This window comes from Populus nigra, chromosome 8 (assembly GCF_951802175.1).
Source record: "Populus nigra chromosome 8, ddPopNigr1.1, whole genome shotgun sequence".
NCBI classification, from domain to species: domain Eukaryota; kingdom Viridiplantae; phylum Streptophyta; class Magnoliopsida; order Malpighiales; family Salicaceae; genus Populus; species Populus nigra.
The window spans coordinates 3,083,791-3,227,969 of NC_084859.1; the positions used below are offsets into that span (position 1 = coordinate 3,083,791).

Sequence of the window (144,179 nt, forward strand, 5' to 3'; positions counted from 1 at the left end):
CTGGAAATTGACAGAACTTCCTCAGAACAAAAGGGAAATTGGTGTGAAGTGGGTTTTCAGAACCAAATTCAATCCAGATGGTTCAATTTTCAGACACAAGGCTAGACTGGTTGTTAAAGGCTTTGCTCAAATTGCTGGAGTGGATTATGGTGATACTTTTGCACCAGTTGCTAGGCATGATACCATTAGACTTCTACTTGCACTTGCGGGTCAAAAGGAATGGAAAGTGTATCATTTAGATGTCAAGTCTGCTTTTCTAAATGGGATACTCCTTGAAGAAATCTATATTCAGCAACCGGAAGGCTTTATAGTTACTGGCCATGAACACAAAGTATATAAGCTACACAAGGCTCTTTATGGCTTGAAGCAAGCACCAAGGGCTTGGTACAGCAGAATTGATACTCATCTGATTCAACTGGGATTCAAGAGAAGTGAAAATGAAGCTACCTTGTATTTGAAACAAGATGAAGATGGTCTGCAACTAGTAATTTCACTCTATGTGGATGACATGCTAGTGACTGGTAGCAATGTCAAATTGCTGGCAGAATTCAAAAGAGAAATGCATGATGTTTTTGAAATGTCTGATCTTGGCATTATGAACTACTTTCTTGGAATGGAAATACATCAATACAGCTCGGGTATCTTTGTTTCACAAAAAAAATACGCTGTTGATATACTCAAGAGATTTAAGCTTGAATCGTGCAAAGAAGTAGCAACTCCATTGGCACAAAATGAGAAGATTTCAAAGAATGATGGTGAGCAACTTGAAGAACCTTCTGCATATAGAAGTTTAGTAGGTAGCCTACTATACTTGACAGCAACCAGACCTGACTTAATGTTCCCAGCTGGTTTACTGTCAAGATTCATGAGCTCACCTAGCAATGTTCACATGGGAGTTGCCAAGAGGGTCCTGAAGTATATTAGAGGGACAACTGATCTTGGAATCTTGTACTCAAAGTCAGGAGGAGTAAAATTAAGTGGATATGCAGATAGTGACTGAGCAGGGAGTGTTGATGATATGAAAAGCACTTCTGGATATGTTTTTACAATTGGTTCAGGTGCAATATGTTGGAATGCAAAAAAGCAAGAAGTGGTGGCACAATCAACAGCTGAAGCAGAGTATATTTCCCTGGCAGCTGCTGCAAATCAAGCAATATGGTTGAACAAATTGCTTGTTGATCTAGGCCAAGGACAAAACTCACCAACTGAGCTTTATTGTGATAACAAGTCTGCCATTGCTATTGCTCAAAATCCGGTTCAACATGGCAGGACCAAGCACATCAATGTGAAATTTCACTCCATAAGAGAAGCTGAGAAGAATTTGCTTGTAAAGCTTCATTACTGTCCAACCGAAATACAACTTGCTGATATAATGACTAAAGCACTTCCTAAAGCAAGGCTGGAATTTCTAAGGATGAAACTTGGTTTATCCAAGGCAAATCTCAAGGAGGAGTGTTAGAATCTATGAGAATTTGCCTTTATTTGATAGTTGTTAGACTTGGTATTTGGTTTTATCTTCATAACAGATTCTGTTATGAATTTTGCTATTATTCTGCTATTAGTAGTAGTCCAATAATCTCTCATGTTTGTTGAGAATTTATAGCATTTTGAATTTGGTTGTAAGCCTTTAAATAGGCAGTCTTAATTTATAAATATTATTATCATTCAGCTTCAACTTTCTCTTTATTAGAATTCTCTGCAATTGCTATCTACTTATACTGCAGATTTCAAACTATTTAATTTACTGCAGGTTTTAACATTATCTAGATACAATTCTTCAAGGGTGCTCGAATTGAAGAAAGTCCCTGTGAAAAAAAAAAGAGACATGATGAAAATAGCCATTCCATTTAATATTATTAATTAAGATTTTAAGAAACTAAACTATGATATTAAGAGAGAACTGATATTGAATAATGAGATGATTTTTGGATAGAAACAACAAATTGCTAGAAAAATCTAGAGATTTCAAAAGGTATTGTTAATAATAGAAGATGCCAAGAGATATTCACAACTTTACCATTGACAGTCTAGCAACATATTGTGAGATAAATTTAAAGACTTGAGAGAAGAAAGTCCATGCAGATGTGATAAAATGCTGTCGTCGAATATATTATTATAGCTCAGGTCCAGCTTCTCGAGTTTCCCCAAATGTGATGATAAGATCTCAAAACCCTATACTCTGTACCTCTAGAATTTTTAGACAGAAGGGTGGCCAAGTAAACTCCTATACTCTGTACCTCTGGAGGAAGTAAAAATAGATGTCTATGTATTTTGATGCCATATATTACTTGACCGACACTTGCTTATGTCATTATTTGTTTTTACTTTTTGCTAATGATTCCACACATTTCTGATATTGGTGTGGTTTATGAGTTCAGGATTCCTGCTCGCTGCTACTAACTTCTCTATACTTGCTGGGTCATTAAAAAGGAAACGTAATGATTTTTTTTTTTATCAAATGTTAGAAATATATAGATCAAAAAGTTCAGACTAGCTGGAAGAATAACCAGCTAGCCAGAAAAACAACTGTACAGAAACAAGCTTGTGGGAACAGGCTCCCAACAAGCACCAGGAAAAGAACCAGAAAAACTGATCTAACCAAACCTTCAGTTAAAATCAAAGGAAAACACACCTTCAATTAAAACCAAAGGAAACAGAAAACTATTACAAGGCAATTACATAAAACAATCAGCACCGAGAGCAACTGAAGGATGGCAGACTAGAGACAACGGCTAGCCAGCCATGCCGAAAGCAGCCAATCATGCAGAGACACTTGCTGTCAGGAGGACAGCAACTCTACTGTAGAGACAGGGAGCCCAAGTGAGCAAGAAAACATCAACTCAACTTAGAGCCGAAACCAGCAATTAAAACCAAAAGGCAGAAAACAACCAAGCCATGGGGAACAAGCAAGCCGACATCCCCTCAAACATAGAGCAGCTTCAGCCTAGCAAAGCCAAAAAACTGCTGCACCATGTGTCCCCCAGCCAAAGAGTCACCGACACCAACATCAGCCCAGGAGCCAGTCCATGCAGGAGCGAGGATGACATTGGCCAATAACAAATACCCAGGTGACAGCCAAAGCAAATTGAATACCCAAACCAGAGCTAATCAAATCAATGCAGGGACGAGAAACCATGGGAAACGTAATGATTTCAATGTGCTGAATGGAGACATTAAAGAGGCATCTTCCGTTTTCTAGTCAGGAGGGATTACAAGAACTCAAGAAAATTGCCATATGACTTGAGGAAAAGATTTATACTACCGCCACCAACCATGTATTTGCCTAATGCGAGGTTCGATAATTACGATATTCTTTAGACATGAATATACACATGCATTTATGCATGTACAAATGTGTGTGTAGTGTGCCTGCACTTCCTCACCGTTCATTCTGTATGCAAGGCTAATTGGGAGTTCACATCTTTTTGTTAATTCTCTTGACAAGTGTTTTATTGAGAGTGACCAGGTTCAAGTATTGGGGAAGTGTGCAAAAAGCAAATAGCAAATCAATACATAAATAATTAAATTAAAAGAGAGGAAACAGAACTATATCCTCACAGAAGATGAAATGATAGAGCATATATCCATTTTCCCCCTTCTCTTGTAACATGGATTGCTCTGAGAGCTAATGTTTTGTTATTGATATCTGATTTCAGTCTGATTATCTGCGTAAAATATCTCTGGAGATTCTTTCAATGGAAATCAGGTCTCAAAACGCCATGCCCACTGCCCCCATGGATCCATAAGGAAATAATGCAGCCAAGCATTGAATTTCTAAACATCTTACCTTTTGTTTTTCTTTTCACATTGTTATCGAACTCTTTTACATTTTATTGCTGCATATTGTTATGTATTTCGCCTTCCTGGAAAAATCTCATGATCACCTCCACGATGCTAATTCTGTAATGCATGTGAAGTGTTTCGTCCTTAACTTGTTAAGGAACAAGGACTGTGATGCATGGCTATTTTATATTTTATGATTGAGATGGTAGATTTTAAAGATTTTCCTGTTTAGGAGGTAAGACGTCACTTTCTTGCTTTTCTTCCAAGAGAAAGTATTTGATCCTTTTTTCATATATAATAATGCTGCCAAGCATTGAATTTCTAAACATCGTACTTTTTGTTTTGTTTATCGCATTGTTATCAAACTCTTTTGCATTTAATTGCAGTATATTGCTATGTGTATGGCAATGCTTTAATAAAAAAGTTGAGGACTCGATGAATGTTAGGCAAGAAAATTACTGATTATTTTTGTTTTCTGCCTCCTCCTTTTCTTTCTCCCACCCTGAAAATTGTCATATTATTTTTGTTTTCAGCCGCCTCTTCTTCCCCCAACCCTGAAAATTGTCAGAGGACACTTTATGCTTTGAATCAAATCCATCCTAATTCTTTCGCTTATAACTTTATGTGTGAACTGCTGATGTTTCATTTGTCTTCCTTGTTCAGTGCCTTCTTTTTTTCTTTGACATGGTTTCCCTTTTTGCCTTTTATCTTGAACAGCATCCCATAGTATGCCCCCTCAAGTTCAGAATCATGGGCTATTTCTCCCTATCCTATTGTCCACTGATCAATCTCAAGCACGCCAGCAGTTGTTATCACAGAACATGCAGAAATGCATGGCATCAAATGGAGTTCAAAGTTCTGCTGGTTTACAAGCGGCACTGCCTCCTGTCTCCGGTGTAACCCAGACTATCCCCAACACTGCTGTCCAGAATCCTAACATTAAGAGTATCCCCGGTGTTTCACAGAACTCAGTGGGGAATTCAATGGGACAAGGGATATATTCCCTTCACTATGTTTGCCAATTCTCAGAGACAAATGCCAGGTAATGCTCTTTTTGGTAGCTTTATGTGCCACTGCTGCCACTGCTATTGGAACTATTGCAATCATACATGCATTTGGCACTGCATGATGCCCCTCAGTGCTCTGCACCAACTTTTCACCTCTCATAATGGTTCTAGTCAGCAATGCTCTTTTAGGTAGCTTTATGTGCTACTGCTGCCACTTATGGCATTAGTAATGCCACTGCTATTGAAACCATTGCAATCCACACGCATTTGTTACCACATCATACCCTCCAGTGCATTGCACCAGCTGTTCACCTCTCAGGATTTATAGGGTCCGTCCGTCTGTTTGAATGATTACATAACGTTTAGATGGAGTTCCTAGTACTCCTAGTCCAAGAAGGACTTGTATTCCTCTGTAGGAAAATACTACTAGTCCTATCTAGAATAGGAAAAACCTAATGAAGCTTGCTATACTTTGAGATAATAAAATACTAAATGGAAAATAAAACTAAGACTTGCAATATTCCATAATTTTCAGCAAGTGTGAAATTACAGAAATACCCTTGTATATGGAAAACACAAAAATACATGAATTCTAATCTTTTGTTGCCCCATTGAAATTTTTGTACCATCCCTAGATTCTACAGCACAGACTAGACATGCAAAAGGTGCTGATTGGCCAAGAAAGTGGATATACCACTATCTCTTCTTCATAGCACTACTGGCCAAGAAAGGTTGTGAACGCGAATGCTTGACTTGCTGTGTGCCATTTTGATTTTTAAACACAACCATGCAGGTAATGCTCTTTTTGGTAGCTTTACGTGCCACTGCTATTGGAACTATTGCAATCGCACATGCATTTGTCACCACACGATGCCCTCCAGTGCGCTGCACCAACTGGACATGCAAAAGGTGCTAATTGGCAAGAGGAGATCTATCAGAAGGTAATTTCTGTGATTTACTGTTCATTAGATGGAGTTCATGTATGCCATAGTCTTGCAAGATTTCGATGGAAAAAGGTCTCCTGGGATTGGTCCAAGTAATTTTATTCAGCTATGGTTGGGATTAGTTAGGAAGCATTGGAAGTTCCATGATTGCAGCAACTAAGAAATGATTAATCATTAATAAGATGAATGAAGGTAAAAATATTCAGATTTCTAGGTCAAGAGGATTGCTTTCTTGGTTCTGGCACGCCAGTTTTTTGTTGCAAACCTCTCCCTTTCTATTTTTTTCCCTATATTTGTTGTGTGGTGAATTATTATTTTATTATTTATTTCCAACGAGTCCTATTGTGAGTACTTCTTACTGCATTAGACAGACTTAAAAATAAGAGTGCGCTATTTCTGAATGACTTATAGTTTATCTTTGGTTAAGTGAACAGTTATTTGCATGATTGCTATCAATTCGTTCTGAAACCTATTGAATCATGACCATATCCAGTATTGTTGAATTTTATAGAAAATGAGGTTGAAATTCTGAATGTCTCAAAGTCATAACTGCATATTTGAATTTTATAGAAAATAAGTGGTCATCCTTAGGATCTAAGGCTAAGAAGCATTGCTAAAGTTGTGACTTCCATTGACTTGAGCTAGAACAGCAGAAAACAATGATGAGTAGTTTGCAGTGAGACAAAGTAACTGAACTTAACCAACTCCTGAATCTTGTCTGAAGGTTCAATTACACAGTCCTTTGCATCTTTCCATTCCATCAATATCGACATCCTCTTGAGTTTCCAGCATTAATTCCACTTTGCTATTTTTATCTCAACTAATTTATGCTGTCCTCTGCCCCCTTTTTTTTTTTATCAATTCTCTTAAAGTTGTGAAACTGTAAAGAAGGCAATCACTCAAATTATGATGGGTGAAGAAGCAGAGGAAATGAGGAGCAGAGCAAAGAAGCTAGGAGAAACGGCCAGGAAGGCTGTTGAAGAAGGTGGATCTTCTTGCTCCGATTTCAATGCTTTGATTGAATAACTGAGGTGGGGTCGCCTTGAAACATTGGCAGATGAAAGTGTTGCTCACATGCATAGAATATTTTGTTTCTACTTGGTAGTGGTTTTGGCAATTTATTTTCAGACAAGTCTTGAGAGTTGAAAGAGTAATCACACCCGAGTCAATGACCAATCCAAATCAGTTCCCTTCCCAATGGTTCAAGAATGACAAGTCTAGCTTATATATTTAGCCCAAATAACTAATCAAATAGAAAGGCTGAGCATAGACAGTACACTACAAATCAAGCACCCAATAGCTAGACATACAATCATAACAAATTCATCTTCTGAAGTTGGAGAACTTGCGAAAACTAGCCACCACAAAATAGTAGCAAGTATCTATGCAGTCTTCGATGAAGTACAACCACCTGCGTCGCCAATATGGATTGATGTAGAGAACAGCTGCAATCGTCATCACCACAACCGTGTAACATACACCGAAACTGATGTAGAAAAACTCCATGTCTATGAAACCATCATCTTCTTGGTCATCATTATGCACTGGCTGCGACGACACTGCTTCCTCACTACAATTGTTTCGCAATGGAGGTCCCCACAAGAAAGGATTTCCTTCGTAACAGTTTTCATCGAAGGTCCCAAACTGAAATTTTCTCTCGGGTGTCTTACCTGACAAGTTATTGTGCGCCACACTAAAAACTTCCAGTGTGGTAATTTCAACAAGTTGTGGAGGGATGTCACCATTCAAGTTGTTGTAAGAAAGATCCAAACTCTCAATATGCTTTAGGTTTGAGAATGTTGCAGGGATAGATCCAGTGAGATTGTTGTGTGATAAGTTTAATGACAGTATCTCACTTAAGTTTCCAAATTCTGGTGGGATTGCTCCTATGAAGCTATTATTGGAGAGATCAATACCAGACATGTAGCTGAGAATCTTCCCCTTGTAACTGTAATACATATTTTTAGTTCTAAATTCTATCACTTCTGTAAAGTTAAGCCAAATTTTCTTTACCAAGATGTCCATAATATCCACTAGTGGTGTACCCATTGTTTCATAATAAGCTCTTCCCATGGTGGATCCAAAATCATACATGAGATCCGCGGACGTTTTCTGGGAACTTTCCTTGAAAGTAAGATTGCCCAAACAGGAGGGTAGTGGACCAGAGAGCTGGTTTTGTGAAACATCCAAAATGCTTAATTGTTCTAACAAGCATAACTGAATAGGGAGCTCACCATCAAAGTGATTAGCCCTTAGAAGAAGAACACTCAATGATGAAAGATGTAAGGACTATGGACACCACTTATCTCCACATTGGTATGATATTGTCCACTTTGGGCCTAAGCCCTCATGGATTTGCTCTTGGGTTATACCCAAAAGGCCTCATACCAATGGAGATATTTGTCCATCCTTATATACCCATGATCCTCCCCATTTCTAGCCAATGTGGGACTTTGGTTGTATACCCAACAATCCTCCCCTCAAACAAAGGACCACCGAGCCTCCCCTCAAACCGATCATTCATCCATCCACTCTCAACCAACCAGGATTCTTCATTCTCTACTTCACCGTGTTGGGGTCAGGACACGTCCATGAAGCATCTGGAGAGCACTACCTGACTTGAGAGTTTGCTCTTTCTAGGTCAACTCCTCTTCACCGTGTTGGGATTCATCCATCATGGCTAACTCCGGGGCCTGGCTCTGATACCACTTTGTTGGGAAAACTCGGGACCCGAGAGAAATATAATGCAAATAATCACACAAACTCGGGACCTTCGTAACAGTTTTCATCGAAGGTCCCAAACTGAAATTTTCTCTCGGGTGTCTTACCTGACAAGTTATTGTGCAAAAAACAGATTCAAACAATGATCAAATATAATGCAAATAATCACACAAATTAACACCAAGATTTTTACGTGGAAAACCCGATGCGGGAAAAACCACGGGACCGGAGTCCACCTAAAAACTTCCACTATCACAAATAATGGGTTCACAACTGTTCTTCCTCAGATTTAACTAAGGGATACAACATATATATCATCAAGAACTACTTATTCTCGGATTACAACAAGATTAAAGGAGAATTATTTGAGAAAAACTCACAAAACTGACAGCCCCGTTTTCTGTCAAAAAGGCCAGCTTCCACACCACCAATCTTCGATCCAACCGTCCAGAATGAAGAGGAATGTGTCTAGAAGCTGCTGTCAAAATCTCAGCCCGATCCAACGGTGAACGAACTGGAAATCAAAGAAAGAACGCAGGTTGCTCTGCTGCCTCTTCTTCTATTTTTCTCTCGGTTTTCTTCTCCTTTCTTGTTAAATTTGCTGCTGCTGCTACAGTATCCGACCCACATTAATTTAAATTCCAAGAGACAACATGTCTCTTGACAATTAATGTGGTGGTCCCACCATCACATGGTGCGGGACCACACAACAAATCTCCCCCTCACGCACCATGTGAGGAATTCGCCATACTGGCGATCAATATGTAAACTTCAATTTAGGAGGCTCTGATAAGCCTGCTTCCCTTCTGCAAAACTCAAACTTCTCTCTCGATAGAGGTTTGGTCATCATGTCTGACACGTTGTCATCGGTATGAATCTTCTCGACAACAAATGACTTCATCTCCATAGCATCTCGAATCCATTGATATCTAACCTCAATGTGCTTTGACCGAGAGTGAAAAGTAGGATGCTTACTAAGATGGATTGCACTTTGACTATCACAGTGCAACACAAAGTTCTCTTGAACTAGGCCAAGTTCATGTAAGAACTTCTTCATCCATAACAACTCTTTGCCCCCTTCAGTAAGAGCAATATATTCAGCCTCTGTAGTGGATAATGCCACACATTTTTGCAACCTTGATTGCCATGAGACTGCTCCCCCTGCAAACTTCATCAAGTATCCTGATGTGGACTTTCTAGAATCAACATCACCAGCCATATCTGCATCTGTGTATCCATCCAACACAGGTTTATCATTACCAAAACATAAGCTAAAACTAGAAGTACCTTTGAGATACCTGAGTATCCATTTCACTGCTGACCAGTGTTCTTTACCAGGATTGGAGAGGAACCGACTAACCACACCAACTGCATGAGCTATATCCGGCCTTGTGCAAACCATGGCATACATCAAGCTACCAACTGCGGATGCATAAGGAACCTTTTCCATCTCATCTCTTTCTTTATCACTTGAAGGACACTGCTTAGAACTTAGTTTAAAGTGGCTTGCAAGTGGAGAACAAACTGGTTTGGAGTTGCTCATGTTGAATCTCTCAAGTACCTTTTGGACATATCTCTCCTGAGATAGCCAAAGTTTCTCCTTCTTCCTGTCACGTGTGATCTTCATGCCAAGAATCTGTTTTGCCGGTCCTAAGTCTTTCATTGCAAAAGACTTGTTTAACTCTTCCTTCAACATCTGAATCTTCTTAGCATCATGACCAACAATCAACATATCATCCACATACAACAGGAGAATAATAAAGTTTCCATCTGGAAACCTTTTCATAAATACACAATGATCAGAAGTGGTCCTGTCATAACCATGATCCACCATGAAAGAATCAAACTTCTTGTACCATTGTCTTGGAGCTTGCTTTAACCCATATAAGCTCTTTTTCAACTTGCAAACTAGCTGCTCTTTACCTTTTGCTTCAAACCCTTCAGGTTGTTCCATGTAGATCTCCTCATCTAAATCAACATGGAGAAAGGCAGTTTTCACATCAAGTTGCTCAACTTCAAGATTCAAACTAGCAGCTAAGCCAAGCACAACTCGGATTGAAGACATCTTGACCACTGGTGAAAAAATTTCTTCAAAATCAATACCCTTCTTCTGACCGAAACCTTTCACAACCAATCTTGCCTTGTACCTTGGTTGTGAGCAATTTTCATCAATTTTCAACCTGAACACCCATTTGTTCTTGAGCGCTCTCTTACCTTTAGGAAGCTTCACTAACTCAAAGGTATGATTTTCATGCAAGGATTTCATCTCTTCTTGCATTGCTTTCAACCACTCACTTTTCTTCTCATGTGACATAGCTTCATCAAAGCATTCTGGCTCTCCCTCGTCAGTAACCAGCACATACTCATGAGGAGAGTATTTGGTGGAAGGTTGGCGAGGTCTAGTTGACCTCCTCAATTGTGGCTCATCTGGAGCTTCCTGCATAACCTGTTCAGGAATAACATCAATATCATCATTAGCTGATTCAGGATCACCAACTAATGGCTCATTAAGAAAACCACCATTTTCATCATTTTGCAAGTCTCCCCCATGATTAGCAGGCATCAAAGATAACTGTGGAGTAGGTGCTGGATTTGAATTAGATGGAATAAAAGTAGTAGACTCTGTTTTCTCCTTCAGTTCAAAGTCTTCAATGGTTTGATCTTCAAAGAAGATAACATCTCTGCTTCTCACAATTTTCTTCTCCTTTGGATCCCATAACCTATAACCAAACTCATCATCTTCAGAGCCCAAGAAAATACACTGCTTTGTCTTGCTATCAAGCTTAGACCTTTCATCCCTTGGAACATGTACAAATGCTCTACATCCAAACACTCTCAAGTGTGCATAGGAAACATCCTTTCCTTTCCAAACTCTATCTGGAACATCAAACTCAAGAGGAACTGATGGAGAAAGGTTGATCATGGCAACTGCAGTCTTCATTGCCTCACCCCAAAAGGACTTAGGCAGCTTTGCATGAGAGAGCATACATCTAATTCTTTCAACAATTGTTCTATTCATTCTCTCAGCCACTCCATTCTGTTGTGGAGTCTTAGGAACTGTCTTCTCTAACTTGATGCCATGTTCCCTGCAGTACTTCTCAAAAGGACCCCTGTATTCACCACCATTATCTGCTCGAACACATTTCAGCTTTCTACCAGTTTCTCTTTCAACTCTGGCATGGAAATCCTTAAAGACATCAAACACCTGATCTTTGGATTTCAAACAAGTGGCCCAAATCTTCCTGGAGTGATCATCAATAAAACTAACAAAGTACAATGCACCTCCAAGAGACTTATCAATCATTGAGCAAACATCAGTATGAACTAAATCAAGAACATGTGACCTTCTATGTGAAGGTGATCTTTGAAATGCAACTTTATGTTGTTTACCAACTAAACAATGAGTACATGTGTTCAAGTTCATACCTTTTAAAGGAAGGTAATTCTTCTTGGCAAGGATTCCAAGACCTTTCTCACTCAAATGTCCAAGCCGCTTATGCCATAAATCAGTAGAGCAATCTTCAATTGCATTTACCTCCCCTTTGATCACCTTGGCTTGTGACATGTAGAGACCCATCTTCTTCCCTTTAGCAACAATTAGGGAATTTCTGGAGAGCTTCCATTTACCATCTCCAAAGTAACTGTGATAGCCTTCTTCATCAAGAGTACCAGTAGAGATCAAATGTAGGCGCATATCAGGCACATGCCTAACATCTTTGAGTAGCAACTTGCACCCAGTATTGGTTTCCAACCAAATATCTCCAATGCCCACAACACTAGCCATCCCTTGATTTCCCATCCTAACTTGACCAAAGTCACCAGCAATGTAGGATGTGTAAAAATCACGTCGGGGTGTAACATGGTAAGAAGCTGCTGAATCTGCAACCCAGGTGGTATCTTGACATGCAAGATTAACACAACCATCATCACACACAATGGCAACATCACCATCAGATACAACTGCAGCTGTACCATTCTCTTCATTCTTGTCTTCATCTCTACCCTTTTTTATCTCTTTTATACTTTCTGCAATCTTTTTGCATATGCCCAGGCTTGTCACAATAATAACACTTAAAACCCTTCCTTGACTGAGATCTTCCTCTTGGCTTCCATTTGCCTTTTCTATTGCTGGATTCTCCATCTTGCTTGCTGTGAGAGAACCTGCTTTGACTTCTCCCTCGACTTTCTGTAACAAGTGCATGAGACTCGGAAGTGCTTGTCCCTTTCCTCCTCTTCTCCTCATTGAGGATACAATCCTTCACTGTTTTCAAAGTGAGCTTTCCATTCGGAGTAGAATTGCTAAGTGACACTACCAAAGTCTCCCAACTATCCGGCAATGAACTCAATAGGATTAATGCTTGCATTTCATCGGCTAACTCAAGGTTCATCAATGACAGCTGATTCAAGAACCCTTGGAATACATTTATATGCACTGAAGCATCTTCACCATCTCTATACTTCAAATTCACAAGGTCTCTAATTACAAAAACCTTGTTTTGTGCACTCTCCTTGGCAAATGTTTCTTCCAACATCTTCCACACTGTATAACAGTCATGTTCTTGAGAAATATGATTAATGGACTTAGAAGATACCCATTTTCTAACATTAGCGATAGCCTTTCTATTTAGTCCATTCCATTTTGCATCATCCATGTCATCAGGCTTTATTCCTTTACATTCAATCGGCAAAGCCAAATCATTGCAATATAAGTGATCCTCCATCATTGTTTTCCACAGAAAATAATTTGAGGAAGTGAGCTTTATCATGCCCGAATCTTCCTTTTCCATTTTAACTGCACAAGAACTCAATCTACACAACCAAATGCTCTGATACCACTTTGTAAGGACTATGGACACCACTTATCTCCACATTGGTATGATATTGTCCACTTTGGGCCTAAGCCCTCATGGATTTGCTCTTGGGTTATACCCAAAAGGCCTCATACCAATGGAGATATTTGTCCATCCTTATATACCCATGATCCTCCCCATTTCTAGCCAATGTGGGACTTTGGTTGTATACCCAACAAAAGATTGCCAATCCAATTTGGAATGGAGCCGGTGAAGCTGTTATCTCGAATATCCATCGTAACCAGAAAAGAGCTGTTATAAAATCCATATAATAATGGACCGCTCAATCTATTTTTGGATAGATGCACATGGGTTATTTGTGGTGGACTGAAACAAGATGGTATATTTCCAGACAAGTTGTTCTCAGAAAGGTCCAAATATAAAAGGTGGTCAAGCTTACAAAAGTCTCTTGGGATCGGACCCTTAAAATGGTTTTCGGACAAATCAACTGCGATAAGTCTTGTAGAATTGACGAACCGCCTTGGAAGCATGCCTGAAAATTGATTGTTACTCAAATTCAATGCCATCCATGTTTGCTGCCCATATAATGAAAAATCTGATATTTGACCCCAAAAGTTGTTACCACTTAGGTAGAGATAACCCAGGCTAGAAGAATTGAACACCGAGGTGGGAATTTGCCCACCCAAATTGTTGTTTGACAGATTGAGAAACCATATCGTTGTTAGTTGTTCTAGTTTTACTGAGGACAATTGATTGTTGGATAAATCTAAAATTCCCGGAAAGGTAATATTTCCTAAACAAGAAGGAATACAACCTGTGAATTCATTCTTAGCCATCCTTAAGGTGTTTAGATTTGGAAAGATCAGACAAATATCTTTTGGAATTTGACCATTCATGTTGTTGTTAGATATATCTAATTCGGTCATATTCGGATATGAGTGATCTGGCAACTGCAAAGTACCACCAAAGGAGTTCTCGCTCAGATATAGTTGCTCCATTCGTGTATTGTTCTTAAGCAACCACGATGGAAACATTCCGGTGATGTTGTTGTGGGAGAGATCGAGGGTTATTAAGTCATATTGGTAATAGAGGAAGTCGGGTATTTCTACATTGACTGCTTCTGATGTTTTTGACAAGCTAAAAAAGACTAGTTGGAACTTTGGAATCAAATTATCAAAGGCAGCAGGTTCTGTTACTAGTCTGTTGTTCTCACTGGAAAAGATCTTGAGGCTTGAGTGGTTCATAAAAGGCTTCATTGAAGTGGGAACTTCAAAGAGGTTATTTGATAGTGAGAGGAATTCAAGGGATATGAGGTTGGTAAGAGGACCGGAGGCAATATTTCCAGTAAACTGGTTTTGAGAAACCTCTAATAGTTGTAGAGAAGACAAGTTTCCCAAACAACCTGGGAGTGAACCTCCTAAATTATTTCCAAAGAGATCTAAGTGCTTCAGATTCTTCAATTCATACCAACCTGTATAATTTATCTCGAAACAGTCAAAATAGTGTTGGAAGAATCTTTTGTTGATGATGTTATTATAGGCGGATGGAGAGTTGTTAATTTACCTTGAGTGGGTAGGGTGCCATGGAGGTCACATCCACCAACAGACAAAACTTTAAGAGCAGGCAATGCTCCAATGTCCTGGAGAAAGTTTATTGGGAGAGAAGTACGATCTAGATGCAATTCTTCAAGGGTGCTAGAATTGAAGAAAATCCCTGTGAAAAAGAAAAAAGATATAATGAAAATAGTGGTGGTACAGAAGCCATTTCATTCAATATTATTAATTAAGACTTAAATTAGTATCCTTGAGAGAACAAAACTTTACCATTGACAGTCTTCGATCCTGTCAACTCATTATATGATAGATTTAAAGACTTGAGAGAAGAAAATCCACGCAGATGTGATAAAATGCTGTCGTTGAATATATTATAGCTCAGGTCGAGGTTCTCGAGTTTCCCCAAATGTGATGATAAGATCTCAAAACCTGCAAGAGAGTTGTTTCTAAGAGTAAGTCATAATTATGAGCTCACGATATGCATAATATATAGAAACTAAAGATAATTAGAATTGATGAGATGCTGTTGTTCAATTGATATATGATTCTCAAATTATACATAAAAAGAATGATACACTTCAAAGAACGCATATTTAATTCAAGATGGAAAAAAAAAATAATTTATGGATATAAAGTCGTTAAAGATGGAAGCTAAGTTATGGATAGACTTACAAAACAAGATAAAAAAAACTTAAAATTAAGAAAAGGTTTCGAAGCTAAATAATTAAAAGGTTACCATAGAAGCTACCTGATCCAGCTGTCAACCCATTGTTTGATAGATCCAAATACTTGAGAGTGGAAAGGTTACCATTGAAACATGACAAAATGCTTTTATCATTATTAAATTCGTTAGAACTTAGGTCAAGTTTCCTCAGTTTTGATGATAGGACTTGGAAGCCTGGAAGAGAATCATCAAAGCAAGATAATTCACATTAAACACCAACCAACCAACCTTCATTTATTTTATTATTATATTTGAGTGCAGAAACATTGAACTAACCTTCATTCTCCAAGCAACCAACTATTCCAGCCTCTTCCAATTCAAGACTTCGCAATTCTTTAAAAGGCTGAAACAAAGATGCGTTGAGAACCAATCGCCCAAGCTGAAATCCCTTTCACCAAAAAGAGAGAGTTGGATCACTCGCCTTGTAGTGTTATCACACTCGATCTCACGCCACTCACAACAATTACTACTGTTCACCCAATGTCTTAAGGAAACGCCATCTGGGTCGATCAAAGATTGGATCTCCAAGAGACCAATCCTCTCTTCCTCCAAACACCCATAACAACGACCATACCATTCGCCAGCCAAAGTGAATAATGCTAGCAACATCAAAGCCCCCATTCTTTTCATCATCTTCTTAGAAAATTCTACGAACTGCTACGTAGAATATTATTGTTTGTTATGTGCCTTTGGGCAACCATAGAGGTCCTATTTATACAACACTTTGGCCATTCAATTTCCATGACTTTATCTGCATATCTTGTGCAGGTTCATGTTTTGAGATTTGAATATTATTTTATTTCTTTTTGGAATATTCTTGGATTGGAATAGTATTTTATTTTATTGTTTAGCACTCAAAGGCCCTCAGGCTTATCGAAGGAAATTGCCTTCATCCCAGTTAGTAGTTCCACAAGAACCACTCCAAAACTGTAAACATCACTTTTGTCCGTCAGTTGGCTTGTGTGCAAGTACTCAGGGTCTAAGTATCCTAGAGTACCTCGCACCATTGTTGACAATTCAACGTGATCCAACGGAATTAACCTAGAAGTGCGAAAGCCTGACACTTCGGCCTTTATGGTGTATTTGTCGATAATATAGATTTGAATATTATCTTGTGCAGTTCGGCCTTCATTTTATTGTTCAGTTCGGCCTTTAGTCTATTTGTATTTAATTATATTTTGGTTACTAATTATCCAATTTAAAAATATATATATATATTGTGGACATTCGTAAGATTTTTTTCATGATTTTATAATTATACTTCTTGTTGTAACCCATTTTTGGGTCCCCCACAAAATATATATATATATAAATATATATATATATAGCCAAAGGAGGTTAAGAAAAAATAACAGGAGGCAGAAGCGCTCAGAAAATTGTCGGAAAATTGTTCAATGAGGTTAAAAATACGAAGATTGGATTTTTGACAGTATATTATTGAAGGAAGAGAGCCCTGTTGAGAAGGAAAATTTGGATTGGAGGAGAAAAGCCCAAATTTGGATGTTTTTGGATTTAATTGGATTTTTAAATGATTTTATAGGGGATTTGATTGCAAGAAAAATTGATTTTTAAGTCAATTTGGGCTTTAATTGGAAGAAATTTAAGTTCTGGGGCCAAAATATATTTTTTAGGAATTTATTAAGTCAAATCAGGGGCTTAATTGCATAAATATTGAAGTTTAAGGGCCAATTAGGGACTTAATTGAAGAAATCCGAAACCAGGGACCAAATTGGAGAAGGCGCGCAAGTAGGGGGGCTGGAATTAATTGATTCAAGGGTCTAATTGAAGAAATTGGAAGTTTATTGATCAATTAAGGGCTCAATTGCATGAATCAGAGGCCAAGGACTAAAGTGAAAAACGCGGCCAACTATGGGGGCGAAGACCGAAATTCGGCAGGGATGCAATTGAAGGGACAAAAGATGATTGAGGGCTGATTTGGACTTTGGCGCGTTCTAGCGCCACATTTAAATGAAACGGCGCGTTTTCTCCAAAACGACGTCGTTTCATATATTAAAAAAAAAAAAAAAAGGAAAGAGCAGAACGGTGTCGTTTTGAATGACACTGTTCATCTTTCTTCTTCCCCCCGAACAGGCAGCGGGGAAGAAGGAAAAAATGTTTCTTTTTTTTGAATTTTTTGGCCGGCCCCTCTCTCTCTCGCCTGGAGCCCACCGACCGAACACAATGGCCGACCACCCACCGCGCACCATCCACCCAATGTGAGCTGTAAAAAGCCATGCCCTTGGCTCTATAAATGGGATCCAAGGACGCTGAACCGAGGGGGACCAAAGAGGGAAGGGACCCGAAAGAGGGAGAAAGAAAAAACAGAGGGGAAGAAGAACGAAAAAAACAGAGGAAAGAAAAACAGAGGAGAAGAAAAAAGGCAGAAAAAAAAGAAGCAGGAGAAGGAGAGACTGAAAGGGAAGGGAAGAGAGAAGAAGAAGGAGAGAGAAGGAAGGGAGGGGCGAACCAAAAAGAAGAGAAGAGGAAACGGAGAGAACGGACCGAACCGTTGGAAACAGTCGCAGCGCCGCCTGGAGCCGCCGTCCGTGAGCCACGACACCGCCACCGGCCTCCGCCACAGCACCGCCAGAAACGCAGCAAGTCGCCACCTGCTCCGCGCCAGGTAATTTATCTTCTCCTGCGTTGCTGCATTTGGTGTTGTTTCCTGCATGCAGAACGAATAACGTTCTGCATGCAGGAGGGTGGGGGGGGAAATAATTCCCCCCCGCCAGCTTTGTTGCTGGGCCAGGCTGGTCCTGGCCCAGCCTAATCTTCTGGGCCGGGTCCGGCCTAGAAGAAAGTAATAGTTTTTTGGGCCGAAATCGGCCCAACACTTGGGGCTGAGACCGGCCCAACCCAGTTAGTTGGGCCGGCCCAGCCCGATTTAATATTATATATTATATATATTTTTGTTTTATATATATATACATATATATATATATACATATATATATATATATATATATATATATTTAAGAAAATTCTGTAAAAATTATTTAAAAAAAATATGTTTTTTTGGTAATTTTATTATTGTATTTTGATCAATTTTGGTTTGTATTTTTATGTTATAGAAATACAAATTCGGTTTTAAAATACCCGGTTTTCGTCAAAACATCAAAGATTTTCAAAATAAAAATGTCTTTTGCTTTCAAAAATTTCCTAAATATTTTTAAAAATATTGTTGATTTTTCAGCATTTTTTTTATCAAAGTGGATTAATATTTGGTTATATTTTTATACCGTAAGAATATCAACCCAGTATTAAAGTACCCGATTTGCGTCAAAACAACAAAAAAAATATATATACATAATTAAAAAATGTTTTGTTTTAAAATACGGCCTAGTCTCTCCAATATATATATATAAATATTACAACATCATATTTTTCATACAACAAAGAAAATTTCAAAACGATATATGTATTAGCATGCATTTTGGCTTTAATAACCAGTTTATTCAAGCCATGAGAACTAGGCCAATATTTCAAAAATTCTAAAAAATCTTTTTGTTTTATTTTTTAGATATGGGATTATGAATTTATACACAAAACTTTTTCCTGATATTAAATATGTTTTTTTTGTCATAGACATTAGCACGGTTAGGTTTTACCCGATAAGATAAGGACCTCCTTATTGAGGAGGACTTTTCTTGAACCATAGATGGACCAACAACTAGGAAACACAACGGGACCTTGATTTTATCAGACAAACAAACAAAGCAGCTTACCCTAGGTAGGGCGTATTTGGGGTGCTAATACCTTCCCTTTACGCAACCAGTCCCCGTGCCCGATCTCTGAGACCAGTTAGGGTTCCTAGTGATCAAAATACAAGGTGGCGACTCCCACACCATTTTTTTATTGCTAAGAGACAAAGAACTCCTTGTCTCTCCATATTTACCAGATAGATATATCCCCCCATACACACCTGAGGGTGGACGATCGCCGCGACGTCGCGCACCCCGCGACACTTCTCTCGTAATAATTTAGGGTTTCATGTTTTGAGATTTGAATATTATTTTATTTCTTTTTGGAATATTCAAGGATTTGAATATTATTTTAATTTATTGTTTAGCACTTAGTCTATTTGCATTAAATTATATTTTGGTTATTAATTATCCAATTTATATAATTAAAATAAAATAAAATAATTGTTATAGTAATTCAGCATTGTTATCGATATTCGTGTGTGATCCCGTGTAAGATTTTTTTGACTTTATAATTGTACTTCTCTTGTCATAATTTAGGGTTCCATGTTTTGAGATTTGAATATTATTTTATTTCTTTTTGGAATATTCTTGGATTTGAATATTATTTTATTTTATTGTTTAGCAATTAGTCTATTTGCATTTAATTATATTTTGGTTACTAAATATCCAATTTATAAAAAAAATAAAATAAAATAATTGTTGCAGTAAACTACCAGAAAATCGATAAATACAAATAGAAATACCAAGAAAATATTTTTGTTGGTAAATTTTTGAGGGATTTTACCAACAGAAATATTCCCTCGGTATATACCAGGGGAATTACAGTGGGAAAAAAAAATAAAACAAAGCAAAAAAAAATGATTATGTGTTATTTTTACCAATGGAATTACCAACAGAATTTATTCCGTCGGTAAAATCCATTGGTAAACTGTGAAGACTATTCATCATGTCAATTATAAAGGGAATCACCGACGGCATTTTCCGTCGATATTTTTCAGAGAGCTCCAGAACTGTTCACTTTCCTATTGCATTGTTAATTGTTGTTCTGTACGGACAAAATCACCGACGGATTGAAAAATCGTCGGTGTTATTTGACGGTTTTCTGAAAAAATTCAATTGATTTAAAATTTTCATTTAAATATTACAGACGGAATCACCGACGGATTGAAAAATCATCGGTAATTGATGGCGGTTTCTGAAAACTTTTTACGAAATTTAAAATTTAAATTAAATATTACCGATGGAATTACCGACGAAATAATTAAAAAAATTTAATATTCAATTATCCGTTGGTAAATCCATCGCTAATGTGCCCCAATAAAAAGCATGAGTCCCATTATTTCACAAGAGATAGACTCATTTCTTATTATTTTTCTTCTTCTACTTCTTCTTCTTCTTCTTCTTCTTCTTCTTCTTCACTATATGTAAAAAAACATCAATATCTATTTCTTTCTCTTCTTTTCTCTCCTCATCTCCTTCTCTTTTCCTCCATGCTCGGGTATGTCTTCTTCTTCTTTTTTCTTTTATCCTCTTAGTTTATTTTTAATTAATATGCTTTACGAAATTTTTTCTCTCTCCTTAGCTTCACTTGCAACTACATTAAGGTAAACAATTTTTTTCTTCTTTTTTCATGATTTTTTTCACTATATTTGTTTTTTATTTTATTTTTAATTGTTTTTATTCTTAATAATTATATAAATGTTGCTGTGAGATTTATTTTTTTTATATTAGATCAATTTTTAGTTGATTTATTTATAGGATTTTTAAATTTTTAGCAATTGCAACTTCATTTTTTTCATATGAATTTTTTTAGTTGAATTTATTTTTTTGTTTTATTTATTTGTTGCAAATTTGTTTGAGTTGATTTTCTTATTCTTTTTTCCAAGCATTTTGAGTATATATTATACAGTGTTGATTTAATTATTTTATAAAATGAATTTTTTTTTAAATGTTTTTAAATAATTACCGACGGAATTACTGAGGGATATACCGACGAAATGAAGCGGGTAATTTTATTTTTTTTATTTCCAACGGATAAAAAATTACCGATGAAAGATTCACCGACGGAGCATTTCCGTCGGTAATTTCATCGGTAAATGAATTACTGATGGAATATGTGTCTTATGCCGATGAAAAAATTCCGTTGATAAAACAGTTAAATCTTGTAGTGGTACTTCAACATTGTTATCGATATTCGTGTGTGATTCCGTGTAAGATCTTTTTGACTTTATAATTGTACTTCTCTCGTCATTATTTAGGTTTTCATGTTTTGAGATTTGAATATTATTTTATTTTTTTTTGAATATTCTTGGATTTGAATATTATTTTATTTCTTTTTGAAATATTCTTGGATTTGAATATTATTTTATTTTATTGTTTAGCACTTAGTCTATTTGCATTTAATTATATTTTGGTTACTAATTATCCAATTTATATATATATATATATATTCGGTGTAAAATCTTTTTAACTTTATGATTGTACTTCTCTCGTCATAATTTAGGGTTGGAATATTTTTGGATTTGAATATTATTTTATTTTATTTTATTGTTTAGCACTTAGTCTATTTGCATTTAATTATATTTTGGTTACTAATTATCCAATTTATAAAAAAAATAAACAAATTGTTGCAATACTTCATAATTTAATAACGTTGTTAGGCTTAAATTAAATTTAATAACACTGGTTAAAACCACATTATAGAAAAAAAATTGAATTGCATAAAAGTAATCAACCAAAAACTTGTATTATATTAAAATAATGCCTTAATTTTGATAGTGATGGCAAAATCAAAGAGTATCGTTGATAAAATGAACCACAAATTAATGATATTATTTCTACAAGAATATCATTTTTTTGTATTTGTTTTCTGGTTATATTTAATTTTTCATTAATATTCCTAACGTAAATTGCTATGTATTTTGAATCTTGAAGGATTGAAAGATAGAATAAAACAGAAAAGAAAGAGAGACAAGACAGTTCAAAAGAAAAAGAAAAAAGAACAATAGTGAAAGAAAAAGAAGATAACAAAAGTGGAGCCGTTTTTATAAACTACATAAATTTTATAATTACTAATATTAAATTCAAAATATGTACATATTGCAAATATGTAAACATATCATGTGGTTTAAAAAGAAATGACTTTTATAAACATACATGACTCTTAATATCTTTCATTTTATAAATGTTAATTTGTGAAGGTATTTACTTGGATGCGAATTATATTTCTAATTTTTTGTTAAAAAAAAGTTCTATATACTACAACTAGCTTAAGAAAGTCATGTTCATCAGGATCATAGACTAAAAAGAAGAAAAAAATGAATTGCATAAAAGTATCATTATAAATGTTATTCTCCGAAAATATCTTCGTTCCTTGATAAAACTCCCTAAACTACTGTATGTCTCTAACAGTGAAAATATCACTCTAAATGCATTTATGAGTTCGTGAGACCATTTCCATCCGCCCATTGGTCCCTAAGACCGTTGCCATCATGCACTTTTCCTCGAGGAGAGGCTGTGAGACGTCCTCTTCCAACCATCATGCATTTTTTCCACGAGATGGGTTCGTGGAAAAACTTTGGTTTAATTGGGAATGCTTTACATCAATATTCCTAAACAGCGTATTTTGAATCCTGAAAAGCACGTGGAAAAGAGAGGGATGGTGAAAATGACATGTAAAGGGACTGTTTGGCAGTGCGCATAGAAAAGGGAAAATGTCATGTGATTTCTCGAAGACGGCCATGGATGATATATATACATACAACTTTTCAAAACAAAAAGGATTTTGATGGAGAGGACATTGAAACAAATTATCCATGTGATGATACCATTGTCATCATTCAATTTTTTCCACGAGATCGGGCGTATGCTTCGGGCTCTAAAAGATATTGTTTTTAATTTTATTATATCACATCTAGAATAACAAGTATATTTTATTTCAATTTAAAAAATAGAATAAATTAGAAGATATTTCATTTTTAAAATTTTATTTTATTTTATGAATTTCACCTAAATTATGACTAGAATATTTTGATTATATTCCAGCCATTTTATTATGATCAAATAATATTTTGTTTTGCTTTTATAAAAAAAATATAGTCTGATTTTATGGTATCAATCATATCCCTCAATTCAACTGTTGGATTGGACTAAAATTTTATGAGGAATCTCCTAACATATATTTATATCGCAAGTTAAACTTTTAAGGCAATCAGAGTTTAGGAAGACTTTGCGAGATTGTCGATGATATTTTTATAATTTTATTCAAATTCATAATTTTGTTTCGAAATGTCATTTTTTATATCTTTTTTTAGATTGATTTTTTTTCAATTTCATAATTCAACAATAAGTTCATTGAAAATTAAGATTCATAATTTGTTTTGATTTATTTTATTTGGGGTTATTATAGTCTCATAACCCGGGTCATAGATTTAAAAGGTTAACCCAGATTGACCCGGGTCGATCCAATATGTTGTTGTCTCAATACTTTTTTAAAAAAATATATCATCTTGAACTTTTTTAAGTAAAATTATATTTTTACCAGTCATCCAGACTATCTTTGGATTCATCAAATCGATCAGGTCATATCGATTAAGCACTTATTCTTTTGCTTATATTTGAAATTTCAATTACATAATTTCAAGTTAGTTTATCTTTAAATTTAAATTGAAATTATGTTTGTTAAATTAATATTTTGAATTACATGTTAATTTATTTTTAAATTTAAATTTAAATTATGTTTGTTAAATTAATATTTTGAATTATATATATATATATATATATATAGAAAAACCCAAAATGACATGTCAAAATACTCAAAAATCAAAACATATTGTTACAATTAAAAATAAAATAAAACATCAATTAAAATGGAATTGAAAACCTTGCATGGTAGAAGCCTGAAAGTCCTCGCTGCTATTGCAAGAGATAGTTACTAATACCAATAGCAATTTAGTAATGATTAATCAGCATTTATATTAAGATGGGGCTATTAATTCAAATGTTAATGGCGTTAGTAACAATGATTTTCTTGAAAGGATGTCTGCCTCTTAATAAAAATACGGTTTTAATGGCGTTAGTAACAATGGTTACTTGAAAATATACGGTTTTTTTAGTTCAAATCTATTAATAAAAATATAGTTTTATTGAATTTTTTTATATACTTTTATTAGAGAAATTAATTTAAACACATTTATATACAGACACTAGTTTATCAAGTACTTAAATAATCAATTAGAGTACTTAAATAAAAAAATATAAATTATAAGCATTTTACGTATCTTTATTGTTTATGAATTAAAAATAAAATAAAATCAATCCAGACTAATCTAAAAAAATTTAACTAACATCATCTTCTAATAATAAAACTAATAAAGATATTTTTTTGTTTAAATTTCATGAATACAAGTATTCAAATTAAAAAAAAAAAGACATTTATACAAGCTTTTAAATAAAAAAAATTATAAAATAAATATAATTTGTACTTGTCATTATCTCTTTTGCATTGCTAACACTTAACAAATTGAATATATAATTCCTGTGTGAATAATGTCAAAATAAATTTAGTTGCATGACATAATAATATTTGTTTATTTTTTTATTTTAATAATATTTTAATTTTTTTTTTAAATAGATAACTTTTGAATCATCAAGTAGTGAAACATGGGAAAAGCAAAGAAAGTGAAGAATAATCAAAATAGTGCGGGTCCACATTAATTTTTGTCCATGTTTTTGGTATTAATCTCTTCATCTATTTGCAGCCAGAGAAAAGAACATCATCTACTACTTTTCTTGTCTCTTCTTGCTTGGTAGATAAGGTATATGAACCTTTGAGTATCACTCATTTTAGTACATAGACTTAGATATTTGATCACAACTTCATCGCAAGTTAAATTTCACGAGACATGATATTTATGTAATTATATTTTTTAAAAATTCAAATAAAATAATTTTTTTATTTGATCAAACGATAATAAAAATAGATATAAATTATAAACTGATTGAATAAAATAAAAGGAGAAAAAATAATATGTAAGGCTGCACATATTAAAAATATTATTTAAAAATAAATTTTTTATTTTTAAAAATAAAATTCATTTATACAAAAGATTTTTATATATTAAAATTCAAAATAAATAAACTTTAAAATAATATACAAGGCTGTACATAACCCGTTTAAAAGAAAAGGTGATAGAGAGAGAACAAAAGTAGAACATTTTTTATTAACTAAATAAACTTTATAAATATTAATATTAAATTCAAAATATATATTAAAACTTATTATATTAAAAAAAATGAATTGCATAAAATTAAATAATTAACCAAAACTTATATTCCTTCTTAAAACGTTGACCCCAATTCAAGTTTATTTATTTATTTATATTTTGGAAAAAAACATGAATAAAAGATTAATGCTAGGCATACGAGGATGATGGATATAGAAGACTTGCTACTTTCTTTATAGAAATTACATGTGAAAAATTTAGGCCTTTAAAAAAATTGAAAATAAAATACTATTAATCGTGTTATTTGCATTTTTGCAACAAAACTAATATAAAGACTTGATTGATAAAAATTCATAAGAGCAAGTATTCAAATTACAAAAAATAAATAAATCAATACAAGTTTTTACTTAGAAAAAACAAGATACAAATACTGTGTGTAAGTGTCACTAACTCTTTGTATTTTCTAACTATTAAACAATTGAATATATAATATACGTGTGAGAAACATCAAAATAAATGCAATTGTATAATACACTAAGATTTTTAAAATTAATTCTTTTAAATAAAATAAATATTGATAAAAAAATAAAAATAAAATTTGATAGATAAAAAATTTTAATAAAAAAAAAACTAAATAATAATTAAAATTAATATAAAAATCAAATCAAATCAAATTATAAAATATAAAATTAAAATGGAAAGGATTATTGAATATATATTATTGAATATCTAATGGAAAGGATTCATGAAACTCCGTCTAATATATATATATTTATATAAGAGAGAAATTGTCAATAATAGCAATCATTTTATTTTCTTATCTCTTGTATCATTCATATCTTCCACAAATCTTAAGTAATTGACTTCTCTGGTGTGTGGCATTTTGATTTTTAAACACAACCAATCACCTTATCTAAAAGAATGCTAAAAGTGACATTCTCTTGGGTGACCACCACAAGCCCATCTGAAACACACAAGCCATATAAAAATCACACGACAGCCAAATTACCTTATCTTGACCGTATTGACTGGGAGTCAACTATTGTCGTAGTGCTTTTATGCACCATCTGTGTGTGTGATTCCACATGAGATCTTTTTAACTTTATAATTGTATTTCTCTCGTCATAATTTAGAATCATTTAGGAGCCTACTTGCATGGTGTCATCTCACTATCATGTATATAATTAAATACATAAATTATCAATAATAATAAACACGGAATAATTATAAATCTTATCCCTGTGGATTGTGTGGCTATAGTATTATATACAAAAACTTCAAATACATAACATACACACACTCTTTTGTTTTTATGTTAGGAAAGGTATTCTTGACTTGTTTTTATTACATTTCAATATTAAATATATTTTTTTTCAATCTAGTCAAAGATATACCATTTATATTATTAGAATGAGAAGACTAATCAATTTTTCTAGTTTTCTCTCTAATTATAAAATACATCTGGTTTTTCAAGTCTAGATTTTAAGATAAAAGGAATTTATTTCTTGAAATTAATGCATTAAACAAAATAAAAATATTTTTTAAAAATTAAAATAGTAGTAAAAGTAAATTTAGTTTTTGATTGAAGTGTAAACTAGTGGTAAATGAACAAAAAGAAACTTTATTGATTATCTAATGAGTTACTTCTCCAAGAATAATATATACATTATTGATTATCTAATGGAAACTCCGTCTAATATATATATAGCAGAGAAATTGTCGATAATAGCAATCATTTTCTTATCTCTTGTATCATTCATATCTTCCACAAATCTTAAGTAATTGACTTCTCTGGTGTGTGGCATTTTGATTTTTAAACACAGCCATGCAGTGATTTCCCGGTGATTTCCTTATGCATACTGCAGGTGGTCCTCCAAAATCGTGGGATTAGTCGAGGTGCGTGCAAGTTGATCCGAACACCTACGTTAAACTAAAAAAAGAAATGCTAAAAGTCAAAACACACGAGCCATATAAAAATCACACGACAGCGCAATTACCTTATCTTGTGAAACAAAGATTAAAAAAAAAAAAGCATTCTCTTGGGTGTGCAATGGAATCCTCATAAACCTTTCTCTATGCTCTTATTCTAAGATATATCAATAATTAATAAAAAGACATATGAACAACTATTGTCGTAGTGCTTTTATGCACTATCTGTGTGGAAATGAATAGAAAACTACGACAAGGGTGTGGAAATGAGTTACTTTCTCCAAAAAGAATATATACAATATTATTGATTAACAGAGAGAGAACTTTAACTATGTCTATTTTATGCACTTTAATTAAAAATAAATTTTGAATTGTAAGAGAGACTTTAATTAAATTTCAATATTAAATTTATGCACTTTAATTAACATACACACACATATATATCTCTCTCTTTTTTGGAATATAATTAATTACATGATAAGCTTAATGGATAGTGAGTTTATGGCCACATTTATGTGAGTATTGGTTGCATAAGAAAAAAAATCATAAAACTTGATATATAATAATTCACTAAATGTCTCTTAATTATTCGTCAAACTAATATAAAAAAGCTAATATTACATCTAGGGAACCAATCTAGAATTTTTGTATATTTTTAAGGGTCAAATTATAATTTTATCGAAGAATCAAAATAAAAATATCATAAATTCATAACTATACTGGAATTTTGCTCATAATTTATTTTTAGTTCTGTCCAGAATCTAGGATTATGCTCCAGGGACCAATCTAAAATTTTTTCAAAGTTCGTTGATTAAACTGAAATTTTCACAAATCAAGGGACCAAACTGAAATTTTATTATCTTCAACCTCAAACCCAGATTTTTCACAAATCACCTACTGATATATCAAGATTTCTAACTCAAATTCATCATTTAAACAAACCATAACTCAAAATCATCATCTTTACTTAAAATCTTTAAAAATCAACTAAATAACTCATTACCCATAACAATTAACCCTTAAGTTATTTCTGTTTCTGCTTCTGCTTTTGCTTCTTTTTTATAACAGTCGAGTATTATTATAGAAAGGTGCTAGAGCCAAAATTAAAGGCTAGCTAGCATAAAAGAAAAACAGAGGTATATACAAGACAGGGGAGGAAGTAATAACATAATATACATATATAACCGAAATGGTAGGCTTGAATTAAATTTAATAACGCTGATTAAAACCACATTGTAGAAAAGAAATTGAATTGCACAAAAGTAATTAACCGAAAACTTGTATTCCTTCTTATAAAGTTGAACCCATGTCTGATTTTTTTTCAATGAAAAATACGAATCAAAGGTTATAACGCAAGGCAGCTCACTTTGAATGACAAAATCATGCCTTAATTTTGATGGTGATGGCAAAATCAAAGAGTCTATTTTTTGTAACACAATCAACAAGTAAGATGGATAGGAATTTACAGTGTAAGATGGGTCTGTAAAACTATTACCATCTGTATTTTTTCCACGATATAGCCCAGTGGAATGGTCCATGAGATCATTTCTATCAAGCGTTTTTTCTACATAAAATATAAAATAGTTTTAAATCTTGTGGTATATTTCTTGTCTTTAAGAGCTATGAAAACTAATATAAAGATATTCATACAACTTGTGGTATATATAATCCTTTTCAAAACAAAAAGGATTTTGATGGAGATCAGGACATTGCAACAAATTATCCACCACCAGATGGGTCAGTGATACCATTGTCATCATGCAATTTTTCCCACTCTTGGGGCTCTAAAAGCTGTGGTTTTTAATTTCACTATGTCACGTCCAGAATGGGAGGTATATTTTATTTCAATTTTAAAAATGGAATAAATTAGAAGATATTTCATCTCGCTTAAAATCTTATCTCTTTACATGAATTTCACCTAAATTCTGGCCGGAATATTTAGATTATATTTTAGCTATCCTGTTATGGCCAAATGATATTTTGTTTTGCTTTTATAAAAAATTAAAATATAGTTTAGTTTTATAGTATAAGTCATGTCTCTCAATCCGACAATTGGATTAAAGTAAAATTTTACGAGGAATCTCATGACATATATTTATATCGCAAATTAAAATTCTAGGGCAATCAAAGTTTAGAAAGACTTTGCAAGATTGCCGATGATATTTTCATAGTTTTATTCTAATTCATAATTTTGTTTTGAAATGTCATTTTTTGTGTTTTTTTTTAGATTGATTTTTTTTTAAAATTTTATTATTCAATAATAGGTTTATTGAAAATTGAGATTCATAATTTATTTTGATTTGTTTTATTTGGGGTTATTATAGTCTCATGACCCGAGTCATAGATTTAAAGGTTAACCCAGAATGACCCGAGTCGATCGATCCAATATATTGTTGTTTTGATATTTTTTAAAAAAATATATCATCTTAAATTTTTTTATCAATAATTGTCAATAATAGCAATCATTTTATTTTCTTATCTCTTGTATCATATCTTCCACAAATCTTAAGTAATTGACTTTTCTGGTGTGTGGCATTTTGATTTTTAAACACAACCAATCATCTTATCTAAAAGAATGCTAAAAGTGACATTCTCTTGGGTGACCACCACTAATCTAAAACACACAAGCCATATAAAAATCACACCACAGCCAGTTACCTTATCTTGACCGTATTGACTGGGAGTCAACTATTGTCGCAGTGCTTTTATGCACTATCTGTGTGCGTGAATGGAAAGAAAAGCAGGGTGGCATCTGGGGTGTGAAAATGAATGCTTATAGAAGGCGTCAGTAATTCTTCTATTAAAATTGCTATGATCTAAGTAAACAATAAACAATAAACAAAAAAAAAAAATACTTCACTAACAACTGGGGGGGTGAATAGACTAACTCACTAACAATTTAGGAGTTCTTCATAAGCTTCAATTGAATTGATCTGTTGTTTGTGAGTTTTTGACATATTATATAGGAAGGTATTTTAATTATTCTGTTCAAATTAAAAATTTTCATAGACTAAAAGGCGTAATTTTCTAAAACATAAAAGCAAAGTAAAAAACTCAAATGCATTGGTTTGGAAACCACTTGGTATTAGTTTCTATATAAAATACTTATAAAAAATTTATTTAGTTAGATCTAGATGATTCTGATTCGGTGCTTTATTAGTTTCTATAATATATATATATATATATATATATATATATATATATTAAAAAAAACTCAAGTTAGCCTGTAAGTCTTCGACTTGGATCATAAGATCGGGATAAGCAAACTCAATTTTAAAAAATAAAATTAAAAAAAAACTATAAAAACATATATGGTTTAACAATATTAATCAATTATTAAAATCTTTTATTGTATATATATTAAAAATAAATATTAATAACTATTATATCAATTTGTGAATGTTTCAATTTGGATGCGAATTGATGTTTTATATTTGACATTTTTCTTAAGAAACCAAAGTTTTAAACATGCTTAGATTTAATTACCAGATGAGAGTGAGGGTTTAGGTCATAAATTAGCCTAATTAATACTCGGATTAAGATTTAGGTGATAGATAGGACAAATTAGCTTATTGACTAGTGTTAATAAAAAATTGTATCATTTTATGATTTTTGTTATAGAAAAAATCAAAATCATGTTGTTAAAAAAAGTAAAACTAGGTTTTAACAGAGTTGACTATGTTATGGGTTGATTTATCTGGTCAATTAGGCTTGATTGAGTCAACTCTCATTTGGTTTTTTTCTAACCCTAAATAGGGTTAAGTTCCAGATTAAAATGTTAGGCTTGAATTAAATTGAATAACATTGATTAAAACCACAATGTAAAAAACAAATGAATTGCATAAAAGTAATTAACATTGATATGGAAGGCTTGCTACTTTCTTTATGGAAATAACGTGTGGAAAATCATGCCTTAATTTTGATGGTGATGGCAAAATCAAATAATATCGTTGATAAAATAAACCCCAAATGATATTATTTTTAAAATACTTCTTGTCATTGTCATGACAACAAGTCTTCTTCTTTTTCTTTCTGAAGTACTTGTCTGTCTATTTTTATGTAACCCAATCAACAAGTAAGATGGATAGGAATTTGCAGTGCGAAATGGGTCTGTAAGACTATGTATTGCTATCTGCATTTTTTCCACGATATAGGCCGATGGGAGGATCCATGAGACCATTGCTATCAAGCGTTTGTTGTACGAGATGGATCCATGAGACCATTGCTATCAAGCGTTTGTTGTACGAGATGGGTCCATGAGACCATTGCCCCGTAAGCTTGGGAATGGATAATTAATATGCTTTAATTTCAATTTAGTTTGCAAAAAAAAATAAAATTAAATGCTTATGCATGAAAAATAAATCTCAAGTGTTGAAATGCAATCACCAATTAATTAAAGGACAATGGACCTTAGATTAATACATGACGCAACTTTCAATGGAATTATATTTCTATTTTTTTATTTTAAAAAATTCTATATACTACAAGTGGCTTAAGAAAGTCACGTTCATCTAAAAAAAGAAAAAATTCTATTTACTCGGATGTGTTTTTTCTACGAGATGGGTCCCTAAGAACATTTCCATCTGCACATCGGTCCGTGAGACTGTTGCCATCATGCATTTTTCCTCGAGGAGAGGCCGTGAGACGTCCTCTTCCAACCATCATGCATTTTTTCCACGAGATGGGTTCGTGGAAATACTTTGGTTTAATTATTAGGACTGCTGTTATTGATTGGAAACTTTTTAATTAAAATAAATTTGATTATTTGATCGGAAGAAATCCTTAAATGTTATTATATTAACACATGACATCACTTTATTTTCTTAAGAAAAAAAATATTGTAACCATATTGTAAAATATTTTAAAAAAATTAAATTGTTTTAAATAGATAACTTTTGAATCATCGAGTAGTGAAACACAAAAAAAGTGAAGAATAATCAAAGTGATGCGGGTCCACATCAATTTTTGTCCTTTTTTTGGTATTAATCCCTTCATCCTAGTACATGAACTTAGTTATTTGATCAAATCTTCATCACAAGTTAAATTTGTTTAATTAAAAAAATTATATATAGATTTCTTTAATATATTTTTTATTTAAAAATTATTTAAGTGAAAATTAAAAAATTTATATACAAATATAGTCAAATAAATCGAGAATTATGTGTATTAATAAATGAAAAAAACCATAAACGATGAATCAAAATAAAAAATAAAAAAATGAAGAAACAAGTGTATATCAAAATATTTAATTTCAGAAGATATTTACGCAATTGTATTTTCTAAAAATTTAAATTAAAATAATTTTTTTATTCGATCAAACGATAATAAAAACAACACACATTATAAATTGATTAAATAAAAAAAAAAGAAGAAAAAATAATATGCAATGTTGCACATATTAGAAATATTTTTTGAAAATATTTTTTTTTTATTTTAAAAAATAAAATTCATCTATACTAAAAAAAATTATATATTAAATTTAAAACAAATAAACTTCAAAATAATATCCAGGCTCTACATAAACCCTTTAAAAGGAAAAGTAATAGAGAGAGAACAAAAGTGGAACATTTTGGAAAAAAATTAAGTAATTAACCGAAACTTATATTCCTTCTTGAAAAGTTGACCCCAAGTCAAGTTTATTTATTTATTTATTTTTGAAAAAAACATGAATAAAAGGTTAATGCTGGGCACACGAAAATGATGGATATAGAAGACTTGCTACTTTCTTTATGGAAATTATTTGTGGAAAATTTAGGCCTTCAAAAATATTGAAAATAAAATATTATTAATCGTGTTATTTACATTCTGACAACAAAAATCATAATTAAGATCAAGTATTCAAATTAAAAAAATAAATAAATCAATACAAGTTTTTAATTAGAAAAAACAAGATACAAAATGCTGTGTAAGTGTCACTAACTCTTTGTATTTTCTAACTATTAAAGAATTGAATATATAATTAATACACGTGTGATAAACATCAAAATAAATCCAATTGTATAATATACTAAGATTTTAAAAACTAATTCTTTTAAAAACTAATACACTACATGGAAAAAAAAAATAAAGCTCCATCAATTATTGTTATTCGTTTAATTATAAATAGAATGAAGAGAGTGATGCACTTTTATCAGCGACTAAAGTATACAGTTAGAATCTCCCATATCTGTCAACATTAAATATAATATAGAATGGCAGTTCCAATGGAAAGCCTCTACGCTTTCCAAATCCCAGAAGGAGAACACTCTAACGAATTTGGTGTCACTGACTGTTACCATATATAATCTTTCAAATGTATACAATTTAGGACTATAAAGATTATCTTATCATAGATAGATGCTGGTTCTTAGGGAATGAGGGAGACTCCTTGTATAGCAGAATAACCTTCCATGTATAAGAGGCCTTTTCTGCCGACTGCAGGGGAGAACATTCTGAAAAGTTAATGAATTAATTAACTCTCTTGGTATTCTAGTTTTGGCTTGAATGTATTAACACAGACATCCATGACAAGAGGTGGAGGTTCCGATGTTGTACAAGAAAAACTGAGTTGATCACCTTAAACCAGTCCTGTCTTCAGGTTGGATTGATTTCGCCAAAAAAAAAAAAGGGTTCTCAAAAAAGGTGATGAAGTCACCTTCTCTGTGATGGACATGAAGGGAGCCGAGGATCTGGAATTGGGAATTCAAGCTCGGAAAAGAATCAAGCTATTCGGCCAAGATTTTTGGAGTAATCCTTTGTGAAGAAGAAGAAGAAGAAGCTACTCCTCGCATAAAATATAGGTGTTGATCGATGTAGCTTTATCTTCTATCTTCTAGTATCAGTTCTTTCTTTCTTGCTTGCCTTTTTTTTTTTCCTCCTGGAAAGGAAGGCTTGGGGGTGTTTGATGCTAGCTATCTCTTAAAATGTCTATCCTAGAACTTAGAATCATGTGAGTAAAAGAGTGAATCTTCTAACCAAATATATATATGTATAATATATCCTTACAAGAAATATTCCATACTTTTTCTTAAATTATAAATTAAAAAGAAATTGGTTATAACATGCTTAACGAACACACGAAAATAAACAGGTGTATTTCGTACACAATTCTTTTTTTTTTCTTACAAGTTTTTTTACCAGTTAAAATATACTCTTATTATTTTGTTTTTCCATTGGTAGTATATCAGTCCTTAAGGCGAGGGTAATACTATGTTTCCCATTTGTAAGTGGTGGAGATATTGGAGGTCACTCTCCCTGGAATCAATTTATTGCTGTTGATATTTCTTCACCGTCGATATTGGAAAGCCCAACATCGAATTCCAGTTCGTGGAAAAGGCATGCACCAAGGACCATATGTTCTTTGTATTTGAATGTTAGTAATCTCGAGGTTTACTATTAGGATACTTGCATGCAAACCTGACAAGATAAAAGGTAAAGGATAGGATAAAATGAGAAATGACACATAAGAATTTACGTGGTTCACCCAAATTAAACTATGTCCACGGGCAAGTATAGAAGGATTTTACTAAGTAATGTGAGAATTACAACATCTCTCTAATAATAGGAGAACAACTGAAATCTCTCTATTACTAGGAGAAAACACCTCACTTACTATCTCACAAATACCTCATAACTTTGAGGGATTACTCTCTCTTCACTCTCTCTTCTTTCTCTCTACTTGCTCTCAAGTTTCTCTCTTGTGGTGTTTTTCAAATGCTTGGATGCATTGCCTATTTATAGGCAAACATCCATGCAAAAAACAAGGGGCACCAATTGATGCTGCAAGTGGCACCGAATTGGTGCCCAACATTGTTGACTTTGCCAACAATGCTAGCTGGCTCACATTTACTTGGTCAATCCAGCATGCAATGATGATGGAACTACCTTGTCTACTTTGATGCCAAGGTATAGATTTTGTGCACAGAAGATTGTGTCTGTGAGTAATAGAGCTGGTTGCCTATGTACAATTAGTATGCTTTGGCAGGAAGACCCCGTGACTGGTCCTTGGATAGCTGAGAAAGCCAAATCTCTGGCAATTTCAGAGGAATCCAGGATCAGGAAAAAAATCAAGGTGAAAGGATATGAATTTGCTAGTGCAACTGCTGCAAAGGATCTAGGAGACATAAATTTGCGAACTAGAGAAGAGTTAATTTTGAGCTCTGCATTCTTCTTGCATGTTCATCTGTTTCCTGTTGTGGTTGATCTTAGCAGTTCTCAGTATAGTAATTTGCATTTCCTTCTAGATCAGATGATTAATGGATTATCAGGCATGGCCTGCGATGTAGTCGGTGCTAGGGAATCAACAAAGTTAACTAATTGTATTTTCATAAATTAAAGGGATTTCTCTTCTTTTCTTTGTCAATTACAGTGCATGTATAAAAGTTTTCTTACTCAGTAAATGCTATTGTAATGTTTTCACAGAGACTCCCCTGCTTGGCAACTAATTCACTAATATATCTTGGAAACAGAAAGGCAATCAACAAAGAGTAAGGCATATTCTGAAGAGACAAAGAAATTTAATACCCTAAACTAAGCAGCAGTTAGAAGGCAAAAACTGAGCACAAATTTTCAGGAAGGGACAAGCGAAAAAAACCAAAAAGAAAGCAGAGAACAATACAGACTCAAATTCACAACACCCATTTTCTTTCCATTGGAACACTTTGAATAGTTTATTAAATTTATAATGATCTGACTTCTACGCATATAAAAAAAATCAACTTAATGATCAATTCTCTATAATTTCAGCATTACTAAAAACATCCAAACTAATAAACTATTAGTTATTTTACTCATTTTAATAAACATTTTAGTTATGAATTTACCAAACATTTTGAACGATTCATATTGATGAAAATACATGTCAATTTTAGATTTTTTAACTTAATAGTTACTTCATAAGTTACTTGTAAAGCATGTCATATATCTCTAAGCATTTTTATATAATATAATTCTATCAAATTCACTTTTACTAACTATATAATATAAAATATTCATGGCTTTAACATCCATAAAAAGTAACTTTTTATCATTTTCCGTATATTCACTTATAGTTTTAGAAATCTCAATATCATTTCTAATTTTGATAGGTCTATAAGATCTATTTTGTACAGATAGCCACAAATTAAAATCAATAGATTGATGATAAATTATCATAAAACAATTTATTACCTGCTCTTTGATGCTAGCAATGTAATTGTAATATTATTTTTCAAGCTTACTCAATCTCTTATTCTTGATAGCACAACCAAAAATAAATGACGAACTAAAATTTTTATGTTACTATCTGTAAGAATTTTGACTAAAGAAATGTAAAAGAGAAGAGTTTTAAAAAGACTAGAATTTTTCTTCATTATCAAAACCATGTCAGAATTGTCTCTTTTTATAGGCAATTCTGACATTTAATTTTAACGTAACTTTTAAAAATAAATGATTACAACTTTCTAGTTTAAAAGTACACGATTTTATTTCAAGTATAGTTTTAACAAACACAACTTTTCATTCACATCCTAACAATCCCCCCACATGATAAAAATTGTTTGATCAGAATAAAATATAAAGTAGGAGCAAAAAGTCGTTGCATCGAACAAGATAGCTTTTGGCCTTGAACATTTCATAATTAAAACTATTAGATTTACTCGGCTAACCAGCAAACATGATGTCTTGAGTTGTTTAGTATTTTGTGCGAAACCAGATAATAGAGATTACACAGTTCATTTTCTTACAATTTTGGTTCTCACGGTTGTGTTCATTTTGGCCTTGAATACGTCTTGATTTTAGATAGTGTTAAAGAATTTGCATTTTCAATTCTCATAGAAATGTCTCGTTTAACATTCATATAGGTGATTCTTATTAAGAGTATCATGTAATACCTCACTTGAATTTCTCAAGCTATAAAAGTCATTAAAAGCTTAGTTTATCTTATTTTCATTGCAGATAGCACTTTATATCATATGAATGGGTAAGAGGACTATTATTAAATTGACACATGATTTGGTTGTTTCTTTGAACCTAGATCCTAGGATCTCCAGTAAACTAGGTTGGGTCGCTATCATGACAATTCATTGAACTGTGTCTTAATCTCTTTCCCTTCAATGATTATCAACTTGCTCTATTGTTAAGCATTTTATTAGTGAATCCATGATATTATCATTTAACTTTCATTGGTCAATAAAGATAATCTCATTTTAAATCAATTATCTTACAATATTAACAATTATGTCAATACTTTATATATATATATATATATATATATATATATATATATATATATATATATATATATATTGCCCTTTCAATTGCAAATTAGCTATTGCAATGGTATACAAATTATCGACATAAAATGAATGGGTAAGATGACTATTATTAAATTGACACATGATTTGGTTGCCTTTTTGAACTTGGATCTTGGAATCTCCAATAAACTAGGTATATGACATGAAACCTTTTTTTATATAAAAATAAATAAGAATCATGAGCTCTTTCATAGTCTTAAAATGTAGTATATTGATAGCCAAACCATCATCCACCAAGATACGATTCATCATCTTTTCATCAACATATCCTTTAATAAAAAAGGTTGATTATAGAATTTTGATCAAAGCAACATGTCTTCATTGTTAAAGGATATCTTTGTAGTGCATAAACCGTGAAACAAGTTTAAAGAGTTAGTTATGACAGGCTTAATATAAGTTTTCACTTCATCAACGTGATAGTAAGCAACAAATATATTTTCTATCATGACAGGCTCAGTAGGAGTTTTTATTTTAATTTTTTTTTTTGATAGTAAACGAGTGAATTATATATTAAACAGCCCCATCAAGTAGGTGGAACTGAATGAAACATAAATACAATGGGAATATAAAAGAGAAGAGAAGACCAAAGCGACGAGGGACCTAATTAATTAGTCCAGTTCATAATACATTCTGGATTTCTGAAAAGATCTGAGCCTGTGTAGCTGAAATTTCTAACTGAAGACTTCAACCAGAAAGCCAAACGGTGAAAGGTGAGATCAAAAATCATATCCCAATCCGGAGCCTTTGATTCGAAGATTAGGCGATTGCGCGCTATCCAAATTGACCAGTACAAACCTTTGCAGAGGAGGTTAATAGCACGTCGCTGAAAATTTCCATTAATCAAACCGGACCATTCCTGTAGATTTTGATATGGGTCTTTGTGTAGACAACCTGAACACCCAAACCAGTTCAAGAAACGACCCCAAAGAGACCATGTTATAGTACACCAATGGAAGAGATGATTAATTGTCTCAATTTCCTTGCAGCAGAATGGGCAGTGAGATTCCTCATATTTAATGATTCTCCTCTCAGCTAAAAAACTCCGTGTACTCAAACTGCCATGAACAAGAAGCCATATGAACACATCTACTTTTGGAGGGGCATAACTATTCCATAACAGAGAAGGGGAGAGATTATTTTCAGTTGCCGATAGACTATCAAAAAGAGTGCAACCTGATTTAGCTGAGTACATGCCAGAGCTGTGAAATTTCCATAACTTGCGGTCTGCACCATCTGAGAAAATGAGACCACGCTGCACCTCTGCAATCAAGCTCTCCCTCATGCAGTTTTCACGAGGCCGGAGTGGTCTTCTCCAGGATAGGTTGAAAGATGTATCCGTCAAATCACATATATCTGCAAGGCTGGATTTTTGCTGTAGGGAGAGGTTATACAGTCTGGGGAATAAGACTTGGAGAGTGGTTATAGAGCCAAGCCAAGAGTCAGTCCAAAACCGGATGTTCCTCCCATCACCCACCTTGAACCCGACATTTGCATGTAAAAGATTGGCTCTGTTTTGTGTTGAGAAGATCGCCGAAACAATGCCATGCCAAGTTGGAGATAAAGAACCTGTAAACTCAGGGATACCGTTAATAAATTGAGGTCGGTATTTTAGAAGAATGTGTTCTTGCCAGCCTCCTACCACTCCATTATCCAGATTCCAAAGCGATTTAAATAGCAGAGCCAAATTTTTGTTGTGGATGGATCCTAGCCCGAGACCACCAGAAGATTTACTCTTTATTACCTTGTGCCAGGCCACCTTAAAAATGCCATGAGATGATGAGGTTCCTTTCCAGAGAAAAGACCGGGTTAGAGAAGAGATGACTTTAATAATACCCTTTGGCATAGCAAAAACTGACATGTAGAACAAAGGAAGAGAGCTTAAGACTGATTTAATTAGACATAACCTTCCCGCCATGCTCAAAAAATTCCCTTTCCATGTGCTTAGCTTTGCTCTGATAGTGGACAACACTAGTTTCCAAGTAGAGAGTCTGCTGGGATTGGCTCCAAGAGGTAGTCCAAGGTACCTAACCGGAAAAGTATCAATACGACAGAAAACTGACTTCGCCAAGCTAGAGGTGTAGTCGTTGTCCAAGTTAATTCCTATTAGAGAGCTTTTATAGAAATTAACTTTCAATCCGGAAATGATCTCAAACCAACGAAGTATCCTCTTAGCATGTAGAAGAGAGGGAAAATCATTTGGCAAGAAAATCAAAGAGTCATCGGCATGTTGCAAATGAGTTATGTAATGTCCTGGAGCAGTCTCTAAGCCTTTGAAATAACCTGAAGCTGATGCCCTATTGAATAAAACTGTCAATCCCTGAACTGCGATGTCAAATAGGAAAGGAGAGAGAGGGTCCCCTTGCCTGAGACCCCTCTCCAGACTAAATTCTCTGCTGGGTGAACCGTTTATCAAGATGGCTAATTTAGAAGTGGATAAGCATTCAAAGATCAACTTCCTCCAGTGTGGGCCAAAACCCATGTATCCCATGCTTGTGTCAATATGTTCCCACAAAATTGAGTCAAAGGCTTTATGGAAATCTACCTTCAGTAAGAGGCCATGCTCCTTCTTGTTGCGCACACCATGGACAACCTCATTTGCTATCATGAAACCATCTAAAATCTGACGCCCAGCAATGAATGCAGACTGGTTAACACTGATTACATCTGTCAAGACACTTCTAAGCCTAGTGGACAATAGTTTTGCCACTATTTTATATAACCCGTGAATCAAGCTTATCGGACGAAAGTGTGAGAATCTGCTCGGCCCCTTTGATTTTGGAATCAGAGTTACAAAAGAAGAGCTGATACCTTTTGGAAGTTTACCGGTTCTGAAAAAACTTTTAACCAACATAAAAACCTCTGAGCTGATGATATTCCATACCTTTTTATAGAAGGAGAAGGTGAAACCATCGGGGCCAGGGGCTTTAGAACCATCACAGTCCCACACAGCTTGCTTAACTTCTTCCATTGAAGGTGGTCTTTCTAGCCAAATAGACTTTGCTTCTGAAATTTTGGAGAACCCCGAGCCTCCCATTTCAATTCTTTTACACGTTGGTTTCCGAAACAAGGATGAGAAGAAGTTGACAGCGCCTTCTTTTATATCATTTGGGGAGATTAGGTGACTACCATTATGATCAATCTTACTAATGTAGTTGCGGCCTTTCCTTAGACTTGCTGATATGTGAAAAAAACGAGTGTTCTTATCCCCCATTTTACACCAGTTTTGACGAGATTTTTGTCTCCAGATATCTTCAACCCTTCTGTTAACCTCCCAAAAATCAAAGTTCAACCCCTGGAGCTTTGATTTTTCGGTCTCAGACAAGGGACACACTTCGCTTTTGTTTTCAAGTATTGTAATGGAGTTCTGGATGTCTGCAAGTTTTAGATTCTGATCCCCGAAAGTGGATTTATTCCATTGTCTCAGCTTTTTTCCCATGATCCCCAGCTTCTTAATCAGACTATACTCACCTGGAAACTCCTTACAGCTATCAGACCAGAGGGCCTCGAAATCTGTTAAGAAAGAAGGGTGCGACAACCAGCAGTTTATGAAACGAAACGGCTTCCACCCCCAGTCTACCTCAGGACTTTGGAGGAGCAACTGACAATGATCTGACATCCCTCTAGGGTAGCGGCAAAGAGATAGAGACGGGAACTGCAACTGAAATTCCGGGGAAGCAAAAGCTCTGTCAATACGACTCATAGACCCGCCCCTAAACCAAGTGAACCGGTGCCCCTGCATATTGTATTCAACCAGTTCACAGTCGGATATGAATCTGCGGAATGAAGTTGAACCTGATAGATTGAGGTTACCACTACTTCTCTCATTAGGGAGTAGAGTTTCGTTGAAATCACCTATCACCACCAGTGGTAGTTCAAAAGCAAACTTAAGAGTGGTGATTTCTTCCCATAGATCAGCACGTTCTTTCACTAAAGATGCAGCGTAGACACCAACTATCACACAATTAAAAGAAGAGGGAATATGCGTCCCACATAGGCTGATCCACTGCCCCCCAAATTCTATAGAGTTAACTTCAAAAACAGAGTTATCCCACATTGCTATAATCCCTCCTGATTTCCCTACAGATTCTAGAGAAGTCCATTTGACAGTTGCAATATTCCACAAATTTCTAATGAAGGAATCACAACAATTATTTTTTTTGGTTTCTAAAAGGAAGCAGATACCAACATTATTTTTTATAAGCCTATTCCGGATGGAATTTCGTTTGTGTGCCATACCTAAACCACAGCTATTCCAGGCAAAGATATTCATAACGAGAACAAAAACCAAGGCAGACTAGACTTAGCGGGGTAGAAAACTTACAACTTATTAACTGATGTCCACTCCTCTACTTCTCTGTCAATATTTCTCATTATTCCTTCTTCGTACCCTTTTAGTTCTTGCGGGTTTCCCAAACCTAGAGCCTCGGCATCTTGTATCATTTGTTGAGTCTCCTTTTCACTGTCAAACCCATTGTCTGGATGCTTCATACAGGTGATTTGAAACCGAATATTTCCTTGTTGGATTCCTGAGTTTAAGGAGTCTGAAGAATCACAATCCTCCATAGTGTTAGCAACACTACCATTGGCTTGCAGCAACTTCAATTTTCTTATTTTATGGCTATTCCTGCTTGCGTTTTCATTGGTCGCGTCTGCAGAGGTTTGTGGGCTGCTTTGAGGGTTCAATAGGGGTGGTAGATGGAGATGCTTGCCAATGGTTTCATCATCCATGGAGGCGTAGTTATGGTTCTTTCCAACGCTGGATGACTCGATAACAGGGGATGATATGGTGTCTTGTAGAGGTGTGTTATTGTGGGTGCTGGTTACCTTCATTGCAAGAAGGTTGGGTGCTCCATCAGAAATATCAGTTGCAAATGATCTAACTTTCATCACATTCTTCCTTTTGCTGAATGAAGATTTAGGTGCAAGCCCTCTGGATCTTCTAAGCTTCGTATCTTTTATTTTTCCTTCCAACTCCATTTCTGCTATTTCTTGTGGTTCCGCCAGGTCATGTATGAATGCAGAGAAAGATTGTTGTTGTGCATTCTGGCTCTGATTTTGGGCTAGTATCATGTGTCTCTTTAGTTTTGGGGTAGGCCTTATAACCTGGGTTGAAGAGGCTTTATTTTGTGTTTGTTTTTTATCGAGGCCCACTCTTGAAAAGGGTACTGCTGAGTCATCTGGGTTGTTGTAGTTGGTTTCTGCCACTTGTATATTTTCCTTAATGGTGTCATAACATGGCTCTATAGAGAAAGATTGATAAAAGGCGGTGTGCATTTGCTGGTTTTTTGTCTGTAGCTTGTGTGTTTCCTTAGTTTCAGGAAAAAGGCAGAAGGTTTTGTATGTTGTGTCAGATTGGTCTAGGTTGCTGGGTAATTCAGTGTACCTTGTGCAGAGAATGAGAGAGGGGTCATTTTGCATGTCCTTGTCCTGTTGCACTGGTGAGGTCCAATCAGCTTCTGGTTCATTTATACTGGCCGGCAAAAACTCTTCTGGAGGTATAAATTTACTGCATGTCTCTTCATCTGATTCTTCAGTGCCTGATGTATCCATTGAGTATTTAATTGTGGTAAGCAGGGGGCTAAAACTTGGCTTCATTTCCATGACTGATATATCAAATTCCTCTCCGTCTAGAATCAGTGAAAGCTGCTTGTTTAAAGTCGTGAAAGAGGTTGTGCTCAGAAGTACCTTGACTCCCATAAGTGAACCTTGTCTCACACTTGTAATGTCGTACCCAATCATCTTGCCTACATCTTCTACCATGAATTCAATACATCTGCGGTTCCATCCAATCAGAGGAAGTCCTAGAATAGACACCCAAACAAATCTGTCTACTGCTTTTACTTCCCTCTTCCATGGTTTGATACTAGAGAAGTAGTTTGCCAAAGCAGAGCAACTGTTTATTAATTCTTTCTCCATGGTCTCTTTGTCTGTAAAGGTGATAACTGCTTGGCTTGCTCCCAGGAAGCGAAATCCAATTGCCTTCTTAACAGTTTTCAAAACCATATGCTCCAGTTGTGCATAGTCCACTTCTGTGGCTATAGAACCGACTAAACTTCTCAATAGCCATTCCTTGTCATCCTGTGTAGACTCATACACCACAGTCTTCTTTGATGGTTGTTGGACTAAAAGAGCTTCAACAAAGGTCCTGTTGTCTCTGAGGGCTAGTTTGGGCGAGATTTTGGTTTCTGGCTTTGTGGTGAGGGTTGTCTTTTCCCTGGAATCTGTAGGTGTTTGGAATCTTGCTAAGTTTGCACGAATTTTGAAAGAGTCAAACCATACAAGATTCAATCTGTCACAAAGTTCTGTTTCTTCTAAATGGGAGAAGAAAGTTACAAAACCAAACCGTCTCCCTGTTTTTGTTTTTTTCCTAGAAACAAAGAGATTGGTGACCAGACTAATTTTTGAAAAAGCTTTTTTGAGATCTTGGTAATCAATCCAAGATGGGAAACGTTCAAAATAAAACTTAGTAAGAACAGAGGGAGTAGGAGTTGTGTTAGGTAAGTGTTTGTTGTTTTGACTGTTGTTTGTGTAACACGTAGGTTGCAGAAAGTTCATGGTGGCAGGATGAAGAGAGGGGTGTTGTGTATGTTTAAGAGGGACATGGACAGGTGTTTGTGGGGTTGGATTGTAAGAGGGAGGTTTGAAAGAAGTTGCTAAAACCTGGGTTGCAGGGGAGGGGATGATAGACAAAAGGGGAAGTGTTTTGGATGGGAGCATCGTTGCAGGGAAGAGGATGATAGACAGATGTGGCTACAGCAGCTTCAAAAAAACTCGGAACAGTGCTGGAATATCTGGCTGTCGCTGGTAATGTGAAAAATGAGGGGTTCGGATAGATCTCCTCCTTGCTGCCTTTCCTGTGTCAGCTGTGTCACCGATGGAGACCTTTATGCATCTTGAGGAAACGAGGAGGGAGAAGACATCGTCCGGCCAGAGCTAACCGGTCTTCACCATTTGCTTTGTGTGCTGCAGCCCGGTTTCATTCTTCATGGTCAGTACTATGCATGAGCTCCGCTCTGCATCCAAGCAATAGCTCCGGTGGAGGAAAGGGGAGAGATCGGCTGTCTCTTGATGATCTGGCTGCAGTTCTCTGTCCTATTCTCTGTCCTCCTGTTAAGATCGTCGATGTTGCTGTGTGAGCTGCTTACTTTCCCTCACTTTTGGCTTACTGTTTACTTTTGGCTTACTTGGGCGATGAAAGATCTCTTCAGATCTGCAGCGAGAGGATCTGATCTGCTTTTTTCCTTTGATCTCACTTTCTTCTTCTCCTTTACAAGTGGCTGGCGGCAGTGTTGGGTCCAAGATGAAGGTGAGGGTGGCTGGTTGGTTTGGTGGTCGGTGGAGCCCGATCTGTAGGGAGAAGAAAGCAGAGCAGCCCCTGCCCTTCGTGGCTTTTTCTTCTCCCCGGTTCTGGGTCTCCTCTTCTCTCAGTTTTCCCTGAAGAAGAATGCCATCCTTCCTCTGTGATTCTTCATCTGTGTGTACTCAAAAGGAATCTCTAACTTTCAGCTCCTTTGTTGCCTTCTGATCCCTACGAGAGAGCTCAATCTAGTGGGGAAGAAATTTGGTTCTGTAGCGATTGTGAACTTGGTATTTTAGAATTTCGTGCTATGTATCATGGGTACCTGATCTCAGTATATATTACTAGGGAGTTTTTATTCTTATCTCCTTTGGCATGTATTCATTTAATGTAACGAGTTTTCTTAAGCTTTGAGTTAGAAAATCCTTCTACTTTTGTTGAATCCTTCGATGCACATTTCTCGTTTTCCAAATACAATTTTTCCTTTCAATATAATTAAAGAGTTTCCGGCCAATATCTTTGCTTCTGGATAGTGTTTAGATTAAGGACAGCATCTCATGATCAAGTAACTCAGTTTAGGTTGCCGTCCAGCGGGGGTTTCCCTAGCTAGACTTTATAACTCTCAGAATAATATCATGATCCAAACGGTCCCTCGGTTGTGAGCCATTCCGCTATTACAATGATTCAATCCTCATGGTAGAATAGCGCCACAAAGGGTCCACCCATTAAAGTCGTTTGTGGGTGAGAATGATTGGTTCGGTTTGGTTTTGAAAGAAAAAACGAAAAATCCAACCACATCAATTTTCATAATAAATAAATAAATCGAACCAATTTGAATGGCCCGTTCAAATTAAATGTTACGGTTTAATTCAATTTATTTATTTTATTAAAAAACCCAATTTCATCAGTGGGTTTTTTAGTTGATCTTTTCAGATAGACTATGATGTAATGGACAAGATTTTTTTGAGGTTTTTTTAGTTTTTTATTTTAAAAAATCAATTGTTTGGTTACATTCGGTTTATTTTTTTTTTAATCTTTTAAATCTCAATCAATTTAAGATCTTTTAAAACTTTCTAATCGGATTTTTCAATTTTATATTGGCTGGTTTTTTCAATTAATTTTATGTTGATTTTTTAAACTTATTTGGTTATTTATTCACTCATGGATATAAGTATCTTGTTATAAAAACTAAAAAGAAAAAAAAAAAAACAATTACATGTCGCAGCCATGTTTTCACATGGCCTACGTTAAGTTCGAACATTGAAATGGTCTATAGACAATAAGAACCTTTTTGTAAGTTTAGCAAAATTGTTTTTTAAAATGCCTTTTGTTATAAAATATATTATAATAATATATTTTTTATTTTTAAAAAATTATTTTTGATATCAGTATATTAAAACAGTTTAAAATTATAAAAAAAATTAATTAATTTTTTTTTATAAAAAACTGGTTCAACTGCGAGGCTAAAGATATGTTTGGAAGTATGGTAGTGATAGCTTTTTAAAGTGATTTTTAAATAAAAATATATCAAAATAATATTTTTTATTTAAAAAAATTATTTTGATATCAGCACATTAAAACAATTTGAAAACACAAAAAAAATATATAAAGTATACTAGCATATGGGCCCACACTTTGTAGCGGGTTAATAAAATTTTTTTTTATCAAATGTAAAAATGCTTGAGTTAGGTTAAAAGAATGTTTTTGCACCATCACCATCTTCAAATAAAGTATTTTTTATAGTAGCACCATGAATGGCGCATAGCTAAAATGCATCCAATACACCAGCAATAAATTTCTTTCCCTTTAATGTTTTTCCTTTTAAGATATTTTTAATTTTATTTTTTTTCCTTTTTAAATTTCTTTTCTTTTCTGTTATTGATTTTTTTATATTGTAAATGAAAAATAAATTGATGTGATGTTTTTTATATTGTACAAAAGTTTGGTAATGAAAATTTTTTTTTATTTCAGATTATGTAGAATTTTCTTATTAAAACATATTTGTTTTTACTTTACAAAAATGCTTTTAAAAAAATTAAAAAAATTTTAAATTTTTTTCTTTACTTTCAATTAATATTTTTTTTTATATTTTTGTATTATTTTGATGTTATGATATAAAAACTCAGATGTCAAAAATAAATAAAAAATATCTCAATATATTTTTTTAAACAATATTTTTTAAACCAAGTTTTCAGCTTTTCCAGCTCCGTATGCAACCGATATTTGGAATGTAACCTTCTCTCTTCATCTCCTCATTCAGTAATTGGTATATATTCACCGAATAATGATGTAAGTTGTCACCAGCATGAAATTCATGAACACGATCTCCAATGTCAATCCAGCTACAGCCAGGGGTTTTAGAGACACCACATTGCCTCCAACACCCTCGTCTTTACAGAATCATCCCTTCTTTTGATAGCTCCATCTCTAGAAACAATTGAGTTGCCATCATGCATTTTTTCCTAAAAGATATCCAGATTAAAAGTATAAAGAGATTATATATATATATATATATATATATATATAAAATGTGACTATTAAGTATGTTTTTGATATAATGGTGTAAAATATTTTTGATATAATGCTGCCACATTTTTAAACCAAGTTAAATGAGAATTTCTTCAGCTAAGTAATTGGTATAGCAACTTCACTTTCAGAGATTATTCTGTATGTTCTACTGTTTCTATTCATGAATATTTTCATGGCAACAATTGCTATGAAACAATGCACCATCTCTTCAACTACTGAGCTTTCCTTTATATTTGCAGCTGTAATTTGGGATAGCAATGCCTCTGACATGAAGTTTGGAGGGTTTGATCTCTTTGCATCAAGAATGTCAAGTTACTTAAATTTATTATTCACAAGTAGACACATTGGATGGTGCTGGGCCCATCAAAGCTTGATCTGTTTTTTGTTCGTTGTTCAATTAAGGATTTGTAGATTGTTTCCGTTCGATCCTCTGTCCTTGGATCATGTATGGGTGTTTTGACAAGTACTTATTTCATTCATAATAAAGTACTTTCCATTATTAGTGCTTTATTTTTCAATCCAAACCTTGGTTTTTTACCTGGATCAATTTGAAGAATCTACGTACCTGCATAAATTCTTCATAATCTGAAAGAAGTACCAAAATCTAGTGTTTCAGGTACTGTGTCATCTTGCCGGTTCTTGTGGAGCTTTCTCAGTTGCCATTATTTTTTTTTATCTTGTAGTGAAGTCTTGGTAAACATTTTTCATGCTTAACATTATATATTTCCATTTTCAGATTGCTATAGTTAAAGTTTTGTATGAAATTCGTTTATTGAGTGGAAAGAGCTATTGGAAGTATATATGGATGCAAATGAAGATGGTTTGTTAGATCTTTGAATTGGTGTGTGGATTCTGGAAAGCTTTGAATCCTAGACATTGAGGTAATTAACATCTTTGACTCTTGATTTTGAATCAATCTAGATTACAATTCTTCCTGTTGCCATTCTAATTTGCTAGGGAAAGAAAGAATATGCTCTTTATGAGTCTACTTGTACAGAAATATGTTGATATTCTATGACACTGACTCAGGGTTGAAGAATAAAGCTATGCAGACATGCACTATGTAGAGAGAGTTAAGCTACTACTACCAGCCGAGGCGTAACATGCTTTTATAAGCAGAAATGACCGATTTATTCTAGATTATAGGATACTGATAATTTGCTTATTATTTGATATGCTTCACCAATAATCCCCATCATGGGCGCAAAACTTGCAATTTTATCCTTGTAGATTATGCTCAATCGTTGTCGCAATTATTGCATGGAGCCTGTAGATCATTTTAGGCCTACAGAATCCCACATGGTGCGGCGCTGCACTGCCATCAACATGCTACCTCACGATCCCCCATCATAGTACCTTGACTGCCACAGCCACTGTTACTGCCACAGCCACTGTCACCTTCTAGATTTGCCACCGTAACCATTTCTTACATATTGTTATATATATATACTAGTTATCATGCCCATGCTCTGCTGCGGTATCCAAGAATATTTATTTTCAACAAATAAAATAATATTTGCATAAAATGCAATGAGAGAAGGACATGCCTGAATAACATGGGTCATTGATTGTATCGTGTCATGATAAGAATAATTAAACTGTTTTTTTCATTGTTTATTCTTTGTTTTTTTTTTACAATTGTTGTATACCGATAAAAGGTGAAAAAACTTAATAACAATGGAAAATTTTATTTTGAAGTTCTATGAGTAATAGCCAACCCTCCTATTAGAGAAATTATACCAGAAGTCAGAAGGTCCTCTAATATAAAACACACACACACACACACATATATATATATATATATATATATATATGTGTGTGTGTGTGTGTGTGTGTGTTTTATATATATATATGGGTAGAGCTTTAACCAAGAGAATATGAGAAATATATCATGATGTATAGATGTGAACGTAAGGGAGATGTTTTTAATTGATCGGATGAGTCACAAGGGAAAATCTGTCGAAAAAACGAATAATAAACAATAATTTATAGTGGTAAAATATTAGGGGTGCTGGGTTCGAATGAGCTGATAACTTTGTTGATGATCATAATTCATATTTGTAGATGAAGCTGACAACACAAACATCTCAGGAATAGATGTTTAGAATAAACGGATTAGAAAAAAAAAGCACAATAATTAGCCTTTATGAATGCATTGATAGCTATTAACCGAGCAAGGAAAAAAAATGTAATCTGACTATTCAAAGTAGCAAACAATTAAAGTATCATTTAAAACTAACAAAATGAAAATTTAGTTCAAAACATGTCGTCATCAGGGGACTAACATGACTTTATACATATCTGTTAGTATTTGTACCAAAGGCATGTTTCATGTATGCTCTTTATCTATAGGAACCGAATCCTATGCCAAGAATAAGAAGAAGAGAAAGAAAGACGGTGCGAGGAAAGGACAAACTTGCTGATGTAGTGTCAATAATGATTCCAGCCGGGTTTCAACACCTATAGATTGCAAAATTAGAAAAATAGGTTGAACATGTGGTAAATATAATGGATTGCATATATAGAAACATCAAATCTTAGCTGTGAAATGTTGCATAAAGCATTGTGCACTTAATTGCACATTTCATAATATGACTATTAGAAAGGAAAAAAAGGATTGGATAACCTAGTACACCATGAATCACAGATTTTGTTTGCAATCATCTCCACTGGAAAAAATCAAAGCAGAGTTTGAAAGCATGGTTTATGTCATTTCAGCAAGTTTGGTATCCCAATGCAGCAAGTTATTAGAGGTGACCAACTGATCCAATAGAGTGAAGCACTAAAGGCAAAATTTAAGAAGAAAGAAATCTGCTAGCCTAGAACATTGCAGTTTCTGTTATTCATTGTAGGAACAGCAGTTCCTGACATTTTCTTAGGTGCAATACAGATCATAATCAATCTCTTTTCCCCACCAACTGTAACTTAAAATGCTGTCTATGTTATAACAACTTTGAACCCAATCTAATTTTATAAGTTCTCAAACTATTTCCTAAAGATATATGCTGGAACATCACCAACCATCACAATCAAATCAGAAATTGTTCTATGTACAGTGAATATGACCATGACCAACTTCATATGATTTTTGAATTAAACATTGAAATCTGGCATGAAGATGGACAAAGCAAACACATTGAACACTATAATGGAATGGAGACAAATCTGGCTATTTTTTTTCACATAGAGCACCAGCAAATTTCATAAACAACAGCTAGTGATTTATCCAATTTCTAAGCATTTCTAACATATCAAGTCCTAATAAAAAGCTCAGAATTTCTTCCAAAGTTCTATATTTTAAATTAGCATTAACTTTCGTAAACAACTCATAACAATTCAAACTAACTAACCTAAACTCGCGGACTCGTCCAATTACCCACCTAATCACTGACTTTCCCAAAGCCAGAAATTGAAAAACACTTCTAGAAACCAACCTCTTAATAAATTAAAAATCTAATAATAATTAGCCTCAAAATCATTTGTCTATAGCAAAGGGGGACATTTTGAAATAAAAACCTCTTCCAAAAGTTTTGAAAACCACTTAAAATTGATTACCTGAACATCACAAGGGTTCCAATGAATTCCCATACAATTAATCTATCATGCAAGAACCATCCACCACCAACAATGCTAGGAACATGTCAATACCATCAACAAGACATATCCTCACAACCACCTTGGTTTCGTAACCTGGATCCCCACTCAAGGCTAGGTGAATCAATGGTTTCGAAGGTCAAAGCAACCTGTAACAGAGTAAAAAGGGAAACAAATCAGTATCTCCAAGTAAGAAACGAATAAACAACCGAAACCACGCAAAAAAAAAAGAAGAGTATGGAAAGATAAAACATGAAAGAGTGTGTAGATGCAAAAAACCTACACAAAGAATCGAAAAACCCATCAACATGAACAAATGAAAATAAAAAAAGCAGACAAAAATCAAAAACTCATCTCTTAAAAACTTTGTGAACCGCAAACAAAATAAGTAGATACATGGAAAAAAAACAACTTATAATAATAAGAAAAGAGAAGAAAGAAATGCAAAAATTGTTCTGCCTTGAGGGGAAGGGAAAAGGGTGAAAAATTATGGTGTTTATCCATACGTGTTTCTAGACTTGAAAAGAAGAGAAAACATCTTTGCTTGTAAGTCCACGCTACAACCAGCGAAAAGTTAGAAAAGAAGAGAAATTGAAATTGAAAACACGACTTAACTATCGTGAGAAACACTGCTTGAATCCACAGTTACATGAGTTTAAATGAACAGTATTTTCGCAACATGTTTTAGTTTTTTTGTTAATATATATATATATATATATATATATGACAGAAGGCCTTTCGTTTGCTGTTCCTTATGATCCACAATCCATGTTTGTTATTATTATTACAATTATTATTAAGAATTGAAAGAAAGACTTACCTGGAGCTGCTACTTAAAGACGAAGACGATAGTGATGGAGGGCTGGCTAACCAATGTTACTTTCTTCCCCTCTACTTCTGTTTTTCGTTCACTTCCCCTCTGTTCTTGCTTTTCTCTGCTTGTTTTCTCTTCTTTTTTTTTTTATTTCTCTTGTTCCCTCTGTCTCTCTCTGTTCTTGTTCCTCTTGGCCTCTCTCTGTTTTATCTGTGTTTGTTCATTTTTCGTCTGTGTTTTTTTGTATTATCTGTTTGTGGTTCTCCTCTTCTTTGTGCCTTTTCTCTATTTTTCCTGGTTTCTCTGGGTTTGTATTTGTTGGTTGGATCAACAACCTACGGTGAGGGGAAGTTGAAGTTCCCTTTTGCTGGAGGAAGGTCACAAGTCTCTCTGTCTTCTCTATGTCTCTGTTTTTCTTCCCCCCTGCCTCTTCGTCTCTGTGTGTTGCGGTCTTTATAGGGCAAGAGAATGCCCCTTCATCTCTCCCAGGATAGTGTGGAGATTAGCACGGTTCAGTCATGCTTGATAAAAAAAAAAAGGATACCCATTACTAGACTGTTAGTGTCACATCGTGGGTGAGAGATACTGGATAGAGATGTGACCATGATCTGCTGCCGTTTCCTCTGAATCGGTGGGATGAAGGAGATGAATAGTTAGTTTTGAGACGGCACTGTTTTCACCTGAAATGGCTATTTTAATTTTGCCTCTGGATTAGCTTTCGTGTCATTTATAAAACTGTTCTTGGTTTTCAATATAATTAATTTAGTTTTTAATTCGTTATTTTATTTTTAATTCTTTTAAAATTATTTCTAGAAAAATCAATTAACTTCCCTATGATATCACCACCTATTTACTTTGATTATTAAACTTTAATTTCTTATAATATTGACTCAAATCAGCCCTAAACTTTGTTATTTCTCCATTAAACCCTAAATTTCACTAATTAAACTAATTTAAAGTTTATTTAAGTCTCCAAACTTATCAATTCTTTCAATTGTTTATCAAATTAGCTTCTAAATTTATAATCTCATCTTTATTGGTCCTCAAATTCTTAATTTGTGTTATTTTGATCCAATTCTTAAATTATTATTATTTTTCATTTATTTTAAAAAAAATAAAAAATTGAATTATAACACATGATATATCGTTAGTTTAAAGGAACCGATTGATTTACATATGGGATTACAAATAGAGAGGAATCATGGTTATTTTATAAAACTGCCAAAAACTTTCAAAACCAAAGTTATTCCATAGATGTTGTATTCATACGTGTTTGAAAAGTGTTTATTCTTAGAGCGTGTTTGGCAGTGTGGTTGCGGGTGCTTTTCAAATAACTTTTCGTGCCAAAATACATGCCAACGATGTTTTTTTATTTTTTAAAAATTATTTTTGATATCAGTACATCAAAACGATCCAAAACGTACAAACCATATTAAATTTTAGCAAAAAACAAAAAATTTTCAAATTTTTTGGGAACGCGGCTGCAGCCGCGTTCCCAAACGGTGCCTTAATAGGATATAAAGGCTTTTTACCTGTTCCGGAAGCTCTGTTAGCAATCTTTCTGTTACCAATATGTAAGCAAGTGTCAAAGTCTGAAACAAACACTAACTAATTACCTGAAGAATAGGACTTATACAAGTGATAAGTTTGTTATAGTATAGAACTCTAATTGTTGTATTTGGTTGAAACTCTGCAGCATTGTCTCTGCTGTATATATAACTTCTGATTCAATGAACAAAGGCTAAGCCTTTACGTTTCACAAAATAGACTATCTTACTACATGCTATCGGAGCTGTTGCACCGAATTTTCTTCTCTCCGTATAGTTCCTATTTAATCACCATGAGTGATTCCTCAAACACCACCACCCTCGTAACAATTAATGTTACAGCTCAAGCTCCACTGAAACTCAACAGCACCAACTAGCTGTCATGGCGACTTCAGTTTCAGACACTCTTCATTGGCTATGACCTGCAAGGCTACATAGACGGCACCAAGCCTTGCCCCTCACAATATCTTACCACCACCACAGACAATACCACCACTCAAACCTTAAATCAAGAGTATCACACCTGGATACGTCAGGACCAGCTAATTCTGAACGCAATCATAGGATCCATTACACCAACAATTATTCCATTTATTGCTCGAGCCACAACAGCTCGCGAAGCATGGAATATCCTTGCAGCCACATATGCCACTCCGTCACGGGGTCGCATCAAACAGGTAAAAGCCAATCTAAAATCGCTGACCAAAGGCACACTCAACATTACAGACTTCCTGCAATCAGTCAAGGCTAGAGCTGATGAACTTGCAGTCCTAGGGGCACCTGTAGACAATGAAGATCTGACGGACAAAATCCTAGAAGAACTAGGAGATGACTACAAAGAATTGGTAAGAGCGGTGCAAGCCAGGGAGAAAGCCATTAGCTTTGATGAACTTCATGAAAAACTATTGATGTTTGAAGCCTCACTCCAGACAACTACCAAGGCTGTTAATTCCCCCCCCCCACTGCGCATCTCTCCAATCGCACCAGTGGCAGGTATCCCTTCACCAACGCTGGTCGATCCACATCCAACACCTCGGGTGGAAATTGGCGCTCCTCTGCTAACCAACAACACCGCTACACAGGACAGGCTGTGGCCACTCATAACACCACCACCAACAACCGATTTCAACCAAGGCCATATCTGGGGTATTGTCAAATATGTGGCATTCAAGGTCACACAGCGAAAAAGTGTCCCTCATTCCGTCTTGTTCCCCTCAACAACAAAACTTCCAGCCCCTCTTCGTGGCAACCACAGGCTAATCTTATAGAGACTACTTCCCCAAGTCCTTCTCCATGGCTCCTAGACAGTGGGGCTTCCCATCACATCACGACAGATCTCCAAAACTTGGCTCATCACTTGCCCTACACTGGCACAGATGATGTTATGATAGGGGACGATAAAAGTTTAAGAATTACACACTTGGGCTCCTCTGAACTTCAATCATCCACTCACTCCTTTAAACCTACTAATATATTATGTATGCCTGATATTAAACGCAATTTACTCTCAATATATCAATTTTGCGTTAATAATAATGTCTCTGTTGAATTCTTACCCTGGTGTTTTCTTGTGAAGGATTTGTTGACGGGGGAAATTCGCGCAAAGGGTAAAACCAAAGAAGGTGTGTACGAATGGTCGTGCATTGTCACCCCTCATGCTTTTTCAAGTCTAAGCCTCGCTCCTATAAATTGGCATTTTAGATTAGGTCATCCAGCTCTTTCTGTTTTAAAAACAATTTTGACTGTGCATAATTTAAATTCGTCTTCAGTTTCCACATATTTTGTCTGCAATGCGTGTCAATGTAATAAGAGTCACAAGCTACCTTTTTCTGTCTCCACTTTGAATTCTCATAAACCTCTTGAAATAATATTCTCTGATGTATGGACCTCACCTCTTTTGTATGTTGATGGTTTTAAGTACTATGTTATTTTTGTGGATCACTTCACTAAATACATATGGTTTTATCCGCTAAAGAAAAAATCTAACGTCAAAAACACCTTCATTCGCTTTAAAGCAATCGTGGAAAATTATTTCAAAGAGAAAATTGTGACTCTATATTCTGATAATGGGGGTGAATATATTGCCTTAACAGAATTCTTTGCTATGCATGGAATATCTCATCTGACAAGCCCCCCCCACACACACTCCTGAACACAATGGCTTTGCTGAATGCCGTCATAGACATATTGTGGACACAGGCCTCCCACTTTTAACTCATGCATCTTTACCACGTATTTTTTGGTCTTACACTTTTGCTACAGCGGTCTATCTCATTAATCGCATGCCTACTACTACATTACAAAATCTTTCACCTTATGCAGTTATTTTTCAACATTCCCCGAATTATGAAAAACTTCGTAGTTTTGGATGTTTATGTTATCCTTGGCTTCGCCCGTAGACTGCTCGTAAATTAGACCCCTGATCCAAACCATGCATTTTCCTCGGATATTCTCTAACCCAAAGTGCTTATTTATGTTTTGAACCCGAGTCCTCTAAAATCATTGTGTCTAGACATGTGTCTTTCATCAAGCATATTTTTCCATATCATTCTTTACATAAACAGGAGTCACAAAGCCAATCAATTGCAGTTGACATGTGGATTCCACCAGCTATCATCATCCCACCGTCCACCTCTACGTCTTCTACACACCCTTCTGCGGCTACACCTAATGTGCGAACTCTCACTCCAACCTCTTCCCTGCCTTCTTCCACCCCTCCTATCCCTAACCCGGCCACCCCAACTCCAGCACCATCAATACCCACACCGTCATAACCTCTCCCTTGCCACCCTATGACAACCCGTTCCAAAAACAACATCCACAAACCTATTCAAAAACTCACATTCACTACCACACTCAACACTCACCTCAAAGAACCAACTACCTTTGCACAGGCCACCAAAGATCCAAATTGGCGATCTGCCATGCATGAGGAGTTTAATGCTCTATTACGGAATGGAACTTGGACTTTAGTCCCACCTGTTTGTGCTTCTAACTTGGTTGGCTGTAAGTGGATTTTCAGGATCAAACGCAACTCAAATGGCACAGTGGCTCATTACAAAGCCAGACTCTTGGCCAAAGGGTTTCATCAGCGCCCTGGCCTGGACTATCATGAGACATTCAGTCCCGTGGTGAAACCTACGACAGTTCGTCTGGTTCTCAGCATTGCTATCAGCAAAGGATGGAAACTTCGCCAACTTGACATTAACAATGCATTTCTTCAAGGCACCCTGGCTGAAGATGTCTACATGGCCCAACCTCCAGGGTTTCATAATCCGGACAAACCTGAGTTTGTCTGTAAACTTAGAAAAGCCATCTATGGCTTGAAGCAGGCACCTCATGCGTGGTATCATGAACTACGCAACTTTCTGCATACTTCAGGTTTTTCTAACTCCTTGGCTGATACATCTCTTTTCATCTTCCATCAGAACTCTCACCTCATTTATTTGCTGGTTTATGTGGACGACATCATTGTTACACGAGATAATGAAAATGCAGTTAATAAATTCATTCACTGTTTAGCAGCTCGGTTCTCCTTAAAAGACCTGGGTCCTCTGACATATTTTCTGGGGGTTGAAGTCCAACCTCATCCAGCTGGTGGTATGCTTCTCTCCCAGCAACGGTACATTATGGATCTTCTCCACCGAACCAATATGGCCTATGCAAAACCTACGTCTACTCCTCTGCCTCCTGGCTGTAAACTGAGCTTAGACATGGGTGCTCCTCTGGTTGATCCTACACACTACCGTGCAACATTAGGCAGCCTTCAGTATCTCTCTCTCACTCGGCCTGATGTTTGTTTCGCTGTAAACAAACTCTCTCAATTCATGCACCAGCCCACCGATGTCCACTGGAAATTGGTGAAACGCCTCCTTCGTTATTTACTTGGAACTGTCCACCACTGTCTGCTTCTTCATCGTCATTCTCCCTGTTTAGTCCATGCCTTTTCTCATGCAGACTGGGGGGGGAAACAAGGAAGATTTGTCCTTCACCAGCGCCTATGTAATCAATCTTGGTCGGAATCCCATCTCCTGGTCCTCCAAAAAGCAGCAAACCATAGCACGCTCATCCACTGAAGCTGAATATAGAGCAGTTGCAGACACAGCAACTGAAATCAGCTGGGTCTGCTCTTTACTATCCGAACTACACTTTCCAGTGAGTCATACTCCAGTTATTTATTGTGACAATATTGGTGCCACCCAGCTGAGTTCTAATCCTATGTTTCACTCAAGAATGAAACACGTTGCTATTGATTTTCGCTTCATTCGACAAAGGGTTCAATCCGGTGCTCTACGAGTGTCCCATGTCTCTTCAAACGATCAGCTAGCTGATGCGCTGATGAAATCCCTTCCCCGCTCACAGTTCTAGGTTCTTAAAGACAAGATTGGACTAATTGACCCTGTCTATCTTGAGGGGGCATGTAAGCAAGTGTCAAAGTCTGAAACAAACACTAACTAATCACCTGAAGAATATATAGGACTTATACAAGTGATAAGGTTGTTATAGTATAGAACTCTAATTGTTGTATTTGGTTGAAACTCTGCAGCATTGTCTCTGCTGTATATATAACCTCTGATTCAATGAACAAAGGCTAAGCCTTTACGTTTCACAAAACAGACTATCTTACTACACAATATATATATATATTTCAATTCAATTTTTCCTTCTCCAGGAAAATTTTGAAATTCCCTGCATCCTTAGGCTTTGGTTCTATTGAATGCCACCTTCCATAGTCGACTAGCGCAGCTGCCATTGGATGACTTGATTTACTCTCGATGCTTGATACCCTGAGAAAACTGCATAAACAATATTACTTGCCAGTGAAGAGTAAAGTTCGCCATAATTGAAGAATTATAGACCTAGTCTTTACCAATAAAGCAATGTGTATAAGCTGATATCATCGCAGAGATGTTGGAAATCCGTGACAACAAATTCACCATCAACAATAGTACCCTCCTTTGATCAGAAGACCAGCTGTTGCTGCCCTTGTAAGTGCACAAAAAGTTGCAAGTGGTGTAGACAGGATATATAAGAGCACATGGACATGCGCTGACTAAAACAACCAGTGCTAAGTAAAACCAGTGATCACGGTTAAGAACTCGTGGAATCACTGCTACGCCAGCCGTCAGGAATATCACCGCTGCAAATTTGAACAGTGCACTAAAATGAATACTTTCCCACAAAATGAAAGGTAGGATTGTCTAGCAATGGAGCTGACGATTCATTGTAAACGAATGATGTGAAGGGCTGTCCAAATACTCGTTCTCGATACTCTACTTCAGTGAAAGCCTATAAAACTGGATGAGTAATTGGACTGCAGTACTATGCCTAACCTGGAGTATAGTACTGAGCAGATTTGTCTATGAATCTTTGAGTTTTAGACTTGCTGTTTTGAGCTTCTTCCACAAGCTTTGCCATTTTAGCTACCACACAGTCTTCAGCTAAAGCAGTAGTTCTAACACTGACACTACCGGAAACTGATAAATACCCCATTGACTCTCAAGTTAATAGTTCCAACCCACACTACGAACCCACTTGTTTGGCAACCGGAAATGACTCTCCAATTAAACCCTAGATATTTGTCGCACAACAAGTAGGTCATCTAATCGCAAATCTCGAGCAAGTCACCCGAAAACAAACTTTTCATGAAGAATCCTATATATTCTTCACACAACAGGTAGTCCCCGGCCCCAATAACACTATTTTTTAAAACAAAGAGAAAACCCTTATTCTCAAAATAATTGAGATTGAAATATCTACAAAAATAACCACCTCATGATTTATTAATATCAAAACCCCTTAGTGGATTTCTCTTCTAACCTCGGAAGGCTTTCATATATATATATATATATATATATATATATATATATATATATATATATAAACTTACTTTCTAAAATTCTTTACAAGCCTTTATACCATAAGTGTTGTAAAAATATAGTAATTGTGGTAACTTAATTTTAATCCTCTTTTCAAAATAATTTTTTTTTAAATCTAAATATAGCAAAAACAAAAAAGTGAAAAACTTTAAAAATATATTTTTGATGCATTTTCTGTAATTTTCAATGTCTTTTCAAAAGAATTTAAAATTCAAAAACTTATTTTAATGCGTTCAACTATTAACATGTTTATTTTAATATTTTTGATTAATTTTTTTCATCGAGTTAGCGTTGACACTGCTATTTAAAAAAAAATCAAAATATAAAAATAAATAGGAAAACAAAAAGAAAAATAAAATAAAAAAAGATCAAAGTCATAAAGAAAGAAAATAAAGAACTAAAGTGAATTTAAATTTATTGAGAACCAAGCAATTAAAAAAAATAAAAAAATTACCTATAAATATTAAAAAATTCTGGCAAAGAGAGGAGGCCATAAAAAATTAACCTAAAAATAGGGGAGCCACTAAAAATTACTAACCCAGCCGCCACTCACACAAAAGCACCTGACCCTTCGTCTCCTCCCATTCCAAGCTATCTTCATTACCATCATAAACCTATTTTTCACCACCAAAAATCATCCCTCAGTCCATTATTGTCAAAAACATAAAACACACAAATAAAAATATATCTCTCTCACAGTCTTCTTCCCTATCATCACTGTCGACACCATGCCAGGAGCAAACCAAGCTTTTCCATTTCTTCCTCCTGGCCAACAGCAATACCAGTGGCAGCCAACACTCCCCACAGAGGTAGTTTCTTTTAGACCCAAATACACCAGCCACAGCAGCTCCACCATAAACCGTTTCCCCTCATTTTTTCATTGTAAATGACCAAAAGCCACATAAAAACTTCATCTTCATCTTCCCTAAATTTTCTTCTTTCCCACCGTGACTGCCACTGCCATAGCGGTGGAAACGAAACAGCAGTGCCACGTTGTCCTGCCACTTCCAGCCTCATTCCCAAGGCTAGATAAAAATGATATTGCATCCTGAAATTTAAATTCATTACGGTAGGAGTTTTTTTATATTTAAATAAATATTAAATATTACTTAAAAAAACTTGTTGATGCATAAACCCACGATAGCAAGTGGATGACTTATGTGCCTTTCAAGGTTGTCTAGTTAATTAACACTACCTTTCACGGAAACATTTGAATTGTCTTAGCAGCATTTGAATTGTCTTAGTAATTTTTTTCTATGATGCGACAATGTATGTGGCCAACACTATGGTTTGGTGTTGCTAGATTCTTTTTCTTCTTCTTTATTTATCCTTTTTGATTTTCAATTCTATCTTATAAAATTTCAAAGCTAACTCTTTGATTTTATTCTGTTATATTTTTTTATTTGAAATAATTCATAAATTTAGAATTCTTTTTTATTTTTATCCTCTTTTAATTTTTTTCATATTTCAATTTTGATCTGTATTCTTTTGACTTTTATTTATTTTATTTGAGATAATTTCTTAAATCGTTTTTCTTTACAATTTTATCCTTTTTAGGTTTTCTTTCCTAGTAAATTTGATTCTCATTCTTTTAATTGTTGTTTTTTTCACTTTGGCAATTTTTTAAATTGATTTTTTCTTTGATTTCATCCTCCAACATTAAATTAGTTGGGAATTAAGTCCTCATTCTTTTGATTTTTATTTGTTTTATTTTAGATAATACTTTAAATTGATCTTTTTTATAATTCATCCTCATTTTGTTTTCCTATCAAATTTGATTATCATTCTTTTTATTGTTACTTTTTCACTTTGATAGTTTTTTTAAAAAAAATATATTAATTTTATCCTTCAATATTAAATTGATTGGGAATTTAACTTATTGATCGAACCCATGTTTATGATTTCACGCTTACGAGTTTTAAAAATTAACTCAAGGTTCACTATATTTGCTTGTTTTTTTAAAACTCATGTTTTTTTCAATTTCTTCCTTCAATAGTTATTCAATTGGATATCGAGCTCTATTATTTTTATTTATTTTCTTTCTATATAATTTTTTGCTAATTTTAAAAATAGTATGGGTTATCTTAATTCTTTTTATTTATCTTTTTATGTTGAATTTATTTTGGTAAATTTTTTAAATTAATTTTTTTTTCCGATTCCATCTTTCAATATTAGACTTGTTGGTAATTAATTTTTCTTATCAGTTACATCCTTCAAGAATTAAGATTTTTTTTATATTGGGCTTCATTATTTTCTTCTCTCCTTTATATTTCTTTATCCTAGTCTCATCACATAGATCATGAGTTTAACAGGTTAGTCTAAGTTGGGTCGGGTTTTTTTTTTATGAACTTTTTTCAATTTAATATTTATTACATTTTGTCCTTTAGCATTAAGTTGTTTTAAACTTAAGCTTCATAATCTTTTCTAATTTGCTGATTTTTTTTTGTCCTTTTGTTTTTCAATTTCATCCCTCTATGTTTGATTTGTTTAGAATCAGACTTCAGATTTTTTTAATTTGTTTTTTATTGGCTTATCTCGGTCTCATGACATGGTTTCTATATTTGACATGCTCATTTAAGTTGACTCAAGTAAATTTTTTACCCTTTTTTTATCTTTTTTTTTAATTTGATTAGTTGGAATCATAGCTTCATTGTCTTTTTTTTTTTTTTCGGTGACCTTTTTTCTCAGGTTCCTATGATTTTTTTTAAAATCATACCATTAACTTTGGTTATTTGTTCTTTTATTAACTGATTAGATTACATGTTTTTTTTTCTCAGTCGGATCTATATTCTGAGTCATTTTTTTTAACTTTTTTAAAACATACTTGCATCACCCAGGAGTTTTTTGAACAAATAAAAAGAACCCGACCTGTGTAGTAGCGTGAAACCACAAATCTATTACTTATACGCATGGATGTGTTTGTTTTTGTGGTAGATTTTGTGGTTAAAGTTTAAAAAAAATTGGTTTTCAAAAATCACTTTTTATTATGATGTGTTTGATTTAAATAGGTGTTTCGTTAAAACTGTGGTTGAAAATACTTTTTAAAAAATAATAAGTTATAGTTATTTGTTTAAAAGTGTGGTTGAAGTTGAAGATGCATGTTAAATTACCATAAAGGACAACTAATTTAAGTATTAATTTGCATTGTATTTAAACATGCATTTACATAAGATAAATTAAAAAGAAGAAAACTTATTTTTTTTATTGTATTTAAATATATATTATCATAAGATATACTAAAAATCAAATATGATTGATTTACAAAGGTTGAGATATATTTTGTAATGTAAGATAGAAAGTGTTATGATTCTTTAAATTTTAAAATGTTAATTTCGAACTTTAGTTAAATAGTTTTAAGATTTGTTAAGTGGAGTGTGTGTGTGTGTGTGTGGTTCAAAGCTTGTACTGGAGTTGGGGAGCATTTTGGATGTGCACGGTTTGGAAAAAAAAGATATTAGCCGGAGAGGATGGGGTAATTTGGAAAGTGTAAAGTTTAACAGTTCTGCAGGTAAACAAGGTTTTTGGCTTTTCTATGTATTAAAAGCAGGTTGATAATGCTTTTATCAACCTGTGGTGGAAACGTAAAAATTACACGGGTTCCACCATTTCAGAACTTAATTTTATTGTTACCAAACGGTGAGTTTATTATGGTTTATATGATCTCTAAAACTAATACTATTTTTATGATCGGAACACACAGTCTTGCTTGTGTTAGTTTCTTGGTATTGTTTTCATCCATATGGATTAATAATTATTATGGATAATGAATTATAATTTACTTTAGCATGTTAAATTCCCTTCAATGTTGATTTAATACAATGAAAAAAATTATATTGTTACATGATACAAAAGTTTACTCTTAAACACATAAAAACGAATTAAAAATGATTACTTCAAAAGCACATGAGTTTATATATATATTAAATTAAAATTATTATTAAAAAAAGAAGCTAAATCATGTGATTCATCAAAGCTGATGAAACTGTGAATTGTAACAGTACCTTGAGGCAGCTTTTTATCTTCCTTTTCCTCTGCTCAACTTCTGCCATGCTCAGGTATCTCAAATTAGACACGGGTGGATTGGCTGTTGCAGCTGCTTGGCTGGCCTTTCATCACCTGTTTTTTTTAGGATTGATGGTTGTGGAGAGAGTTTTTGTTTGGCCGTGGCTCAACTTTTGTTGTCAATGCAGAATCAAGCCCTTTTTTCCCTGCTTTGTTTCTGTTATGCTCAGCTCTGTCACGACTGAGTTGGCTGTTGCAGCTTTTTTGGGATCCTTGGGCTGCATTTCTGCTGGGTCTCTTGCAGGTTGTCTTGGCTTCTCTGCTGGTCTTTTTGTTGGCGTCAAGTCTGGCTTGGCTCAACTTCTTTATAGAAAGAGTTGCTCTTTGACTGTGACTCAGCTTTTGATGTCAATGCAGAATCATTGCGTATTAAATGAGTGGGGCAGCAACATCATTACACACTTATTTGCCCTCACCTTGGGTCTCTCTCCAGCATTGGAAGAGCTTCTACTGTTTGCTTGGGGATTAGCATTTAGTTTGTTTGAGACAATCCTTTCCACTCCCAGCATATGTTTTTGCTTTTGTCAGACTATGTTCTCCTTTTATTCCAACTAGAATCCTGTTATTTCCCTACTCAGTTTTAGTTTGCGGGAAAGACTTCATCTTCTGGTTTGTAATGTCGCTATCTCAGTTCATGTCATGCTCTTTTGCTGGGGGTGTTTTTGGTTTTTCCTTTTTTGACATATCAGTTCTTGAGAGTCTTCGTCGCAAGGACTTTTCTTGAGGCTGGGTCTTGAATTTCCAATTAGCTCTTCATTTCTTGTTTTCTTTTGCTTTCAAGTCTGGGCATCACTCTTTGGCCATTTGTTGCTACGCCATCAGTGTAGTCTTCTTTTTTTCCTTCCATTGCTTCTTCTCTTATCCGTGGGTTAATTTCCCATGCTTTCACATATTTTTGTGGGTTGGAGTTGATAGATTCATTTGCATTTTGTCTTGGTTTTCTTTCAAGCCTCTCTCTTTGGTTTTTTTTTTGCTTTCTTTTCTGTTCATATGTTTTTCTACCATTGGTGCTCATTTTTCTAGAGCTCCTCTTCCTTTATTTTGATTAGCTTGCTTTTGTTTTTTATTTTTTTTCTGTTGATTTCATTGAGTTTATCTTCCTGATTTCTTAGTTTCTTTTCTTTTAATGTAGGTTTGTGTTGTGTTATCACTATCTCTGCAGGATCTTTTTTCGGTTGGTTTGCTGGAGCTTTTCATTCCTTAGTGGATGTTCTTCTTTCCCAGGTTCTTTCTCTTTTCATTGCCTTTTGGTTTTCGTCGTATTCATTATGTCATTCTGCCAGAGGTTTTGAGTTTTAGTTGAATGTTCATTACAAAAAAAAGAGAGACGTGTGGATTAGAACAGTTCTTCATTATGTTTTTAATGCATAAACCCACTTGGCCTCACCTTGGGTTTCTTCCCAACATTGGGAGAGGTTATTCTGTTGAAGTTGAGCTAATGTGGTGGCTACTTCTTTCTATGATTGGGACAACAGCATCATTATGTATTTAATGCATATACCCACTTGGAGGTTATTCTGTTGAGTTGAAGTAATGAACAAACCCAACACCAGAAGTTTATTGGAAATCCAAAGGATGAGAGAAATTGTTGTAGATCAGAGTCCTTATGAGGTCGAAGCAATTAGCATGTGGCCATTTTGTGTTCCAACTTCTGGTGTTGTGTTTGTTCATTACTTTAATGCTTTTTCTATTTTGATTTAGAAAACAAGAAAAATATTAAAATTTGGGTCCACGTGAATTTTCACCTCTGATTTGTTGTTACTTGGATATAATTTATTCTTCTTTCTCTCTTGGTTGTTGAATTTTGCAGCGGTGTCAGCACTTCAGGTCATTCAGCAGTCTACTAGCTTGGATCTCGGGTGGGAGGATAACTCACCGATAATATGGGAACCTATTGATTTTCTTAGAGAGCTTTCAGACATTAATTTGAGGTTAATTAGTCCTCCTTTGGGTGACTTATTGGATCTTAAAACACTGTAAACTTAACTCTGACTTTTCCTGTTGTTTTCATTTGATTTCACTTTTTTTTTTACTTCACTTCTCATTCCATTGCAATTTGCTTTAGGGATGTGCACAACACATCACTTGCTGGAGAGATACAGAACTTGGAAAGCCTTCAACATCTCGAGAAATTGTATGCACGCATCACTTGCTGGCAACAATTTTCAACTGAAGACAAAGTCCTGAGTAGCTTATGTTGTTCCCAGTAATGATATGGCAAAAAAGGAGGTCTAACTTCGATAATTTTGGTTAATATGCTGCCCTATTAGATGGCAGACTAACCAATCCTGCTGGTGAACCTGTTATTAAGAGTGTTAGGACTAAAGAAGAAGGGAGTAACAATGGGGAGGCTCTTCTTTCTCCTCTACAAATTTTAGCTACTGTTTCCAGTGAAAAAGCCATAGGTAGTATCCAGCTTTCCTATGCAAAAATCTGTTGATTCTTTAGCGTTCATGAGATGTCATGTGATGGCGACAAATTCTGCAAGTCCCAGTGGAGCTGTACGCTTGGTATGTTTATATATATTTCATATATTCTTGAGAAATTCCTTGCTCTTATAAGCTCTAGATATTACTTTGTTAAACAAGTGAATCAATTGTTTATCTCTGTAGGAGTGTAATTTCATACTTTGTCAACGTTTATCTCTGTAGGAGTGTAATTTGCAATTCAATTGGCTCTAAAACTGCCCCTTTTTTTTCAATGTTGCAATAGTTACAATAACTATATTCTTTTTCACTTACAATTTGTGTCCAAGGCATGAAATTCAAATGCCATTTATGTCAAAACTAGCATAAGCTATTCGTTGGCTTGCTGGTGAGGTACTCATTCACTGGTGAAAGACTGGTTACAAGAAAGAAATTGGTTGTTGGGGCTCCTAGATCTCAAGTTTCTTAGAGAAATTTTATCATGCAAACATCTTCCAAATTAATCCTCTGCAAGTTATGATAGGGATGCAGATATTCTCCATCCATTGCGCAGATATAAAATTCATTTTTAAAAAAAAATTATAATTAGGTTTATGTTTTTGATGTCAGGTTTCCTGTTTGTTGTTCAATGATCTCTCGTGTTTTAGATATTACTGAGGAAAAATTTACTACAGTAATGATTGATATCCGCAACCGTTCCCTGCTTATTGAATCCCAGTTCCCTGCTTATTTATCTGCAACCTTGACAATAAAAATCATGCTATAAAAGAAAACATGAGTGGTATTAAACTTAAAGTTTGTATGGGATATCATTATCAATTAACATTAATAACATTATTGAAATTAAATAAAAGAAAATTTTAAACAATGTCAAGATAAAATATTTTTATGTTTATTTATTATTAAGCTTTTCTCTTTACTTTTTAGTTAGTATTAACAACTATTTTGTGTTTTACAATTTTAATATTTTTTAACAAATTTTTATCATATATTTTGATAAAATATGATTTAAATTTTACTTATTTTATAGAAAAGATCTTATCGTTTTTGTACGTCGGGAGACATTTCTTTTCCTTTTTATTCTATTTATATTTTTATATGATGTATTGAAAACCTTTTAAAGAACTCTTTAAAAGATTTAAAAAAAATTATTCAGGGCAGCCAAACTCAGGATAAATAATTTTTTTATTGGTTTGAATTATTACAAGAAAAGTATATTTAAACACAACCTTTTGTGTCTGTACAACCTTACCTAATGAGATAGCGAAACCATGTTATGTCTCCTAATGCAGTAGCTTGTCAGTATATCTGATAATCTTTAAACTATTATTATCCTAACTAGAACTTCTAGTTGCTAATAGTTCATACAAGAACTCTTCTTAGAAGTCTATAGGCTCTCCAACTCTTCAGAGACCAATTCTCCTCGAGAATTTCCTACATCCTTCTCGTATGTCAAGAGTATGTGTTGAGAAACTCTGCGTAAATTGTCAATACATCTGACGATCTTTAAACTATTATTATCATAACTGAAACTTCTAGTTGCTAACAATTCACACAAGAACTCCTCTTAGAAGTCTATAGGCTCTTCAACTCTTCAGAGACCAATTCTCCTCGAGAATTACCTACATCCTTCTTGTGTGTCAAGAGTATGTGTTGAGAAACTCTGCGTAAACTCCTTAGCTGGTTGACACACTTGCTTCAATGTAATTAACGTGTTAGCATCTTGCCTAATTAGTGGTACAATTGAATATACATATTGGTATTTTTGTATTGTGGTTTAAAAATATAAATATTTTCCTTATATGGAATTAAGTGTTTTTAATTTTATCATGTAAAATTTATATATTTTTTTAAAAATTAATACAATAAATAGTTAAACATCTATAAATTAATATCATTGGGACCATGAAATTTATTAATTAATCAAGATATTATTTATTAAATAAATTTATGCATTAATCAATAAAAAAATTTATCAAGGTATTTTTTTTTCAAAAACATTGAACTTAATACATGCATCATGTATTCTTATTATACAAATATTAATTAATCATAAAATTATGAATTATTATTATTCTGTGTATTTATTTAAATAAAACAAGTTTATGAATGTAATCAATTTTATTAAATAAAAGTCATGCATGTATCTATTTTTGCAACAAACTAAAATTACATTGAATGCACACTTAATTAACATACTTATTGAAGTCAAGCAAAAAAGTCTATGAAAAGAATATACAATAAAATTCAACATGGAAAATTCAAAGTGAGACACTGAACAATGAGATAACATTAAACTTTTTATCTTCCTGAAATCACGATGCTCTTTCCATATAAATAACATTAAACTTTCTTAACCATCTAGTAGGTGGTCAGTAGTAAGAGTTTGAGACCAAAGGATTTACTCCTCATGTGGTCTCAGGTTCGAGCCATGTGGTTGCTAATATTGATAGTCACTAAAAGCTTATCTGGTCGTTTATTTCAGGACCCGTGGCGATTAGTCGAGGTGCGTGGAAGCTGACCTGAACACCCCACATTAATAAAAAAAAATAACTCTGGACATCCCACGTAAATAATAAAAAAAAGACATTAAACTTCCCTAGAATTACAAAATGCCATTTCTACATTGAGACACTGAACAGTGAAATAGCTTTTTGTTTTGGCTGTTTTGTTGATGATAAACTGGTCCCTTCATTAGTTTTTTGTTAGTAAAATGCTGAGCTGTCAGCAGTATTTCCTTGGATTGTTCCACTAACTTGACGTTAAAATGTGATTAAAGAATCAATTAATTATTTAAAAAACTTGAGGGATTAATTTGTTTGTGTCATCACCCAATTCTGGGTGATTTCTTAAAATTTGTTTTTTTTTCTAAAAAAATAAAAAAAAAAATCAAAATAAAAAAATAAAATAAAAGCTGGCAATGCGGAGAAAGCCGACCAAGAAAGACTGCAAAAATAGACGAAAATCAAGCTGCAATTTTCGGAGGAATTTCAAGACCTAAGTGTACGCTGTTATGCCCAAAAAATAGAAAAATGCAGATTCAAAGGTCAAATTAAACGAGTATTGGACGAATTTGCATAGAAATTAAGTCCAATGACATAATTAATTTTTTAATGGGCCAATTTGATTTAATCATGGGCCAAATTGAATTTTAATTATGTTTAAGAATTAATTTAGATCCAATTGAAGGAGTTAATTAAGTGCAAGGACTTAATTATACTTTAAGGGGGTCAAAATTAATTTGAGAGCTTAATTGGTGAAAAATTAAGTTTGGGAGCTTAATTTGGATTTAATTGAAAAATTGAAATTTTAAGAGATCCAATTTAATTTTTTACCAAGTGAATTGATTGAAATTAGGGGCCAAACACAAAACTTGAGGGACCAATTTTGAAGCCCGAAAAATAATCTGCCTATAAATAGCAGCCTTTAACTCAAAATCTGGGGACAATTTTGACAACATCAAAAAAAAATAAAAAAAACCCTACAAAACTTGTTCTTCTTCTTCTTCTCCAAGAGCAGTCGCCGCCCCCCACCCGGTGGTTTCCATTTTTCTTCCTCAGCCCGGTCTTCTCCCCTCTTCCAGCTGCACACAAGACTCCCCTGCTCAGTTATTCCCCCATCTTCTCACGGCCTCCAGCTCCAACAGACAGAGGCCGGCCGCTGCTCCTTCTCGCCCAAACCGGCCAACCGTGAACAGACCGCCCCCCTCACTCTCCTCTCAGCCGGTCTTCGCCATCAGCAGCAGCGTCATCTCCTCCAACCAGAACCGCCGCTCATATCCTCCTCTCACAGCCCCCCACGAACAAGCTCTCTTCCTCGCCCCCAGCGGTTCTTCCCTCTCTCGGCCACCTCTCCATTTCCTTTCATTTTCCAGTCGGTTCCCCCATTTTCTTCCCCCCTGGCCGGCCATCGACAGCAACGGAGGAGTAGAACCCATAGACCAGCCACACGCGCCGTCCCTCTCCATCCCAGCTGCTCCCTTCCAGCAGCTTGCCGCCACTGCCATCACCAGGAGAAGAAGCCGACAGCCACCTGAAACAGAAGAGGTTAGGAAAGAAAAAGAAACTAACATATCTGCCCAAACGGAGAAAAAGAGAGACAGATCCGAAAACAAGGGGAATGAAATTAAAACCTACTGCCTTGTGTATTTTTTTTCTTTTGCAGGTGACATTGATTCTCACTGCCGGTGAGGGGAAGAAGAGGGGAAACCGTGACTGACCCCTGCTGTTTTGGAGTTCCGGCGGCGGCGCGTGAAACCACGCGCCGCCAGTGACGGTGGCGCATTGGAACACGCGCCACCAGCGTTCTTGTGCACTATTCCGGCTGGCAGAGGGTTCCCTTTCAATTTCTGGAGTTTTGGGGACTATTTTGTAAATTGTAAATTATGTGATGTAATTTTTATTGATTTTTGAATTTTATAATTTGTATTGTGGATGTAAAAAAGGAAGAGAAAAAGGAAAAAGAAGAAAAGGCAAAAAAAGAAAAAAGAAAAGAAGAAAAAAATATAATAAAAAAATGTGTGTTTGTGCTTGTATTTTTTTTTATTTATGTTATTGAATTATAAAAAATAACAGAAAAAACAAAAAACAAAAAAACAAAAAAAATGCATGTTTGTATTTATTTTAGGGATCTTTTTATAATGAGACGGTAAAAGAATAAAGAAGGATTTAATATTTTGATTGGATCACAGTGTAGAAGTACAAACTTGTACGGAAGTTGTATTTTTAAAATCCGATGAAAAGACAATTTTTAAAACTTCTTTAAATCAAAGCTACGAAGTAGCTTATCTCAGGTAGGGTGTGTTAGGGATGCTAATACCTTCTTTAACCATAATCAGTTTCTTACCCGTGAATCTCTGATAAGACCAGTCAACTTAGGTTTTCTAGTAATCTTTAATTAAATACTAGGTGGCGACTCTCAACAAAATCAAGAAAAATCGTCATTGCCAGGACTGGATGCCGCGCAGTGTTTTCCGACGAGCGACAACTTGTTTCACAAAATACAGAAAATGATTAAATAAAATTTTACTCAAATTTTTATCATCATATGCGTGAGTGTTTACTTGTAAATATTTGGAAGGAACTAGTTTACGTTTTGCGCAACATAAAAAAATCATCTAGGCTTGAGAAACTAGCTAGGTATAGTGGATTAATTTTAAATTCTTCTTATTTGACTCTTTAATTATATTAAGTTTAAAATTAACCAACGTAAAAGTTATTCTAACATGATCCGGTCAATGTAATGGGTCCAAACTAAAATTTCAAGATGATTTTTTTTTTTTCACATTGATATGATGACATATATTAAATTGACTTTGGTTTTGTGGCTTAACTCTTCAAACCTACGACCCGAATAATGGAGTCCACTTGGTTTAACAACTTTAATTTTTGTTTTTTAATTATTTTTTACTTAATGATATGATAACAAAAATAGATGCTCGTAAAATTGAGCACCAACCAAATGTCAGAACATTTGTTTGAGTAGAATAATATCATAAAAAGCAAACTGAAACAAGACTAATTCAAAATCAACCAAATGTTAAAGGATGAAACAAGAAAAAGCTAAAAAGAATTCAATTGAAAGGAATAAAAAATTGGAAGGTAGAGTTTAAAAACAAAGAAACAATATGACATTGTTATTAAATCTAATTCCTTTGACAACTTTAAAACCTCTCGACTTGACTTTTTACCTAGCATATGTTTAAAATTAATTTGCAAGGGAGTTGTCCGTACATGACCTAGTTGGTTTGACGTGTGCAAATTAAGGCAACTCAAATGACTAATAAAAATATGGTTTGAATTTTAAAAAACAAAATCAAGATGACGTCTTTTTTTTTAACATTGAGATGATGGTATACTAGATCAACTCAAGCTTCGCGGTTTAACTCGTTAAATACACAACCTAGATCATGAACTCCACTGGGATTAAAAACTATTTTTTATATAATGATATGATAACTAAAATAGACACTTACAAAATTAAGCATTAAACAAATTTAAAGATATTTGTTTGAGACTGTGATAACCACGTATAAAAGAAACAAAAACAAATTAAGATGACCAATTCAAAATCAACAAATTATTAAAGTGAAATTGAAAGGAAAAAAAAAACAACAAAAATCATTCAATCATAAAAAGAAGAAAAATTAGAAGACAGAATTTTTATTTTTTTTTTGAAAAAGGAGAGGATATGAATAGTGAAGTAGGAGGGAAAACCCTAACTTTTTTAGTATAATAAATAATTTTTTTAATTAAATTAAAATCTTTATCTCATACAATTAGACCCAAAAAAGTTAAATAAAAAAGGGAAGAAAATGTCTAAAGACCAATTTGTAAAAAACTGAAAGGAAACAAAATGAAAAAAACACCAAATCAAGAAGCCAAAAAAAAAATATAAGGACCACTTTAAAAAAACCAAAAAATATATATAAAGAGAAGCATACCTTTTTAGTATAGTAGTTTCTTTCTAATTAAATTGAAAACTTTATGTCATATAATGAGGCCAAAAAAAGAATTAAAAAAAAAAGGACTAATTTGTAAAAAAAAAGAAGAAAAGAAAACCAAATAAAAAAGAAAGAAATTTTTTTCAAAAATAAATTGTTTCAGTATTCATATAAAAATAAAATATCATTATAGTATCCAACTAGACAAGTGACCCACACTACCAGCTATCCTAATTTTTTTAACACAAAAAAAAAAGGTTTCGGCATTATCAAATGTGAAAAAAAATATTTTAAAAACAATTATATGCATGCAAGAGAAGAGAGATTTGGTTTGAGAATGCATTCTAAAAATCTATACATGAACTAAAACAAAGTGGAATTATATATAAAAAAAACCTTAAAAGAGATCAAAGATTCAAGTCGTTCATTATAGACCATGAAGTAAAACTTTGTGGATTAGCATAATATATTAATTTTTTGCCCTTCTCTATACAAAAGAATTGACTTGCTAACCAGGTAAAGTTATCTTTTTCAAGTGATCTAAAGGTTATTTGTAAATTGATTGGGGATAATTTAATAGGTTTACTTCTATTTTGCACACTAAAACTACATCGTTGCCTTTGCAAGCAAAAAAACAATTGGCCTTTTGTTTAGGGTTTATTTTGTCTATTTTATTTTATTTGCTTAGTAAAATAACGTCAATATCCTTGAGAGTTAAAAAATATTGACCTTGACAAGAGATACTTTTTAGTCTTTTCCATGTTTTTGTGTATTGTAAAATGGCAAAGTTAACATTAGAATAAAAAAATCTATAGCTGGCTTGGGATTCGTTTTCATCCTTACAATATAGCTTCTTCTTTTTTGTAATATTTAGATGCTCTTAGGGGTTATTTAGTAATTTAAAATATAGAAATATTAATAAATTAATAAAAAAGCTAACATGTGCATAACATGTTATTCAGGAGGCATGTGATAATCCAACATGTAATGTGAAGGTATAGATAATGTGGCGTGTGTTGTTATATTCGCGGTGGTTTTGGCAACAACAAAGTTTTTATCTTCTTTTTATTTTTTCTCTCTCTTGAGCTTTATAATATCCATGTTGAGCCTTCAAAAATTTAGTTATATCATTCGGATTATATATATATATATATATATATATATATATATATATATATATATATATATAATGCAATTTTTTTTCCATTCTTTTTTTTTTCATATCAACACAACAACAAAGGAAAATACCATGCAACATAAAATTTATTTCCCCGTAGAATCAATGCAATAAGTACACAGATAACAGACGACAAAGAATTTAACACAATCATGGAATTTAACAGAAGATATATACACTTTACTTTTCCTATTAAAATTAAACTATTTTTTTAATCTATGTCAACATATAATCACTTTGTTCTTGACAGATTATCTATTCCATATATAACCGGATCATCATACATATACATAGAATAAATAAATTGTTTTAAATAATTCATAAAATTATCGTTCCTTTTAACTATAGTGATCAAGTTTCCACATAATATAAAACATGCATATAAATCAATAATTAAAATAAAAATTAAATTGAGATAATGATTAATTCTTTAGTTTTAAAACAATTTATTATCTACTCTTAGCACAACCAGAATAAATATCACACCAGAATTTATATGATATTTTCTATAAAAATTTTGATAAAAAAAATATAATAAAAAAGAGTTTATAAAAACAAAAACAATGTCTCAGTTAGAATAATTTTTTCATTAATGAGTTGGCCCGCCACAGACTAAGAGGACGACTTCAATGAAGCCATCCCAGCCGATGCAGGTGATTTCCCGTCGGCTGTAATCTTCTCGCGCGCCTAGCACCCCGCCTCAATCTGAACATGCACCAGACAAAGTCGATGAAAAGACGCCATAGAGCCTCAGCAACCGAGATGAAAGCGCGGGAACACCCACCGCGCGAGAAGAAACGCGAAAAACAGAGAGGGAGCGCGGTAAAGACTGTGAAGCCACATGATTCACACACAGTGTCCAAGAAACAATGTCTTAAGCCTGTTTGTTTGCTAGAAAATAGTTTTTGTTTGGAAATTAAATTTTAGGAAAGTGAATTATTTTTTGATGTTTGGTAGTGTAATAAAAAATAAGTTGGAAAACACTTTCCAGTGTTTGGTTATGTCATGAAAAATAAGCTGGAAAATAACTTATTAATGTTTTATTTTTCTCAAGTTTATTAAAATAATGAGGAACAAATCTTACAAATTAAAAAGTTGAATGAGAATGAAATTAAAAAAAAATTTCATAAATTATCTCAAATAAAATAAATAATAATCAAAATAATAGAGATCAAATCTAAAAAACAAAAAAAAATAAAAGATGAAGAAATTAAAATAATAATAATTAATATTTCATAAATTATTTCAAATAAAATAAGTAACAATCAAAAGAATGAGGATCAAATTTGATAGATAAAAAATTTCAATAAAAATATGATAAGGGAAAAGCAAATAACTATTATAAAAATAAAGACCAAAGTTAATATAAAAATTAAATTTTAAGAGATGAAATTGAAAAATAAATATTCAAAACAAAATATATATAGCAATCAAAAGTTTGAGGATCAAATTTGATATAATCAACAAATAATATGATATTTCTAAATTTTTCACAATTTCCGGAAAGTGTTTTCCGTTTAAATTTTCCAGGAAAACATTTTCTGTTGACCAACTTTTTTAATAGCAAACAAACACATGAACTTAATATATATATATATATATATATATATTAGTTTTAGTTTTAGTTTGTTAGTTATAACAGTAAAGTAGCATAACAATACATTTCTTTTAGTTTGTTAACATGTCACTAATTTCAGTCTTAAAAAATTCACTAATTTTAGTATTAAAAAATTTTAGATTCATCAAATACTTATAAAATATTTATATGATTATTAATTTTAAAATTTAAAAAATTAAATTTTAAAGTTTGTAGAATTATTAAGTATACGCAAGCTAACAATATTCATATTAAAAAAAAAAGTCATCTGTCAAGCTCTCTTTCCCTCCTCCACTCTAGGAAATCGCCGCCTCCACCGCCACCTCAACCAATAAGGCTTCAAATCTCCACCAGGTGCTTCCTTTTCTATCATGTTTTTTATTTTTAAAATTTACGTCTTTGTTTTCATTTATTTAACTGAAATTATTAAAAATTTACGTCTGTGTTTTCATTTATTTAGCTGAAATTATTATCCAGAGAGATAAATTCAATTTTAATAAGTAAATTAAAAAGATATATAATCGGATCGATGAACTCGCTGCTCGTGAACGCAACTCGAAGAAAGGCGCAATCAGCCGATTCTACTGTGGGTGGAGCATTTAGTCTGGTCAGGGTTATTGTGTTGTCTGTTCAAAGAAAAATGTGCCTGTAAATTTGTTAAGTTGATTCTTATCAGTCTGCTCTTTAGAGTTGATGATAACATGAAATATTCATTGTTAATGCTCGTTGTTTTCTTCGTCTTTTTCCAAGACTAAAACATCCTAGACAATCTCTTTGGGATGGTTTAGTGTTTTTGGCCTCTTCATCTTCTATTTTTGCTGTGGTATTTAGTCTGCTGATATTCATTGGGGATTGAAAAGCCTCGTTTTATGACTTTGTTTGTCTTCTTATTTCTTTATTCTTTTGGGGATGTGGTATTTTCCTCTTTCTATTTACACTATTTGCTCCCTACAATATTTATTATTTCGGAGAAGTAAATATATGCATAAATAACAAGAACAGGAGGGGAAGGGGAGTGGGGTTTGACAGTAAGTATTTGCTTAGAAGAGAATGCTTCTTTGGTTTAGAAGCACCATGAAGATTCTTTGCTTTGAATGGCCGAATACCCAGGATCCATATTTGGCTGAATTCTTTAATAAAGTACATGATATTAGACGGAAGTTCTTTTTAAATCTATTCAAGTCTGAATAAACTGATATTCCATTTTTCATGTTCTTGATGTGCTTTTGCTCTTCTTGTCGTTCCTGACTTTCTTTTTAGGGTCTATTCTAACATGCAATATGATTTTTTTTTTCTTTTTGGTTGGCCCACTGTCCCAGGCGGAGAACCTGTCATGGACAAGGGTGATTGGAGAATTCAATTGCGGCCTGACTCACGGAAAAGAATAGTCGACAAAATGTATGTGCAAGTGCTGCAAAATAGTAAATTTTTTATTTATATGAAAGAAAAGGAGAATGACAAGGGTTAATTAAAATCAACAGGATTGCCATGAGGCAACCTCAAGTATCACACACCTCTTTTTTTTTTGTTTCATCTTTTCATGTGTTTCTCACGAGAAGCAAACTTGAGGGAACATAAAGTGCTGGGAAGTAATTTTTGTTGGAATTTCTTGTGTAATCTCTTCTTTTGATGATGACCTCTTGGATGGCTGCATGAAGCTTGTTCAGCTTTAAATTTCAAGGTTAATCTATTGCTATGAGCATACGTGTTTCAATTTAAAACTCGAGTTGTAACTGAACTTAAATGAATGGTGTTGGATTTGGGCCTTCTATTTGTTTTAACTTCTACATGGTTGAAATGATAGTGATCTTAAAGTTGAAAAGCAGCAGACAAAAATCAATTAGCCACAATGGTGCATGGTTTCCTAGATTCTCAGCATAAAGTTGAATGTTTTGTTGACCTCTCTACATCCAAAATCATATAGACAACTACTGCTGGCACTTGCATTGGTCAATGAATACTGTAGAGTATATATTGCAGTGTGAGATAAGGTTAACTCGTTGCATTTTCATATATTGAAAGGATTTCTCTTCTTTTCTTTGTCAATTACAGCACATGCGTAGAAGTTACTCAGAGTAAATGCTATTGTAATGTTTTCACAGACTCCCCTGCTTTGCAACTAAGTCACTAATATATGAAGCTCGTAGCTAGAATTTTTAGACAGAAGGGTGGCCAAGTAAACTCCTAAAATCTGTACCTCTGGAATAATACAGGGAAAGGATGTCTATGTATTTTGATGTCTTATAATACTTGACCAACTCTTGCTTATCTCATTATTTGTTTTTACTTTTTGCTAATGATTCCACACATTTCTGATATTGGTGTGGTTTATGAATTCAGGGTTCTTGCTCGCTGCTGCTAACTTCTCTATACTTGCCTGGTCATTAAAAATGAAACGTAATGATTTGCATGTGCAGAATGGAGACATTAAAGAGGCATCTTTTGTTTTCTGGTCAGGAGGGATTACAAGAACTCAAGAAATTTGCCATACGTGTTGAGGAAAAGAATTATACTATCGCCACCAATCAGGTATTTGCCTAATGCGAGGTTCAATAATTATGATATTCTCTTGACATGAATATACACATGCATATATGCATGTACAAATGTGCGTGTAGTGTGCTTACACATCCTCACCGTTCACTCTGTATGCAAGGCTGATTGGGAGTTCACATCTTTTCGTTAATTCTCTTGACAAGTGTTTTATTTAGAGTGACCAAGTTCAAGTACAAGGGAAGTGTGCAAAAAGAAAATAGCAAATCAATACTTAAATAATTAAATAAAAAGAGAGGAAACATAAGTATATCCTCACAAAAGATGAAATGATAGAGCATATATCCATTTTCCTCCTCTTGTAACATGGATTGTTCTGAGATCTAATGTTTTGCTATTAATATCTGATTTCAGTATGATTATCTGCGTAAAATATCTTTGGAGATGCTTTCAATGGAGATCAGGTCTCAAAACGCCATGCCCACTGCCCCCATGGATCCAGCAGGTTATAATGCAGCCGAGCATTGAATTTCTAAATATCTTACCTTTTGTTTTTCTTCTCGCATTGTTATCAAACTCTTTTACATTTTATTGCTGCATATTGCTATGTATATCGCCTTGCTGGAAAAATCTCATGATCACCTCCATGATGCTAATTCTGTAATGCATGTGAAATGTTTCATCCTTAACTTGTTAATGAACAAGGACTGTGATGCATGGCTATTTTATATTTTATGATTGAGATGGTAGATTTTAAAGATTTTCCTGTTTAGGAGGTAAGACGTCACTTTCTTGCTTTTTTTCCGAGAGAAAGTATTTGATCCTTTTTTCATATATAATAATGCTGCCGAGCATTGAATTTCTAAACATCTTAACTTTTGTTTTGTTTATCGCATTGTTATCAAACTCTTTTGCATTTTATTGCAGCATATTGCTATGTGTATGGCATGCTTTAATCAAAAAGTTGAGTAATTGATGAATGTTATGCAAGAATATTACAGATTGTTTTTGTTTTCTGCCTCCTCCTTTTCTTTCCCCCACCCTGAAAATTGTCATATTATTTTTGTTTTCAGCCGCCTCTTCTTCCCCCATCCCCGAAAATTGTCAGAGCACACTTTTATGCTTTGAATCAAATCCATCCCAATTGTTTCGCTCATAACTTTATGTGTGAACTGTCGATGTTTCATTTGTCTTCCTTGTTCAGTGCCTTCTTTTTTTCTGTGACATGGTTTTCCCTTTTGCCTTTTATCTTGAACAACATCCCATAGTATGCCCCCTGAAGTTCAGAATCATGGGCTGTTTCTCCCTATCCTATTGTCCACTGATCAGTCTCAAGCACATCAGCAGTTGGTATCACAAAACATGCAGAATTGCATGGCATCTAATGGAGTTCATAGTTATGCTGGTTTACAAGCGGCACTGCCTCCTGTCTCTGGTGTAACCCAGACTATCCCCAACACTGTTGTCCAGAATCCTAACATGCAGAGTATCCCTGGTGTTTCACAGAACTTAGTGGGGAATTCAATGGGACAAGGGATTCCCTCCACTATGTTTGCCAATTCTCAGAGACAAATGCCAGGTAATGCTCTTTTTGGTAGCTTTATGTGCCACTGCTTCCCTTTATGGCATTAGAAATGCCACTGCTATTGGAACTATTGCAATCACACATGCGTTTGTAACCACATGATGCCCTACAGTGCGGTGCACCAACTGTTCACCTCTCATAATGGTTCAAATCAGCAATGCTCTTTTAGGTAGCTTTATGTGCCAATGCTGCCACTTGTGGCATCAGTAATGCCACTGCTATTGAAACCATTGCAATCACTCACGCATTTGTTACCACATCATACCCTCCAGTGCATTGCACCAGCTGTTCACCCTCTCATTCTGCATTTATCTTATTACCTAACATTTAGATGAAGTTCCTAATACAAAAAGGACTTGTATTCCTATATAGGAAAGTACTAATAGTCCTATGTAGAATAGGAAAAACCTAATGAAGCTCGCTATACTTTGGGAATAATTAAATACTAAATGGAAAATAAAACTGAGACTTGCAATATTTCATAATTTTCAGCAAGTGTTAAAATTACAGAAATACCCTTGTATATGGAAAACACACAAAAATACATGAATTCTAATATTTTGTTGTCCACATTGAAATTTTTGTAGCATCCCTAGATTCTACAGCATAGAGTGGACATGCAAAAGACGTTGATTGGCAAGAGGAGTTCTATCAGAAGGTAATTTCTGTGATTTACTGTTCATTAGATGGAGTTCATGTATGCCATAGTCTTGCAAGATTTCAATGGAAAAAGGTCTCAAGAAAATAAGTGGGACTTTTTCCATTGAATCGTGACCATATCCAGTATTGTTGAATTTTATAGAAAATGAGGTTGAAATTCTGAATGTCTCAAGTCATAGCTGCATGTTTGATAAGGACAATTTTTTTTTTATGCTTAGGAGAGTATTAAAACGGGAATAAGAATGGTTGTTGATAAGGAGAATTTTTTTTTGTGCCTAGGAGACCAATATTTGCTGAGCAATTCTATAATGAAAAGTAGGTGACGGATTTTTTCCTTTGGGAACTAAATCGATAAACGGCCGTTGTTTATGGAGGCCATGATTTTTTTCTTTCTTTCTTTTTGTTTCGTGTATAGATCTGGGCTGTTGGAATGCGGGTGTCAAAACTACAGTCTGAACCCATGGGCTTCCAAATAGGCCCATCCTTGCCCTAAAATGAACCGTAGTGGTGTGGTGTATCTTTGTGTCAATCTAATCTTATTATCCTTCTCAAATCTGACTATTAATTTTGAAGGTTCATAAAGTTTTAGTAAATGGATCCAACTATAAAAGATAAATAAAATTACCTCCGCTTCAAGCCGTAGAAGTTGCAGAAGCCTCAGATTCTTATTATTTCATGTGTTTAAGGTAAGTGTACAACTACATGATTCTACTATTCAAGAAATTTTTTTTTTTTTGTAAAGATTAATATAAATATTCGAGTCAACATCTCGATTAATTCTACTATTCAAAAGATGTTTTTATGTGGCCGCATTTGGCTTCCTTGATAAAAGACTACAGAATTTTCCATAAACTTTCTCGTTTTGACACATTCGCATTCCAACAGCCCAGATCTATACACGAAACAAAAAGAAAGAAAAAAAAATCATGGCCTCCATAAACAACGGCCGTTTATCGATTTAGTTCCCCAAGGAAAATAATTTTCTGATTGGGTTTTCCATCTTCAACAATTTTCTGATTGAGTTGCTGAGCAATTCTATAATTAAAAACTGGAGTTAAGGAATGGCTTAGAGTGCATGGAGATCATGTTAAAAGTGAAGCTATAGAGAAGGCAATCACTCAAATTATGATGGGTGAAGAAGCAGAGAAAATGAGCAGCAGAGCAAAGAAATGGCCAGGAAGGCTGTTGAAGAAGGTGGATCTTCTTGCTCCGATTTCAATGCTTTGATTGAATAACTAAGGTGGGGTCGCCCTTGAAACAAAGGCATAAAATATTTTGCTTATACTTTAGTAGTGGTTTTGGCAATTTATTTTCAGACAAGTCTTGAGAGTTGAAAGAGTAATCACACTCGAGTCAATGACCAATCCAAATCAGTTTCCTTCCTAATGATTCCGGAATGAGAAGTCCAGCTTATATATTTAGCCCAAATAACTAATCAAATAGAAAGGCTGAGCTTAGAGACAGTACGCTACAAATTACCAATAGCTAGACAAACAATCATCACAAACTAGGAACGACCGTCTCCCCAGTAACAAATTCACCTTCTGAAGTAGGAGAACTTGCGAAAACTAGCCACCACAAAATAGTAGCAAGTATCTATGCAATCTTCGATGAAGTACAACCACCTGTGTCGCCAATATGGATTGATGTAGAGAACTGCTGCAATCGTCATCACCACAACTGTGTAACATGCACCGAAACTGATGTAGAAAAACTCCATGTCTATGAAACCATCATCTCCTTGTTCATCATTAGGCACTGGTTGTGACGGCACTGCTTCCTCACTACAATTGTTTCGCAATGGAGGTCCACACAAGAAAAGATTTCCTTCGTAACAGCTTTCATCGAAGGTCGCAAACTGATATTTTCTCTCGGGTGTCTTACCTGACAAGTTATTGTGGGCCACACTAAAAACTTCAAGTGTGGTAACTTCAGTAAGTTGTGGAGGGATGGCGCCATTCAAGTTGTTGTAAGAAAGATCCAAACTCTCAATCTGCTTTAGGTTTGAGAATGTTGCAGGGATATATCCAATGAGATTGTTGTGTGATAAGTTTAATGACAGTATCTCACTTAAGTTTCCAAATTCTGGTGGGATTGCTCCTACGAAGTTGTTATTGGAGAGATCAATACCATACATGTAGCTAAGAACTTTCCCCTTGTAACCATAGTACATATTTTTAGTTGTAAATTCTATCACTTCTTCTGTAAAGTTAAGAACAAAATCATTTTCCAAGCTGAGCATACTATCCACTAGTGGTGGACCCATTGTTTCATAATAAGCTTCTTCTATGGAGCTTGATCGAAAACTAGCTCCAAGATCCACAAATGTTTTCTGGGAACTTTCCATGAAAGTAAGATTGCCCAAACAGGATGGTAGTGGACCAGAGAGCTGGTTTTGTGAAACATCCAAAATGCTTAATTGTTCTAACAAGCATAACTGAACAGGGAGCTCACCATCAAAATGATTATCCCTCAGAAGAAGAACACTCAATGATGAAAGGTTGCCAATCCAATTTGGAATGGAGCCGGTGAAGCTATTATCTCGAAGATCCATTGTAACCAGGGAAGAGCTGGTAAAAAATCCATATGTTAATGGACCGCTCAATCTATTTTTGGATAGATGCAAATGGATTATTTGTGGTGGATTGAAACAAGATGGTATATATCCAGACAAGTTGTTCTCAGAAAGGTCCAGATATTCAAGCTGGCCAAGCTTACAAATGTCTCTTGGGATCAGACCCTTAAAATGATTTTTGGACAAATCAATTGCTCTAAGGTCCGTAGAATTGACGAACCACCTTGGAAGCATGCCTGAAAATTGATTGTTACTCAAATCCAATAAAATCCAATATAATGGAAAATCTAATATCTGACCCCAAAAGTTGTTACCACCCAAATTGTTGTTTGACAGGTTGAGAAACTGTATTGTTGTTAGTTGTTCTAGTTTTACTGTGGATAATTGATTGTTGGATAAATCTAAAACTCTCAAAGAGCTAATATTTCCTAAACAAGAAGGAATACAGCCTGTGAATCCATTCTTAGCCATCCTTAAGCTGCCTAGATTTGGAAAGATCAAACAAATATCTTTTGGAATTTGACCGTTCATGTTGTTGTTAGATATATCTAAATTGGTCATATTCGGATGGAGGTGATCTTGCAACTGCAAAGCACCAACAAAGGAGTTGTCGCTCAGATATAGTTGTTCCAATCGTGTATTGTTCTTAAGCAACCACGATGGAAACATTCCGGTGATGTTGTTGTGGGAGAGATCAAGGAATCTTAAGTGGTATTGGTTATAGAGGAAGTCGGGGATTTCTACATTGAGTGCTTCTGATGGTTTTGACAATTGGAAAAAGACTAGTTGGAACTTTGGAATCAAATTATCAAAGGTAGCAAGTTCTGTTACTAGTTTGTTGTTCTCACAGGAGAAGAACTTGAGGCTTGAGTGGTTCATAAAAGGTTTCATTGAGGTGGGAACTTCAAAGAGGTTATTTGATAGTGAGAGGAATTTAAGGGATATGATGTTGGTAAGAGGACCGGAGGCAATATTTCCAGTAAACTGGTTTTCAGAAACATCTAATAGCTGTAGAGAAGACAAGTTTCCCAAACAATCTGGGAGTGAACCTCCCAAATTATTTCCAGAGAGATCTAACTGCTTCATATTCTTCAATTCACACCAACCTGTATAATTTATCTCAAAACAGTCAAAAGAGTGTTGAAAGAATCTTTTGTTGATGATGTAATTATAGGCGGATGGAGAGTTGTTAATTTACCTTGAGCAGGTAGGGTGCCATGGAGGTCACATCCACCAGCAGACAAGACTTGAAGAGCAGGCAATGCTCCAATGTTTTGGAGAAAGTTTATTGGGAGAGAAGTACGATCTAGATGCAATTCTTCAAGGGTGCTAGAATTGAAGAAAGTCCCTGTGAAAAAAGAAAGAAGAAGAGATATGATGAAAATAGTGGTGGTACAGAATAGCCATATTCCATTCAATATTATTAATTAAGATTTTAAGAAACTAAACTATGATTAGTGAATTGAAAACAGGCAATCAAGAAATTAAGTGTTATCTTGATCAAGTTTTTAAACCTATGATAAAGAACTGATATTGAATAGTGAGATGATTTTTGGATAAAAACAACAAATTGCCTGAATAATCCAGAGATATTCACAACTTTACCATTGACAGTCGTCGATCCTAGCAACACATTGCCTGATAAATTTAAAGACTTGAGATGAGAAAATCCACGCAGATGTGATAAAATGTTGTCGTTCAATATATAATTATAGCTGAGGTCCAGGTTCTCGAGTTTCCCCAAATGTGATGATATGATCTCAAAACCTGCAAGAGAGTTAATGTTTCTAAGAGTAAGTCATAATGAGCTGTTGTTCAATTGATATATGATTCTCAAATTATACATAAAAAGAATGATACATGAACGAACGCATATTTAATTATAAAATAGGTTAAGAAACAATTTTTAATTATCATTCTAATTTTAAATATCATTCTGATTGAAAAAAAAAACAATTTATGGATATAAAGTCATTATGATAGACTTACAAAACAAGATAAAGAAACTTATAATTAAGATCTCATCGGTAATTAAAACTAATTAATTAGTTATGATAGTTTGAAAAACTACATGAATATTAATCCATGGCAAGTCGAAATCCGTTGGTAACTTAATTTCTCTATCTATTTAGTTAGTAAGATGCTTAGTTGTCACTAATTTAGTAATTATAATTTGTTCCTAACTTAATTCCTCTGTTTTCTAGCAAGTACTTTCCCAATTTTATCCATTCACCACGACCATATGGCAATATCCTCCACCACAGAATAATATTTTGATTAAGAAAAGGTCCAAAATAATACAAAACCCATTATTAAAAAGAGAGGAAATAATAAATGGCTACAAACCGAAAACCGGTCCAATATGTGGGTTTTATTTTAAAAGATAAATATAAAATATGTATTTATAGGAGAGTTTTGAAGTGAACTTCTGATTACTAATTTAATCTAAATATTACACCACTTTTGGCATAAAAGGGCCAAAATAAGAATAAAATATATGCCTCTTGGACCTCATTCCAAGTGCCTCTTTACGTAGATATATAAAGTCCTCATTTTTCTTGATAAAGAAACAATATAATTAAGAGAATGTCATGTGAAGCATTTTCGGTAGGTAGAAACTGTGTATTATACCTGATCCTGTCAGCTGATTGCCTGATAGATCCAAAGACTTGAGGGATGAAAATCCAGTAAGAGATGGAAAAATGCTATCGTTGTATTGATTCCAACTTAGAAGAAGGTTCTCCAGCTTTTTCAACCTTGATGATAAGACCTTGAAACCTGCATGATGTTCCTCAAAAGCATATTGGAAGAAAATAATTAAATGCTTAGAAAAAAAATGATATGAGAAGGAGAAAAGAAAAGGTTTCGAAGCTAAATAATTAAAAGGTTACCATAGAAGCTACCTCCTGATCCAGCTGTCAACCCATTGCCTGATAGATCCAAAGACTTGAGAGTGGAAAGGTTACCATTGAAACATGACAAAATGCTTTTATCATTATTAAATCGGTTAAAACGTAGGTCAAGATTGCTCAGTTTTGATGATAGGACTTCGAAGCCTGGAAAGAGAATCATCAAAGCAAGATAATTGACATTAAACACCAACCAACCAACCAACCTTCATTTATTTTATGATTATAATTAAGTGCACAAACATTGAACACCAACCTTCATTCTCCAAGCAACCAACAATTCTATTCACTCCCAAATCAAGACTTTGCAATTCTTTAAAAGGCAGAAACAAAGATGCGTTGAGAACCCAATCGCCCAAGCTGATCTCATCCCTTGCTCCTCTAAGATAGAGTTGGATCACTCGCCTTGTAGTGTTATCACACTCGATCCCAGGCCACTCACAACAATTACCATTCGCCAATCTCCTATCTCTCCAGGTAACGCCATGTGGGTCGATCAAAGATTGGATCTCCAAGAGACCAATCCTCTCTTCCTCCAAACACCCATAACAACGACCATACCATTCGCCAACCATAGTCAATAATGCTAGCAACATGATCCAAGCCCCCATTCTTTTCATCATCATCTTAGATAATTCTATGAACTACGTACTACGTAGAATATTGTTGTTTGTTATGTGCCTTTGGTCCTATTTATACTACACTTTGGCCATTTCCATGATTTGAGATGTTTTCTTTATTTCATTTCTTTTTGGAATATTCTTGGATTTTAATATTATTTTATTTTATTGTTTAACGGTCTATTAGCATTTAATTATATTTTAGTTACTAATTATCCAATTTATAAAAAAATAAAATAAAAAAATTATTGCAGTACTTTAACATTGTTGCAGTACTCCCTGTGATTCCACGTAAGATCTTTTTTATTTTAATAATTATATTTCTCTAGTCATAATTTAAAATCATTTAGAAGCCTAGTTGCATGGTGTCAGCACTATCATGTATATAATTAAATGCATAAATTATTAATAATAATAAACTCGGAATAATTATAAATCTTATGCCCGTGGATTGTGTGGCTACAGTATTATATACAAAAACTTCAAATACATTATATATATATAGCTGTCAATGACCTGAAACATGCAAATTAAAATTCAAAGTGTGAGCATTGAATTTCTTGTCAGTTTACACCTTTCTGCGGTGTTTCCTCTTTCCATTGATTGAAGAGCGTCTAATTAAGAGGAAAAACTGAAAAGGCAAAAGTTCTGTTGTACAGTGAAAAAGAGCATGAGAAATACACAGAAGCAGAGATGCATGAATCCTTCTCCAGAAGCAGAAATACACATGAGTTTTAGAATTTACCCCGCGGGCAAGTCTGTGCAAGGGCATAAGGGGACAGAGGACTTGACAAAGGGCTGAGGGGTGGGTGAGATGTTATTTCAATAAATGATTTTGAAAAATTTCTTTATATTTGTTGAATAACTAAGATAGGATAGGAGTCTTGATCAAGGCAAGAACATTGGCTCTCCAAGACAATTGACCAGAAGAAGAGAAGGAAGGCTCTATATCCTTACACGTCAAACACTCCTTTGCACATTAGAGAAATTGTCGAGTATTATTATAGAAAGGTACTAGATCCAAAATTAGAGGCTAGCTAGCATAAAAGAAAAACAGAGGACAGTATATACAAGACAGGGGAGGAAGTCATAACATAATATATATATATATATATATTAAAAAAAACTCAAGTTAACCCATCAAGTCCATGACTCAGATCATAAAATCAGGATAAACAAACTCAATATTAAAAGATGAAATTAAAAAAAAAATCATAAAAACATATGTGGTTTAACAATATTAATCAATTATTAAAATCTTTAATTTTATATATATTAAAAATAAATATTAATAACTATTATATCAATTTGTGAATGTTTATCAATAAATGTTTTATATATGATATCTTTCTTAAGAATGTTTTATTCATTAAAACCAAAGTTATTAAACATGATTAGATTTAATACTAGATAAGGGTTTAAATCATAGATTGCTCTAATACTCGGATCAAGATTTGGGTTATGTGAAATTATATAGATATTTTTAACATTATTTTATTAAAAAAATTTTAAATCGTGTGAAAATTGATTTAATCTATAATTAATTAATTAATTAATTAAGAATTTGAGCTCCTTAGAAAAGTTGTTTATGGACTTCTGTTTTCCGGAGAAAACTCCCTTGAAACCCTTGAGCACCACCTTCTCTAAAATATTTGTTTTTGCAGTGAATCACACGGGAAGATTGAAAGAATAATTAAAGTGATTTTACTAACATTGTAAAAGTAATTAACCGACAAGTTGACCCCAAGTCAAAGTCTTCTGTGGAAAAACATGAATAAAAGGTTGCCGGAAGACCATTGCTATCAAGCGTTTTTTCTAAGAGATGGGTCCGTGACACCATTTCCCCTCAAGCTTGATAAGGGATTATATATATATATATATATATATATATATATATATATATATATATATATATATATATATGCGCTTTAATTTCAACTTGTATAAAAAATAAATCTTAATGTAGTGTGTTAGAATGCAACCACCGATTGATTAATTTTAATGGCTGGTCATTTAAACTTGGGTGTTTTTTCGGTATTAATATATATATTCCTCAATTATCATAAAAAATTAAGAAAAAACTAATAATAAGATTAAAAATAAATGTTTTATGTATCTAAATAATTAAAAGTAAGGTTTACTCAAGGTATATATGGGATTAATTAAAAATAACAATAAAATCAATTTATAAAAAAAATCATAAATTTAGTTTTCCTAAATTTTAAATGTAGTGTGAATGCATTCCGCAAGAAAAAAAAAAACAGTGCAAAATTAGCCTTTCAAGAAATAGAGAATCTTCCTCTTTGAAGGAATTAATTAGTGGGTTGGAAAAATGTCTTTATAAATTTAATTTTTATAAACATACCCTTAATTAACTTAATTTGGATATGGATAATTGTTTGCAATACATTTACATCCAATATAAACAATTCATGATCAAGTCGGCCTTGGTTAGCTAAAATATTGAAAATACTTGCTCTCTCTGTTTTTTTTTTTTTTGGCCATGAAGTTCCTATATATATATATATATTAGTTGAAATTTTATGATGTCCATTAATCCTTTTAAATTAAAGTCAAGTTATTAATTATATCCTATAAATTTCTAGAAAAACTAATTCTCTCAAATTTTGAAGGGCGATTGCTACAAACTAAAATTCCAAGCAACGAAGCTTAAATTTCTTTTATTTATACTTGAAGTTTATGAAAAACAAAATTATATAGGATCAAACATAAACATTATATAAAAATTCTTCAACAACACATTAAAAATAAATTAAAAGGTACTCTTCAAAGTATTAAATCATTAAATCTTACATATCAAATAAATCAAATGATCATAAATCAAATTAAAAAGAAGAATCAAATGATTGTTTTATAAAAATATTTTAAATAGAAATTATTATGTGGATCATATGCCCTAGGCAAATTAAGGCCTCACTTATAGCCAGCTATAGCATGGGATAGCCAGCGGTCATTCCATCAGGAGACTTGTGAATTCTGAAGCCTTTGCAATGTGCATGGCATGTGTCCAAGAACCCACCAGGAACTCCATTTTGACAGGGAAACCTTTGACGAACTGTATTATATGTGATTTGCTCCTGGTTTTATAAATTAGAAAGTGTAAATTGTAAATCCCAACCAATAAGATATCTACATAAGAAGAGTCTGTAAATGTTACAGATGATTTAAGTTTGTTTACCAAATTTTTCAAGAACATGTTTGTCTTTGGTAGCTTATTGTCATAGCTGTGAACTCTGAAGAAAATTGATGTAAGAAACCAAAGTCCATTTTGTTCTAGATTGTAGACGGATATAAGCTTGGTGATTCCCGATTCTTTTATTAATTTCATTTTATACATTCCCTGTGATGTGTTCTTAATTTCTATACCACACCGATATCTGTTAGGTTCTGATTCAATCGAATTGGAGCCGATCAAAATTTTAATGACTCAGTTTCTTTTATAAACTGGATTGGGCAAGCCCTTGATTATGCCCAAGAAGAAAACTAAATAAATAGTAAATGAGTAGTGTACTGAAAATAAATATTTTCAGCATATTACATAGATCTAAAACAATAGCACACAGGAATTAATAAAGAGGAGGGATCGCTAGGGATACAAGATTTGCACCCAAAAATATGACCTGACATGTTCAGGAAACAGAAGGGAGGTGTTTCTTTTAAACACAAGGCAGATTTTTATGATCTTATTCCTTTTGGTCATTAAATTTTCTTAGAAGGAGCTTTGGTTTGATTCCTACAAGCTGGGGGCAAATCTTCAGCGTTTCGACAGGCAGCCTCATGAGCAAAAGAAAGACAATCTGCGACCACTCCAAGCGTCTTGTTGTTCCCCTGTTCCGATTAGAAACGGAGATTCAAGAAGTTATGCTACTGTCCTGAGACAAGAGTTCCAACGAAATCTACTGTAAGTTCCCAAGACACTCTTTTATAACACTTTGGTCATTTCCATGACTTTATCTGCATATCTTGTGCAGGTTCCATGTTTTGAGATTTGAATATTATTTTATTTTATTGTTTAGCACTTATTCTATTCGCCAGGTTGTGAAAAATATTCAAATTAGTTTTGTTGGCATGTAACCTCACCAAACAATTTAAGACTTCACTAAACAATTTGCGTAGACCGTATTGACTGGGAGTCAACTATTGTCGTAGTGCTTTTATGCACTATCTGTGTGCGTGAATGGAAAGAAAAGCAGGTGGCAACTGGGGTGTGAAAATGAATAGAAAACTACAACAAGGGTGTGAAAATGAGTTACTTCTCCAAAAAGAATGTATAAATTATTGAATATCTAATGGAAAGGATTCATGAAACTCCGCCATATATATATATATATATATATATAAATAACAGAGAAATTGTGGATAATAGCAATCATTTTCTTATCTCCTGTATCATATCTTCCACAAATCTTAAGTAATTGATGAGAAAGTGGATATACCACTTTCTCTTCTTTATAGCACTACTGGCTAAGATGAGTTCAAGCATTAAAAGGTTGTGAACACGGATGCTTGACTTGCTGTATACCATTTTGATTTTTAAAAACAACCATGCAGTAATTTCCTGGTGATTTCCTTATGCATACTGTTTGATGAATTATTTTCTTTATTCCCGTTTAAATGTTTTCATACATGAATACTGTAGAGTATATATTGCAGTGTGAGATAAGGTTAACTCATTGTATTTTTATAAATTGAAAGGATTTCTCTTTTTTTCTTTGTCAATTACAGCACATGCATGGAGGTGTTCTTACTCAGAGTAAATGCTATTGTAATGTTTTCACATAGACTCCCCTGGTTTGCAACTAATTCACTTACATATGATGGAACATAGCCATAAATGAAAGGTTCTTGCTGCTTCTAACTTCTCTATACTTTGCCTGGTCTGAAATCTTAGCTCAAAAAACCTATTCGCAAGCATATAACCTGTTAAAATCCCTCCAACACTTAACTACAATAATTTGTTAACTACATGCTACCTAATAAACTAATCATAGCTCCTAGAACATTCAGAATTCTATTATGCTTTTTGGATTGTAAACTAGTTAATTTCAGATAGCAATTCCTTTTATATAATTTATAATAATCCTCGAAATCATTCCTGGGCATTATTGACGGAGTAATGCACCGTTTATGGTATTAAAAACCACAGAGAACAAGCTTTTCCTATGTATAAAATTTGGGTAAAAAACTGTATCTATTCAAATCATTTTTTGGATCAAACAGTAGCCCTTGTAAAATACTTAATCTAACAACTTCTAACTTTATTGTCTAATTGTTAACCTAATATTTCTATACCATTAAACAACCACTAAGCAATTATATTTTCATAACCTATTTAATTAATCCGAAACCTTTCTAAATATAATGTTTTTTTATCTCGAAATCAAGAAAACATAATGTTACCTCACAACAACATTAAAAATATTAAAATTAGTTTTTTTGGCATGTAACCTCACCAAACAATTTGCGTGGACCGTATTGACTGGGAGTCAATAATTTTCGTAATTGATGAGAAAGTGGATATACCACTCTCTCTTCTTTATAGCATTACTGTCCAAGAAAGGTCGTGAACGCGGATGCTTGACTTGCTGTGTGCCATTTTGATTTTTAAACACCATGCAGTAATTTCCTGGTGATTTCCTTATGCATACTGGTGGTCTTCTAGAATCTTTTTCCAAACAATCCTCGTTAGACCTTCGGGGGTTAACCTGGGGTAAGATTTGTATCATGGTTTTTTATCCTGTCCAGATGAACTTGAATTAACCTGATGTGTGTGTCAAAACAACATTATTTTTTTTATATAAATATAAATATGAATCCCGAGCTCTTTTATAATCTTAAGAAGTAATATATTAATAGTCAAACCATCATCCACCAAGAACAATTCACCATCTTCTCATCTATATATCTTTTAATAAAAAAAATTGTTTATGGAATTTTGATCCAAACAACAAGTCTTTATCATTAAAAGATATTTTTGTGATGCATACACCTTGAGACAAGTTGAAAGAGTCAGTCATGATAGGCTTAGTAGGAGTTTTCTTTATAGTTTTCTCATTTTTAATGTTAAATCAGGATATTTTTAATGTTAAATTAGGAAGAGATCAATGAGAAACTGAACTTGAAGATGGACTGTATCATTGTTAACTTCTTGATCGGAATACTGATCCAACATGATGGACGTCAATGTAAAAAAAAGAAAATTAAAAATATAGCGAAAACAAAGTAATTAAACAAGACAGACTTAGGATTCCACAGATAAATATAGTTACAACACTTTTCTATTGAAACGATCAACAATAAGGCTAAGCTACGAGGTCAACACATTTTCTGTTTGTTTTTGCGTTTTAAAAATGTTTTTAAAAAAAATTAAAAAAATCTTTTTTTTTTGTTTTAAATTAATTTTTTTTGTGTTTTAAGATCATTTTAATGCTCTGATATCAAAAATGATTTTTTTATAAAAAATAATATTATTTTAATACATTTATAAGTAAAAAACACTTTAAAAAACAACTACAACCATATTCCCAAACAGTATCTTTGAACACCCGTTAGCTGGACACATTCAAGAAAACTGCTGACAAGTTTCGAACTAACACAATTTTGGGCCAAGAATGCAAGAAGCAAACTACTGATTCCCCACCAGCAACCGCAACAAATTCAGTACTCCCATGCTAAGATATTCTGAAGTTGGAGAACTTATGAAAATTAATACAAGGCTTCAACACTCCGAAGCCTGCAAGAGAAATATCAAAGAAAAATAAGTAGCTTTAAACAGCAGCCATTTCATCATTTTTAATTTTAGTATAACACAATAATATGAACCAACCTTGATTCTCAAAGGCACCCAACTAATTCATTAGCCTTCAAATCAAGACTTTGCAATTCCTTAAAAGGCAGAAACAGAGATGCGTTGAGAACCCACTCGCCTAACCCCCAATCCCTGGCCTGCACCCCCAAGGCAGAATCAATTACTGCCCAGGTATTTCGACAGTTATGGCTTGTGTGGGTTTTGGTTCATGATGGAGATGATGGATACAATAATGTATTTCGACAACAAAACTTTCAATTCTTGTAGAGTTCTTTATGGAAAAGGGATTGCGAAGAGGGGACTCTTTATCAACATCTCTTTTCAATATAGCGACTGAGGGTCTTAGTAGAATGCTAAAAAGAGATGTGATTTGGGACTTATAAAAGGTATTTGTTTTGGTCACTTTCAGTTTGTAGATGATACACTCATCTTCAGTTCATATGATTTTCCATCTCTTCAAAACATCAAAAGAACTATGTGATGTTTTGAGTTGATTTCTAGGCTGAAGGTTAATTTCCACAAGAGCTCAATCACTAGAACTATTGTTATTTCTTCAACTGCTAGCAATCTAATATGTAGGATGGAGGGGATGCCATTTAAGTATTTGGGCCTGCCTATTTGTGCATCTTCATCTCATGTGGAAAACTATTGTTAATAGACTCAATAGCAAGTTGGCTGCCTGGAAAGGGCGTCACTTATCTATTAGTGAGAGAGTGTGCTTGCTTAAATCAATTATAAATAATCATGGGTTCTTAGAACATACTTTATAGGCTTTAATAAAAGGTATTCCTCCAAGCTTTATAGGCTTAAATCAATTATAAAAGGTATTCTTTCTTTGGTTCTTAGGAGGAAGGAGGGAAAAAACTATGCAATGTTAAATGGGCATAGGTGGTTCCTCCAAAAAAAAAAACAAAAAGGGCTGGGTATAAACTACATTATTGATAAAAATCATGGGTTAATAACACTTCCATAGCAATCAAAGAGATATTTATTTTCCCCATTAATCTCTCAAGTTTTATACTATGATGATAGTGTGACGTGACTCCAATAAATGTAGGATAAGTTAGGTATACAATGTCTCTGTGATATGGACATCATCATTTTTGGTATGTCAAATTCTTACTATTTCACTCTTAAGAGTAGAAAGATCTAGTTCGTTGGACTACCACCAAGGCTTAACAACGATAATGAAAAAAAACACATGTGAAAGGAAAAGGACTTAATCTTATAAGCCCAAATGATTTTGAGAATGAGCTTCATGAAGAGCTTGTTGTATTTGCTTCAGTGCTAAGAAAGTTTTAGAGGAAGCACTTGAAGAAGTTACCAAGTTAAATGATTTTAAATGATTTTAAACCTTACCAATTATAGTACTACAAATTGGAATTATTGGGCTGCATTCCGATCTGCAATCTTCCTATATATCCATCTGGCTTCTAATGTCTGCTGTCAAAACTGTCAAGTTCTCAGCATTCCCAAAACCCAAAGCAAACAACATCCTCTGCACCTCATCTTCAACAATACATTCTGCAGTTGCAGCAGAACTGTAAGTTATGATATAACGAAGATTCCCTTTTCTGATTCTAGAATCCAGTGAACCTGGTGATTCCACTTCACGTTCATCCTCCACCCGCTGAAGACTACCATTGAAAGAGAAAAGCTCCACCTTTGCGTGTAAACTGGATTGATTGCATCCCATCTGAATCACGTGGGCTTAATGGAAGGAACGAACAATTGTCGGTTTTAAAAGTTTGGTTTGTAACAATCATTGTAATTTCAAATTTCCATACTCCTTCCATTTAAGCAAGTAATAATAACAGAGAATATGTATAAATCTCAGTGTTGTTTTACATTTTATGTAAGATATTACAGTTTCATTAAAAAATGAGAAAGAACAATAAAAATCCTCAAATTCTACCACCTTCAATTCTCATTCATCAACAACAGCATACATTCAAACAAGTGATCAATAGTGTTGATGAAAAATAAATTATTAGTGATCAAGTGACGAGGACTAGAGTAAGATTGGCGCCATCGTAAGCTTGACAAGCTTTGCCTACTCTAACTGCAACGAAAGATTCAGTGCCTAATCTCTGGACGGAGAAGGGGACGCCCTTGTTGTGTACACGGTTGCTCTGAATGGTTTGATGATGCTCATTTTAAACATATTATTTCAAGTTGTCAATTTCGTTCCAGTTAATATTTTATTTTTTTAATTGGAACGATATGTTTTGGTTTTGGAACATTTTAGTGTGTTGTTTTGGGATTATACTATATATATATATATATAGTATAATTAAAAAATTAAGCTAAATCACGTTTCTACCTATTATCTGGGTTGTCTTTAGACTTGTTAAGTCGACTAAGTCATATTAGGACAACTTTCATATAATTAAATTTGAAACTCGAGCTAGATAAGAAATCAGGTCAGGAAATTTTAATATTGATTTGTTGAATCGGATTTAATAACAATGCCAAAGATCTGAATATTTATTTTTTACTCAATTTTTTTTAGGTCCTGTTTGTTTGATGGAAATAGTTTTTTTTTTTTAGAAAGTGAATTCCTGTAAAGTGAATTATTTTATGATGTTTGGTAGTGTGATGAAAAATAAATTGGAAGATATTTTCCAGTGTTTGGTTATGTTATGAAAAATGAGTTGGAAAATAGCTTATTAATGTTTTATTTTTTTTTCAAGTTTATTAAAAAAACGAGGAACAAATCTTACAAATTAAAAAGTTGAATGAGAATGAAATTGTAAAAATAATCTAATTTTATAAATTATTTCAAATAAAATAAATAATAATCAAAATAATAGAGATCAAATCTAACAAATAAAAAAATTGAAAGAAGATGAAATTAAAATAATAATAATTACAATTTCATAAATTATTTCAAATAAAATAAGTAACAATTAAAAGAATAAGGACCAAATTTGATAGATAAAAAATTTCAATTAAAAAAATGATAAGACAAAAGCAAATAACAATCATAAAAATGAGGACCACAGTTAATATAAAAATCAAATTAAATCAAATTTTAAGGAAGAAAATTAAAAAAAAAAGATTCAAACAAAATATATATCAATTAAAAGTTTGAGGACTAAATTTGATATAATCAGCAAATAATATGATATTTCTAAATTTTTCACAACTTCTGGAAAATGTTTTCCGTCCAAAATAAAAAGAAAACACTTTCCTGAAAATCAAGTTAAATTTTCCTTTGACTAGAAAGTGTTTTCTGTTGACCAACTTTTCTAATGACAAATAAATACAGGAAAGTTTGGAAAGTGATTTCCAAAAAACTATTTTTCAGGCAAACAAACACCCCCTTAATTCAGTTACTAAAGAGTTATCCAAGAATAATTATTCTCCACTAGCAGTTGTTGCATACTAAATTTTTTTTGTCAAAACATACATGATAGGTGGCTTCAATATCAATCCATCACTTTTTAGGATTTTCCATGAAGTTTACTTCTAACATAACTACAACAAGCTTAGTAGCTTTCTCATCAACATTGTCAATGATATGCTAAGAAATAATGGTTTTGTTGAGCTTTGCTATCATCATAGGCTTGGTGATGGAAGGATTATTGCTTCATCATGCTTTATATTTAAGTTCACACCACTTAAATTATTTTGAGTTTTCTCCGCACGAAGAATGTTTAGGAATCGGGTTTGCCGTCTAAACCGCAAAGATTACCAGGTTAACAAGTACATCGAAATTATTAACGATAGTTTTATCTATCTATTATCTCAATAACAAGATTAACTTTGCAATTATATATCACACTTATATAATCTCAAATAATATTAATTATAATGAATCATAAAAATTTAACACACTAATTTTGCAAAAAAACAATTTAACTTTGCAATTGTGTATTTATTTATTTGTTTTTCTACGAGACACAATGTGTTTTTCAATATAAACTATAACAATACAAATAATTATAAATATTTTTCTTTCAACGTCAACATAAGAAAACATTATGCACTCTAGTAATCCAAGTAAAAAATACAATGCCCTTGATGAATCCACACTAAAAAAATTACACCACTTGAAGATTTTTCTTTTTAAGATTTGTTTTCTTGGTGACAATACATCACAAATGCTAGGAGTTTATCCAAACTCACAACTATTTACAACAAGATTTATTCTCTCAAAAAGCAGATTGTTCAATTAAAACCTATAATCTCTATAGCTCATTTAATAGCACTAAGGATGATTGTGATAAGCTAGCAAGAATTGTTACAGAGATGAACAAGAAGCAAATAGAAGTAGAGAAAGATGCTGCTGTAATGCAGAGGAAGAAGAAAATGTTTATGTGTATTATTCACTACTTACATTCCCAGCACTGTTACATTCATTTTATATCAATAGAAGATGAGAAGCTTGATCACGTATTCTACTCAACAGTAACATAATTCATTAACTGTCTAACCATTATATTCTCTATTCTCTTTGACAGGTGGCTGAAGTAGAGGTGGCTAAAGCAGAGCCTTTGATATCTTGACATTCCCCGGCAATCATATGCTTGGAGGAACCAAGCATAAGATTGGAACAGAGACGCCGAAATAAAGGAGTGGAAAGGCCTTTAGTGAGAATATAAGCAAACTGATCAGTAGAAGTATATGCTGTTGAAGCCATAGAATCTGGAAACATGGACCCTGCCAGTATACTTGAGCAGATTGAGCTTCAAATTGCTAATGTTAAGGAGGAATCTTTTAGCAGGAAAGAAATACTTGAAAAGGTTGAGAAATGGTTGACTGCATGTGAAGAGGAGAGTTGGCTTGAGGAATATAACAGGGATGACAATCGATACAATGCTGGGAAAGGTGCTCATCTGACTCTCAAGCGTGCTGAGAAAGCTCGCAATTTGGTTAATAAAATGCCAGGTATGGTGGAGGCTTTGGCTTCCAAAACCATGACATGGGAAAGCAAGAGAGGCACTGAATTCTTATATGATGGTATCCGCCTTCTTTCTATGCTTGAAGAGAACACCATATTATACCAGGAGAAAGAGGAAGAAAGACGGAGGCAACGGGATCAGAAGGAACTGCAGAAGAGACATGCTTGACTGTCACAATAGTAGAAACTGTAGGAAGCAAACAGAGATTAGCAAGATATTAGAAGCTTTGAAGTTGAGAAGTAGTCACCATTTTTAGAGTTTAAGAGACAGAGAGGAAGAGAATCACAGATTTGAGAAGAGAGTTGAAGAAGAATTTTTCTGTTTGATAATATATCAAACAGATGATAGGCAGATTGATTTTTATGAAAGAATTGGTTTAATAACACAAATTGGTTTATTCTGAAACACGTGACAATGAAAGAAAAAAGAAAATAAGTGGACCTGTTCCATTGAATCATGAGCATATCCAGTATTGTTGAATTTTATAGAAAATGAGGTTGAAATTCTGAATGTCTCAAGTCATAACTTAAGAGTATTAAAATGGTTGTTGATAATGATACATGGGGTCATGCTTAGGATCTAAGGCTAAGAGCGTTGCTAAAGTTGTGACATCCATTGACTTGAGCTAGAACAGTAGAAAACAATGATGAGTAGTTTGCAGTGAGACAAAGTAACTGAACTTAACCAAAACCAACCCCTGAATCTTGTCTGAAGGTGTAATTACACAGTCCTTTGCATCTTTCCATTCCATCAATATCGACATCCTCTTGAGTTTCCAGCATTCATTCCATTCTGCTATTTTTATCTCAATTAATTTATGCTGTCCTCTGCCCTTTTTTTTTTTTTTTTTATCAATTCTCTTAAGTTTGTTTGTGTTACTTTCTTTCTGACTGGCTCCTGAAGAAATCAAGCATATAATTGATAATGTTTTGCTGGTTATTTGTACTTCCAAGATCAAAGTTATGAAGGAGACTTATTTCCCTGAAATAAATGAAATGTACCAGAGAATTGCTGCCAAGTTACAGCAGGTAAATTGTCTCTGCAATTTCTTCCGGATTATCTGCCCATGCATGATTATCTGCAATTTCCCCACGTTGAGCTTTTGTATTAATTTGTTTTCCTCATCAGCATTGCCTGCCATTTTATCATGTGCACTCATCACCTACCCCCCCCCCCCCCCCCAACCGCCCCTCAACCATGCATCGACATAGAAGAATTGGAATAGAAACATTTTTTTTCACTAATGTTTTGCTACAAAGGATCAATGCAATTAATTTTTAATTCTTGCGTATGTTAACTTCGCTTTCCAGCTTGACTCTCTTCCGCAACAACCGAAGTCAGAACAGCTTGAAAAGCTGGAGGTATTCAAGGCCAAGTTGGAGCGCTTGATAACATGCTTACAAGTCTCTAAAAACAACATCACACCTAGTTTCAAGGAGAAATTGGGTTCCAATGAGAAGCAAGTTTTCTAAACCCAAGCAGATTCAGGAAGCCAATTCCTAATCTACAGCTAGGACAACTTCCCCAGCCTCATGTGCAACCTATGCAGCAATCCCAGTCTCCAGTTCCGCAGTCCCATGAAAATCAACTGAATACCCAGTTGCAATCAATGAAGGTGCAAGGTTCTATACCAACAATGCAGCAGAACAATATGTCAAGCTTGCAGCATGGTTCTCTTTCATCTTTATCTGGGGTTTCTATGTCACAACCAATCATGATGATGCGGGACGTGGGATGAGAGATTTTAAGAAAAGAAAAGGGGGAAGAGAGAATGATATTGTAGCAAAAATTTCACAGGACTTACTACAAATCCAAGCCAAAATATATGGCCACTTAGGCGCTCCATCAAAGTATGCGTATTGGATATAGTAGCTACCGGCTGCATGCATTCTAGTTTTGACATCAATGATATCCGGCATCCCACATCGAGGCATAATCACCCGCGATATTGTTTTGCCATCTAAGATTCTAGTGGGCTTCAAGTTGAAGTTAAGCTGGTAGGTTTTTATAGCCATATCTAAGTTATCGAAATGATCATGGTTTTCTTGAGGATAATGATTTAGGTAGCCAAAATGGTGGAGGTATTTTTTGAGTTTATGTACACCTTCCGCTTTATCACCTATTTTGTATCCCTGTAAATGCTTTATAAATTCAAAGGATGGATTCAACATCAAACATGACCTGAAATGTTGAGGAAACAGAAGGGAGGTGTTTTTCTAAACACAAGGCAGATTTTTATGAGGGCAAATCTTCAGCGTTTCGACAGGGATTAAATTTTCTCAAAGGGGCTTTGGTTTGATTCCTACAAGCTGCGGGCAAATCTTCAGCGTTTCGACAGGCAGATTAAATTTTCTTAAAAGGGGCTTTGGTTTGATTCCTACATGCTGCGGGTAAATCTTCAGGCGGCGTCGGCTGATGATTTTATCGTTATTATGCGTTTTGCTGGATTTAATCGGTTCGTTGGAGTCGTGTTTTGCTGGATTTAATCGGTTCGTTGGCGTCGCCGTCTATTAATTTATTGAAGGCTACTAGGAAACCGGATATACTGGTCTTGCCAGAGATTCACGGGTAAGAAACTGGTTGTGGTTAGGGAAGGTATTAGCACCCCTAACACACCTTACCTAAGATAAGCTGCTTCATGATTTTGACTTGTTAAAGAAGTTTTAAAATTTTATCTTTTCATCGAATATTAGAAATACTTACATATAAGTTAATAATTCTGGACCGTAATACAATCAAAATATTAAATTCTTCTTCAATCTTTGCAATTTTATTATAAAAAAAAAACATCCATAAAAAAAACATACAAACACACCCATACTTTTGACTATATCTTTTCTTTTTCCTTTTTCTTTTCTTTCTTCTTTTTTTTTTTTACAAATTAGAAAAATTCAGTAACTAAACAAAAATTACATCAAACACTTTGGAAATTACAAAACAGACCCCTATAAATCCTTTACAGTGCAGGGAAACCTTTTGGACCCGTATGACCACTGGCGGCGCGTGAGCCGGAAAAAAAACAAACAGGGGCTGGGGAATGTTTCCTCCCCTCTCTGTCCTCCTAAACTGCCGGCATCCTGCAGAACAAGAAAAGCAACACAAAAACAGTAGATTTTAGTTTTTTATTTCCTTTGTTTCACTTCTGTTTTCTGCCTTCCTTTGGTTCGTTTCTTCTCTGCCGGTTGCAGATCCGGCGGTCGGTTCTCGGATGGGAGTGGGGCTGCTTCTGTGGGCGCCGCTGGAGGAAGGAGGACTGCTGTTGGCCGGTGAAGAAGCTGGAAGGCGGCGGCTTGCTCCTGTGGAGGCTGTCACTGCTGAGGAGGCAGCGGGAGGTGTTGTTGGGGCTGTTGAAACTGCGGTGAAGATCTGTTTGAGGAGAGGGTCTTGGCTGGGCGTCTGCTGTGAGCGGCTGGAGGAGATGGGCTGTTATGGTGTTCAGCTATGAGAGGAGAGGTTGTGGCTGAGGGGAGATGGCCTGGAAGATGGAGATGAGATCGGGAAAAAAAACTGGGAAAAAGGGGTGGCTGTTATGAGCGGTTTGTGGTGGTCTGCTGTGAGGGTGGAGAGGCAGAGGTGGAAGGCTGAAGATGAGAAGAAATGGGTGTCCGGTCTGTGGAGAAGATGGGTGAAAATAGAAGGGGAGCTGTTCAATTTCTGTGGAGGAGAAAGGAGGCGGCTGTGGGTTTGTTGCCGGCTGCTGAGGAGAAGAAGAAAATCAAAGGGGAGGGGAGATGTGTGTGAGGGCTGTTCGGCTGTGTGGGTCTGTCGATTGAAGGGAAAAATAGAGGCGCTGAGGCTGGCGGAGCAGAGGGAAGTGGATGGCAGCTGTGAAGGGGAAAAAATTTCAAGCTGGGGAGGGAGACGAAGGGGCTCGTCTTCGGATGTGGTGGCAGGGGAGAAGGAGCTTAAAACGTGGGGAGCGTTCTGCAGGGGAGAGGAGGATTAATGAACAGAGGGGGAGGATTGCCTTGCTTCCCTGGTTTCGGCTGGAGAAGGGAAGAAAAAAACATCACCAGGAAGGGGCGGCTGGGCAAGAAACCAGAAGAGAGCCAGCCCTGTCTCTTTCCCCCCTCTCTTGTCCCATACGTCAAGTCTGCATATATGAAGGAAAAGGGAGCAGCGGGGAAGGAAGTGGGACCGGGGACCATCAGTCCTGTCGCCAGCTGCTGCGGGGAAGAAGAAAAGCCAAAAGGAGGGGCCTTCTGTCGGCTGGAAAATGAAAAAGAAGACCAACTGGGGGGGGGGGGGGGCTGAGTTCCTGATTTTCAGCCGAAAGAGAGGGATCAAATGGTCCTGGGCTAGGGGAGCGGCTGGTTTCGGGTGAAGAAAAAAGTTCTTAAGGGTTCCCTTTTTTCTTTTTTTTGCCTTTCTCTTTAATATTTAAAATTTTCTAGATAAAAATATTGTTTGGGCCTTAAAATTGGTCCTTTAACTTTTTTTTTTTTTGTAAAATTTGATTTTTCTTGTTTTTTTGGATTTTTCTTACCGACTTAAAATGAGAAAAATCGGTGATTTAAAAACAACTTGTTTAAACGCGTTTCAAAGATCTTTTAAAATTTAAATTTTTTTGAGACAATGCTGAAAATGCTAAAACGATGCAAATATATTAAAAAATATATTTTTTGGATTTTTAATGTTTTTTTATTATTTTTAAATTTTTTTGAAAATTTACCGAAAACATGAATCAAAAATTGATTAGCAACACATAGAATTTTTTTTTTCTACTTAGTAGTGGTTTTGGCAATTTTTTTTCAGACAAGTCTTGAGAGTTGAAAGACTAATCACACCCGAGTCAACCAACAATCCAAATCAGCTCCCTTCCTAATGGTTCAGGAATGAGAAGTCCAGTTTATATATTTGATATAGAGACGGTACACTACAAATTAAGCACCCAATAACTAGACAAACAATCATGATAAACTAGGAACAATCATCTTCCCAGTAACAAATTCACCTTCTCAAGTTGGAGAACTTGCGAAAACTAGCCACCACAAAATAGTAGCAAGTATTTATGCAGTCTTCGATGAAGTACGACCACCTGCGTCGCCAATATGGATTGATGTAAAGAACTGCTGCAATTGTCATTACCACAACTGTGTAACATACACCGAAGCTGATGTAGAAAAACTCCATGTCTATGAAACCATCATCTCCGTGTTCATCATTAGGCACTGGCTGGGATGGCACTGCTTCCTCACTACAATTTTTTCGCAATGGAGGTCCACATAAGAAAGGATTTCCTTCGTAACAGCTTTCATCGAAGGTCCCAAACTGATATTTTCTCTCGGGTGTCTTTCCTGACAAATCATTGTGCGCCACACTAAAAACTTCCAGTGTGGTAATTTCAGTAAGTTGTGGAGGGATGGCACCATTCAAGTTGTTGTAAGAAAGATCCAAACTCTCAATCTGCTTTAGGTTTGAGAATGTTACAGGGATAGATCCAGTGAGATTGTTGTGTGATAAGTTTAATGACAGTATCTTACTCAAGTTTCCAAATTCTGGTGGGATTGCTCCTACGAAGTTGTTATTGGAGAGATCAATACCATACATGTAGCTCAGAACTTTCCCCTTGTAACCATAATACATATTTTTAGTTGTAAATTCTATCACTTCTTCTGTAAAGTTAACCCAAAAATCCTTTCCCAAGTTATACATACTATCCTCTAGTGATGGACCCATTGTTTCATAATAAGCTTTTTCTATGGACCATGACGGAAAACCAAATCCGAGATCTGCGAGCGTTTTCTGGGAACTTTCCTTGAGAGTAAGATTGCCCAAACAGGAGGGTAGTGGACCAGAGAGCTGGTTTTGTGAAACATCCAAAATGCTTAATTGTTCTAACAAGCATAACTGAACAGGGAGCTCACCATCAAAGTTATTAGCCCTCAGAAGAAGAACACTCAATGATGAAAGATTGCCAATCCAATTTGGAATGGAGTCGATGAAGCTATTGTCTTGAAGATCCATCGTAACCAGGGAAGAGCTGTTATAAAAACCATATGTTAATGGACCGCTCAATCTATTTTTGGATAGATGCACATGGATTAGAGTCCGTGGACTGAAACAAGATGGTATATATCCAGACAAGTTGTTCTGAGAAAGGTCCAAATATAAAAGCTGGTCAAGCTTACAAAAGTCTCTTGGGATCGGACCCTTAAAATGGTTTTTGGACAAATCAACTGCGCTTAGTTGCGTAGAATTGACGAAGCACCTTGGAAGCATGCCTGAAAATTGATTGTTGCTCAAATTCAATACAATCCACCTTTTCCACCCACATAATGGAAAATCTGATAACTGACCCCAAAAGTTGTTACCACTTAGGTAGAGAAAATTCAGGCTAGAAGAATTGAACACCGAGGTCGGTATTTGCCCACCCAAATTGTTGTTTGACAGCTTGAGAAACCCTATTGTTGTTAGTTGTTCTAGTTTTACTGTGGACAACTGATTGTTGGATAAATCTAAAATTGTCAAAGAGCTAATATTTCCTAAACAAGAAGGAATACAACCTGTGAATCTATTCTTAGCCATCATTAAGCTGTTTAGATTTGGAAAGATCAAACAAATATCTTTTGAAATTTGACCGTTCATGTTGTTGTTGGATATATCTAATAAGGTCATATTCGGATATGGGTGATCTTGCAACTGCAAAGCATCAACAAAGGAGTTGTCACTCAGATATAGTTGCTCCAATCGTGTATTGTTCTTAAGCAACCACGATGGAAACATTCCGGTGATGTTGTTGTGGGAGAGATCAAGGTTTCTTAAGTCGTATTGGTAATAGAGGAAGTCAGGAATTTCTACATTGAGTGCTTCCGTTGTTTTTGACAAGCTAAAAAAGACTAGTTGGAACTTTGGAATCAAATTATCAAAGGCAACAGGTTCTGTTACTAGTCTGTTGTTCTCACTGGAGAAGAACTTGAGGCTTGAGTGGTTCATAAAAGGCTTCATTGAAATGGGAACTTCAAAGAGGTTATTTGATAGTGAAAGGAATTCAAGGGATATGATGTTAGTAAGAGGACCAGAGGCAATATTTCCAGTAAACTGGTTATTAAAAACATCTAATAGTTGTAGAGATGACAAGTTTCCCATACAATCTGGGAGTGAACCTCCTAAATTATTTCCAGAGATATCTAACTGCTTCAGATTCTTCAATTCACACCAACCTGTATAATTTATCTCGAAACAGTCAAAAATAGTGTTGAAAGAATCTTTTATTGATGATGTAATTATAGGCGGATGGAAGTTGTTAATTTACCTTGAGCGGGTAGGGTGCCATGGAGGTCACATCCACCAACAGACAAGACTTGAAGAGCAGGCAATGCTCCAATGTTCTGGAGAAAGTTTATTGGGAGAGAAGTACGATCTAGATGCAATTCTTCAAGGGTGCTAGAATTGAAGAAAGTCCCTGTGAAAAAGAAAGAAGAAGAGATATGGTGAAAATAGTGGTGGTGTATAGAATAGTCATTTCATTCAATATTATTAATTAATGACTGCAGGAAGTCCAGCTTTCTTAAACTTATGGTGTGTAGAATTGAAAACAGGCAATCAAGTAAGTAGTGAAATGAAGTGTTATATTCATCGATTTTTGGATGGGAACACCAAATTGGCTGAAAAATCCAGAGATTTCAAAAGGTATTGTAAATAACAGAACTTTACCATTGACAATCGTCGATCCTGTCAACTCATTATATGATAGATTTAAAGACTTGAGGGATGAAAATCCACGCAGATGTGAGAAAATGCTGTCGTTGAATATATTATTAGAGGTCAGGTCAAGGTTCTCGAGTTTCCCCAAATGTGATGATATGATCTCAAAACCTGCAACAGAGTTGTTTCTAAGAGTAATTAAGTCATGATGAGCTCACGATAGATAGAAACTAAAGATAATTAGAATTGATGAGATGCTGTTGTTCATTTGATATATGATTCTCAAATTATACATAAAAAGAATGATACACTTCAAAGAACGCATATTTAATTCAAGATGGAAGCTAAGTTAATCATTCTAATTTCGATCTTATTGGAAAAAAAAAACAATTTATGGATATAAAGTCGTTAAAGATGGAAGCTAAGTTATGATAGACTTACAAAACAAGATAAAAAAAACTTAAAATTAAGAAAAGGTTTCGAAGCTAAATAATTAAAAGGTTACCATAGAAGCTACCTGATCCAGCTGTCAACTCATTTCTTGATAGATCCAAAGACTTGAGAGTGGAAAGGTTACCATTGAAACATGACAAAATGCTTTTATCATTATTAAATCGGTTATCATATAGGTCAAGTTCCCTCAGTTTTGATGATAGGACTTCGAAGCCTGGAAAGAGAATCATCAAAGCAAGATAATTGACATTAAACACCAACCAACCTTCATTTATTTTATTATTATAATTAAGTGCACAAACATTGAACTAACCTTCATTCTCCATGCAACCAACCAAACTATTCACTCCCAATTCGAGACTTTGCAATTCTTTGAAAGGCAGAAACAAAGATGCGTTGAGAACCCAATCGCCCAATCTGAAATCCCTTGCATCATTAAGAGAGAGTTGGATCACTCGCCGTGTAGTGTTATCACACTCGATCCCACGCCACTCACAACAATTACTACTGTCCACCCAATCTCCCAAGGAAAGGCGATGTGGGTCGATCAAAGATTGGATCTCCAAGAGACCAATTCTCTCTTCCTCCAAACATCCATAACAACGACCATACCATTCGCCAACCAAAGTCAATAATGCTAGCAACATGATCCAAGCCCCCATTCTTTTCATCATCATCTTAGATAATTCTATGAACTACTACGTAGAATATTGTTGTTTGTTATGTGCCTTTGGGCAACCATAGAGGTCCTATTTATACTACACTTTGGCCATTTAATTTCTATGACTTTATCTGCATATCTTGTGCAGCTTCTATGTTTTGAGATTTGAATATTATTTCATTTCTTTTTGGAATATTCTTGGATTCGAATATTATTTTATTTTACTGTTTAGCACTTAGTCTATTTGCATTTAATTATATTTTGGTTACTAATTATCCAATTTATATATATATTCGGTGTAAAATCTTTTTAACTTTATGATTGTACTTCTCTCGTCATAATTTAGGGTTGGAATATTCTTGGATTTGAATATTATTTTATTTTATTTTATTGTTTAACACTTAGTCTATTTGCATTTAATTATATTTTGGTTACTAATTATCCAATTTATATATAAAAAAAATAAACAAATTGTTGCAATACTTCATAATTTAATAACGTTGTTAGGCTTAAATTAAATTTAATAACACTGGTTAAAACCACATTATAGAAAAAAAATTGAATTGCATAAAAGTAATCAACCAAAAACTTGTATTATATTAAAATAATGCCTTAATTTTGATAGTGATGACAAAATCAAAGAGTATCGTTGATAAAATGAACCACAAATTAATGATATTATTTCTACAAGAATATCATTTTTTTGTATTTGTTTTCTGGTTATTTTTAATTTTTCATTAATATTCCTAACATAAATTGCTATGTATTTTGAATCTTGAAGGATTGAAAGATAGAATAAAACAGAAAAGAAAGAGAGACAAGACAGTTCAAAAGAAAAAAAAAAAAAAGAACAATAGTGAAAGAAAAAGAAGATAACAAAAGTGGAGCCGTTTTTATAAACTACATAAATTTTATAATTACTAATATTAAATTCAAAATATGTACATATTGCAAATATGTAAACATATCATGTGGTTTAAAAAGAAATGACTTTTATAAACATACATGGCTTGACAATTTTAATCAACTCTTAATATCTTTCATTTTATAAATGTTAATTTGTGAAGGTATTTACTTGGATGCGAATTATATTTCTAATTTGTTGTTAAAAAAAAGCTCTATATACTACAACTAGCTTAAGAAAGTCATGTTCATCAGGATCATAGACTAAAAAGAAGAAAAAAATGAATTGCATAAAAGTATCATTATAAATGTTATTCTCCGAAAATATCTTCGTTCCTTGATAAAACTCCCTAAACTACTGTATGTCTCTAACAGTGAAAATATCACTATAAATGCATTTATGAGTTCGTGAGACCGTTGCCATCATGCATTTTTTCCACGAGATGGGTTCGTGGAAAAACTTTGGTTTAATTGGGAATGCTTTACATCAATATTCCTAAACAGCGTATTTTGAATCCTGAAAAGCTCGTGGAAAAGAGAGGGATGGTGAAAATGACATGTAAAGGGACTGTTTGGCAGTGCGCATAGAAAAGGGAAAGTGTCATTGCCATTTTGAGTGGTGTGTTTGCATTTGATTTGTTAATTTCGAGTCTTGTCAAAGACTGATTACTGGTCAACAAGCTTTTTATTAATTCAATTTATCCTGTCATATGAAGGGCCAAACCTGTCATTCATTGCCAGTCACAGTCACAAGTCTTGGTCATTCAATTGTTTGATTAATCAACGAAACTGTGCGTTTCTCATGTGATTTCTCGAAGACGGCCATGAATACATACATATATATATATATATATATATATATATATATATATATATATATATATATATATATATATATATATATAACTTTTCAAAACAAAAAGGATTTTGATGGAGAGGACATTGAAACAAATTATCCACGTGATACCATTGTCATCATTCAATTTTTTCTACGAGATGGGGCGTATGCGTGGGGCTCTAAAAGCTATTGTTTTTAATTTTATTATGTCAAGTCTAGAATTACAGGTACATTTTATTTCAATTTAAAAAATAGAATAAATTAAAAGATATTTCATTTTCAAAATCTTATTTTGTTTTATGAATTTCACCTAAATTCTGACTAGAATATTTTGGTTATATTCTAGCCATTTTATTATGATCAAATAATATTTTGTTTTACTTTTATAAAAAAATATAGTCTAGTTTTATGGTATTAATTATATCTTTCAATTCGACTGTTGGATTGAACTAAAATTTTACAAGAAATCTCCTAACATATATTTATATCGCAAATTAAAATTTTAAGGCAATCAGAGTTTAGGAAGATTTTGCGAGATTGCCGATGATATTTTTATAATTTTATTCAAATTCATAATTTTGTTTCGAAATGTCATTTTTTATATCTTTTTTTAGATTGAATTTTTTTCAATTTCATAATTCAACAATAAGTTCATTGAAAATTAAGATTCATAATTTGTTTTGATTTATTTTATTTGGGGTTATTATGGTCTCATAACCTGGGTCATAGATTTAAAAGGTTAACCCAGATTGACCCGGATCGATCCAATATGTTGTTGTCTCAATACTTTTTTTAAAAAATTTATCATCTTGAACTTTTTTAAGTAAAATTATATTTTTACCAGTCATCCAGACTATCTTTGGATTCATCAAATCGATCAGGTCATATCGATTAAGCACTTATTCTTTTGCTTATATTTGAAATTTCAATTACATAATTTCAAGTTAGTTTATCTTTAAATTTAAATTGAAATTATGTTTGTTAAATTAATATTTTGAATTACATGTTAATTTATTTTTAAATTTAAATTTAAATTATGTTTGTTAAATTAATATTTTGAATTATATATATATATATAGAAAAACCCAAAATGACATGTCAAAATACTCAAAAATCAAAACATATTGTTACAATTAAAAATAAAATAAAACATCAATTAAAATGGAATTGAAAACCTTGCATGGTAGAAGCCTGAAAGTCCTCGCTGCTATTGCAAGAGATAGTTACTAATACCAATAGCAATTTAGTAATGATTAATCAGCATTTATATTAAGATGGGGCTATTAATTCAAATGTTAATGGCGTTAGTAACAATGATTTTCTTGAAAGGATGTCTGCCTCTTAATAAAAATACGGTTTTAATGGCGTTAGTAACAATGGTTACTTGAAAATATACGGTTTTTTTAGTTCAAATCTATTAATAAAAATATAGTTTTATTGAATTTTTTTTATATAATTTTATTAGAGAAATTAATTTAAACACATTTATATACAGACACTAGTTTATCAAGTACTTAAATAATCAATTAGAGTACTTAAATAAAAAAAATATAAATTATAAGCATTTTACGTATCTTTATTGTTTATGAATTAAAAATAAAATAAAATCAATCCAGACTAATCTAAAAAAATTTAACTAACATCATCTTCTAATAATAAAACTAATAAAGATATTTTTTTGTTTAAATTTCATGAATACAAGTATTCAAATTGAAAAAAAAAAGACATTTATACAAGCTTTTAAATAAAAAAAATTATAAAATAAATATAATTTGTACTTGTCATTATCTCTTTTGCATTGCTAACACTTAACAAATTGAATATATAATTCCTGTGTGAATAATGTCAAAATAAATTTAGTTGCATGACATAATAATATTTGTTTATTTTTTTATTTTAATAATATTTTAAATTTTTTTTTTTTAAATAGATAACTTTTGAATGATCAAGTAGTGAAACATGGGAAAAGCAAAGAAAGTGAAGAATAATCAAAATAGTGCGGGTCCACATTAATTTTTGTCCATGTTTTTGGTATTAATCTCTTCATCTATTTGCAGCCAGAGAAAAGAACATCATCTACTGCTTTTCTTGTCTCTTCTTGCTTGGTAGATAAGGTATATGAACCTTTGAGTATCACTCATTTTAGTACATAGACTTAGATATTTGATCACAACTTCATCGCAAGTTAAATTTCACAAGACATGATATTTACGTAATTATATTTTTAAAAAATTCAAATAAAATAATTTTTTTATTCGATCAAACAATAATAAAAATAGATATAAATTATAAATTGATTGAATAAAATAAAAGGAGAAAAAATAATATGTAAGGCTGCACATATTAGAAATATTATTTGAAAATAATTTTTTTTTTATTTTTAAAAATAAAATTCATTTATACAAAAGATTTTTATATATTAAAATTCAAAATAAATAAACTTTAAAATAATATGCAAGGCTGTACATAACCCGTTTAAAAGAAAAGGTGATAGAGAGAGAACAAAAGTAGAACATTTTTTATTAACTAAATAAACTTTATAACTATTAATATTAAATTCAAAATATATATTAAAACTTATTATATTAAAAAAAATGAATTGCATAAAATTAAATAATTAACCAAAACTTATATTCCTTCTTAAAACGTTGACCCCAATTCAAGTTTATTTATTTATTTATATTTTGGAAAAAAACATGAATAAAAGATTAATGCTAGGCATATGAGGATGATGGATAGAAATTACATGTGAAAAATTTAGGCCTTCAAAAAAATTGAAAATAAAATACTATTAATCGTGTTATTTGCATTCTCGCAACAAAACTAATATAAAGACTTGATTGATAAAAATTCATAAGAGTAAGTATTCAAATTACAAAAAATAAATAAATCAATACAAGTTTTTAATTAGAAAAAACAAGATACAAATACTGTGTGTAAGTGTCACTAACTCTTTGTATTTTCTAACTATTAAACAATTGAATATATAATATACGTGTGAGAAACATCAAAATAAATGCAATTGTATAATACACTAAGATTTTTAAAATTAATTCTTTTAAATAAAATAAATATTGATAAAAAAATAAAAATAAAATCTGATAGATAAAAAATTTTAATAAAAAAAACTAAATAATAATCAAAATTAATATAAAAATCAAATCAAATCAAATTATAAGATATAAAATTAAAATGGAAAGGATTATTGAATATCTAATGGAAAGGATTCATGAAACTCCGTCTAATATATATATATATATATATTTATATAAGAGAGAAATTGTCAATAATAGCAATCATTTCATTTTCTTATCTCTTGTATCATTCATATCTTCCACAAATCTTTAAGTAATTGACTTTTCTGGTGTGTGGCATTTTGATTTTTAAACACAACCAATCACCTTATCTAAAAGAATGCTAAAAGTGACATTCTCTTGGGTGACCACCACAAGCCCATCTGAAACACACAAGCCATATAAAAATCACACGACAGCCAATTACCTTATCTTGACCGTATTGACTGGGAGTCAACTATTGTCGTAGTGCTTTTATGCACCATCTGTGTGTGTGATTCCACATGAGATCTTTTTAACTTTATAATTGTACTTCTCTCGTCATAATTTAGAATAATTTAGGAGTCTATTTGCATGGTGTCATCTCACTATCATATATATAATTAAATATATAAATTATCAATAATAATAAACACTGAATAATTATAAATCTTATCCCTGTGGATTGTGTGGCTATAGTATTATATACAAAAACTTCAAATACATAACATTGACACACATACACACTCTTTTGTTTTTATGTTAGGAAAGGTATTCTTGACTTGTTTTTATTACATTTCAATATTAAATATTTTTTTTTCAATCTAGTCAAAGATATACCATTTATATTATTAGAATGAGAAGACTAATCAATTTTTCTAGTTTTCTCTCTAATTATAAAATACATCTGGTTTTTCAAGTCTAGATTTTAAGATAAAAGGAATTTATTTCTTGAAATTAATGCATTAAACAATATAAAAATATTTTTTAAAAATTAAAATAGTAGTAAAAGTAAATTTAGTTTTTGATTGAAGTGTAAACTAGTGGTAAATGAACAAAAAGAAACTTTATTGATTATCTAATGAGTTACTTCTCCAAGAATAATATATACATTATTGATTATCTAATGGAAACTCCGTCTAATATATATATATATATATATATATATATATATATATATATATATATATATATAACAGAGAAATTGTCGATAATAGCAATCATTTTCTTATCTCTTGTATCATTCATATCTTCCACAAATCTTAAGTAATTGACTTCTCTGGTGTGTGGCATTTTGATTTTTAAACACAGCCATGCAGTGATTTCCCGGTGATTTCCTTATGGATACTGCAGGTGGTCCTCCAGAATCGTGGGATTAGTCGAGGTACGTGCAAGTTGATCCGAACACCCACATTAAACTAAAAAAAAAAAATGCTAAAAGTCAAAACACAGGAGCCATATAAAAATCACAAGACAGCGCAATTACCTTATCTTGTGAAACAAAGATTAAAAAAAAAAAAGCATTCTCTTGGGTGTGCAATGGAATCCTCATAAACCTTTCTCTATGCTCTTATTCTAAGATATACCAATAATTAATAAAAAGACATATGAACAACTATTGTCGTAGTGCTTTTATGCACTATCTGTGTGGAAATGAATAGAAAACTACGACAAGGGTGTGGAAATGAGTTACTTTCTCCAAAAAGAATATATACAATATTATTGATTAACAGAGAGAGAGAACTTTAACTATGTTTATTTTATGCACTTTAATTAACATACACACACATATATATCTCTCTTTTTTGGAATATAATTAATTACATGATAAGCTTAATGGATAGTGAGTTTATGGCCACATTTATGTGAGTATTGGTTGCATAAGAAAAAAAATCATAAAACTTGATATATAATAATTCACTAAATGCCTCTTAATTATTCATCAAACTAATATGAAAAAGCTAATATTACATCTAGGAACCAATCTAGAATTTTTGTATATTTTTAAGGGTTAAATTATAATTTTATCGAAGAACCAAAATGAAAATATCATAAATTCATAACTATACTGGAATTTTGCTCATAATTTATTTTTAGTTCTGTCCAGAATCTAGGATTATGCTCCAGGGATCAATCTAAAATTTTTTCAAAGTTCGGTGATTAAACTAAAATTTTCACAAATCGAGGGACCAAACTGAAATTTTATCATCTTCAACTTCAAACCCAGATTTTTCAGAAATCAACTACTGATATATCAAGATTTCTAACTCAAATTCATCATTTAAACAAACCATAACTTAAAATCATCATCTTTATATAAAATCTTTAAAAATCAACTAAATAACTCATTACCCATAACAATTAACCCTTAAGTTATTTCTGCTTCTGCTTCTGCTTCTGCTTCTTTTTTATAACAGTCAAGTATTATTATAGAAAGGTGCTAGAGCCAAAATTAAAGGCTAGCTAGCATAAAAGAAAAACAGAGGCATATACAAGACAGGGGAGGAAGTAATAACATAATATACATATATAACCGAAATGGTAGGCTTGAATTAAATTTAATAACGCTGATTAAAACCACATTGTAGAAAAGAAATTGAATTGCACAAAAGTAATTAACCGAAAACTTGTATTCCTTCTTATAAAGTTGAACCCATGTCAGATTTTTTTTCAATGAAAAATACGAATCAAAGGTTATAACGCAAGGCAGCTCACTTTGAATGACAAAATCATGCCTTAATTTTGATGGTGATGGCAAAATCAAAGAGTCTATTTTTTGTAACACAATCAACAAGTAAGATGGATAGGAATTTACAGTGTAAGATGGGTCTGTAAAACTATTACCATCTGTATTTTTTCCACGATATAGCCCAGTGGAATGGTCCATGAGATCATTTCTATCAAGCGTTTTTTCTACATAAAATATAAAATAGTTTTAAATCTTGTGGTATATTTCTTGTCTTTAAGAGCTATGAAAACTAATATAAAGATATTCATACAACTTGATGGAAATGCTCAGTGATAATCTTGTGGTATATATAATCCTTTTCAAAACAAAAAGGATTTTGATGGAGATCAGGACATTGCAACAAATTATCCACCACCAGATGGGTCAGTGATACCATTGTCATCATGCAATTTTTCCCACTCTTGGGGCTCTAAAAGCTGTGGTTTTTAATTTCACTATGTCACGTCCAGAATGGGAGGTATATTTTATTTCAATTTTAAAAATGGAATAAATTAGAAGATATTTCATCTCGCTTAAAATCTTATCTCTTTACATGAATTTCACCTAAATTCTGGCCGGAATATTTAGATTATATTTTAGCTATCCTGTTATGGCCAAATGATATTTTGTTTTGCTTTTATAAAAAATTAAAATATAGTTTAGTTTTATAGTATAAGTCATGTCTCTCAATCCAACAATTGGATTAAAGTAAAATTTTACGAGGAATCTCATGACATATATTTATATCGCAAATTAAAATTCTAGGGCAATCAAAGTTTAGAAAGACTTTGCAAGATTGCCGATGATATTTTCATAGTTTTATTCTAATTCATAATTTTGTTTTGAAATGTCATTTTTTGTGTCTTTTTTTAGATTGATTTTTTTTAAAAATTTTATTATTCAATAATAGGTTTATTGAAAATTGAGATTCATAATTTATTTTGATTTGTTTTATTTGGGGTTATTATAGTCTCATGACCCGAGTCATAGATTTAAAGGTTAACCCAGAATGACCCGAGTCGATCGATCCAATATATTGTTGTTTTGATATTTTTTAAAAAAATATATCATCTTAAATTTTTTTATCAATAATTGTCAATAATAGCAATCATTTTATTTTCTTATCTCTTGTATCATATCTTCCACAAATCTTAAGTAATTGACTTTTCTGGTGTGTGGCATTTTGATTTTTAAACACAACCAATCATCTTATCTAAAAGAATGCTAAAAGTGACATTCTCTTGGGTGACCACCACTAATCTAAAACACACAAGCCATATAAAAATCACACCACAGCCAGTTACCTTATCTTGACCGTATTGACTGGGAGTCAACTATTGTCGCAGTGCTTTTATGCACTATCTGTGTGCGTGAATGGAAAGAAAAGCAGGGTGGCATCTGGGGTGTGAAAATGAATGCTTATAGAAGGCGTCAGTAATTCTTCTATTAAAATTGCTATGATCTAAGTAAACAATAAACAATAAACAAAAAAAAAAATACTTCACTAACAACTGGGGGGGTGAATAGACTAACTCACTAACAATTTAGGAGTTCTTCATAAGCTTCAATTGAATTGATCTGTTGTTTGTGAGTTTTTGACATATTATATAGGAAGGTATTTTAATTATTCTGTTCAAATTAAAAATTTTCATAGACTAAAAGGCGTAATTTTCTAAAACATAAAAGCAAAGTAAAAAACTCAAATGCATTGGTTTGGAAACCACTTGGTATTAGTTTCTATATAAAATACTTATAAAAAATTTATTTAGTTAGATCTAGATGATTCTGATTCGGTGCTTTATTAGTTTCTATAATATATATATATATATATATTAAAAAAAACTCAAGTTAGCCTGTAAGTCTTCGACTTGGATCATAAGATCGGGATAAGCAAACTCAATTTTAAAAAATAAAATTAAAAAAAAACTATAAAAACATATATGGTTTAACAATATTAATCAATTATTAAAATCTTTTATTGTATATATATTAAAAATAAATATTAATAACTATTATATCAATTTGTGAATGTTTCAATTTGGATGCGAATTGATGTTTTATATTTGACATTTTTCTTAAGAAACCAAAGTTTTAAACATGCTTAGATTTAATTACCAGATGAGAGTGAGGGTTTAGGTCATAAATTAGCCTAATTAATACTCGGATTAAGATTTAGGTGATAGATAGGACAAATTAGCTTATTGACTAGTGTTAATAAAAAATTGTATCATTTTATGATTTTTGTTATAGAAAAAATCAAAATCATGTTGTTAAAAAAAGTAAAACTAAGTTTTAACAGAGTTGACTATGTTATGGGTTGATTTATCTGGTCAATTAGGCTTGATTGAGTCAACTCTCATTTGGTTTTTTTCTAACCCTAAATAGGGTTAAGTTCCAGATTAAAATGTTAGGCTTGAATTAAATTGAATAACATTGATTAAAACCACAATGTAAAAAACAAATGAATTGCATAAAAGTAATTAACATTGATATGGAAGGCTTGCTACTTTCTTTATGGAAATAACGTGTGGAAAATCATGCCTTAATTTTGATGGTGATGGCAAAATCAAATAATATCGTTGATAAAATAAACCCCAAATGATATTATTTTTAAAATACTTCTTGTCATTGTCATGACAACAAGTCTTCTTCTTTTTCTTTCTGAAGTACTTGTCTGTCTATTTTTATGTAACCCAATCAACAAGTAAGATGGATAGGAATTTGCAGTGCGAAATGGGTCTGTAAGACTATGTATTGCTATCTGCATTTTTTCCACGATATAGGCCGATGGGAGGATCCATGAGACCATTGCTATCAAGCGTTTGTTGTACGAGATGGATCCATGAGACCATTGCTATCAAGCGTTTGTTGTACGAGATGGGTCCATGAGACCATTGCCCCGTAAGCTTGGGAATGGATAATTAATATGCTTTAATTTCAATTTAGTTTGCAAAAAAAAATAAAATTAAATGCTTATGCATGAAAAATAAATCTCAAGTGTTAGAATATTGCAACCACCGATTATAATTAATGGAGAATGGACCTTAGATTAATACATGACGCAACTTTCAATGGTATTATATTTCTATTTTTTTATTTTAAAAAATTCTATATACTACAAGTAGCTTAAGAAAGTCACGTTCATCTAAAAAAAGAAAAAATTCTATTTACTCGGATGTGTTTTTTCTACGAGATGGGTCCCTGAGAACATTTCCATCTGCACATTGGTCCCTGAGACCATTGCCATCATGCATTTTTCCTCGAGGAGAGGCCGTGAGACGTCCTCTTCCAACCATCATGCATTTTTTCCACGAGATGGGTTCGTGGAAATACTGTGGTTTAATTATTAGGAATGCTGTTATTGATTGGAAACTTTTTAATTAAAATAAATTTGATAATTTGATTGGAAGAAATCTTTAAATGTTATTAACACATGACATCACTTTATTTTCTTAAGAAAAAAAATATTGTAACCATATAATAAAATATTTAACAAAAATTAAATTGTTTTAAATAGATAACTTTTAAATTATCGAGTCGTGAAACACAAGAAAAGTGAAGAAAGTGAAGAATAATAAAAGTGGTGCGGGTCCACATCAATTTTTGTTTTTTTTTTTGGTATTAATCCCTTCATCCTAGTACATGGACTTAGTTATTTGATCAAATCTTCATCACAAGTTAAATTTGTTTAATTAAAAAAATTATATATAGATTTCTTTAATATATTTTTTATTTAAAAAATATTTAAGTGAAAATTAAAAAATTTATATACAAATATAGTCAAATAAATCGAGAATTATGTGTATTAATAAATGAAAAAAACCATAAACGATGAATCAAAATAAAAAATAAAAAAATTAAGAAACAAGTGTATATCAAAATATTTAATTTCAAAAGACATTTACGCAATTGTATTTTCTAAAAATTTAAATTAAAATAATTTTTTTATTCGATCAAACGATAATAAAAACAACACACACAAATAGAATAATTTTTTTATCAGCGACTAAAGTAGTTTCCATCTTATATATAGTTAGAATCTCCCATATTTGTCAACATGCCAGAAAAGCTATTCGCAAAGAAACTCTCAAAAACTCACATTAAATATATATATAGAATGGCAGTTCCAATGGAAAGCCTCTACGCTTTCCAAATCCTAGAAGGAGAAAAATTATCTTATCATAGATAGATGCTGGTTTTTAGGGAATGAGGGAGACTCCTTGTATAGCAGAATAACCTTCTATGTACACTCCTTGTGTAGCAAAATAACCTTCCATGTATAAGAGACCTTTTCTGCTGACTGCAGGGGAGAACATTCTGAAAAGTTAATGAATTAATTAACTCTCTTGGTATTCTAGTTTTGGCTTCAATGTATTAACACTGACATCCATGACAAGAGGTGGAGGTTGTTGGGGGATTCCGGCTCCTCATGCGCGGACCGGTGGTATATTGATAGTTGCTCAAAGGAGGGCTTAAGCACACTGTGACGCAACATTTTACGTGGTTCGGCAAATCGCCTACATCCACGGGAGAGAGTCCATATTATTTAGGGATAGAGAAAGGATACAATAAATACATGGAGGAGGATCACTCAACTCCCAGCTCACACACTCTGCTGCATATGGCAGTAGGGCTGCTGCCCATGGCAGCAGCTCCTCTTTCTCTTCACTTCACGTTTTCCCTCACTCTCACAACTCTCACAAAATATGCCTCTTTTATAGGCATTTCATGGCAACCTTCTCCAGCACTTCTTCAACAAAGGTGGCTGCCAACTCCAGCTCTTCTTCAACAATGGTGGCTGCCAACCTTTGACATCTTGGATGGGTGCACATGGTTGGTGCAACTCCAGCTGCAGCTGCTGCAATTGTAAATGGTTGTTGCACATTAATGGCAACCAACCTAACAATCACCCCTTTTGCCATTCATGTGGGGCAACTGTCCTCTTGCTTCTTCAGCACAGGCTTGCATCTTGCAGCTCTTCCAAACTTACCATTCTGAGAGCATCTGTGGCTGAGTTTACAGGTACTCGCCAAACTTTTTAATCACCAGAGTTACCAAAGCACACCTTTTCTCACACAAAAGGATCACTACAACCAGATGGTCTGCCACTTCACATCTGAAGAGTGTTAACGCTTGTATCTGGGAAAACATTCCCCTTCGAGCGTATCAACCATGCTCGGTTCGGAATGATTCATCAAGCCTTACACCAAGGCTTACAACACCCCCTTAAACGGAAATTTCTTTTTCCAAGTGCGACAGTTATTATTTGAGTATCTCAATATGATCACGAGCCCACCACTCTTCCAAGAGTCTACTCATCCAAGAGTTGCGCCCGCCCTCTATTCCACCCTAGGAACCACGCCTTACTTCTCCGTGAGTCTCTCGCTCTTAGTTGTAAGAGTCCAGGTAGCTCTCCACCTTTAACCATGGGGGCAGCCCATTAAAGGTTGATCCATATCTATCTTCATACTCTGAGTATTACAATGCCATTACCGAGCTCACCACCTTGACAAGAGTCAACTCGTTCCCGGAACCTGCGCATGCCCTCTGCTCCTTCATAGCAGCCGCGTCTTAATGCTCCACAAGTCACACACTTATTGTCTAAGGCAAATGTCTTCTAGCTCTTTGATCTTTAGCATAGGGGCAATATCCATGAAAGTCAATCCTGCATTTGTCTCCATACTCATCATAGCCACTTCATTGGCTATACATCTATCCACTCATATCTAGCCATCATATTGGCTCTAGGGCGTTCTGAACTGGACTCATATCACGGCCCTCACACCTTTTCTAAGGCGTCTTCGCCCGTTGTCATTGGGCGATCTGAACTGGGGCTCCTCTCATGGCCCTCACACCTTCTCTAAGGTGTCTTCGCCTGTTGTCATGAGGCGGTCTGAACTGGGGCTTCTATCATAGCCCTCACACACCTTCCATTTAAGGTGTCTTCACCTTTCATAGGTGGTCGCATCCTCCTTCAGCTGAGATGCTTCAAAGTGGCTCCAGAATTCTCTACCACCATGTGCACTATGGGAGAGATAACTGCCACTAATCACATAGAAAGAGAAACTTGCAGTATACTCCTCGCAATCCTCCACCTCGATTTCTATGTTTGGAGCTTTTGTGCCTTTCTGCTTGACAGCTCCACCTACACCAACTCTCTTTGGTGTCTTCGCCTTTCATCATAGGCAGTTGCCTTATATCACAGGCATTTGCACCCCCTCAATTAAGTGCCTCTGCTACAACTCTCTTTCCATCCTTGCATGCATTGGAAAGGTCTTCGCATGTTGTCTTCATCAAGAACATAAGAGACTTTCTGTTGTACAAACTTTAACAGTCTCTGCTCTGAGCTTTATCTGGGAACACTTCTTCTCCTTGCACCTGTTGTCTCATTATAGTACCTCGTTGGATCCTACGGGTACTCCTGCACAATCTCCGTGTGCCTTCGTGCAATTTCTGTTCTCCAGATTTCTCCCTATTCCTTGCTTATGTTTGACAGCAGCTCATCCTGTCACAACACCTGTCAAAGTCAAAATAGGGTGCCAATCTTTATCCCCTTACTGTATTTCTCTTCCATTATCAAGGTCTTCATCAATTCTCCCTCGAGAAATCACAGTCATCGAATCTAACTTCATTGGAGAAATCACCACTTCATCAGATCCTTGAACATACGGAACCCAACTGTTTCCTTGTGTCGTCGTCTTACTAGTCTTCAACCGTTTCATTACAAACTGCTATATATACGAAAATAGTACCGTATGGATAATCCTTCCACTAAGCAAGTTCCCAGGAAAGATTGGAGGGGTCACACTGGTCCCGCTTAAAACCCAATCTCCTAGACAGAACTTCTCAGGCCATATCTATCCATTGTACTGCCTTTCCGTATATACAACCATTTGCTAGCTTTGTTGTGGCTTTTCTTTACAAGTGATCTGGAATATACTGGTTTAATACATGATTTCTCAACATCTGGCGAGACTACCAGTTCTTAGATTCGTCAAGATTGGTTTTCATCAATTTTCACTCTTCACCTCAAATTGTCCACATAACCAGGTGTCCAGAGTGTCCCAATTTTGCCTTCCCTCAAGGCAATTAAAATTCTCCCCACTTAGCAGTTCAGCACATGTAATTGGGCAAACATATGTGATTTCTTCTTCTCCATCTCCATCGACCACCATGAAGACCATCGAATGCCTCCTGATCGGGCAATCTCTTTTGTTAATTCACCATCGCCACTTTCGGTCTCAAATCTCAACGTTCGGACCATACCATTGCATCCGGAACGATCAAATTAGCTAGAAACAAGTCTGAAATCGTCCAAATCGCATTTCAGACGGCTAAGATTTGATCAAAACAATTCTGGCCTGATGAACGGCCCAGATTCAATCTCAGATCCGGTTGCACGTAGACTCTGCTGCACAAAATCTTATCCCGCGGCTCGCGGCTCGACTCAGCTCCATAAACGGCTCGGCTCATCTCGGCTCGGCTCGCGGCTGATGACGTGGCAGGTGGGTCCCGTTGTGATGACATGGCAGATGACTGGTCGCTGACATGGCATGCCAACTGTGCATACTGACATCACAATTACATCATGCTGATGTCATCCCTGGCATGCCTGCTGTGCATGCTGACATCACAATTATGTCATGCTGACGTCATCCTTTGCATGCTTACTGTAGACTGCCACCTCGTCGGCGCGTGGGGGCACGTGCGGGCATGTCCGACGTCTGTTTTTGACGCCGTTTTCACCAGTGGGTTCGTATCGGCCTCCTCTACACAGTGGTATGGTCAAAACACCATTTTGAGAACTTTCATTTTTGAGCAAAAATCAAACACCACTTAAACCATCAGCTCTGATACCAATTGTTGGGAATTACGGCTCCCCATGCGCGGACCGGTGGTGTACTGATAGTTGCTTAAAGGAGGGCTTAAGCACACTGTGACACAATATTTTACGTGGTTCGGCAAATCGCCTACATCCACGGGAGAGAGTCCATATTATTTAGGGATAGAGAAAGGATACAATAAATATATGGAGGAGGATCACTCAACTCCCAGCTCACACACTCTGCTGCATATGGCAGCAGGGCTGCTGCCCATGGCAGCAGCTCCTCTTTCTCTTCACTTCACGTTTTCCCTCACTCTCACAACTCTCACAAAATATGCCTCTTTTATAGGCATTTCATGGCAACCTTCTCCAACACTTCTTCAACAAAGGTGGCTGCCAACTCCAGCTCTTCTTCAACAATGGTGGCTGTCAACCTTTGACATCTTGGATGGGTGCACATGGTTGGTGCAACTTCAGCTGCAGCTGCTGCAGTTGTCAATGGTTGTTGCACATTAATGGCAACCAACCTAACAGAGGTTCCGATGTTGTACAAGAAAAACTGAGTTGATCACCTTAAACCAGTCCTGTCTTCAGGCTGGATTGAGTTCGTTAAAAAAAAGGGTTCTCAAAAAAGGTGATGAAGTCACCTTCTCTCTGATGGACATGAAGGGAGCTGAGGATCTGGAATTGGGAATTCAAGCTCGGAAAAAATCAAGCTATTCGGCCAAGATTTTTGGAGTAATCCTTTGTGAAGAAGAAGAAGCTACTCCTCGCATAAAATATAGGTGTTGATCGATGTAGCTTTATCTTCTATCTTCTAGTATCAGTTCTTTCTTTCTTGCTTGCCTTTTTTTTTTTTTTCCTCCTGGGAAGGAAGGCTTGGGGGTGTTTGAAGCTAGCTATCTCTTAAAATGTCTATCGTAGAACTTAGAATCATGTGAATAAAAGTGTGAATCTTCTAACCAAATATATATATGTATAATATATCCTTACAAGAAATATTCCATACTTTTTCTTAAATTATAAATTAAAAAGAAATTGGTTATAACATGGTTAACGAACAAACGAAAATAAACAGGTGTATTTCTTGCACAAATTCTCTTTTTTTTTTCTTACAAGTTTTTTTTACCAGTCAAAATATACTCTTATTATTTTGTTTTTCCATTGGTAGTATATCAGTCCTTAAGGCGAGGGTTATACTATGTTTCCCATTTGTAAGTGGTGGAGATATTGGAGGCCACTCTCCCTGGAATCAATTTATTGCTGTTGATATTTCTTCACCGTCGATCTTGGAAAGCCCAACATCGAATTCCAGTTCGTGGAAAAGGCATGCACCAAGGACCATATGTTCTTGGCACAGAAGATTGTGTCTGTGAGTAATAGAGCTGGTTTCCTATGTACAATTAGTATGCTTTGGCAGGAAGACCCCGTGACTGGTCCTTGGATAGCTGAGAAAGCCAAGTCTCTGGCAACTTCAGAGGAATCCAGGAGCAGGAAAAAAATCAAGGTGAAAGGATATGAATTTGCTAGTGCAACTGCTGCAAAGGATCTAGGAGACATAAATTTGCGAACTAGAGGAGAGTTAATTTTGAGCTCTGCATTCTTCTTGCATGTTCATCTGTTTCCTGTTGTGGCTGATCTTAGCAGTTCTCAGTATAGTAATTTGCATTTCCTTCTAGATCAGATGATTAATGGATTATCAGGCATGGCCTGCGATGTGGTCGGTGCTAGGGAATCAACAAAGTTAACACATTGTATTTTCATAAATTAAAGGGATTTCTCTTCTTTTCTCTGTCAATTACAGTGCATGATGTATAAAAGTTTTCTTACTCAGAGTAAATGCTATTGTAATGTTTTTACAGAGACTCCCCTGTTTTGCAACTAATTCACTTCTGAATATATCTAGGAAACAGAAAGGCAATCAACAAAGAGTAAGGCATCTTCTGAAGAAATAAAGAAATTTAATACCCTAAACTAAGCAGAAGGTAGAAGGCAAAAACTGAGCACAAATTTTCAGAAAGGGACAAGCGAAAAAAACAAAAAAGAAAGCAGAGAACAATACAGACTCAAATTCACAACACCCATTTTCTTTCCAGTGGAACACTTTAAATAGTTTATTAAATTTATAATGATCTGATTTCTACGCATATAAAAAAATCAACTTAATGATCAATTCTCTATAATTTCAGCATTACTAAAAACATCCAAACTAATAAACTATTAGTCTCTAAGCATTTTGAACAATTCATATTGATAAATTAACATCTCAATTTTAAATTTTTTAACTTATTAGTTACTTGTAAAGCATGCTATATATATCTCTAAGCATTTTTATAATATTTTCCATCATTCTCTTCTCTTTTGGCATGTATTTATTTAATGCAACGAGTTTTCTTAAGCTTTGAGTTAGAGAATCCCCGTTTCTAACAAGTATGGACTTTTGTTGAATCTTTCTATGTACATTTCTCGTTTTCCGAATACAATTTTTCCTTAAAGAGTTTGCGGCCAATATCTTTGCTTCTGGATAGTGTTTAGATTAAGGACAGCATCTCATGATCACCTAACTCAGTTTGGCTTGCCATCCGGCGGGGGTTTCCCTAGCTAGACTTTGGAGTTCGATTGTCAACTTTAAAGTCGTGGATGAGAATGATTGGTCCGTTCAAATTAAATGTTACGGTTTAATTCAATTCAATTTTTTTTTATTAAAAAACCCAATTTCATCCTTGGGTTTTTTAGTTAATCTTTTTAGATAGACTCTGATGCAATGGACATGGTTTTTTTAAAAAAAAAATTTAGTTTTTTATTTTAAAAAATCAATTGTTTGGTTACATTCGGTTTATTTTTTTTTATCTTTTAAATCTAAAATCAATTTAAGATCTTTTAAAACTTTCTAATCGGATTTTTTCAAATTTATATTGGTTAGTTTTTTCAATTAATTTTATGTTGATTTTTTAAACTTTTTTGGTTATTTTATTCACTCATGGATATAAGTATCTCGTTATAAAAACTGAAAAGAAAAGAAAAAATTACAGGTCGCAACCATGTTTTCACATGGCCTATGTAAAGTTCGAACATTGAAATGGTCTATAGACAATAAGAACCTTTTTGTAAGTTTAGCAAACTTGTTTTCAGTTATAAAATATATTATAATAATATATATTTTTTATTTTAAAAAAATTATTTTTAATATCAATACATCAAAACAGTCTAAAATAATTAAAAAATTAATACGATCCAAGAAAGGTCAAATTCGGATTTTGACGTAAAAAGTGCAACTATCCAGTTTTACGGCAACAGTCATAATTCTCAATCCGACCGTTGGATCAGGCTGAAATTGTATGTGGAGTCTTCTAATATGGTGTTCTACCTTGGAGTAAAATTTCAGGTCAATCGGAGTTCGGAAAGACATCTCAATATGGGTCAATAGAGGCCGTATGAATTTTGTTATTTACTTCCTTTTGACTTGTGGACTTCCTATTTGGCTAGGATTCTTTTCCTAAAAGGATGTGGCAGCTTATTTGGGAATATCCTAATTCTCCAAAGATCTTTAATGGACTTATTCATCCTAGCTACCAAAAGGAAAGAAGACTTCAAAATAAATTCTACTTTCATATCAGATTTCCTAATCTATTTGGGACATCTTAATGGTGACAAATCTGGTTCTAGCATATTTAGGATATTAATTTCGGATTTATTATTGTTACTATTATTTTCTTCTTAGTTTAAGGTTTATTTATATTATTTGGGTTTAATTGTAACTGGACATCATATAAGTCCATATAAGGGGTCCATTAGGGTTTATTTTAGTGTGGAGTCACTATAAATAAGGGCATAAGCAAACATGTAAGGCTTGACAATTCATATTAATAAAACTTCTTGTTTGCCGCACTTTGTGTGTGTGTGTTGGTGAGATAATCTCCTTTCCATGGTTCTCTAATGAACTGAAAAACGACTTATCGAAGAACAACTGTCTTCGTGGCGTCATCCTTATACTTCTCGTTCGCAAATCAATATTCGTTGGGTGGGGGTTTTTGTTTCCAATAGTGCTAGTGCCTAGGTACAAGTTATCTTTGTGTCACACTCCTATCAAACCTGATTTACTTGGCTTTCCAGGAATTGGTGTCTTTGCGTGTAGGTTGCGTGACCACGTGATCACGAGGTTCGCATCAAAAATAATAATTAAATTTTTTTATAAAAAACTGGTTCAACTGTTAAGCTAAGAAAGTGTTTGGAAGTATGGTAGTGGTAGCTTTTCAAAGTAATTTTTAATCGGAAATGTATAAAATAATATTTTTTTTATTTTAAAAAAATCATTTTGATACAAGCACATCAAAACAATTTAAAAACATCAAAAAAATAATAATTTAAAGTATATCAATGTTTTTTTCAAAAGTAAAAATACTTGAATTGGGTTAAAAACACAGAATGTATTTGCACCATCAACATCTTTAAATAAAGTATTTTTTACAGTAGCACCATGAATAGCACACAGCTAAGCAACGCCCAATACACTGACAACAAATTTCTTTCCCTTTAATTTTTTTTCTTTTAAGATATTTCCAATTTTATTTTTTTACCTCTTTAAATTTCTTTTCTTTTCTCTTATTGATTTTTTTTTCATATTGTAAAGAGGAAATAAATTGATGTAACCTTTTTATATTGTAAAAAAATTGGGTGATAATAATTTTTTTTTCATTTCAAGTTAGGTTGGATTTTCTTATTAAAACATGCTTGTTTTTTACTTTTCAAAAATGCTTTTAAAAAAGTAATTTTTTTTTATTTTTTTCTTTACTTCCAATTAATATTTTTTGATATTTTTGTATTATTTTGATGTTATGATATAAAAAATAAAATGTAGAAAATAAAAAAATTATTATCTCAATATTTTTTTCATTCTTTACATGAAGTCTTAATTTATTTATTTTTTTATATAAGTGGTTATGAACTACTGAGATTGAGCAATTTAGAGCACCTTGACTTGTGATATAATCACTTTGGTAACATTATTTTATTATCTGTGGAGGGGTTTTCATCTCTTAAATCACTATATTTAAATTATAATAGATTGAAGAGGTTAATAGATTTAAAAGGTTATTTTTTTTATGCACTTCTCTTTTCTCTATTAAATTTAATTTCAAAAAACACAATTTTTATGTTGTAGTGATTTAATTAACTATTATTTTTATAAAGATCAAGAATCTTTAAACAGCTTGAAGGACTTGGATTTGAGCGGCAATAATATTAACAAATTGGTAGGTAAGGAGCACATTCACTTTGGATGGTGCTGGGCCCATCAAAGCTTGATCTGTTTTTTGTTCGTTGTTCAATTGAGGATTTGTAGATTGTTCCGTTCGATCCTCTGTCCTTGGATCATGTATGGGTGTTTTGACATGTACTTTTTTCATTCATAATAAAGTTCTTTCCATTATTAGTGCTTTATTTTTCAATCCAAACCTTGGTTTTTTACCTGGATCAATTTGAATCTGAAAGAAGTACCAAAATCTAGTGTTTCAGGTTCTGTGACATCTTGCCTGTTCTTGTGGAGCGTTGCCATTAATTTTTTTTTATCTTGTAATGAAGTCTTGGGAAACATTTTTCATGCTTAACTTTATATATTTCCATTTTCAGATTGCTATAGTTGAAGTTTTGCATGAAATTCGTTTATTTAGTGGAAAGAGCTTTTGGAACTATGGATGCAAATGAAGATGGTTTGTTAGATCTTTGAATTGGTGTGTGGATTCTGGAAAGCTTTGAATCCTAGACATTGAGGTAATTAACATCTTTGACTCTTGATTTTGAATCAATCTAGATTACAATTCTTCCTGTTGCCATTGTAATTTGCCAGGGAAAGAAAGAATATGCTCTTTCACTCGTCTGTGTCAGATAAATTCTACTTGTGATGTATGTTTCATTATGAGTCTACTTGTACAGAAATATGATGATATTCTATGACACTGACTCAGGGTTGAAGAAGAAAGCTATGCACTATCTAGAGAGAGTTAAGCTACTACTACCAGCCGAGGAGGCTGCTGATAGACTTGCAGGTAAGTCACGTATTGCGTATAGAATATCCTGAGCGGTAACATGCTTTTATAAGCAGAAATGACCGATTTATTCTAGATTATAGGATATTGATAATTTGCTTATTATTTGATATGCTTCACCAATAATCCCCATCATGGGTGCAAAACTTGCAATTTTATCCTTGTAGGTTATGCTCAATCGTTGTCGCAATTATTGCATGGAGCCTGTAGATCATTTTAGGCCTACAGGCTCCCACATGGTGCGGCGCTACACTGCCATCAACATACCTCACAATCCCCCATCATCGTACCTTTACTGCCACAGCCACTATTACTGGTCTGTCACCTTCTAGATTCACCACCGTAACCATTTCTTACATACTGTTATTTATATATATATCATGACAAAAGGCCTTTCGTTAGCTATTCCTTATGATCCACAATCCATGTTTGATATTATTATTACAATTATAAATTATTATTAAGAATTGAAGCTGCAAAGCGGGGGAAAGAGAAAGAAAGACTTACCTGGAGCTGCTACTTAAAGACGAAGACGATGGTGATGGAGGGCTGGCTAACCAATGTTACTTTCTTCCCTCTACTTCTGTTTTTCGTTCAGTTCACCTCTGTTCTTGCTTTTCTCTGCTTGTTTTCTCTTTTCTTTTTTTTAATTTCTCTTGTTCCCTTTGTCTCTCTCTGTTCTTATTCCTCTTGGTCTCTCTCTGTATCATCTGTGTTTGTTCATTTTTCGTCTATGTTTTTTTGTATTATCTGTTTGTGGTTCTCCCCTTCTTTGTGGCTTTTCTCTGTTCGTCCTGGTTTCTCTGGGTTTGTATTTGGTTAGTTGGATCAACAAACTACGGTGAGGGGAAGTTGAAGTTCCCTTTTGTTGGAGGAAGGTCACAAGTCTCTCTGTCTTCTCTCTCTTTCTGTTTTTCTTCCCCCCTGCCTCTTCGTCTCTGTGTGTTGTGGTCTTTATAGGGCAAGAGAATGCCCCATTACTGGACTGTTAGTGTCACATCGTGGGAGAGAGATACTGGATAGAGACGGGACCATGATCTGCTGCCGTTTCCTCTGAATCGGTGGAATGAAGGAGATGAATAGTTAGTTTTGAGACGGCGCTGTTTTCACCTGAAATGGCTATTTTAATTTTGCCTCTGGATTAGCTTTCGTGTCATTTACAAAACCGGTTTTCAATATAATTAATTTAGTTTTTAATTGGCTATTTTATTTTTAATTCTTTCAAAATTATTTCTAGAAAAATCAATTAACTTTTCAATGATATCACCATTTATTTACTTAATTTTTCTTTGGTTTTTTAACTTTAATTTCTTATAATATTAACTTAAATCAGCCCCAAACTTTGTTATTTCTTCATTAAACCCAAAATTTCATTAATTAAACTAATTCAAAACTTATTTAAATCTCTAAACTTATCAATTCTTCTAATTTTTTATTAAATTAACTTCTAAATTTATAATCTCATCTTTATTGGTCCTCAAATTCCCTATTTGTGTTATTTTAATCAAATTCTCAAATTATTATTATTTTCATTTATTTTAAAAGAAAATTAAAAAATTAGATTATAACACATGATATATCGTTAGTTTAAAGGAACCGATTGATTTACATATGGGATTACAAATCGAGAGGAATCATGGTTATTTTATAGCACTGCCAAAAACTTTCAAAACCAAAGTTATTCCATAGATGTATTCATGCGTGTTTGAAAAGTGAATCATAGTTTATTCTTAATAGGATATAAAGGCTTTTTACCTGTTCCGGAAGCTCTGTTAGCAATCTTTCTGTTACCAATATATATATTTCAATTCAATTTTTCCTTCTCCAGGAAAATTTTGAAATTCCTCTACATCCTTAGGCTTTGATTCTATTGAATGCCACCTTCCATAATCGACTAGCGCAGCTGCCATTGGATGATTTGATTTACTCTCGATGCTTGATACCCTGAGAAACTTGCATAAACATTACTTGCCAGTGAAGAGTAAAGGTCGCCATAATTGAAGAATTATAGACCTAGTCTTCACCAATAAAGCAATGTGTATAAGCTGATATCATCGCAGTGATGTTGGAAATCCGTGACAACAAATTCATCTCTTGTTATGGTACCGGTTTTGTCGAAAGCCATTGCCTTAATCTGTGTTTCAAGATAGTACCCCCCCTTTGATCAGAAGACCAGCTGTTGCTGCCCTTGTAAGTGCACAAAAAGTTGCAACTGGTGTAGACAGGATAAGAGCACATGGACATGCACTGACTAAAACAACCAGTGCTAAGTAAAACCAGTGATCACGGTTAAGAACTCGAGGAATCACTGCTACGCCAGCCGTCATGAATATCACCGCTGCAAATCTGAACATGAATTAAAATGAAAACTTTCCCACAAAATGAAAGGTAGGATTGTCTAGCAATGGAGCTGACGATTCATTCTAAACGAATGATGTGAAGGGCTGTCCAAATACTCGTTCTCGGTACTCTACTTCAGTGAAAGCCCATAAAACTGGATGAGTAATTGGACTGCAGTGTGCCTAACTTGGAGTATAGTTTGTCTATGAATCTTAGAGTTTTAGACTTGCTGTTTGGAGCTTCTTCCACAAGCTTTGCCATTTTAGCCACCACCCAGTCTTCAGCTAAAGCAGTAGTTCTAACACTGACATTAATTACCTGAAAGTGATAAATACCCATTAATTACCACCAAAGCCAAAATGCATTCAAAAACAATTCATAGAGTGTCAGAGAGAAGTATTGACACTATTTAAGTTAATAGTTACAACCCACACTACGGAATCCACTTGTTTGGCAACCGGAAATGACTCTCTAGTTAAACCCTAGATATTTGTCACGCAACAATTAGGTCATCTAATTACAACCTGAGCATGTCACCCGAATACAAACCTTTCATGAAGAATCCTATATATTCTTCGCACAACATGTATTTGGCGGCCCAATAACAACATAATTTTTTAAAACAAAAAGAAAATCCTTGATTCTCAAAATACTTGAGTTTTGAAATATCTACTAGGATAACCACCTCATACTTTGTTAATATCAAAACTTCTTAGTGGATTTCTCTCTTAACCTGAGAAGGCTTTCACACTTTCTTTTTTCTTTACAAACTTACTTTTTAAAGTTCATTATAAGACTTTATACAATGAATGTTGTAAAAATATAACAATTGTCATAATTCAATTTTAATCCCCTTTTCAAAATACCTTTTTTTTTAAATCTAGATATAGCAAAAAAAAAATTAGCAAAAAACCCTAAAAATATATTTTTGATGCATTTTTGTCGTTTTCAATGTCTTTTCGAAAGAATTTAAAATTTACAAATTTCTTTTAATGCGTTCAACTATTAACATGTTCATTTCAATATCTTTGATTAATTTTTCTCATGAAGTTGGCGTTGCTATTTTTTAAAAAAAAAAGTCAAAATACAAAAATAAATAGGAAAAAACAAAAAGGGAAAATGAAAAAAAAGAAGAAGATCAAAGGCATAAAAGAAGAAAGTAAAGGATTAAAGTGAATTTAAATTGCTTGTGGAACAAGTAATTAGAAAAGAAAAGGACAAAAAAATTACTTATAAATATTAAAAAATTCTGGCCAAGAGAGGAGGCCATAAAAAAAAATAACCTCAGACTAGGGGAGCCACTAAAAATTACATAACAGAAAAATACCTAAATAATACACCCTCTCTCCCACACAAACAAACCAACCCTTTATTCCTAACCCAGCCACCACTCACACAAAAAGCACCTGACCCTTCGTCTCCTAACCCATTCCAAGCTATCTTCATTACCATCATCAACCTATTTCTCACCAACAAAAATCATCCCTTACTCCATTATTGTCAAAAACATAAAACTCAAAAATAAAAATATATCTCTCTCACAGTCTTATCCCTATCACTGTCGACAGCATTTCTTCCTCCTGGCCAACAGCAATACCAGTGGCAGCCAACACTCCCACCGAGGCAGCTTCTCTTAGAACCAATTACACCAGCCACAGTAGCTCCGCCATAAACCGTTTCCCCTCATTTTTTTCATTGTAAAAGACCAAAAGCCACATGAAAACTTCATCTTCATCTTCCCTAAATTTTCTTCTTTCCTACCGTGATTGCCACTGCCATGGCGGTGGAAAAGAAACAGCAGTGCCACGTTGTCCTTCCACTTCCAGCCTCATTCCGAAGGCTAGACAAAAATGATTTTGCATCCTGAAATTTAAACAAAAAAAAACATACATCCAAGGCTTTAAGTCTTTTCAATTTTTCTAGCACACTAAAATTAATCTACGTACAAGCTTTATCATCCTTTCATAAATTCAATATGTTTTTTTAGTTAATGTAAAGTTGGTTTAAAATATTTTTATATTTAAATAAATATTAAATATTATTAAAAAAAAATATTGGTGTATAAATCCACATGCTAGCAAGTGGATGACTTATATGCCTTTCTAGTGTTATTTGCAGGGCTGTTAAGTGAACAAACACTACCTTTCATTAAAGCATTTGAATTATCCTAGTTTTCTTTTTTGTGATGCAACAACGCGTGTAGTCAATATTTTAGTTTGGTGTTGATAGGCCTTTTTTTCTTTTTATCTATCCTTTTTTATTTTCAATCATGCCTTATAAAATTTTAAAGCATCTCTTTGATTTTATTTATTCATATTTGGTTCCTATTCTTTTTATTATTTATTTATTTTATTTGAAGTAATTTATAAATTTGAAATTCTTTTTTTATTTTTATCCCCCTATAAATTTTTTGTCTTTCAATTTTGATCTTTATTCTTTTGACTTCTATTTGTTTTATTTTAAATAATTTCTTAAATTTTTTTCTTTTTTTTTTACAATTTATCCTTCTTAGGTTTTCTTTCCTAGCAAATTTGATCTTAATTCTTTTAATTGTTTTTTTTTTCACTTTGGCAATTTTTTTTAAATTGATTTTTTCTCTGATTTTATTCTTCAACATTAAATTAGTTAAAAATTAAGTTCTCATTCTTTTGATTTCTATTTGTTTTATTTTAGATAATTTTTTAAATTGATTTTTTTAAATATAGTTTCATCCTCATTTTGTTTTCCTATCAAATTTGACCATCATTCTTTTGATTACTACCTTTTCACTTTGATTGTTTTTTTTTGAAGTTTTTTTTTAATTCACGGTCGACATTAAATTGATTGGAAATTGATCTTATTGATTGAATCCATGTTTAGGATTTCACGGTTGCATGTTTTAAAGATTAACTTAAGGTTCACCTGGGTTTGCTTAATTTTTTTTTTTCTAAACTCATGTTTTTTCAGTTTCATCCTTCAATATTTATTCAATTGGATATCGAACTCTATTATTTTTATTTATTTTCTTTCTATATAATTTTTTGCTAATTTTGAAAATAGCCTGAGTTATCTTAGTTCTTTTTATTTATCTTTCTATATTGAATTTATTTTGGCAATTTTTTTAAATTAATTTTTTTTTCTAATTTCATCTTTCAATATTAGACTTGTTGGTAATTAATTTTTTTCAGTTTTACATCCTTCAAGAGTTAAGTTTTTTTTTTTATATTGGGCTTCGTTATTTTCTTCTCTCCTTTATATTTCTTTATCCTGGTCCTATCACATAGACCATAAGTTTGGCAGGTTAGTCTAAGTTGGCTCGGGTTTTTTTTTGGAAATTTTTTCAATTTAATATTTATTACATTTCATCATTTAACATTAAGTTGTTTTAGAATTAAGCTTCGTAATCTTTTCTAATTTGCTGATTTTTTTTGTTCTTTTATTTTTCAATTTCATCCCTTTATGTTTGATTTGTTTAGAATCAGACTTTAGATTTTTTTTTAATTTGAGTTTTATTGTCTTATCTCAGTCTCATGATATGATTTGTATATTTGACATGCTCATTTAAGTTGACTTGAGTTAATTGTTTTGCTTTTTTTTAATCTTTTTTTTTAATTTGATTGATTAGGATCCTAGCTTCTTCGTCTTTTTTTGTTTCAGTGACCTTTTTTCTTGAAGGTTCCCATGATTTATTTTTTTTTTTAAATTGTACCATTAACTATCATTATTTTTTTATTATTTAATTAGATTATACTTGTTTTTTTCTCAGTCAGGTCTTTGTCCCAAGTCATATTTTTTTTACTTTTTTAAAACACACTTGTATTCAATGTTTTTTTGCTAATTTTGGATTTTTCTGAAAATTTACCGAAGCATGGATAAAAAATTGGGTAACAACATGGATTATTAATTATTATGGATAATTAATTATAATTTACTTTAGCATGTTAAATTTCCTTCAATGTTGATGTAATACAAAGTATATTGTTACATGATACAAAAGTTAACTCTTAAACCAATAAAAACGAATTAAAAATGATTAAGTCAAAAGCACATGCGTTTATATATATATATATATATATATATATATATATTAGAACATATACTAAAATTGCTCAGTGTTTCACTGTGCAGTCCACTGTTAAACGCTGAGCAATTGTTTTTTGTTTTTTTTGTTTTTTTTTCATTTTTTATGCCTTTAAGGTTTATTTTTTCTTTTTTCTTTGTGTTTTTTTCTTTTAATGATTTTTTTTAATTTAGTTTGTTAATGTTAATTTTTTTTATTTAGTTATCAGACTTTCATAACACGGATCCCGGGTTTAATGGGTTAACCTGGTTTGACGAGTGAACCCGGAATTTTATTTTTGCTTTTTTTCTTTTTAATTAATTTTTTTTGTTTAGTTTAGTTTGATAATGTTAAATTTTTTTCTATTTAATTATTAGACTTTCATGACACGTATTGTGAAACCCTAGAAAATTTATGATTTAAATATGCGGATGTATAACCTGCCATGTAAACGTAAGAATGAAAGTGATATATAATGGAGGGGATGACCTCCATAAAATGAATTTTGTTTTAGAAATTATAAAGACAGAGAAACTGGTAACGTGTTTTGATGGATAAAATAATGAGAGAAATGACAAAATGTTTCTAAGAAATAAGTGAGGTAATAAAAAATACATTATAATAAAGGATAATTCAATGAAAATGGCAGGACTGAAGGTGCAAGCATCAATTAAAAAATCAGTGAGGTTACTTTGAAACGATAATAATACCCGATAAATAAATAAAGACATAAATTTTAAAATGAATATATTCCAAAATAATAAAATGACCTAAAAGGTTTAGAAGGATAATTGATATTATTTTATGTGAAGATTGAACAAGAAAATTTGGATCGTTGAGGAAAAGTCATGAACTAACCAATTTTACATTAGAAAGCAGAGCTCTCAATCCAATCGTCGGATCGGGATGAAATTTTGCATGAAGTCTATTAATATGTTTTCCTACCTTGGTGAAAGATATTATCCCAATGGAAATTTGGTAAAGACTAGCAATTTAAGCAGAAACAAACCGGATAGTTTACATGAAAAACAAAATAAAATACATAAATATATAAATAAGGGACATAAATGTAATTAGGGGAAAGTGTGCCTTTAAAACAGCAAAAGGCCAGCAGTTCAAAAAAAAAAAGAGTGTGTGAGAGACAATAGAGAATTCGGCTAGAGAGAGATGCAGAATTGAGAGGAACCAATAATGCTCCGGTAGCCATATCTTTGGAATCCACCGTTGGATCATGTTGATTGTTGGATATGTTGTTCTTCTCAAACTCCTCTACTAACTGACCGGAGGGATTTGAAGGCACATAATACGTTTGACAGAAAGCATCATCGGAAGTTTCCTGGAAAACAAAAGGAAATACACCTGCAGGGCAGTTTTGGTCGCTGGCCGATTTCTCTCTCTTCCACCGTTGGATCATGCTTATTTTTGGATATGTGGTGCGCCTAGATGTTGTCTTAATTCTGGACGGTGGAGATCTGAAATACACTCTCCGGAAAGGCGTTGTTCATGTTGAACAGTAGCTCGTCCATTTTCAGGTCAGTTCGGTGTTATTCAGATCTATGGAGATCAAACCGTTGGATCATTCTGATTTGGAGATATATTGTACACAACTCAATTATCTACATTCTGACCGTTGGGTTCAAACAAATAACTAGAGGTGGATGACTTATTACTTTTTGAATATATTGCTAGTCTTAGTAAAAATTTAGGAAGCTTGATTTAATTACATGTTTTGATGAAATTAGAATTGTGTGGGTGTTGGGTTTATGTAAGGTGTAATGGTAAAATATGTTCTTGTTATTATTTTTGTTATAGATTAATTGTGTTGTAAAATGTGTTAGGGAAGTTTTGAGGACATTAAGTTTGTTGATTTAATGGATATATGTTTTTAGGCATTAAAAAGGATTGGGTCTAGTAATAATTGAAAGAAAACTTGAAGAAAATTGTATCCTCCATTTAATGCAAAGATTCGGCCTAGACATATAAATGAGAGGATGATCGTAATTGTTTTAATTGCTATGGAATTTGAGTTGAATGAGGTTATAATAGATATGAAATGAATGGGCAAATGTGTAAGGCCCGGCCCACTCTCCTTTGCAGAATATTGTTCGCTATGGCTCAGCCCAACCCGGCTTCCACGCCTCACGGTTTTGTTCTTGGCAGCCCACAAGCCCCAAAACGCTTTCTTTAGAGTAGCGCAGCACACTCACCCTGTAAGATACTGTCCCTTTTGGGCCTCCTAGTCCACCCATTCCCCAGGCTTCCACCCAGGTCCCCCTCAGGGTTTTAAACGCGTCTTTCAGAGTAGCGCAACACACTCACCCTGTAAGATAATATCCCCTTTGGGCCTCCCAGTCCACCCATTCCCCGGGCTTCCACCCAGGTCCCCCTTAGGGTTTTAAACGCGTCTTGCAAGGTTAGGTACCAACTGCCTTACTATGCCCTAGCTCTGGACACTCTTCTTTCGATGTGGGATGTTACAATCCCCCCATCTTAAGAACAAGCCGTCCTCGGCTCTCATACCATATGTAAGGCCCGACCCACTCTGCCTTGCAGAATATTGTCCGCTATGGCTCAGCCCAACCCGGCTTCCACGCCTCACGGTTTTGTTCTTGGCAGCCCACAGGCCCCAAAACTCGTCCTTCAAAGTAGCGCAGCACACTCACCTTGTAAGATATTGTCCCCTTTGGGCCTCCCAGTCCACCCATTCCTCGGGCTTCCACCCAGGTCCCCCTCAGGATTTTAAACACGTCTTTCAGAGTAGCGCAGCACACTCACCCTGTAAGATATTGTCCCCTTTGGGCCTCCCAGTCCACCCATTCCCCGGGCTTCCACCCAGGTCCCCCTCAGGGTTTTAAACGCGTCTTGTAAGGTTAGGTACCAACTGCCTTACTATGCCCTGGCTCTGGACACTCTTCTTTCATTGTGGGATGTTACAATGTTTATCTGGAATAATTAAAAAGGGAATCAACCCTCACCATGAATAAAGGCATTCAGCCAAATGAAGAAGAAATAAGGAGATAAGACTTTGATTCATTTTCTATGTAAATTAGGTATGGATGCATTTATGTGTATAAAGAAAATTTGGTAGAGTGTCAATGGGAAGAATTTTAAAAGGATCCAAATTCTCATCATAATATGGAATTCAACCAAAAAATGGAAATCTTGAACTTGAGTTTATTCGACCTAATGTTATGGGGATTTTTATGGGATTGTGGTTTGTTGAATGCCAAATGAATTGTGTTATGTTTGAAATAATAGATTAATGTGAGGAAAATTTCATTTTTGTGGAATTTTAAGGTTGTCCAAATGGATAATATAAGAGGAGAAAAAGGTTAAATTAAGGCGTGCATGGAATTATGATGAAAAATATGTTGTTAAATTTACTTAAGATGAAGTAAAGTGAACTTATGAAAAAGAATTGAAAAACTCATCATGAAAATAAATAAATAAAAAATAAGGTCATTCGGCCAAGAATTGGTTTGATTAGGAAAATGAATTAGCTTCAATGGTATGAATAAATGTAAGGATGTGAAGTTACTAAGTCTGTACATGATGGGTTGAGTAGACAAAAATAAAATAAAATAAAATTGTTAGGTCATGTTTAAAGATATTCAGCCTGGAAAGACAAGTCATGAAAGGAAAGGAAATAAATAAATAAATATGCGAAAGTATGTGTCATGCGATTTTAAATTTAAATGAATTTTAGAATGGAATTTTCAATTATGATGGAGCCACATTTGATATGTATCTTTAATGATACAGGAGAGATTGCAGAATCTGTTCAGTAGCATGGGACTTTTGCGCGAGTTCAAGCAATAGGTAGGTGTCTTACACCTCAAACTTTTGTTTTTACAATACTTGTTAGAGTTAAATAAATTGTATTTTATATAAATATACTTGTGCTTGTGTAATTATGAATGTTTATGTCAAGGAAAATATAGTGGACTAGCTGGCTTGAATAGAGTTAGTGGCGCTATTGTACTGACTGTCGAATTAGATGTGTAATAATAAAAATGAGGTATACCGACTTTAGGGTGATAAATTAATTGTATATTATGATTAAATTATTGATGCTCGATTTATATATGTATACTGATGATGTGTATGTGTTTAAATAATTTATGTGAAGGAAGCAGGTATATCGCACCTTGTCTTTTTAAGTTGTGTAAACTTATTGATAAATTTCAGAATTTATTGTTTTATTGCTTCGATGATATTGAAATGAGTAAGAGTACCTTATGTGCAACGGTATACCTCTATTAGTTAGGATAATGTTTAAACGAATAGGGGTGACTTGCGTGCATTGTTATGTATCGAATTAATTATGTTATTATGGTCATAGTGTCAATAACTAAGTTTGTGTGTGAATGATACTTAGCAACAGTTATTATAATGCATATGATATTAAAAAAAAAAGGAAGAAAGAAGAAGAAGAAGAAGAAGAAGAAGAAAAGAAAGAAAGGGGATCGATACGAATGGAAATTTCAAGTGACATTGATTAGCTATCCGGGTTTGGATAGCTAATGGTATCAATGAGGTTTCATTGGTACCGGCATTTAGGGTGACATTGATTAGCTATCCGGGTTTGGATAGCTAATGGTATCAGTGAGGTTTCAGTGGTACCGGCATTTAGGGTGACATTGATTAGCTATCCGGATTGGGATAGCTAATGGTATCAATGAGGTTTCATTGGTATCGGCATTTCAAACGACATTGATTAGAAATTCAGGTTTGGATTGCTAATGGTATCAATGAGGTTTCATTGGTGCCGACATTTCTTAAATTGATTAGTCGATCCCGAGCAATTGGGTGACTAATGATGTTAGTAAAGATTACTAACATCGGCATGGTTACTCCTGGTTCAGTGAGAAAGATAAGTTTATTAACTATTTCGGGTCAAGAATAGTTAATGATATCAATGGGTCATATTGGTATCGACAACCATTTCTGGTGTGATTAGTACTCCAGGTAAGGAGGCTAATAATGTCAAGGGTTCTTGACATCGACAACTTTGATGGTAAATCAGATATGAATAAGATTTAATACTCTAGATATGAATAGTTAATGATACTAATCGGTTGTGTTAATATCGGTACGTGAATGTAAGTGATTAGTCTAACCCAATATTAAAAGACTCATGATACTAATGAGATTTATTAATGTCGGCAATTACTTTCTAGAAAATAAAAGGGAAAATATTGATTAGTTATTCCAAGGGAATGAGATAAGCTAATGATACCAAGAGATAAATGTCTGGGTATAATTGAGAATTGATTTATAAGGAGATGGTGTTCGAAAATCGTTGAGTTGTGTTGAGATTTCCAAGATGAAATTATTCTCAACAAATGGGATAGGATATTAGATGGATATTGGTAATAGATTGAAAATGCTTGTAAAAGAGGTTTATACCTAATTTTATCTCTCAAAAGAAATTCTATGAAGGTTATTACCTATCATTGTTATTGTTTGTTACTACTTTTTTATATTTATGTGTAGACGTTAATTTCTATTTTCAGGTCCATCAGGGTCGCGTCCAAAATGATATTGGTTTAGTTACCTTTTGCTTTTGACCATGTAATTATTTGTAAATTAAGAGTCTTATCTCCTAAAACTTGAAATGTAATATTAATTTGTAAATTTGAATGTATGACTTTAATCTAATGTTTGAAACTTTAAGTACCTATTTAACCATGCATGTTTACAGTTGGAAATCGAATCTTTAACTTGAATTACATTATATGACGTTATTGAATAACATGTGTTGCGTTGATGATGTTGAGTTGGGTTGAGATCCAGGATGATTGGATCAGGATGTGAATTAAAATTGGAAGTGTAATATGGTTTTGTCAATAACTTGGGATTTTCTAGTATAGGGGAGACTCTGCCGAAATTTTGGTAGAAATTTGGTGGAACCGGTATATATAAAAAAATTTACCTAAAAATTTTCAATGTATCGCGAAAAAGGATGTGGGAAATCGAGGTTGTTACACGTATCCCTGGCTTGACGGGTTAACCTGGTTTGATGGGTTAACCTAGTTAATTATAGGTTAACCCGTCAATTTTTTTTTCTATTTAGTTATCAAACTTTCATGACGCAAATCTCAAGTTTGATGGGTTAACCGAGTTTGAAGGGTTAACCTAGTTAATTCAGATTTTTTTTCTTTTCCTTCATTAGTTTTTTTCTTCCTGTTAGTTTTTTTCTTTGTTTCTTTCTTTTTAATTAATCTATTTAATTATCATATTTTTATGACACGACCTTGCAGCCAGACCTACATTCAAGGCTCTTGGGTCCGGTGTTACAACCAGACTCACTTAAACTTGAGTAATGTAAGATTAATATTATTATTAATATTATAAATATTACTCTCGGTTCAATCGTTGCAGCTAGACCCAAGACTCTTGAGTATATCTTTGCATAAAGACCTAACACTCTTAAATCTTAGCCTTTTTGATATTTTTTATGAAAGAAAAAAATTAACCCGTGACGTATGCCTTTGTTTTTTTTCTTTTTCTTTTCCTTTTTGAGCTTTTTACTGTGGACTGCACAGTTCAGTCCACAATGAAAAAGCTGATGCATTTATTTATTTATTTTTCTTTTTTCATTGTTTTTTTTATTTTTTATTTTTTTATTTTAGTTTGTTGGTATTGACTTTCTTTCTATTTAGTTATCAGACTTTCATGACACGGATCCCAGGTTTGACGGGTTAACCCAGTTGATTCAAATTTTTTTCTTTTTCTTCATTAGTTTTTTTCTTCTTGTAGGTTTTTTTCTCTTTGCTTTTTCCATTTTAAATAATCTTTTTTTTTAATTTAGTTCATTAATAATAAATCTTTTTTCTATTTAATTATCACACTTTCATGACACGAATCCCAGGTCTGACGGGTTAACCTAGTTGATTCAGTTTTTTTTTCTTTTTCCTCATTAGTTTTTTTTTCTGATTTCATCTTTTAATATTGTATGCAATCCACAATTAAAAAACCGATGCCTTTAGTTTTTTTTTTGCTTTTTTTTTTCTTTTTATGCCTTTCACTATAGACTGCACAATGCAGTTCACGGTGAAAAGGTTGATGCTTTTTTTTCTTTTTAATTAATTTTTTTATTTAATTTGTTGATGTTAATTTTTTTTTCTATTTAGTTATCAGACTTTCATGACACGGATCTCAGGTTTGACGGGTTAACCCAGTTAGTTTAGATTTTTTTTCTTTTTCTTCATTAGTTTTTTTCTTCTTATAAGTTTTTTTTCTTTTATTTTTTTCTTTTTAATTAATAATTTTTTTTTATTTAATTTCATTCATCAATATTAAATTTTTTTCTATTGAATTATTGGCTGATGCCTTCAGTTTTTTTTAGTTTTTTTGTTGTTTTTATACCTTTGACTGTGGACTGCACATTGTCGCGGGTATAACTTCATAAAAAAACTTAACATTTTTAGATCTTAGTTTTTTTGATATTTTTTATATAAAAAAATTAACCCGCAGCATCACGCGGCTATGTAACTACTATAAACTAAGAGTGTGTTTGGCAGTGTGGTTGCAGATGCTTTTCAAATAACTTTTCATGCCAATGATGTTTTTTCATTTTTTTAAAAAATCATTTTTGATATTAGCACATCAAAACGATTCAAAACATACAAACCATATTAAATTTTAGTAAAAAAAAAATTAAATTTTTTGGGATCGCAGCCGCAGCCGCGTTCCCAAGCGTGCCCTAAATCATGTGGTTAAATTACTGTTTATCAAGACTGACGTGGATTAGAACAGTCCTTGATACAGCAGTGCTTTTTATCTTCTTTTTCCTCTGCTCAACTCCTGCCATGCTCAGGCATCTCAAATTTGACACGGGTGGGTTGGCTGTTGCAGCTGCTTGGCTGGCCTTTCATCACCTGTTTTTCTAAGGATTGATGGGGTGTGGAGAGAGTTTTTGTATGGCTGTGGCTCAACTTTTGTTGTCAATGCAGAATCAAGCCCTTTTCCCCTGCTTTGTTTCTGCTATGCTCAGCTCTGTCACGACTGAGTTGGCTGTTGCAGCTTTGGGATCCTTGGGCTGCATTTCTGCTGGGTCTATTGCAGGTTGTCTTGGCTTCTCTGGTGGTCTTTTTGTTTGCGTCAAGTCTGGCTTGGCTCAACTTCCTTATAGAAAGAGTTGCTCTTTGGCTGTGGCTCAGCTTTTGATGTCAATGCAGAATCATTGTGTATTAAATGAGTGGGGCAGCAAGGACTTTTCTTGAGGTTGGGTCTTGAATTTCCAATTAGCTCTTCATTTTTTTGTTTTCTTTTGCTTTCAAGTCTGGGCATCACTCTCAGGCCATTTGTTGCTACGACATCAGTGTAGTCTTCTTTTTTTTTCCTCCATTGCTTCTTCTCTTATCTTTGGGTTTCCCATGCTTTCACAAAATTTTTGTGGGTTGGAGTAGATAGATTCATTTGCATTTTGTTTTGGTTTTCTTTCATGCCTCTCTCTTGGGCTTTTTTTGCTTTCTTTTCTGTTCATATGGTTTTCTACCATTGGTACTCATTTTTCTAGAGCTCCTCTTCCTTTATTTTGATTAACTTGCTTTTGTTTTTTATTTTTTTCCTGTTGATTTCATTGAGTTTATCTTCCAGATTTTTTAGTTTCTTTTCTTTTAATGTAGGTTTGTGTTGTTATCACTATCTCTGCAGGATCTTTTTTCGGTTGGTTTGCTGGAGCTTTTCATTCCTTAGTGGATGTTCTTCTTTCCCAGGTTCTTCGTCTTTTCATTGCCTTTTGGTTGTCGTCGTATTCATTATGTCATTCTGCCAGTGGTTTTGAGTTTTAGAGGTGTGACATTATCTTTGTTCATCCATATTGTACTTCATGTGGATTAGAACAGTTCTTCATTCGTTTCTCATTTTAGGTGTCGATGGTCCACTTTTGGGCGTGGCTTACGTGGCTTCTTTGATTATTTTTTTGGTGTCGTTGTTGGTTTGTTTCTGTCTAATTAGCGCGGGTTATTGGCTGCTCTTCTTGCCAACCATGTGCTTGCTTTTGGGTCTGGAAGGATGGCTGAGCTTTGTGTGGATTGGTCAAGCTGCTTTCTCCCTGGATCATTGTCGACTCTGGCGCTCATGAGAGGTGGTTGTAATTTCCAGCTTTTGTGGATTGCTAAGCTTTGGGGGAGAGGTGATCCCTGGGTCTGACTCAGCTTCTTCTCTAAATTGAGCTAATGTGGTGGCTCCTTTCTATGATTGGGACAACAGCATCATTATGTATTTAATGTTACAATGATATATTCTTCTTATTATTTCTGTTCTGAATATGAGCAAGTTCTTATAGCATATACACGGCTGCTAAGTATGGAAAGTAATAACTATTTACATAGATTTTGGCTAGGATCATGGTGATACATATTTTGTGGAGCTAATGGATTCTATCCTCGTGATTTCAGCTATTAATCTCAATGACAGTTCATGCCAACACTCCCCCTCAAGTTGGTGCATAGATGTCTTCAATGCCCAACTTGTCTAGCGAGTTATGGAACACCTTGCTTGAAACAGCTTTTGTGAGAATGTCCGCTAGTTGGGTTTCTGATTTTACAAATGGGAATTGAACTATTTTGGCCTCGAGCTTTTCTTTGATAAAATGTCGATCTATTTCAACATGTTTTGTCCTGTCATGTTGAACTAGATTTTGTGCGATTTGTATAGCTCCTTTATTGTCACAAAATAGCCTCATAGGTGGCCTAGATGAGTAGCCAATTTCTTCCACTAACTCCCTTAGCCAAAGAAGCTCGCAAAGTCCTTTGGCCATGCCACGAAACTCAGCCTCTGCACTAGATAATGCCACAACTTTCTGTTTCTTACTTCTCCAAGTGACTAAGTTTCCTCCAACAAAGGTGAAATACCCAGAAGTAGACTTTCTATCAACAATGTTTCCGGCCCAATCTGCATCTGTATACCCATCAATGTTTAGGTGGTTATACTTCCTGAACATAAACCCTTTTCCTGGAGATGCCTTCAAATATCGTAAGATCCGGAATACAGCTTCCATGTGCCCTTCACTTGGGCTATGCATAA

General features: G+C 33.7%; 3 protein-coding genes, 3 long non-coding RNA genes and 4 pseudogenes across 8 annotated transcripts; 4 read left to right on the forward strand and 6 right to left on the reverse strand.

Moving 5' to 3' along the window:
- Nucleotides 1-5,683: 5,683 nt before the first annotated feature.
- Nucleotides 5,684-99,069, forward strand: LOC133700785 (uncharacterized). Its single transcript, XR_009843482.1, has 3 exons — nt 5,684-5,731; nt 98,567-98,641; nt 98,924-99,069. It is a non-coding gene; the product is annotated as an uncharacterized LOC133700785 (long non-coding RNA).
- On the reverse strand, nt 13,093-16,215 carry LOC133700782 (cuscuta receptor 1-like). The gene is made up of 5 exons (XM_062124448.1): nt 15,820-16,215; nt 15,568-15,717; nt 15,090-15,248; nt 14,830-14,979; nt 13,093-14,737 (listed from the first exon to the last, which is right to left on the reverse strand). The coding sequence occupies exon 5, from the start codon at nt 14,520-14,522 to the stop codon at nt 13,449-13,451; it is 1,074 nt and encodes a 357-aa protein (XP_061980432.1). The 5' UTR covers nt 14,523-14,737; nt 14,830-14,979; nt 15,090-15,248; nt 15,568-15,717; nt 15,820-16,215; the 3' UTR covers nt 13,093-13,448.
- On the forward strand, nt 33,592-34,140 carry LOC133702392 (uncharacterized; annotated as a pseudogene).
- LOC133700431 (uncharacterized) lies at nt 49,768-52,569 on the reverse strand. The gene is made up of 3 exons (XR_009843395.1): nt 51,912-52,569; nt 51,053-51,240; nt 49,768-49,957 (listed from the first exon to the last, which is right to left on the reverse strand). It is a non-coding gene; the product is annotated as an uncharacterized LOC133700431 (long non-coding RNA).
- On the reverse strand, nt 57,903-60,348 carry LOC133701470 (putative inactive cadmium/zinc-transporting ATPase HMA3; annotated as a pseudogene).
- On the forward strand, nt 63,729-65,964 carry LOC133701484 (uncharacterized). 2 transcript variants are annotated; one of them, XR_009843578.1, is made up of 4 exons: nt 63,729-64,002; nt 64,556-64,617; nt 65,204-65,324; nt 65,459-65,964. It is a non-coding gene; the product is annotated as an uncharacterized LOC133701484 (long non-coding RNA). The 2 variants fall into 2 exon arrangements; XR_009843577.1 differs by lacking the exon at nt 63,729-64,002 and having other exon boundaries at nt 64,071-64,617; nt 65,459-65,957.
- LOC133700783 (mediator of RNA polymerase II transcription subunit 15a-like) lies at nt 75,379-81,159 on the forward strand (annotated as a pseudogene).
- Nucleotides 81,127-85,942, reverse strand: LOC133700780 (cuscuta receptor 1-like). Of its 2 annotated transcripts, none has more exons than XM_062124445.1 (6): nt 85,514-85,942; nt 85,252-85,404; nt 84,980-85,126; nt 83,954-84,115; nt 83,547-83,696; nt 81,127-83,454 (listed from the first exon to the last, which is right to left on the reverse strand). In XM_062124445.1, the coding sequence occupies exons 1-6, from the start codon at nt 85,881-85,883 to the stop codon at nt 81,311-81,313; spliced, it is 3,126 nt and encodes a 1,041-aa protein (XP_061980429.1). In that variant the 5' UTR covers nt 85,884-85,942; the 3' UTR covers nt 81,127-81,310. The 2 variants fall into 2 exon arrangements, with proteins under 2 accessions (XP_061980429.1, XP_061980428.1); XM_062124444.1 differs by having other exon boundaries at nt 85,240-85,404.
- Nucleotides 99,070-100,354: 1,285 nt separating the features above from the next.
- LOC133700781 (cuscuta receptor 1-like) lies at nt 100,355-106,482 on the reverse strand. The gene is made up of 5 exons (XM_062124447.1): nt 106,027-106,482; nt 105,778-105,927; nt 105,270-105,431; nt 104,869-105,018; nt 100,355-104,776 (listed from the first exon to the last, which is right to left on the reverse strand). Exons 1-5 carry the CDS (start codon nt 106,388-106,390, stop codon nt 102,564-102,566), a joined length of 3,039 nt encoding a protein of 1,012 aa, XP_061980431.1. The 5' UTR covers nt 106,391-106,482; the 3' UTR covers nt 100,355-102,563.
- Nucleotides 106,483-129,585: 23,103 nt separating this feature from the next.
- On the reverse strand, nt 129,586-131,937 carry LOC133701528 (putative inactive cadmium/zinc-transporting ATPase HMA3; annotated as a pseudogene).
- Nucleotides 131,938-144,179: the final 12,242 nt, after the last annotated feature.

Coding starts and splice junctions, on each gene's coding strand:
- LOC133700782 (XM_062124448.1), bottom strand. CDS start 14,522: ATGAAGCCTTTTATGAACCACTCAAGCCTCAAGATCTTTTCCAGTGAG.
- LOC133700780 (XM_062124444.1), bottom strand. CDS start 85,883: ATGATGATGAAAAGAATGGGGGCTTGGATCATGTTGCTAGCATTATTG. Junction 85,127..85,239: donor ATCAGGAGGTAGCTTCTATG/GTAACCTTTTAA, acceptor AACATCATGCAG/GTTTCAAGGTCTTATCATCA. Junction 83,455..83,546: donor TGGCACCCTACCTGCTCAAG/GTAAATTAACAA, acceptor TAAATTATACAG/GTTGGTGTGAATTGAAGAAT.
- LOC133700781 (XM_062124447.1), bottom strand. CDS start 106,390: ATGATGATGAAAAGAATGGGGGCTTGGATCATGTTGCTAGCATTATTG. Junction 105,928..106,026: donor TGGTTGCATGGAGAATGAAG/GTTAGTTCAATG, acceptor TTCTCTTTCCAG/GCTTCGAAGTCCTATCATCA. Junction 104,777..104,868: donor TGGCACCCTACCCGCTCAAG/GTAAATTAACAA, acceptor TAAATTATACAG/GTTGGTGTGAATTGAAGAAT.